Below are 135778 nucleotides of genomic sequence, written 5' to 3' on the forward strand. Positions count from 1 at the left end.
TGGGGAAAGGTGACTTAGCAAAGGGAACATTACATAAAGACCCACAGGTGAAAGGATAGCTTTTTTTTTTTTTTCCACTTTCATGGGATGAAATGTGCCCTCTGGTGCTGGGGACACAGCCATGACCAGGACAGCCCTGGCTCTGCCCTCAGGGAGCTCCCAGTCCGTCAGGACATAGATCCATCACCAGTGATGACCCACAATGTTCAGGAATGGGACAGGAGGGCTCAAAGGGGGGTACCTGATCCAGCTGAGGGAGTCAGAAAGGGCTTCCTGAAGGAGGGGACATCCCAATTAAGACGCGAAGAATAAGGAGCTAGGTGGTTAAGGGAAGGGCAGAGGGAATAACATACGTCACGGCCTGGAGGGCAGGAGCCTAGGAGTTCCTAGAAATTGCCAATAGCCCAGTCACGTCCAAAAGGGTGGAAGCAGGCGGGTCCACAAACTGAAAAAACAAAATTGCCACAAGACTAAGGACGCATGCCTCCCCACACCCCCGCCCCTCCCAGCCATGACCTTGGGGTTGAAGGTCTCCATTCCTAAAGGGTAGAACAGCTAAAGGATGCATGGTCTCCGAGGTACCCGTAATTCAGATGTCCTGCCTAGGGGTCGAGGGGCCCCGTACGCCTGTGCTGGGAACCTCAGCAGTAACCACTGTTTTTCCTCCAAGTTTAATTCAGTATCACAGGAGCACCAATAAATAGTTCCTTCCCGCCCCCGCAATCTTCCTCCCACCCAAGGCAGAGCCTCAGCGGCTGGCTTCCGGTCCGGGAAGACACCTGCAGCCCAGAACTGCGCAGCTCAGACCTGTCGAACCGCCGAGCCCACAAAATTCCCGGGAGAGTTCCAAAGGGGCTGGCCCAGGATTTCCAGCAGTGGGCGTGGCTTCGAGGCAGCGCGTGCGGGGCAGAGCCTCGCTGGGATGTCCCCCTGAGAGGATATGTTCACTCAGGGGTCGTGGTTCTCGTCAGCCGCTGTCACGATGACGTCCATCCAGATGCGCATGGCTTCTGGGCTTGGCGCCGCCATGTAGAAAAGGCGTTCGTAGGTTTTGACACAGAACGTTAGGCGAGGGTTCGGGCTCTGGAATAAGAAGCGGAGTGGAGATGGTTATGAGTCCACCCTAGTTGGAATCCCAGCCTTGCTATTTATAGGCTTTGTGGGGTTGGGCACGTTATTTACACTCCCTGAACGTTTCCCCATCTGTCTTCCTAAATGATGCTACCTACTTCGTTGGGTTATGAGGATTAAATGAATTAACACAGGAAGGCCCTTAGAATTATGGGAGCAAGAGGAATTCAAAAAGAGGATGGGGGCTTCCCTGGTGGCGCAGTGGTTGAGAGTCCGCCTGCCGATGCAGGGCACACGAGTTCGTGCCCCGGTCCAGGAAGATCCCACATGCCGCGGAGCGGCTGCGCCCATGAGCCATGGCCGCTGAGCCTGCGCGTCCGGAGCCTGTGCTCCGCAATGGGAGAGGCCACAACAGTGAGAGGCCCGCGTACCGAAAAAAGAAAAGAAAAGAAAAAAAAAAAGAGTACGGACCCATGTCCCAATCCCCCAGCCTACCTTCTCCTATATTAGAAATAAATACAGACATTCAAATTTCCCCTCCCCCCAAAATCTAGGTCCCCCTGGTTTGTAACTGGGAAACACCTAGTGTCTACAACCTATTTATTGAGTACCTAGTTGCCAACCCTGAATTAGGTAAATCCTTTATGTCCATTATCTGTTTCTAACCTTCTCAACTCTGAAGAAATGGGCTGAAGAGTGCCGATTCTGCAGGTGAGAAAACTAAGGCTGGAGAATGGAAGTCACTTTCCTGATGTCCCACAGCTCGGATTCCAGCCTAAGCTCTAAAAAGCCACAGTTGCTCTCCAGAGCTTTCTAAACATTGTATGTTTCTCGCACTGCACTTTTATTTTTTACTTATTTTTATTTTTTTGCACTTTTATTTTTATAAAAGTTCCAATTCCTGCGTCCTCTGGGGAAAAATAAATATGATATGACACCATGGGGTCCATCACCATTTGGCAATGATGGGCAGATGCCAACGAATGATCGTCTCCTTTAGATGCTCCCAGGCTGCCTCAGTCCTCACCCTGCCCAATTCAGACATTTATTCTCAACTTGGCATCTGCGTTTGCCAAATTTCTGCTCTAAAACTTTTGTTCCAAGAAAAATATCAGTGGGCTGAGAGCCAAAGACTAAGCTCTTGATTTTTGGTCCCTGCAGTGAAATGATCTGTTGGTTTCCTGTGCTGGATGGAGTAGGGGCTGTGGGTGGCCTTTCCCAAGGATAAGATCAGGCTTGACAGCCGGGGCTCCAACCAGGAGGGCAGAGCAGCACCAAGCAGGGGCTTCACCTTGAAGGCGCAGCGTAAGTGGTCGTAGTAGACTTCCTCAATGGCCTGGAAGTAGATGACGCCTTTGAGCTTGGTCTGTTCTTTGTCTGATGGAGGGAGGTGAGGGAGAAACAGAGCCAGTGAGAGGCGTGTATGGTGGGGGGAGCAGGGGAGTCACTGGGCCCAAGTCCCGAGACTGGGGTGGGGGTGAGGAACATGGTGGCAGAGTCTGTAGGTCCCTAAAGTACTGTGGTTGGGAGGTGAGTGCATGTTGACGGGAGACTAGGAGGGAGACTGGTGTGGTGACTGGACAAGACCAGAGAATGAGGTCTGGGGAGTTGGAATCCTAGGTCCCCTAGTGCCTTGGCCCCTGAGAAGGGCAGGGACTCAAGGAGGGATTCAGCGTCATTGATTCTCCTAGAGAGAAAGGAGGAGGGGCCTGGAACCCCAGATTTGTGGGCTGGGCACTGGCAATGCTCCTCTAGGGCACCTTAGGAAAATGGGGTCTGGGGAACCAGAGTGGTACAAAACTGTTACCCATGTTACCGAGGAGGGCTGGCTCACTAAAGGGGAAAGGGGCTGGGGATCCAGACTCGTGGGCCTGAGAGAGAAGGGGGCTGAGGGTGGGACGCCTAGGTTTCTGGGGTGAAAGTCTGTTGTGGTTTCTTCCAGGGTCCTGGGGGCCCGGGTCCCAAGGCAGCCAGGGTGGGCTTACCCGTGTAGTAGGCCAGGCGGCGGGCCTGGCGGTCAAAGCAGAACCACCGCTTCCTCCAGGTCTTGATACGGCCTCCCATCTTCACCAGGGGTCCGCGGCAGTAGCCCCCAGACACCCGTATGTGCGGGCAGCTTTCCGGGTTGTGGCCCCAGCGTTCCAGGTGTTGCCGGAGATCCAAGACCCGAGGGCCGGGAGGGCGGGATGGGGCTGTGGGCGGGGCCTGGGAAAGCAAGAGAAGGGGGCAGTGACTTCATGGGGTGGGGGGGCAGGTCCTGCAGCCTGGACGCCCCCGAGGGGTGCTGGTCAGAGTAGCTCGAGTATAAGGCCCGGCACAGCCTTTCATTAACAATGACGATCAAGATGATATTTCCAACAGCTAAAGCGATGAACTGACACTCTGCCCAGGGCTTTACCAGCGTCCGTTCCTTGACTCCCCACGGCCACCCTCGGGTCAGGGCTACTATGAGCCCCATTTTTCAGATGAGCACACTGAAGTACAGAGAGAAAATAATCCACCCGAGGTCACACAGAGCTTCTAAGTGGCAGAGCTGGGTGGCAAACTCAGGTCTTCCTGACCCTAGCGCTTACCCTGAAACACCGGAGATGTGTTAGAGAAGTGATGGACCCTGGTGGGACCCTCATCTACTGTCTCTGTAAAACAGGGACCAGATAGTGAGTGATCAATAAATGAGAGCTCTGTTTCCATCATTATTATTATTGTTATTATTCTTGTTGTGATGAAATTACTGATTATTACCTGTGCTAACAAAACACTTTATAGGTATAATCTGTGTCCCCTCAAACTCTCTTCAAGGGGTAAGTACATCATTGTCCCCATTTTACAGATGTGGAAACCAAGACTCCGAGAGGTTAAGTCACTAGGCCCAAGTCACACAGCCAGAGCTGACGAGCCAGGACTCCCCAGGCAGAGTGTCATCTCAGGAGGCCATAAAGGGGAGAAGAATGAAGGTGATCAAAGTGTCTACTGTTACAAGGCCCAGCCTGATCATACCTATTCTTCCCAAATGATCCCTGCAAAGAATGGTATGATCTCCGTGGTCAAACTGAGGCCTCAGACTTCAGCATGCAAGGGGACCCCCTAGGGATTTTGTTAAAATGCAGCCTGGGATTCAGTCATTCCGGGGTGGGGGTCTGGGGTGAGGGTGAGGTTCTGCACGTCTAACAAGCTCCCAGGGAACAGGGACGCCGATGCTGCTGGTCCGTGGACCACATTCTGAGTATCAAGGGCTGAAAACACTGAAGCAAGGCCAAAGCAAGAATGCATGAGAAACAGAGGTGAGACTCATTGGATGGAGACAGGGGAGAATGAGGAGGAGGGGAAATGGGGAGGAGCCGGGGAATGCACAGGAGGGGAAGGGGTGGTTAAAGGGGAACCCACCAGGGCTTCCCTGGTGGTGCAGTGGTTGAGAGTCCGCCTGCCGATGCGGGGGACGCGGGTTTGTGCCCCGGTCCAGGAGGATCCCACGTGCCGCGGAGCGGCTGGGCCTGTGAGCCGTGGCCGCTGAGCCTGCGCGTCCGGAGCCTGTGCTCCGCAACGGGAGAGGCCACAGCAGTGAGGCACCCACTGGGTCCTCTCACCAAATCCACACGGTAACACTCCTGATCACCACGTATGGAAGGTCCCACTCTGTGGCTGGCACTGTGCCAAGTGATCACCTTGTTGCCTCTCCAAAACAACCCATTATTGCCCCCATTTGACAGACGAGGAAACTGAGGCTTCTAGAGAGGAACTGACTCATCAAGGTCACCCAGGTAGGATGTGGGGGAGCCGGGCCCCAATCCGGGACAGCAGGGATGGGCTTGGGACTGTCAGCTCCCCCACTGCCCACCCATGTCACCTCCCTGGAACGCCTGTCCCTCTCGAAGCCTCAGTTTCCCTACACTGAAACTCGGTGGTGATCACAGCACCCTCCACATGGGGCTGTTTCACGGATGAGCTCGCTGCTGTCAGGCTCCCTGACCTGGTGATTCCACTTCCAGGTGCGAATCCCAGAGACACACTTGCTCACGGGCACGAGAAGGCAGCTTGAGCCGTAAGGGGGTGGGGTGGGGGGGACAGTGCAGTCAACAGGGAACCGTTTAATAAATGATGATGCTACACAGCAGGAGTGCTTCATTTTTAATGAGGTAGAGCTTATGCCTGAAACCGGAAGGCCCCACTGCCCTTCCCAATTTATTTTATTCCTGAACTCTTATCAGCACCTGACGTGCTACTTATTTTACTTACTGACGCTGCTTTTTGTCTCTCTCCCCTGCTACACGCCAGCTTCTCCAAGGGCAGGGATTGTCACTCTGGCCACTGCTATATAACCCAGGGCCTACCACGCAGTAGGCCCTCTGTAAATACTGGGTTGAAAGGAATAAGAATATGCCAAATGGTTGAGAGAACCAAAAGCAGGTTGGGAATGATGTACTCGATTACAAGGAAAATAAATTCACCAAATATGGTTTGATCGGTGTATGTAGGAAAGTATTAAAAAAAAAGATTTGAACGCTTCTCCGCGATAGAAAACACCTGCACTTCCGGAGGTAAGATGAGGGGAACTTCACTTTCCCCAATTCTGAAGTGTCTGTTATAACAAAAAGTATTCATGTTCTTAGTGTAGGTAGAAATAAAATTTTAATAAGGAGCTGTCAGCTAAATCCAGAGTGTGAGAAATTCTACAGGATAAGTGACTTTTCCCACAAATTAATGGTATTTTTTAAAGCAGGGAGGGAGGACTCTATCTCAGGGTTTTAAAAGACATTCGAGGACACGCCACGAATACAGACGATCCTGATGGGAACAGGAACTAGGCCTTTCGAGTTCCCTTTCCACTTGCCAAGCCCAGGATACCTTCCTGTGCCGTTGGAGGAGACTGACAGGGTGAGATAAGACAGGGCAGAGGCCAGGGTAGCAAGACAGACCAGGGGAGTAGTGGTTGGGGAGGGTTAGGGGTGGGACTGACCATGATAGCAGGTACAGGGGGGTCTGAGGCACCTTCCGTGCTCCTTCTTGTCCCTTCCTGTGAGTGCAGAAAGAAAACATCAACGAGAATGCTAACCAATAATAAGTGGGAAAAACGTACTGGGTTCCTGGGTCCTGAGGGAGGAGGGGTCAGGGGCCTGGACTCCTGGGTCTGAAGGAGGAGGGGACAGGGGTCTGGATCCTGGGTCTAAGCGGGGAGGGGCCGGGGGCCTGGATCCTGGGTCTGAGAGGGGAGGGGCCGGGGGTCTGGAACCTGGGGCTGAGGGAGGAGGGAGGGGCTGCCGTCTCACCCTGGCCTGGAGCAGCCGCTCCCTCTCTGCCACAGCCTGCTGCAGGAGGTGTTCCATACGGGCAATGTCCAGGTGGAGGGCCCCACAACTGGGAGCAGAGAACAGAGACGCGCAGGTTACAGCAGCCCGACTTCTTCCCCCCATCTCCCCACCTTCTCCCTGATGTCTCACCTATTTCTGGGGCCACAGTTCAGCAGCTGATAGAGGGGGTGTCTCCCGGAGTCTCTGGCTGAGGGCGGGAGGGCCGAGGCCTTCAGGGCTCCTGTGGGGAGAAGGGCTGGGGGGCTGGGATGCTACCCTGTCTAAGCCCCTCCACCTCTACCCCAACAGAGGCAACCAGGTTCCTCCATCCTGTGCTGCAGGAGGGTGGTTAACGGGGGAAGAGCCTACGCAGGGGAGGGGTACGTACTCACCAGTACAATAGAAGGACAGAGGCCGGGGGGATCCCCTCTGGCTCACTCTCTCTCCCCTCTTCCGGGGCAGACTTCCAGTCCCCTGGAGGCCAATGGAGCCCTGAAAACACACAACGCCCACGCACACAAGAAAAGATGCTGAGGCTCCACCATGAAGCTGGAGAACTGCCAAGTAAAACCACCGTCTCACTGGCACAGATCAAAACGCCACTGCAAACGTGATGCTGAGTGAAAGCAGCCAGTTACAAAGGACCACATGGTGTAACGTCCAGAACGGGCAGATCCAGGGAGACAGGAAGTGGGTTAGCGGTTTCCAGGGCCTGGGAGGAGAGGGGAACTGAGGGGTGATGGCTAAAGGGTATGAGGTTTCTTTAGGGATAATGACTATGTTCTCAAATTGATTGTGGTGATGGCTGCACAACTCGGTGACTAAAAACCCCTGAATTGTACACTTTAAACGGGTGAATTGTAGCACAGGTGAACTATATACCTTGATAAAACTGTTAAAGAAAACCCCAAAAGCCCGCAGTGTTGATGGGAGTGTGCGAAACCCAGGTGTGCTCCCACAATGCTGGGGGCCGTTTTATTGCAACAACCGTTATGGAGGCCAGTTTGGCTCCTTTTTTAAAGTCAATGAAAAAAAAAAAAAAGAAAAGGAAAAGAAAAACAAACAAAAACAGAAAAGAAAATCAAAATGACAAATGCATAGGTAAGTTTGAGCCCCAATTCCACTTCTAGGACTATATCTGTGGAGACACTCAGACATGTGCAAAATGACCTGATTTCAAGGTTAATCCCCAAAGATGCCCGGAGACCACCTAAGTGCCCGTCAAAAGGAGGCAGGGATAAACTAGGGATCATCTGCATGGAGGAAAACTCCAAAGCATATATAAAAAGGAGGAGGATGCTGTTTATATCAGACAGAATAACAGGGCTTCCCTGGTGGCACAGTGGTTGAGAGTCCGCCTGCTGATGCAGGGGACGCGGGTTCGTGCCCCGGTCCGGGAAGATCCCACAAGCCGCGGAGAGGCTGCGCCCGTGAGCCATGGCTGCTGAGCCTGCGCGTCCGGAGCCTGTGCTCCGCAACGGGAGAGGCCACAACAGTGAGAGGCCCGCGTACCGCAAAAACAAAAACAAAAAGAGGGGGAAAGTATATACATGACTGTTTAAATACAGAGGATCTCTGGGAAGACGGGAGACACTAGTAACCCTGGCCACCCCTGGGAGGTGAACTGTGTGGATGAAAACAATGGTGGGAAAGGTCTTTTCTCTGACTACCCTCCCATGACCTTTGAACTTGGAACAAAAGGAATATTAGTTCAAAAAATAATAATAAACATGATAACCAAATGCAACCTGTGTTCCTAGATCAGAAAAAAATTTTTTTTCTTTTTTTGTTTTTTGCTTAAAAAAAATTGTGGGACAATTGGCAAAAATATGAATCACATCTGTGGACTTGAATAATATTGTCTCAATGGTAGCTTCTGAATGTGGTCGCTGTACTGTTGTTATGTACGAGAATGGCCTTGACCTTAGGTAATAAAAGTAGAAGTATTTAGGGGTAAAGGGGAATCATGCTTCAGGAAAGAATAATAAACTGTGTGTGTGTATGTGGGTGGGTGTGTACAGAGAGAGAATAAGAAAGCAAATGTCAAATGTGGTAAAATGTTAATCACAGAATCTGGGTGACAGGTATGCAGGAATTCTTTCTACTATTCCTGCAATTTCTGTAAGTCTTAAATCATTTCAAAATAAAAAAAAACTACCAAAAAATGAAAACAAAATTATTTGAGAGTAATCAAGACAGAAAACTGAAATAATTTCTTAAAGAAAAAAAAGAGCAAAAACTCTGTGTGGATAATAAAAATAAATAAGTGGCATAATTTGAACACCAGTAGGGATACTCACTGCTCAAATATATGTAATCCACAAGTTAATAATAATACTAAAATAAAAATTGCATTGGTCACCTTGGAGGATGCAGGAGAACCAACTCTATTCTGAAGACAGGAGAATGAAGTGAAACCATTAAGCATTTTCCCTGCATTTCTTACAAAAACCATATCCCTGGGTAACCAAATAATTAATGAAGGCAAGTCCCTCTCTTTCTTTTCTTTTTTTTTTTTGGCCGCACCACCCGGCATGCGGGATCTCAGTTCCCCTCCAGTAGAAGCTCAGAGTCCTAACCACTGGACCGCCAGGGACCCCCTGGATGTGATTTTCTAGATTCGTATTATTTTAAAACGTTTTTTAGAATAGTGACTAACATTTATCAAGTGCCTAACAGTGTACTTGGCCCTCGGAAGACCATTTCAGCTTATAAAAGCCCTGGGAGTCGGGAAAGTTTCGCTCTGCTTCACAAAGAGGAAACCGAGTCCCAAGTTCCTGTGGTTCTTCACTCTTTCCTGCCTTCAACTGATATTCCCAGCATTCCCCAGCTGAGAGACCTCAGATTGTTGGCACTGAGGGAAGAGGTGGGTAAGAGAGACCCAAGCCTTGTCTCCATGGCGCTGACATTGTAGGAACTGAATGAGCCATCGTATAAATAAGTGTATCATCAGAAATTGCTGTTAGTGAAGAGTGTGTTATAAAACGGTGATATAAAAAAGGATCACCTTCCAACTGGAAGACCAGGAACAGCCTTCTGAACGCTGGACCTAAGGCCCAAAAGATAAGAGCTGGCCAGGGGAAACTCCCTGCGAGTCCAGCGGTTAGGACTCCGGGCTTTCATTGCCAAGGCCCTGGGTTTGATCCCTAGTCAGGGAACTAAGATCTCACAAGCCCTGTGGCGGGGCCAAAAAAAAAAAAGTTGGCCAGGGGAGACTGAGGGGAAGGGTGTTCCAGGTGGCAGGATCAGCAAGTGTAAAGGCCCTGAGGCAGGAACAAGTATGGAGTGCTGGTGGGTCAGTGCTCCTACAGCTGAGCAGTCAGTACAGGAAGGGGGATGGTGAGAGGTGGGCAGGGGTCAGACCACACAGGGACTTGTGGGCCATGGTGAGGAGACTGGGGGAATCATGGAAGGCTTTTGGTGGGAAGAGCTGAAGTAGGAGGGATGAAGATCACTCTGGTTGTTGTTTGGGGAATAAATTATTGGGAGACAAAAACTAAAATAGAGAAAACCGGTGAGGAGGCTGGTATAGGGTCACTAAAACCAGAGATGAGGGTGGGAGTGGGTGGAATAAGAATGATAAAATTACAATAATACCAATCAGTATAACTCTAATCACAGTAACAGGTGCCCACATTACTGAGCACCTGTTATGTGCCAGGCATCAATCACACTAAGAGTTTTAATGCATTAACCAATGAATACTGTTATTATTCCCATTTTGCAGCTAAGTAAGTTGAGGCACAGAGCTGTCTCTAAGGTCAGCCAGCTAGGAAGTGGCAGAACAGGTACTGGAACCCAAGGTACTCTTAGTCATCACATGATCCTGGCAAGAAGGTATAGAATTTGAGAAGGATTTAATAGGACTTGGAGGGAGAGAGAGGAAGGGGCAAGGAGGAGTCATTTGTTAATCCCTGCATTCATTTATCCACTTGTTTACGGTTTATCTGGCTGAGTAAATAAACACTCCCTGGGCTCCTCATGTATCCCGAGGTCCCCGGTCGCTCCCTCTGAGCTGGTGCTAACCAGTCACCCACTTAGGTTCTGAAGGATCCCTGAGAAATCCTCATCTCCCGAAAGGCACAGGCTGTGGAAACAGGCAGCCTGGCTTCAAACCTAAGCTCTGCTGCTTAGCTGGGTGTGTGACTTTGGTAAGTCACGGCTCTTCTCGGGGAGATTCCCCCTCTGTAAAGTGAGCAACGTCCCGCTGCCCTGCCAGGGCTGATGCAAGGATTCAACGAGTGACCTCATGCAAAACACACAAAAGAGTGCCCAGCACGGCTACCAGCGTCCAGGGGTCAGTGTCTGGCCCCCAGGTGACACCCAGGTGCAAGGTGCGTGTGGGATCCACGCCGGTGGGTATAGGGTGCACCTGGCCTTAGAAGTTCCATGTACACAGGAGCCAATGACTCAGGTAACACCTCTATAGGAATGGACCCAGCTTCCCACCAAGTATTTATAGATACGCAATTTACTTATAAGGGTCATATTTACCCTAAGTCACGTTGCCTGGCAACACAGCTGACCGTCCACCTTTATCAAGCTTCCAGCTAGAAAGTTAAAAGCTCTGCTAACCCTTTACCCAGATAATAACAAGACCTACTTCTGCAGGTTCTGCTGAGCAAAAAATAAAATTATATATACATAAAATTTCATGAATATGTAACGTATATTATTGAATTGTATATCCATGAAACAATAATTATATAATATAATATTAGTATATAATAATATAATATATATGAGGTTGAAGCACTTCAAACTGTCAGTATTTGACTGTTTCTCACCTCCAAATAATAGCAACTTCATGTGGCTCGAAGGCATAAGATGGTTTTGAGCAGATCCTGGCCTACGTTAAGCTCTTAAAATTAATATTAATATGAATATTGTTAATATTAATTAATAAGATAATGTTGCATATTATATTAGACAATAGAAACAATTAAATATTATAACAGACAACATTAATTAGATAATAATTGATATTAATTTGTTATTATTATTGTGGGTACAAAGACACACATACATGGATCTTCCTAACAGCATTGCTTAAACTGCAAAAAAACTCCAATCGCTGTCCTCAGAGGGAGGGCTGGCTCAGTGCCTCCACATAGAAGTGTGTGCCACACAGAAGCTCAGAGTGGTTCAGAGCATAGGCTCTGAAAACAGAGTGCCTGGGTTCAAATCCCAGCTCTGCCGCATACTAGCTGGTTAAGAAACTTCCCCTTTCTGCCTCAGTTTCTTCATCTATAAAATGGAAAGAAGAACCCAACTTGTAGGGTTGTTGCAAAGACTAAATGAGTGAATCCACGTGAGGCATTTAAAACAGTGCCTGGCATGCTATGAAGACTCCACAAATGTTAACTGTCATTATGGTTGTTATTGTTTATATCATTATTACAGAGCCATTGAAAAGGAAGCGGCAGCTCTAAATGTCTCAGTGGAAAACAATCTCCACGACAGTCTTAAGCTAGAAAATAAAAGCCAACTAGTAGCTAATAGACATGTTTCTGAAAAAAACATTTACATGATAGAAAAAGAGCTCCCAATTTCTAAGCGCTGGCCCCCTATCCACATGACTGAAACAAAACTCTTTTCATTGACTATTCACCCCTACCTCACACATAGCACTCTGCCACTGTCTACTCTATTTCATTTTAAAAGGTGGTAGCCGGAATTCCTTGGTGGTCCAGTGGGTGACACTCCACACTCCCAATGCTGGGGGCCCAGGTTCCATCCCCGGGTTTCATCCCTGGTCGGGGAACTAGATCCCGCATGCCGCAACTAACAGTCCTCATGCCACAACTAAAAAAGATCTCACATTCTGCAACAAATATCCCGCGGGCCACAACTAAGACCCAGCGCAGCCAAAATAAATAAATAAATAGATTGATAGATAGATAAATAAATATTAAAAAAAAAGTTGGTAGCAACATACTCAATAAATGTTTTAACCCACTAATAAGCTGGGATCCCCGGCTTTAAGAAGATCTGGAGGAAAGGATATTCAGGAAACAAGTAGCTGCCCTGCTTTTGGGGAGGGAGCCAGGGGCCAGTGGGGTGGGGGGAGGAGGCCTTCTTATCAATATGCCCTGTTGGGTGGCTTTTAAAATTTACACCTGGGTAGGCACAGTCCCATTTCTCCAGGGGAGGGGTGGGGTGTTAGGCAGAAGAAAGAAAATGAATAATAAAGCTGGAGGCTGATAAACATTAATACCACTTGATCGGCCTTCCCTCTCCCCCAGGTGCACCGCAGAGAAAGCCACAGTTACCAGTGAGACCCGGGGTGACGAGGCATTGGGGGGGCACCTGGAGGGAGCTGTGAACGGAGAAGAGGCAGGAAGAGGTGGCGGCGGCAGCGTGAGCAGTGGGGTCCTGGAGAACCAGCAACTGGCGATTTGTCTTCTGGGTGAACAGGAGCTGCAGGAGAACAGGTGGGGTGGCTGGCCACTGGAAGGATGCTCTGGCCCAAGCCTCCAGAGCCAGCCCATTTCTTGGATGGAAAAACAAAGGCTCAAAGTCCCAAGAGAGCTGAAATGTGGTCTTGGTGAGGGAGGACTATGGGCAGAGATGTCTGGTTCCCTGAGGAACCTGGAGGCTGGACCTCCTGCGTCCCAGGGGGAAAAGGGATTAGGGGTTGAGAATCGTGGATCCCAAGGGAGAAGGGGGCAGGGCGCCTGGACTCCTGGGTCTGAGGGAGGAAGGGGCTGACAGTCGCATGAAATCCCCATACCTTGGTGAGGGCCTGGCTGGGCTCAGAGAAGTCCTCGCCAGGGGTTCCCTGAAGGCAATTAAGCTTGAGAAGTCTGCTCCGTTCCTAGGGGACAGCAAGACATCAAGGGCTGCCACGCCTCAGGGTCGGAAAGGGCCATCCCAGCAGCTCTCCCTGATGCCAGGAGACACCTGGGGTGCAGGGAGGCAATGGGATGCCCTAGGGGGAAGTGAGGCAAGTGGGACAGGTGCCTGGGGTGAACTTACCTGGGTCAGGGCCTGAAGGGCCTCCTCCTTCTTCTGGCTCAGCCCCCGGCTCTCAGCTGCCATCTGCTCCCCCAGTGACTTGAGCTGCTCCTCCAAGACCTGGATCCGGCGCTGCAGGGCACCCCCAGAATCAGGGGTCAGCTGCCCCAGGGTCCCCAGGCTGGTTTCCCCAGAATCAGGTCCTCCTTGAGAGCTTGGGGCTTGTTCCACCCCATAACAGAGACCCTGGCATTTGGGTGCCTGGGAGGGGGTGGGGGACTTAGAGTTAACCTCCGTGGTGTCCTCCTCCCCTTTGGGGGGGTCCAGAGAGACTTGAAGTTGAGTTGGAGGGATGGAGGATCCAAAATCCAGAGACCGAGGGAGACGGAGACACAGAGAAAGTCACCGTTGCCAAGAACAGAGAGAGAAAGAAAGGGAAAGACAGAGACAAACCAGAAGAGATACAGAAAAGAACCAAGACAGACCCCAAAAGACAGAGATGCAGAGATAAGACAGAAACAGCACAGAAACAGACAGAAGCTGTGAGACAGAAATGGGAAAAGAGACAGTGACAGGAAAAAGGTCCAGAAATAGAGGTGGGGAAAGGAGACCCACATTAGAACTTTCTAAGCCAAAACCCTGGGAACCTTTGTATTTTTTTTTTTAACCTTTGTATTAAATACAGTCAAAATGTTGCTTTTTCCATTGAGACTTGTCAGACCCTTGAATGTGAAGTCCCCAGAAAGGACTAGTGAGAGCATCATTTGGGATGAGGGCTTGAGAGGCAGGGAGCCTAGTGGCGAAGATCTAGTGGGTTCAGATCCCAGCTCTGTCCTTTATGAACTAAGTGACCTTGGAAAAGATTACTTGAGCACCTTGACCTTGAGTTTCTTCACTTATAAAATGGGAAAAAATCTTAAGACGTGTCTCCCAGGATTGTTGTAAGGATTCAATGACTCAATATTCGTGAAACATTTAGGACCAGCACATGGTAGATGCTCAATAAATGTCAGCAACTGTCATTACTATTTTGAAGTACGTGACACAGGGAAGACACGAGGACAAAGAAGGGAGCAGAGGAGACAGAGGGCAACGGCGAGGGAGGCAGGGCTAGCCCAGCCCGACTCACCCTGTGCTGCACCACGCTGGCCTGGAGTTCCTGGACCTTGGGGTCTAGTGCCCGGGCCCTGGGACTGTCCCAATCCTCCTCCCACTGGCTCTCCCGCTCCAGCTGCTGGAATTCCAGGTCCTCATAGGCACGCTGGGCCACATCCAGCTGTTCCTTCATCTGTGGGGGAAACACAAAAAGGCTGGAGGCCTGAACCCCTAGGAACCAGGAGGGTAGTGGGCTGGGACCGGGAATCCTGGGCAATGAGGGAGGATGGGGCTGAGGATCTAGATTCCAGAGTCCTGGGGGTTAGGGAGCTGGAGCCCGAGCTACTAGGTGGGTGGGAAGCAGAGGACTGAGGGCCTGGATGTCTGGGTCCTGAGTGGCCTGGACACCGGGTCCCTGAGTGGGTCCAGTGGACCCTCACCTCCTGCACTCCCTGCAGAAGCCGCTCACGCTGGTCTTCCGGCTGCAAGTCGAGCTGCCCCTGGGCCTCCCGGAGTCTCTGGCGAAGACCCTCCACACGATCCCGCTCCTGGCTCAGGTGCCTCTGTTCCTGAATGAACAACCAGGCTCTTAGCCTCAGCCTGAGCCCAGGGAGGGAAACAGAGGCCAGCGGGGGCCAGGCCAGCCAGATCTCAAATCCCTCCCTGTCTGGGATGTTGGCTCTATGAGGGCAGGGACCCTGTCTGATTGGTTCACACTTACACAGGCCCACCCAGGGCAGGTGTCAAGTAAACAGCTGTTTAAGAAATGAATGAGGGGACAGATGAATGGATAAAGAAGATGTGGTGTATATATACACAATGGAATATTACTCAGCCGTTAAAAAATGAAATAATACCATTTGCAGCAACACGAATGGAACTAGAGATTATCATACTAAGTGAAGTCAGAAAGAGAAAGACAAATACCATATGACATCACTTATATGTGGAATCTAAAATATGACACAAATGAACTAATCTACGAAACAGAAACAGACTCACAGACATAGAGAACAGACTTGTGGTTGCCAGGGTTGGAGATGGGGGAGGGATAGATTGGGAGTTGGAGTGAGCAGAAGCAAACTATTATATACAGAATCGATAAACAACAAGGTCCTACTATATAGCGCAAAGAACTATATTCAATATACTGTGATAAACCATAATGGAAAAGAATATGATGAAGAATGTATATACATATACATGTAACTGAATCACTTTGCTGTACAGCAGAAATTAACACAACATTGTAAATCAACTATATTTCAATTAAATAAGTTAAAAAAATGAATGAGGGAATGAGTGCAAAATATATCCAGGCTGGGTGATTGATACTGGGGACCCAGAAGGGGGTCTGACCTGGGCCCTGTGCTCCAGCAGGGGACACAGCCAGTTACAGTCTGGGACAATCAGGGCAGTGAAACACAGAGACTGTGGGAACCCAGAACGCGGGGAGCAATTTCTACTGGGGTAATCCTAGGCTTCCTGGATGTGAGGATTTTAAGGTGAGTCTCAAAAAAACAGGGAGTATCTGGGAATTCCCTGGCGGTTCAGTGGTTAGGGCCCCATGCTTCATTGCAGGGGGCATGGGTTCGACCCCAGGTCAGGGAACTAAAATCCCACATGCTGTGTGGCGTGGCCGGAAAAAAAAAACCAAAAAAACAGGGAGTATTTAGACTAGTGGAGACAGAGGGGGCTGGAAGGGCATTTTGGATAGAGGGGAACAGCATGGAGCAAATGAATGGAAGTTGAAAAGTACAGGAAGTGTAGGGACAAACTCTGGCCAAGAAGGGAGAAGGTGGGGTAGAGGGAAGAGATGGGGAGCACAGGTGGGACATGACAGTGGAAAGGCAGGCAAGGTGCAGCTCACATTCGGTTTGGCCCACCAGGCTGAGGAGCCCTTATCCTGGGGCAATGGGGAGTCATAGAAGGATTGAAAGGATCTAGGTGTGGAATCATCCCTCTGGGAGATAGGCTTGAGGGGTTGAGACCAGCTCCTTCATGAGTCCTCCAAGCAATGAGTGAGGTGAGGTCTGAGCAGAGCAGATGTAAAGGAGACAGATTAGAAAGAGAGGTTCAGGGAGCACAAAGAACAGGACATGGTGACTGACAGGCTTGGGGTGAGACATAAGGAGGCACACAGAGCGAGGCTCAGGACTCTGACCTGGTGGCCAAAGGGACAGTGAGACAGGGACAGTGTGGAAAAGGGAGTTGCTGAGGTCAGCTTTGGATAAGGTGAATGAGAAGGGGCCAGACTCCTGAGTCTGAGGGAGGAGGGGCTGGGGGCCTGGACTCCTGGGTTAGAGGGAGGAGGAGCTGGGGTCTGGAATCCCAGGTCCTGGGGGAGGAAGGAGCTTCTAGGAACCAGTATCCTAGGAAGTGGGACACGTAGGTCTACATTTTGAGAGGGAAATCAGGGCTGGGAGAAATATAGGCTCTTTGAAGTAAACGAAGACTCAGGACCCAGCCCCAGGAAATTCCAATATATAAGGGCAAAGAGAGAGTTTGATAGAATTACAAAGTTACCATTTTCCAACCTATAGTGCCAGCTGGTCCAAGCAATGACCACCAATGGATGTTAAAGCCTTTAGGTAAATAACTATTACGAAGGGATCAGACTGACCTCACTGAGGTCTGGAGGACCAGAGACAATGTCCCCCTGACCCAGCACACAGGAAGCACTACAGCACATCTGAATTTGACCCAGCCTCTACATCTAACCAACCACCCGCTTCCAGGAAGAGAAATGAGATAAAGGACACCCCAGGCATGCAACCGGTCACACACTGACCATGGAACAGAAGACTTGGTTTCTCCAACAAATAGTACAGTAAGCAGGGACCATTAGACGTGAAACAATACACACAAGGCATTTCACCAACTACAATATACTGGCCTTTGGGGGACCAGATTCAAACAGCCAACTGTTAGCTGTTTTTGAGACAACCTCGGACCCATGAAAACTGACTGGAAATGAGACGGTGTTAAGAACTTTAATTCTTCAGGTGTGACAATGATATGGGGATAATGTTTTTTAAAAGGAGTTCTTATCTGTAAGATAAAAACTAAAGCATTTACAGGCAATATGATGTCTGGGATTGGCTTTCAAAACTAGGGACAGGGAAGCCAATTGGGGGATAGGAAACAGGAACGGAGGATTAATCCCTGCTGAAGCTGGGGAGCACGCCACCTGGCAGCCCATCTGACTCCTCTATCTTTGTTGGTTTGATGTTTTTCACAATATGACATTTAAAGAGCAGAGAGAGATGGGGCAAAGGAAGATGAAGCAGTGAGTCAGGCCCTAAAGTCATGGACAAGGAGGGAGGAGGGAAACAGGAAGAGGCATAGGCCCACTCCCCGCGCCCTGCCCCCAGCCCCCAGCCCAAGGATCCCCGTTTGGGGAATGGGGATAACCTCAGGGCCCAGGGCCCAGAAGCACCACAAGGAATGTCTATCCAACAAGGAAGAAAACTGAGGAGGAAGACACAGCAGGGCAAACAGACCTGTTCCCGCTGCTCTTGGACGCCCTTTTCTGAGTCCACCTGCTGCCCCAGCAGTTCCCAGAGCTGCTCCTCCTTGCGCCAGACGGCCACTCGCTCCCCAGCCAGTTCACCCCGAAGCAGGGCCACCTCCACCTCCATCTGCGGAGAGAATATAAGGCCTGGGACCCAGAGGCCTGGGTCTGAGTAGGAGGGGGCTGGGGGCTCGGACGCCTGGGTCTGAACAAGGGACCTGTGAATCTGAACTCCTGGATTCGGAGAGAGGATGGAGCTGGGCTCCCGCAGTTGGAAAGGACCGGGAGTCTGGCCCTGCGGGGTTCCCCAATAGTTGGGGGCAGAATTCCCAAGAGGTCTGCAGCCTCACCTGGATCCTCAGTTCCTTCCTCTGACGCTGTAGCTCCCTCACTCGCTGCTCCAACAAAGCCACGCGAGTCAGTGCCTCCAACTGCTGGGCTCTAAGCCGCCGCGCCGCCCCTCGCACCCCTTCCCCAGCCTGAGAGGCTGCGGGTGGCGTGGCCGGGATCTGAACGGAAGGCGAAGCCTCCACCTGCGGTAGAAGAGGGCGTGGTCAATTGGGGAGGACTCGCCCCCTGCAGTCACTAAATAGGTCTGTTCTCCATCCCAAACATCCCCTCAGGCGGTCTGAGTCGGCGTTTAACTCTACCACCAAGTTCTTTTAATTCAAGGAGGGGAAGGTGCAGGTCCAGGGATCGCTCGGCCCCGGGAGGTGGCCCAGGGGCTCGCAGTGCCCAGGGGCACAGAGCCGACACAGGATGGTGTTTCTTTTTCTTTATCCAGTTCCCATACTCTTGGCGTCACGTCTTCGAAGGTCCTGCATCTCTTTCTCTCCCCCCGGGTCTCCTTGAGTCTTTCCCCCTTTTATCTGGGCTTCATCTTCCTGACCCAGTATCTGTCTTCCGTCTCTGAAGCGCTATTTCTCTTTCTCCCTTGGAGTATCTCCGTCTCTCAAGGTTTCTCTGTCTCTCTTTCTGTTTCTCTGAGCATCTTTGTTTCTGAGTCTGTGTCTCTATCCCCATCTCTCTGAGTCTCTGTCTCTGGTCTTTCAGTGTCTCTAACTCTTTTGGGTCTGTCTCTCAGTCTCCCTGTCTCTGGGTCTCTGTCTATCTGGTTTTTCTATACCTGTCTCTCTGTGTCTCTGTCACCCGTTTGGGTCTGTCTCTCTGGGTCCCCCCGTGGCTCTCGCCCTCCGGGTCCCTCACCGCATCGCGGCTGCTCTCCGTGCTGCTGCCTTCTCCCGCTTCTTCCTCTTCCTCCGTCTGCTGCTCAGCCCCTTGGCCGCTCGGAAGCTCTGCTGGGGCCTCGGGCACCTCTTGCTCGCGGGAGTCCTCGGGGAGCTCCCGGGGCTGGGCGGCCCCTTGAGATCGGACCTCCGCGTCGCACTCGGGGACCGCGGGCGGCGGGGTCCCCTCGTCCGGGCTGCTCCGTGTCTCCATGGCCTCTGCGGACTCCTGTCGGGTGGGCGGAGCCTGGAGTTCGGGAGGCGTGGCCCGGTAGCGTGGGGGCGGGGCCCAGGAGGGCTCAAGGCCCCGCCCGAAAGCTCTGGAGAGCGCTCCAGAGGCGGGGCCTAAGAGTTCAAAGGAGGCGACTGAGCATTCCTGAGGCTCGGCCTGGAGTTTCTAGGGGCGGGGTTCGATGGCTCGTGGGGCGTCACTCCCTCGGAGGCTTGACCAGAATTTGAGTCCGGGGTCCTAGTCCGCCCCCTACCGGCCTCTCCCTGCTATCCAGGTGTCGAGCCTTGTACTCTCCCAGCAGCCCCGCACAATCCCTTGGACCACTTTAGAGGGACCCCAACACCTTCTCCTTCGCGGACTCAGGAGTCGGGTTCCGCCGCGTCCTCTCTGGAGCCCAGTAATCTCAGCTCCGACCCCACTGTGCAAGGGAGCGGGCCCCCTGCCGCCTCACCGAGGGATCCAGGAGTCGGGGCTCCTGGTCTCCCTCTGGACGAACCAGGGGCCTTGAATCCTCGGCTCCTCCTGGAGCTAGATTCCAGAACTCCAGCCCCCTCCACCACCCAAGCCCTGGCCCCCTCACCGGCTCAGGCTTCGGCGCGCTCCCTTCTGCGCTCCGGCGCTGCAGTTTCTGCCCACTAGACAGGTGGCTGGAGAAGAGGGAGGAGAGAGGCTGCTCTGTCCCCCTTCCCAGCAGCCCGGAAGTGGATGGGGACAACAGGTTCAACAGCTCTCGAGGGAGGAGGGAGCGACCAGCTTGCCCCGCCCGCAGCCGCGGCATCCGGCCATCCCGGCCCCACCCTCGGAAAGCCCAGCATGACGACCCCCCAACTCTGCCTCCAGCACCCCCATTCCTCCCCCCTGGAGGGCCAGGCGCCTTGGTCACCTATGTATAATGTCCAGACCCTGGGAATCCTGAAAGGAAGAGAGGAATGGAGATAGGGGCCTCTCCCCTCTAATGAGCCCTTTAGAAGGGCCCCGACCGGTTTGGGGAGCTGGGCAAGGGGAGGGGGGTGCCCTGAGCTGAGTCAGAGACCCGCCCAGAGACAGGGGTAAGTATGTTCCCCCCACCACCACTTTGCTATGGGTGGAGGGCAGAGGTTAAAGGTCTCAGCCAGACCCTTTCCTCTCTGGGCAAAAACAGGAAAATAACTGGTATGTGAGAAAGGATCACTGGATATCAGGAGCTATGTGTATAAAGTATAAACATTTTACACGCATTAATTTATTTCATCCTTACAGCGGCCTACAGTAGAGAAAGGGATTACTATCTCCATTTTATAGTTAGGAAACTGAGGCTGAGGGGGACAAGTGTCCGCAAAGTCTACACATGTTAATGTTAACACCATATTTGTTCTCTCGAAAGTCCATGGTCTTTACCATTAGGCATCCTGTCACTCAAGCCAGGAGGTGCCTCAGAGCTCATTTCAAATGATAGTAACAGTAATAGTGAACACTGATAGTAAGTCTGCTGTGCAGGCAGTGTACCAAGCACTTCATACATATGGACTCATTGGATCATCACAACACCCTATTATTATTACTATTATTCCCATTTTACAAATGAGGAAACTGAGGCTTGGAGCAGTGAAGTACCTTATTCTGGGTCTCATGGGGCAAGTAGTTTAACTTAAGACTGTTCTAATCCAAGGAGCTGAGGAACCCTGCCCCAGATATCTGTTTGCTTCTATCTTATGAGTTAGCAAATCTCCTTCCAGGCTCCCAGGACCTTTACACGGCCTTGCTCCCTGGCCTATCCAGGGACCACAACTAACCACAGGCATCTCAGCCCAGAAACCCATTGGGTCCCCCAGAAAACAGAAGTCAGATTCAGAGGGAAAAAAATATATTTTTTTTTTATTTAAGAAGCTTGAGAGTCTGGTAAGGGAGGGGAAGATAAGAGAGGCTCTGGTGATGGTACTGTGCCCCTCACCCCACCTAGTGCATTATTAACTGGATATGAGCACCTGAGAGTCAGGAAGCGGGTGTCTGGATCCCACAGCGCATGTTAGCTGGAACCGCAAAGTCTGAAAGGAAGAAGCTAAGGGTGAAACCAAGGGGCCCAGGCAGACCCTCCCGCTCTCTCTATGCCCCCACTGGGGACCCAGAAATCCTAATAGTCCTTCTTTGGGAAACTAGAGTTCTGGCCCTGAGGCCCCTCCATCCCTCACACCCAGGAGTCCAGATCCCCAGCACCTTCTCCCTCAGACCCAGGAATCCAGACCTCAGCACCCTCCTCCCCCTCAACTGCTCACCTATCTGCTGAGGTTTGGGCAAGTTCAGTTTGCTCATGACCTTGACAAACTCGTCACAGCTGAGGGTGAGCCGAGGGTTTAGAGTCCGCTCCTCCTCCACAGTGGATACTGTGAGTCCTAGTGGCCAAGAGAGGGGGAGGAATGTTGAGCCGTCCAGTGCCTTGGGCCTTCCAGAACTACATTTCCCAGGAGGCCTCAGGGTGCCTTTCTGGCTCAGGACTAACAGATTGCTTTCCCTCCTCAACAGGCACTATGGGAAATGTAGTTTCCCACAGTTCCCTAAGTTCTATAAGGAAGTCCCAGGAAAGCCTATGCCTTCTAGATTCTAGGCATCGTAGTTTCTACATCCACACTCAGTACACCTAAGCACTTGATCTTTTTGGCCAGAGGAGTTCCTGGGAATTGTAGTCTGCAAGCCACAGCAGTTTGGTGCTCCCTCTCAAATAATAAGTTATGTAAATCCCACACCTCCTCCAGGAAGCCCTCACCATGGTAATCATGAGCAGGGTAGATCAGACAGTCTCCTGGAAGTGTGAAGATCTTTTCATGAACTGAGTGGTACAAGGTCTTAGCACAGCCTGGGGAGGGAAAACTCAGAGGTCAGTGGAGCAACAGGATGAGAGGAACTCCCAAATCCCTTCCCTTCAGGAAAAGGAGAGGATAAAAATCACTGTAGCTAAACCGTCTCCCTCATTTTCTGCCAGTAGTCCTTTGACTGGGTAGAGAAGGAGAGGGAAGGGCATTCTAGGCAGGTGGAACAGCATGTGCAAAGAATTGGGAAATGGTGAGAATCCAGCATGACTGTAAACAAGGTTAGGATATGACCCTGAAGCACCAAATTCCCTCACTCTGGGGATGCCAAGAAAGGATTCTGGGCAGGGAAAGTGGATGGAAAGATAAGAAACTGAAGACATTAGGCCAAAGAGGAGGATAGAGCCATGGTTCTGACAAGAAGCTCTGAGTCCTAAGTTGGGACAGGGACAAACCTCTCTGGAACGTTCTGCCACCTTTCCTTTCAGCCTAAATCTTTCGATCTCATGACTGTGTTGGGGATGGATAAATGGAAGATTAGGAGCCTCAGAGAGAAAAAGATAGAGACCAAGATGGAGAGATAAGGAAAGAGGAAGAAAGAGGCAGCCTGGGGATCTGGTTACCCACGGCCAGCTCAGCTCGCTGTGGCTCTGTCTCTTCTCTCTCGTCCAGCCTTGCTGGCCTCCTGCAAGGCAGCTAAATCCTCCCAATCTAGTGTCCACCTCACATTCACACACATACTCAAATCTCATACGCTGATATTGTGAAAGTAAACACCCTTCCCGCAGCAAAACCCCTTAATCTAATTGCCCCCAGCAGCTAAACCCCAAATGTAACACCACCTCCTAGCAATTAAACCACTGAATCTAGCAACCTTCTAGCAGCTAAATTGCCAAATCTAACTTCCCCCAGCAGCTAAACCCCTGAATCAAACTCCACACCCCTCCCTGCACCAGCTAAATCCCTTATGGGGGGTTAAAAATATGCCCATGAACACTTTGAAACTCTTCTCTTGAAAATGTGACACATAATTCCCCTTGCCTTGACTTAGTGGTCTGGACTAAGTGACTTGCATCTAATAAATAGGATATGGCAGAACTAACAGAGTTTAACTTCTGAGATAAGCTCATTAAAAAAAAAAAAATTAGGTCTTCTGTCTGCCTGTCTCTCTGAAGGTTCCCTCTGGGACAATCCAGCTGCCATGTCATGAAGACACTCGAGCAGCCCTGCATTGTGAGGAACTGAGGCCTCCTGCCAACAACCAGCGTCAGTGAGCCACCTTGGAAGTGGATCCTCCAGCCCCAGTCGAGCCTTCAGTCAGCCCTGGCCAGCAGCTTGGTTGCAACCTCACACAAGACCCTGAGCAAGAACCATCCAGTTAAGCTTCTCCCAGAGTCCTAACTCTCAAAACCTGTGTGAGATGATGTTAATCATTGTTTTAAGCCACTAAGTTCTGGGGTGATTTGCTTTACAGCAATAGATAACTAACACACACTCTTGACTCTAACTGTCCCCCAACCACTAACCTCTGAACCCAACTCTCCTCCACTCCGGCAGTAAACTCCTTGAATCTAATCCTGACCCCCTAAAAGTCTAACATTCATCCATTCATTCTTGCAACTGACACTTAAAACCCTGGCACCCACATAACCATACTAAGATCTCGGGCTGGGGAAAGGGGCCTGTGACCTTGCTGGAAGTCTGTCCGCCCACACCCTCGGATAAGCAGGGCATCTCCAGTGAAGGCCATGCTGTGGTCATCCAAGACGAAGGTGACACAGCCTGGGGTGTGGCCCGGGCTGGCCCGGGTCTCCAAGGCCTGGAAGAGAAGGAGAGTACAAAGAGTCACCAATAAGGCTGTGGCTTTACTCTCATGGTGAAACTGGCCTCAGAAGCCCCCCACCCCATCCCATCCCAGGGTCACATCTAGATAACCTCTTTTTGATAAAAAAAATATTGAAGTTAGATTCCGGACTTAAACCTCACTCCAGAGTAAACTCCCCCAAAATTAAAAACTTAAAACAAGAAAATAAAATCATAAAACAGTGACAACAACAAAAATACAAGTAAATATATGATCTCTGGTTAGAGAAGAACATCCATCCCAGAAGTCATAAATCATTAAGGGAAAGATCAATGGTTTGAATTTAAATACATTTGATGTTTCTGAATGGCAACATCATAAACAAAATTTAAAGGGAATCAACATGGTGGCCAAATATATTTGTAACACAAACACACCACATAGTAGTCAGTGCACTTTATGTACAAACAGATCTTGTAAATCAGTAAGAAAAAGATGAGCACACTAATATAAATATGGAATACTAAACAGTCATTTCAAATTGTCAGTGAAATAAAATTCGATGATGCTATACACAAACATTTAATGGCAGGAAAAGATATTTACTATCCCGTAAGTTCAAAAAACAGGTTACAAAGCAACTTATACAATGTCATCTGTTAAAAAAATTTTTACTCATTAACTCAAAATATTTTTTTTCTTTAGGTTTTTCCTGTATCATCTTTTTTTTTACAGTAAACATGTCATTTTATTTATTTATGTATTTTTAAAACACGTCATTTTATAATAAAAAATAAAACACAAAATTCACGATAAACGAAAGATCTAAACATAGAAAACCCAAAAAATTCTAGAAGGAAATATAGAAGAATATACATATTTATAAATACATATATATTTATATATATAAAATCTTGAGGTAGAAATGGTTTTTCTAAGCATGATAGGAAATTCAGAGGCCACAAGGAAAAACAGGAACAGATGTGACCACATAGTTTAACTTCATTACAGAAAAAGGCAAAAATCAGAGTGACAAGACGAAAAACATCAGACAACATTAGCACATGTATAAGAGAGTATTAAAAAGTGTGAATAGTCATAATATATAAACAGCCCCTAAGTATCAATAAGAACCCCCAAAGAAAAATGGGCAAAAGAAAAAACCAGGCAATTCATGGTAAAGGGAACAAATAGTCAAAAAACATCTGATAAGATGTTTGATCTTCCTTAAAAGAAAGGAAGGGAAGGAGATATCTAAAAGCCCTATTTTTCACCTAACAGATTGGCAGTTGTCAGAGTTGCTTAGGGTGCTTGAGGCAAACCCTTTCATCCCCTGGGATGTGAGTACAACTCAGTATAGCCATTTTAGAGGACAGCTTAGCAGCGTCTAGCAACATCGTAAATGCACATACTTCCTGACCCCTCAAAGTCATTTCTAAGACTCTGTGGTTGGGTTTCCCTGGTGGCGCAGAGGTTAAGAATCCGCCTGCCAATACAGGGGACACGGGTTCGAGCCCTGGTCTGGAAAAATTCCCACATGCCATGGAGCAGCTAAGCCTGTGTGCCGTAACTACTGAGCCTGTGCTCTGGAGGCCGCGAGCCACAACTACTGAGCCCGCGTGCCACAACTACTGAAGCCCACGTCTAGAGCCTGTGCTCCACAATAAGAGAAGCCACCGCAGTGAGAAGCCCGCGCTCCACAACGAAGAGCAGCCCCTGCTGGCCGCAACTAGAGGAAGCCCCGTGCAGCAGCAACAAAGACCCAATGCAGCCATAAATAAATAAATAATAAATAAATTTATATATATATAAAAAAAGACTCTGCGGTTAAGAACCCCTGACACATGAACACAAAAACACCATCCAGGGAATCCCGATTATCTAAATTCCCATGCTCAGTTCAGGGAAGCAACTGTCAGAACAATCTAACAATTACTTAAAAGATTAGTTCCCACTCACATATCACTCCTCCTCTCTTAATAGAGGCCCCTCCCGCCAATTAGCATCCTCGTCCAGGTCAGTCATCTGCTAATTGTTGAAGGACACCATGTGCAGACTCTGTTTCGACACCCAGTATCCATTCTAACCTTCCCCACTCACAGATCTCCAATTTGGTCTGGGGCATCAGTGTGCCCCGCCGAGCACTTTCCCAGCCTCCCTGACAGCTTGGGTGGCCTCTGGCACAGTCCTCTGGCCAATGAGATCTCGATAAGTCTCCTGAGGATTTCTGGGAAAGCTTTTCCCTTCCTGATAAAAGGGACTGGCACCTGCCCTTTCCACTTCATCTGGCTCTGAACACAAGGTGTGATGGCTGGAGCTGCAGCAGCCATCTTGCAACCATGAAGGAAAAAAAAGCCAAGAGAATCCCACAAATGATGGTGCTGCCAAATCGAAGAGAATAGCTACATTCTTCCAAATTTCCTGTTATAGGAGAAAAATAAACTATTTATTTAAGCCACTGTATGGGTTTTTCCATTGCTTTCTGCCAAACACCTTCCTAGCTCATCTACAATAGAAATAAATGGGCAATGCAAAACAAGTGCAAAGCAAAATCACAAATCTTGCAAAATCTTGTGGGAAAAATCACATCCCCTGGCCCCCAAAATTAACATTACCTTTTTGTAGTAGAGGGATGACCTTTCACTTTTTATTTTGTATGTTTCCATACTCTCTGAATTTTTTTTTTTTTAAACAAAAAGCATGGGAGTCTTTTGAACTAAAAAGGGGGATGGATATTCACGAGTAATGTTCAAAATATTTAACCATAGTTATGGCATGGGTATTGGCCAATCAGAAGGACGTCAGTTGTAAACAACCAGTAGTTAGAGTATATACAGTTGACCTTTGAGTAACACAGGTTTGAACTGTGCAAGTCGACATATAGACAGATTTTTTTCAGTAGTAAATACTACTGTACTACACGATCTGGTTTGGTGAATCTGTGGATGCATTGGAACCGCAGATAGAAGGACCAACTGGAAGATATACCGCAATTTTTTTTTTTTTTTTTTTTTTTTTTTTGTGGTACGCGGGCCTCTCACTGTTGTGGCCTCTCCCATTGCGGAGCACAGGCTCCGGACGCGCAGGCTCAGCGGCCATGGCTCATGGGCCCAGCCGCTCTGCGGCATATGGGATCTTCCCGGACCGGGGCACGAACCCCCGTCCCCTGCATCGGCAGGCGGACTCTCAACCACTGAGCCACCAGGGAAGCCCAATATACCCCAATTTTTGAATGTGGGGAGGGTCAGTGCCCCTAACTTCCTAGGTTGTTCAAGGGTCAATGGTATATGGTATATATAATTGTCTTATGTGTATAAATTGAACAAAATTTTAATATCAATTGAACACAATCCAGCTTGCCGCATAGATCAAGATCCCCTGGGCCCTTAGTGACTGCGTCTGTGTCTCAAGTGGCTTTGCTGATTATCAGCCTCCCTGTTTATCTTTCCCTTCTCTAGAATATCTAGAATTTACCCTCTATCAACCCCCATAATCCTGCCCATCTCAGGCCTCTCCTGCTTGGGCCAACTGACAGCCTCCTCCCTGGCCTGCCAGCCTCTATCACCCAGATCCAATTTTGTCCCTCTCTGCTCAAAACCCTTCCCCAGCTTCCACCGCCCCCAGGGCAGAGTTCCAACTCCTCAGCCCCTGCTCTGGTGCCTGCTCACTTTTCTAGCCCCATGTCCTATAACATCCTCCTTTCCCCAGCTACTCTGAACCCCAGAGTCATTTCCAGAAAATAGCACACTTCTCCACACCTCTTTGCCCCTGCAATTTCCTCTTCTCCCATCAGTCCGATCTACCTACTCTTTAGAAGCCTGGCATTGATTACCCTTTTTCCTGTACCAGGCTCTCTTCTAAGCGCTTTACATGACTGAACTCATTCAGGCCACACACATCCTTATGAGGTAAGTACCACTCCTGTCCCCATTCTACAGATGAGGAAACTGAGGCACAGGATGAGAATGAACGAACTATAACTATATGCGACAATACGGATGACTCTCACAGACGTAACCATGAGCAAAAAACAAAGTGGGCTAGACATAAAGAGTGGAGTGGGGAGGAGTGAGATAAAGTGGGAAATCTCAGTGTGCCTGGTACACAGGAAGGGTAAGTGGTATTTCACGCAGCTGAGGTTTCAGTGCTGAATCCAGATGTAAAATATTTCTCTCTTGGTGAGGGCACATGGATTAGTGGTTAGGAGCAGTCTCTGGAGCCGGGTGACATGGGTTCTAATTTTGGCTCTGCTATTGCTAGCTGTGTGACCTTGGGCAAGTTACTTCACCTCTCTGGGCTTCTCTGCTCATTTGTAAAATGGGCATAATAATTGTCCCCACTTCATAGGGCTATTATAAAGATTAAATTATTTCATGTATGTAAAGCATTTTAAAAATGCCCAGGGAATTCCCTGGAGGTCCAGTGGTTAGGACTCCAAGCTCTCACTGCCGTAGGCCCAGGTTCAATCCGTGGTCAGGGAACTAAGATCCCATGAGCTGCATGATGCGGCCAAAAAAAAAAAAAAAAAAGCCCAACACAATAATTCCTATATTATAAAAATAATAATGTTTTAAAATTCTAAAAACACTGATCTCGTGGAACCACCAGGTCTCCTGGGTTCAATTCCTCGCTCAGCCACTTTCTCAGTATAACTTTTGGGCAAGTCACTTTCCCTCTCTGCACCCCCTTCTCTGTAAAATGGGGAAAATGTTTCTGATCTCACTATGTGGTTAGGAAGGTTTAATGAGATCTATCTGTCAGAAAAGACACAGTGGAGGCTCAAGAACCAGGTTCAGCCATAGCAATGTTTTGTCTGGACTGCTCGGTAGTTATTAAAAGTCTGAATCTGTTGTTTACCCTTAACATTTGGAAGATTTTTTAAAAATGTATATTTGCAGCTTCTAATTAAAAAAAAAAAAAAGGCTTTAAAGTAGACAGACTACATTCCCAAGCATGAATAATCAACTTGAATTATGTAGTGGGTGTCCTCCATAAATGGGGCACACACCCCAACACTAGCCACGGGTCCCACCTCTCCCTGCTCCCAGGAAGTGATATTTGATTCTGAAAATTGTGTGAGATACATGCTGAGAAAATGCACTTTCTCACAATGCTAAGTGAGAAACAAAACACTCAGTATTTCTTAACTATTATTAAGTTATTTATTATTATTATCATCCAATACAGAAATATCTGCAATCTACTTCAGTTAACAGCAAAGAGAAGTTTTCAAAGAACAAGTTAAGTAACACCAGGAGGAAACAACCAGACACATCCAGAAAGTGGGATATTCTGCAAGACAACAGGCTGGGAGCTTCAAAAGTCAATGTCATGGGGCAGAAAGGGTCTGAAACTGTTCTAGATTAAAAGAGACTAAATAGACCTAACAGCCAAATGCCATGTGTGAACCTCCATCGGGTCCTGGTTCATATAAGCAGCTGTAAAAATGATTCCTAAGCACTTGGAGAAATTTGAACATGGGCTGGATTTCAGAACAATTTAAGAATTATTGTCTATGTCGTTAGATGTGACAAAGATTTTGTAAAAAGAATCGTTCTCCAAGTGGTGTAGTCGAGGGAACCCTGAGGGTCTGCAAGATCAAAACTATTTTCATAATAGTGTGAAGAGGTCTTTTGCCCTTTCTCACTCTCATTCTCCCCTGAGAGTTCAGTGCAGTTTTCCCAGAAGCTCCATGACTTGTGATGATGTCATCACTCTGACAGCTGATGGAATGTGTGCTTGTGTATTCTTGTGTTTTAAAACAAGTCTCACAGGAATAAAGACACAGACCTACTAGAGAATGGACTTGGGGATATGGGGAGGGGGAAGGGTAAGCTGTGACAAAGCTAGAGAGAGGCATGGATATATATACACTACCAAACGTAAGGTAGATAGCTAGTGGGAAGCAGCCGCATAGCACAGGGAGATCAGCTCAGTGCTTTGTGACTGCCTGGAGGGGTGGGATAGGGAGGGGGGAGGGAGGGAGACGCAAGAGGGAAGAGATATGGGAACATATGTGTATGTATAACTGATTCACTTTGTTATAAAGCAGAAACTAACACACCATTGTAAAGCAATTATACTGCAATAAAGATGTAAAAAAATAAATTAATAAAAAATAAAAAAAGTCTCAGTTTCAACTTCTGATACAGTAAATATGTTTTGCATATCTAAATACTTATTTTTTATTTCTTTTTTTTTTAGCCTCACCGCACAGCTTGTGGGATCTCAGTTCCCTGACCAGGGATTGAACCCAGGCCCTCCACAGTGAAAGCACAGAGTCCTAACCACTGGATCACCAGGGAATTTCCCATTTCTTTTTAAAATTGAGATATAATTGACATGTAACTAACACAGTAAATATTCCTTGATAGAACCCAGGTAAACAAAAGCTTTTTAGGGCCCTCCATAATGTTTAAGAGGGTTAAGGAATCCTGGGGACCTGGGATTAGTATCTTGAGCAGCACCCCCTCTATATCGCTGTATTTAACAGGCAACACTAACTTTCGGAATCCACCAACCCTCTTGGGAGTTAGAATGTTCGAATCTCAATCATTGCTTATTAAAACAGTAAATCCATTCTACAGTGAAACCGTACAAATTTGGCTCACTGTGAATATAAAATGTAAAACCAGTTCAAAAAGGTGTTTGGGGCTTCCTTGGTGGTACAGTGGTTAAGAATCCGCCTGCCAATGCAGCAGACACGGGTTTGAGCCCTGGTCCGGGAAGATCCACATGCCGCGGAGCAACTAAGCCCATGCGCCACAACTACTGAGCCTGTGCTCTAGAGCCCGTGAGCCACAACTACTGAGCCCACATGCCACAACTACTGAAGCCCGCGTGCCTAGAACCTGTGCTCCGCAACAAGAGAAGTCACTGCAATGAGAAGCCCGTGCACCGCAATGCAGAGTAGCCCCCGCTCACCGCAACTAGAGAAAGCCCGCGCCCAGCAACGAAGACCCAACACAGCCAAAAATAAATAAATTTGTATATTAAAAAAAAAAAAAAAAGCTGTGTGGCAGTTTCTGCTAAAGTTAAATATGTGTCAGTTCTAAGACTCAGCAAGCCCACTCCCTGGAATTGAGGGTAATGTCCACCAAGAGATTTGTACAAGAATCTTCAGAGTAGCATTATTCATAATAGCCCCAAACTAGAATCAACCATCAAAAGGAGAATGGATATAAATTGTCATCAATTCACACAGTGAAATGCTCTACGTCAGGGGTTGGCAAACTGTGGTCGGTGCACCAAATTTGGCCTGCCATCTGCTTTTATAAGAATGACATTTCATGCCACATGAAAATTATTAAAATTCAATTTTCAGTGGCCATAAATAAAGTTTTACTGGAGCCCAGCCATGCTTATTCATGCATTCATTGTCTGTAGATGATTTCACACCAATAGGAAAATTAAGTAGTTACAACAGGGACCATATGGCCTGCAAAACTGAAAATAGTTACCATCTGGTCCTTTACAGAAAAAGGTGGCCAACCACTGCTATACAGCAAAAAAGGAAAGAACTACAATTATACACAATAGTAGGTAGAGTGAAAGAAGCGGACATAAGAGTACACACTGGTTTCTGTTTATAAGGTCCAGAACAGGCAGAACTAATCTACGATTAAGTAAGTCAGAAGAATGGTCCCTTGGTGGGGCTGTCAATGGCCAGGAAGAGGGACAAGGAAGACTTCTGGGGCGATGGGCACGTTCTGGATCTCGATCTGGGCAGTGGATACTCAAGTATAGACATATGTTAAAATTTACAAAGCTGTACATGTGTAATATGTGCCCCTTTTACTGTATAATATGCATGTTACAATTCAATTTTTTAAGTGGGAGGAGGAAAATGAGAGGGAAAAAAAGTGCCCATCTCCAAAGGTTTACAAAGAACTCGGAGGAAAACCAAACAAAATGCTGAACAATCATAAAGACAGATAATACAAGTGGTAACAAGGATGTAGAGGGACTGGAACCCTCACACAACTGGTTATGGGAACATAAAATAGTATAGCCACTTTGGATAACAGGTTTTGTTTTTGTTTTTGTTTTTGTTTTTTTTTTGCGGTACGTGGGCCTCTCACTGTTGTGGTCTCTCCCGTTGCAGAGCACAGGCTCCGGACGCGCAGGCTCAGCGGCCATGGCTCACGGGCCTGGCTGCTCCACGGCATGTGGGATCTTCCCGGACCGGGGCATGAACCCTCGTCCCCTGCATCGGCAGGCGGACTCTCAACCACTGCGCCACCAGGGAAACCCCCGAATAACAGTTTTTGATAGCAGTTTGGCAGTTCCTCAAATTGTTAAACAGAGTTCATATGATCCAGTAATTCCATCCTAAGTATATACCCAAGAGAGATGAAAACATACGTCCACACAAAAACTTGCACATGAATATTCATAGTGGCATAATTCATAAGAGCCAAAAGTGGAAGCAATTCAAATGTCCATCCACCGATGAATGAATAAATAAAATGTGATATATCCATACAACGGAATATTATCAGCAATAAAAAGAAATGAAACACTGATACATGTTACAACATGGATGAACTTTGAAAACATTATGGTCAGTGGCAAAAGCCAGTCACAAAGGGCTTCCCTGGTGGCGCAGCGGTTGAGAGTCTGCCTGCCGATGCTGGGGACATGTGTTCGTGCCCCGGTCCGGGAGGATCCCACGTGCTGCGGAGCGGCTGGGCCCGTGAGCCACGGCCGCTGAGCCTGCGCATCCGGAGCCTGTGCTCCGCAACGGGAGAGGCCACAACAGTGAGAGGTCCGCGTACCGCAAAAAAAAAAAAAAAAAAGCCAGTCACAAAGACCACATATGATACCATATTTCTATGCAATGTACAGAATAGACAAATCTATAGAGACAGAAAGTAGTTTAGTGGTTAGTAGCCCACGTGCCCACGTGCTGCAACTACTGAAACCCACGCACCTAGAGCCTGTGCTCCGCGACAAGAGAAGCCCCCGCTCGACGCCACAAGAGAAAGCCCACGCGCAGCAACGAAGACCCAACGACCCAATGCAGCCAAAAATAAATAAATTTTAAAATAAATAAATAAGCCAAGCACTAAAGCTAAATCTTCCACAGCTAAGCCCTTCCATGTTGATTCATTGAAAACATCACTCATCCAGTTTAACGAACGGCTCTTCTTGACACAAAACTCCAACCATTTCTAACACCTCTAAGGCTTCTCAACCCAAGAAATGCTTGTTAGCACCTGCTTATTATGTACAGTGTACCTAAATGTACAATGCATTTTCTTTTTTACCTGCTTCCAGAAAAAGGCTTGAAATAAAGAGGCTGTAACTAGTGGAGCTAAACCCTCTGATCCCACCCACAGCCTTTATTTCCCCAAACCATCTGACTCAGTTTAACTGGCCTCGTTTAGTAAAACCCTCTAACTTGGAGGTCAAGTCCAAGTGACATTCTGTCCCCAAAGCCAGCCAAACTCTCTAAGTCTTTAGCAACTTTGATCAGGAAAAAGTCCTGCCAGCTGTTTCCCCTCCCTCTGAGGGCAACCCTAGCACCTCCTCACCCATCGTATTTCCCTGGGTTGAACTTCTGGCCAGAAACCTGCTGATTCTGCTTGGGGCAAAGAAAGGAGAGGAGGTAGGAACCTTCAGACCTTTCCTGTGTGAGGCAATAGCAGGGCTGGGGTTAGGGTGAGGCAAGCAGGCTCCTATAGGGAGCAACATTTAAGGAGGCGCCCACTAGAAGGTGCCAGCCCTGCCTTTGCACCACCCGGAGAATGAGCGCCCCCTTAAATGTTGCGCCCTGGATTCCTCTCTTGCCTCACCCTAGTCCCGGCTCTGGGCTCTGGGCAACTGCATGCGCCTTCCTCCAACAGTGGCTCTGGGAAGATAGGGCTGGGTCTCTCCCTCAGCCATGACCTTGCAATTCCAGCTCCCAGTCAAATTTTATGAGACTCCAGGCCAAAGGAGTTGCCCCAAGGTTATAGGAAACGCCATAGATGTTGTTGACTTAAGGGGATGGGCCAGAGACACCTGCCCAGAGCCTCTTGGATCAGTTTTTCACCTGGGTTTATGGAGCCCTTCTCCCTGAGACAGAAACTCAGGAGTCAGGAGTCCAGGCCCCCAAGCCCCTCTTCCCTTTAGTCCAAAAACTCCAGGCCACCACCCTCTCGGGGACCCAGCATCCAACTCACGAAGCGCCCGAAGCGGATGGGGTCTCCATCTTGAATGTGCATGTCAGCCTGGGCCCCACTAAGGCGGGAGATGACAGACTGGCAGCCGGGGAGTAGGGACCGGAGCAGCCCGGAGCCGGTAATGTGGTCCGCATGGCAGTGGGTATTCACTGGGAGAGAGAGGAGAGCCAGGTCCAGGAGGGCACAGAGAGGACGCAGGATTCCCAGCCCCCAGCCCCCTCCTCCCTCAGACCCAGGAGTCCCAGTCCTAGCTTCCCACTCCACGCTACAGTCCCGCGCCCTCAGGCCCAGGAGCCCGGCCCCCAAACGGACCAGCATACAGCAGCTGTAGCCCCAGTTCCTTGACCAACTGGGCATCCCGATGCGCTGTCTCCAGAACCGGGTCGATCAGAATGGCCTCTCTGGACTCTCTGTCACCCAGGAGGTAAGTGTAGGTGCAGCTCTTGGGCTCAAACATCTGGAAAGGGGGTGGGGACAAGTGAGAGCACAGATTCAGACCCCCCCTTACTGTGGACCCAGGAGTCCAGGCCTCAACTCCATTCTCTTCCTAAGATCCAGAAGCAGAAGCCCCTGTCCCCCCACTTTTTTGTTTTTTTACTTAATGGGTTTATATTTAATATAGTACTTCTCACCATGGAGATGTTACCCGTTAATATAAAAATTTTTTTGTTTTTGTTAAACATTAAATCTCTTCTCCATTTCAATGTCAATATAAAGTATTTTTTTACATTAAATCTTTTCTCCATTTCAACGTTAGGTACAACGAATACATTTTCTAAACTTTTTCCCCCACCAAGAGATAAGTTTTAATTTTTGACCAACTGTATTTAATATCTACGTACAATATTAACTTGGGAGATAACGAAACAAAAAACCATTAAAAATATGGAGAAAAGACTCCTCAGTGTTGCAGAAGGCAGTGATTATAACTAAACAGTGGCAGTTTCCTAGGATTCTGGGCAAGAGTTTTCTTCTTCCTATTGAGAATTCTTAAACTATGAAATATTACTTTTGCAAAGTTCAGCCTTCTCACTTCTTTGACCTTCTTTCTAACTAGCAAATGCAAATTACAGATGGCATTTTTCAGTGCATTATTTGTTGTGAAGAAAACGTTTTGTTTTCCATTTAATATAGTATACCAATTTGTTCCTATTTATAGGGAAGCCAAGACTATGAAACTACCCTATTTACTGTTTCTTGGGAACTTTCAGACACCAAAACTCAGTTCTGAACCTCAACAGCACAAAGGTTTTCAGGGCAAGGTTTGATTCAGGACGTCCTTCAAAGTCACATCTGTCCATTTCTCCTTCGTGCATATACCCCCAAACAAGCATAAATGCCTGTAATACTGAGAACGAGAGCGATTGCATCTCTGGCTTCTACTGCTTCAACAACAGGCAGCACCAAAAGCAATGAAAAGAGGACTGGGAACAATTGTGTTGAAACTAAGATCATGATGTTGAGATCTTGAGGTGACTGGTTCTTAAAGGCCGAAGGTTTCAAAGAAAGCGGTATTTGTTTAATTCTATCAGTTCAGGATGCTGAGGCTTAAGAGGTTCCACGTGACAGCGCCTTCAAGTTAGCAGCCATTACAGGAATCCCCCTGCCCGGAGTCAGGAGTCTGGGACCCCAGCACCTTACTCCGTCGGAACCAATGAGTCCCAACTTTCATCCATCCCCAAACCTGGGTCCCCGTCATCCTCTTCTGTAATGGAAGCAAGAGTTCAGACCGAAGCCCAGATCGGGGTCCCAGATCTGGGACCCAGATCACTCCCCTTTAAAGGACGCAAGAGTCTAGCCCTACACCCCTTTCCGCAAAGATCCAGGCGTCAGGGCCCGGGTATCTCTCCGGATTTAAAGGACCCAGGAGTTCCACCCCTACCGCCACCCAGGATCCAGTAATCTCGCTCCCCGGTCCAGCCACTGCGAACCTGACGTAGGAGGATGGGGGCTCCAGACTCGCTGTATTGACTGAGTTGCCGCCCAGCGACCCTCAGTGCAGACCCCGCCATAGCGCCCGAGGCTGGAGACGGAGCGGTGCCAGCGGAAACCGAGCGCACCCAAAGCTGAACCCCGGAGGGGCGGGGCGGGGCGGGGGCATGGGCGGGGCCCGCCTTAAAGGGGCCACAAGTGCCTGGGGCCGAGGGAGGGGCGGAGCGGAGCGGAACCAGGCTGAGGACCGATGGGGAGACTTTAGAGACGGAGAAGACAGGAAGACCCAGAGGAACAAAGAACAATCACCTCACACCAGTCAGAATGGTCATCATCCAGAGGTCTACAAACAATGCTGGAGAGAGTGTGGAGAAAAGGGAACCCTCCTAAAGGCTGGTGGGAATGTAAACTGGTACAGTCACTATGGAGAACAGCATGGAGGTTCCTTTAAAAACTAAAAGTAGAGCTACCATATGATCCAGCAATCCCACTCCTGGGCATATATCTGGACAAAACTATAATTTGAAAAGATACATGCACCCCAATGTTCATAGCAGCACTATTTACAGTAGACAGGACATGGAAGCAACCTAAATGTTCATCGATGGAGGAACGGATAAATAAGATGTGATATATATACACAATGGAATATTACTCAGCCATAAAAAAGAATGAAATAATGCCATTTGCAGCAACATGGATGGACCTAGAGATTATCATACTAAGCGAAGGAAGTCAGACAGAGAAAGACAAATATCATATGACATCACTTATATGTGGACTCTTAAAAAATGATACAGATGAACTTATTTACAAAACAGAAGCAGACTTCAAAAACAAATTCATGGTTACCAAAGGGGAAAGGTGGGGGTGGGGTGGGATAAATTAGGAGTTTGGGATTAACATACGCACACTACTATATATCAAATAGATAAACAACAAGGTCCTACTACATAGCACAGGGAACTCTACTCAATATTTTGTAAAAACCTATATGGGAGAAGAATCTGAAAAAGAATGGATGTGTGCATATGTATAACTGAATCCCTTTGCTGTGCACCTGAAACTAATACCACATTGTAAATCAACTATACTCCAATATAAAATAAAAATTAATTTTTTAAAAAACCAGAGAAACAAAGAACAGGGAGACATTCAAAGGGCAAAGGAGACACACTGGGAGAAGCACAGACTTCTCTCCCTGGAGAAGGAGAAACCCAACAAGAGACCCCAATACACTCATAGCCCCAGGGCCATTTTATAGGAAAAGCAGGTGGTTGGACCTTCATTGTTACAAAGAAAAAAACGTTTGGTTCAATGTCATTAGTGTCTTGAGGGGCTGTTGGTTGAGTGCCTGGTCCCAGAACAAGAGATTATCCCATTAAACTTTATTTAAAAATCACTTAAGTATTTTACCAGGAATGTTTATGTCTTCCCAGGAAGAAATCATTAAAAAAAAAAATTTTCCACGATGTCTCATAAAATCAGGTTGGGGATCATTTGGCTTCTCTTGGAATGTGAACCTCTAAAAATGGCTTTTGTTCATTTACACCAAGGACCTAGAGTTGAGACAATGTCTAGTCATGGGCTGTCTGAAAGCTTGCTCTTTGGAATCATATCAGTAGTGAGAATAGGGCATCCCACTCTTGTCTGGAGGATCTAAGTCACTTTGTTACAGATACAGAAGGCCAACTGTACCACACCATTCGATATAAGGGACTTGCACATTTGCCAATTTTGGTATCCATGGGGGTCCCGGAACTAACCCCCTGTGGATACCAAGGGAAGACTGTGACTCTCCCTGTGTTTGGGGAGACAGCCCGTACTCCCTCTGCAGTCCTCTACCCTTAGCTACAGCAAATCAATAAAACCCAACTTTGCCAGACTTCTAGTATATTCCTGGTGGGCTTTATCAGGGGAGAGACTCAGGGAGCCACTCAGAGACAAGGAAGATGCTGAGACTCAGTGATAACAAAGAGAGAGAGAGAGAGATCTGGAGAGACTTTCAGAGATACATTGGGAGATACAGAATTGAAATGGGGTGTCTGTCAAAGAAATATGGTCACTTAGATACACTCGAAGATTCTAGGAGATCGTGGAGGTGGGAAGAGATGTGGGGAGCAGGGAGCATTAGAGAGGGGAGAAATGTACAGGGAGAAGGACAGAATCTCTCAGAACAGGGAAACACCAAGAGAGGGGAGAAACAAGCAGAAAGAAAAGCTCAGACTCAAGGAGAGAACTTGGTTCAGTTATTCCTCCCATTGAGGTCTCCTGAACGTCTGGCTCAAGCTGAGCGAAACTGGAGACTCAGAGGTGAGTCCTCGGTCTGGTTGGTCTGGTTGGTGGGGGAAAGAGGTGCAGACATCAGGGCTAAAACAAGGAGAGGTACAGGAGCTCAGGGGAGAGAGAAGCCAGGAAAACAGGGACTCTGAGGCACACTTTACTCTGAGGGTCCCCCAGATAAGACCTCTCCACCCTGGGGCCCATTCCTAATTGTTTCTGCAGGATTGGTAGACGCTTACTTGTCCCTTGAAGGCGTGCACACCCTCTGGGGATTTTGTAGAGTCAGCTGCGAGTTATCCTAAGAGTTAGAAACTGGTATCACCCTTCCCAAATGTGTGACCTCAGGCTCAAAACTAAACTCTTCTGGGCTTCTCTTTTTTCATCTGTAGATTGTGGTTGAAAATAGTTCCTCCCTCACTGTGAAGATCTAAGAAAAGATACATGTGGGGACTTCCCTGGCAGTCCAGTGGTTAAGACTATGAGCTTCCACTGAAGGGGACACGGGTTCAATCCCTGGTCGGGGAATTAGGATCCCACATGCTGCACAGCCAAAAAAGAAAAAAAAAAAAAAGATACACACACCCCAATGTTCATAGCAGCATTATTTACAATTGCCAAAATACGGAAGCAACCTAAGTGTCCATCACATGAATGGGTAAAGAAGAGGTGGTATATATATACAATGGAATACTACTCAGCCATAAAAAAAGAATGAAATTTTTCCATTTGCAGCAACATGGATGGACTTGGAGGGCATTATGCTAAGTGAAATAAGTCAGACAAAGAAAGACAAATACTGTATGATATCACTTATACATAGAATCTGAAAAATACAACAAACGAGTGAATATAACAAAAAAAGAAGCAGACTCACAGATATAGAGAACAAACTAGTGGGTCCAGTGTGGGGAGGGAGGGCAAGATAGGGGTAAGAGGTTAAGAGGTACAAACTACTAGGTATAAAATAAGCTACAAGGATATATCTTACAACAGGGGAACATAGCCAACATTTTATAATAACTATAAAGGAGTATAACCTCTATAAATTCTGAGTCACTAGATTTTACACGTGTGATTTATATAGTATTGTCAGCAACTATACTTCAATTTAAAAAAGAAAAGATCCAATGAGTTCACACATACAAAGAGTTTGGGAGAGGACCTGGCACAGAACAATTGCTCAGGTGTTGTGCTCTCAGGGAGGTGGCTATCACTATTTCATCGTCATCTGTGACTCCTTCCTCCTCTTGCTACTTCCTCCCAATTCATTACTAAGCCCTGATGAATTAACCTCTCCAACCAGACCACTTTTCCCTCATCACGCCCTCTGCCCCAGTCAAAGAGGCAGCAAAGCATAGATGCAAATTACATGGATTCCAGGGTCAGGCTGCAAGTGTTCAAATCCTGGCCCTGCTATTTCCTGGCTGAGTGACCTTGGATAAGTTTTAGTGCCTCATTTTTATCTCTGTACAATGGAGATGATAGTAGCGCCTCCTCTTGAAAAACTGCTGTCAGCATTAAATGAATAAACATATATAAAACACTCAAGACAGCTTCTGACATATATCAGATGCTGTAATTAATAACATAATTATCATATCATATAATTATCGATATCATATAATAATATAATTATCATATAATTATAATAGTACTTTTTAATAATTACTAATATAATTAATATATAACAGCCGCCTCACTGGCTTCTGTCTTCCACTCTACCTCCCTGTAATCCATTTTCCACGCAGCAACCAGTGAACCTTTTAAAATGTCAATGAAGACACTGAAAAGTCAAAGCAAACAAATTCAACTTGTGGGTCTTGTTTAACAAATCAAGTGTAATAAAAAGATTTTTATGGGATATGAGGTCTGGTATATAGCTTCAAAATCATCTGGGAGGAGTGAGTGGGGAAATGAGCCCAAATAATCCTTCCGTATAACTCCCACGGCTCCCAGGGTTCGCCAGACCTTGTGGATTATCAGACTGAAGACCCACCCATGCGGGGGTGGTTTATGGGCACTTCATGGTCATTCCTGTACGGGGCGGGAAGGTGCACCATCACTTCCCGGGGGAAGGGTGCCAAGCAAGCCACCCCGGGCCTGGCACCAGGAGCTCCAGCGGGGAACAAGGGGGCCCGGGCACCTGGAGACCGCCGCCCTCCCGGCCCCAGGGTGGGAGGGGCGGAGAATCCAGAATCACCCAGCAGCGAAGAGTGCCGGGCGCTGTGCAAATAACGTGACTTTTACTGGGCATCAGCTCGCTCTGAACCCGTCCCGCTCCCTCCCTCTCTCGAGGAAATAGCTAGCCTTTACTTGCCAGTGCCTTGAGGGGTAGAATAGGCAGCGGGCTCTTGAAACTGATTCGGGAGACGGAACTCAAGCTCCGAGCGGAATTCTCGAAAAGAACGGGGACATACAAAAGGGAAGTTGTCTCAAGAAATCTCTTGAGTTAGGTTTCCCCGTGTTAACTCCTGCACGTGCTTGACTCCAGTCAGCCACCGTAGGCCCTGCAAGCCTCGGCACACTTTCCTCCGGTCCCTCAGCCGGTATTGCTCACCAATTGGCTTGCCTTGCGCACCCACCCCCTCCTTCCATCCCGTCTCCCCCGCTGCAGCCTCCGCGGGCCGGACCGCGCATGCGAACTAACGCCCCCACCGGCCCGGCGGAGGAGGAGGGAATGGAAATGAGGCTGGGCCCAGCAGCTAGCGCGCGCTCCCTCCCCTGCCCTCCCATCTCAGGGCGCGCGCCGGGCGGTGCAGAGTCCGAAGGCAGCGCCGCAGTGGCCGCGGCCCCCGAGGGAGGGGCCCGGAGCCCCGCCCCCAGGGAGGAGCCGCCCGCAGGTGAGGGGGCAGCGGTCCGGGCACAGACGCCAGGGTCTTCGGGAAGTAGACTGGGGGTGCTGATCGCCAGAACTCCCGGAACGGGGGAGGGTCCTGATGCATAGGTTCTGGAGGGGCTGCATGGGCGCCTGAGCCTTAGGAGGGTGCATTGGTGCCCGAATGCCATGATCCCAAGGGGTGCGTGGAGGCTCGGACGCTTGGGACCTCGAGGGAGAAGTCCATTAGGGGGTCTCAGAATCGCAACACACGAGCCACGCTCTTTCTGTGTCTTCCTCCAGGTCTCCCCTCTACCCTCCACGGTTCCAACTCCACGCAGGGGTTGAAATTTAGTGACAGGAAGAAGGCAGTTCACGCGGCGTCAATGGACTGAGACTAAGCCAAGAGCCGGGTAAAGCTACCTCTTCGATGTGAATCCCGCCCACTGAGCTCGTAGGCCCCTCCCCTGGGACAGAGTTGCTGAGCAACCGACTTTGGGTCTTATTAGTATAGCTCCACCCATCCCCGTCTTAGGTTCCTCGGCCGGTTCCGCCCACTCTGGACATAGGTCCCGCCTGCTCCGCGCTCTGGGGCGGCTGGGAGTTAGTTATAGAGGCCCCGCCCACTCCGCTCGAAGGCTCAAACGCTGAGGCTAAGTTCCAAATAGACTGCTTCTGGGTCGGGTTTGCATAACCCCGCCCATTGTGCCCTTAGGCTCCGCCCACCCTCACCTTATAGGACCCCAGACTTAAATAGACGCTGCTCCTAAACATACTGACCCTTGATTGTTAGGCTCTCAGCCCTTCCCCCAACAGCCTGATAAACACCGGCGTCGCCCCCTCTCCCACCCTAGGCCCTCCCTCCAGGTTTCTGGGCCAGCAAGATGCTGGAGCGGGACGCTGAGTCTGTGGCCCGGGGCACCGATCCTAGTCCCACTGGCAAGGAGCCTGTGACCAAAGGAGAAGGTGAGGGCGGCTCCACCTGTGAGTAGGGGGCATTCTCCAGGAACTGGGGCCAAGAGAATCGTATGTTGAGGGAATCTCAGGGTGAAGTTTTGAAAGCCCAGGGTGATAACCATTTCGGATCCCCAAGAACGCCAAGTTATGGGGAATCCTCCAGGTTGTCTTGGAGGGACCCCTCATTTCTAGGGGAGATGACATGCGGGATTTCAGGGTGATCACTTGGGAAGATACTAGAAACGGACACTTTAGTAGCTTTGGGGAAGCCTTAGCTCTGGGGTTCCAGCGAGGTAACCCTTTGGAGCCCCTTAGGATGATGCACGGCAGGGGGTGAGAAGCAGGAACACGCCATTTGGGGAATCTCAGTATGACCCTTCAGGTGTCCAGACACACTAGAATGTCAAGGTCGAGGGGGAGCCTGGTGTAGACTCAGGGCGTTGGCTGCTTCCTGGAGCCCACCAACCCTCCTGTCCCCTAGCTCCCTACCAGGGCTCGCCGCAGAAGCCCAGCCAGTTGGTTCCAGGGCCCGCCACGTCTGCGGGGGCGCCTTCCCGACCCCGCCGGCGGCCCCCGCCCCAGCGCCCGCACCGCTGCCCCGACTGTGACAAGGCCTTCTCGTACCCGTCCAAGCTGGCCACGCACCGGTTGGCACACGGCGGCGCCCGCCCCCACCCATGCCCCGACTGCCCCAAGGCCTTCTCCTACCCCTCCAAGCTGGCAGCCCACCGCCTCACGCACAGCGGCGCCCGTCCGCACCCGTGCCCGCACTGCCCAAAGGCCTTCGGCCACCGCTCCAAGCTGGCAGCCCACCTCTGGACCCACGCGCCCACCCGCCCCTACCCGTGCCCCGACTGCCCCAAGTCCTTCTGCTACCCCTCCAAACTGGCGGCCCACCGCCATACGCACCATGCCACCGACGCCCGTCCCTATCCTTGCCCGCACTGCCCCAAGGCTTTTTCATTCCCCTCCAAACTGGCTGCCCATCGCCTATGTCACGACCCCCCGACGGCACCGGGTAGCCAGGTCACCGCCCGGCATCGCTGCTCCAGCTGCGGCCAGGCGTTTGGCCAGAGACGCCTCCTACTCCTTCACCAACGCAGCCACCACCAGGCCGAGAGCCCAGGGGAGCGGGAGTGAACCCTCCCTTTGGCTCACTGGCTCCCTGTGCTGCCAGCCCCAGTCAATAAAGAGGTGGCATCTCTGAGCCAGGCTGTATGGACTTGCCTCTTCCAGGTAGCCGGAAGGGAGGTTGGCCCCCGCGCTGGACTCAGACTTAGCAGGAGGAACTCGTTTCTGGGAGGGGAAAACATCACCCACGGAGTTAGCACGGGGCCCCAAACCATGGACCTGGAGGTGTGGTTTGAAAGCCCTGGCTCTGGTTTTTCACACCTCTTCATATGGCAAAGGTTAAACATCTGCTAGCATCCTGTGCTGCTGAGGAGTGTGGCGAGACAGGCTCTCCTCAATGTTGTGAGTTTAAACTAGTGCCTCCACTTTGGCCATTGAGTGTATGTATAAAAAATTTTAAATGCACGCATGCTCGTGTCAACGATTCCACTTCTAGGAATTTATCCTATAGATAAGCACATGAAAAAAGGTATAAGATTAAGGATGTTCACTGCAGTGCGACGGCAGTGGCCAAAGATGGGAAACAACCCGAGTGCCCATCAATAGGGGACCAGCTAACGAATTTACAGTACAGCCAGAGAATGGAAGATGTAGCTGTAGGGGAAAAAAGTCAGCTCTACATGCACTGACGTGGAAGTATTCCCAAGATAAGCTAAATCATAAAGGCAAGAACAAGGGGTGTATACCAGTAGAGTAAAAACAATTTGAAGGCCAAGCTTTGGAGCCAGCCCTGACCCACTAAAAAGCCGCAGGGCCTTGGACGAGCTTGTCGCTTCTCTGAACTCAGATGCCTTATCTATAAAATGGGAGGGTTTTTTGTTTGATGCTGCGGGTTTTTAAATTTGGCTGTGGCTTGCGGCATCTTAGTTCCCCGACCAGGGATCGAACCAGGGCCTCGGAAGTGAAAGCACCAAGTCCTAACCACTGGATCGCCAGGGAATTCCCAAATGGGAGTATTATAAGGCCTTTACAAGCAACTTCTCAGGCAAAGATGGTTCCCCTCTTGGAGCCTGTTTCTCCAGCTATAAAACAAGGATGACTGAGCGAACATGGGACTGCTCTTCGTTCTACAGATAGGAATTAAGCAGGTACCGTGTGCCGGGCCCTGCACAGGGTGTTAGGAACACAGCAGTGAACAAGACAGACCTGGTCTAGTGAGGGAGGTGGACACCAACCAAGTAGTGGCAAACACAAAGTAAAGAAGCTAAGTCCACTTTGAACAACAAGTAGGGGAGCCTTGCCTCCCTTCACACCAAGAATTATTACAAAGCTGTAGTAATAGGACGGTGGTGCTGGCTTGGGAATAGGCTAGTGGGAGGGCACTGAGAGCTCAGGAACAGACCTGCGCTTACGAGGTGCTAATAGGAGGTGGTCCCCACCTGTAGATCAGAGGTTGGCAAGCTTTTCCTATAAAGGGCCAGACAGTAGATCTGTTTAGATTTTGCAGGCCATACTGCGTCTGCCACAACTACCCGGCGCTGCTGTTGTAGCGCAAAGGCTGACACATGCATTGTGATATGTGGACGAGCGTGGCCGTGTTCCGATAAAACTTTATTTACAAAAACAGTAAGTGAGGGCTTCCCTGGTGGGCGCAGTGGCTGAGAGTCCGCCTGCCGATGCAGGGGGCACGGGTTCGTGCCCCGGTCCGGGAAGATACCACATGCTGCGGAGTGGCTAGGCCCGTGAGCCATGGCTGCTGAGCCTGCGTGTCCGGAGCCTGTGCTCCGCAATGGAAGAGGCCACAACAGTGAAAGGCCCTCGTAATGCAAAAACAAACAAACAAACAGTAGGTGGGCTGGATTCTGCCTATGGAGTGTAGTTCGCCAGCCCCAGCTATAGATAAGTGGGGAAAGGATAGCTAATCTGTGAATGAGCTGAGAGATAGGGAAGAAAATTAAATGAGACCCTGTGGTAGGCAGAATAATGGTCCCCCAAAGATGTCCACATCCTAATCCCCAGAACCTGTGAGTGTGTTGGCTTCCACACAGCAGAAGGGACTTTGCTTATGTGATGAAGGATCAGCTCTTAAGATGGGAGATTATCCTGATTATTCCAGTGGGCCCAGTGTAATCACAAGGGTCCTTACATGGGAAAGAGGGAAGCAGAGGAGTCAGAGGAGGTGTGCCAATGGAAGCAGAGACTGGAGTGATGTGGGACCACGGGCCAAGGAATGCAGTCAGCTTCTAGAGGCTAAAAAAGGCAAGGAAATGGGTTCTCCCCTAGAGCTTCCAGAAGGAACACAGCAAAGTAAAAATTTAAATAAGTAGATAAATAAAATAAAAAATAACATTAAAATAATTTTAAAAGACAGAAGGAACACAGCCTGGCCAGCACCATGATTTTAGCCCACTCAGACTGATTTTGGACTACCGATCTCCAGGACTATAAAATAAATTTGTGTTGTTTAAAGCCTATGATTTTGGTAATGTGTTACAGCAACATAGAAACTAATGAGGCTCTCTACCTCACAGCATACACGGAAGTTTCTAGTGATTTAAGATCTAAGTCTCAAACACAAAACTCTAGAGCATTTAGATGGAAATAAAGGAGAATCCCTTAGTAACCTCAGAGGCAGAGAAAGTATCTTTAAGACACAAAAAGTACAGATCGTAGAGGAAAAGACTGGTAAATTTGATCATAAGCAAACCAAGATACAACGATGATAGAGAGACAGTATTATGAGGGTAGACCTGGCAAATACGGTTAGATATAGAGGGTGAGGAAAGGCCTTCTTGAGGAGCTATTGTTCAGAGCTCAGATCTGAAAGCTGTGGAGGATGGAATGAGAGATGGTTTGTGGAATCTCCAGCATGAGGCTGGAACCAAGCAGACAAATGGAAATCAGGGGGCCTCAGGACTGCAGGCTGCTCAGCAAGGCCCTCGGGGGAGGGGGAGAGGCAGCGGAGGGGCAGGCTCCCTCCCCCAAAGCCAGCAGTATGGCTTGTGTCCATTATTTACCGTGGAGCTGCCCCGGAAGATTTCCTCCAAAGCGACCCCACCACCATCAACGTTTCAAGGACACAAACTCATCTTGGGGGTGTCCATCCGGCCCAACCTTACTTTGTCCAGATGGGAAAGCTGGGTGCAGGAGGGATGGGATTTGCCCGCAACCAAGCAAGGGACAGTGCTGAGTCAGGGTGGATCCTGGGTTTTCCTGGTACCCCGCCCAACACCCTGCTACTCCTTGCACTTGTCCTGCCTGAAGACCTCTGCACTTGCTTTTCCTCTGCCTGGAATGGTTCCCCCAGAACCTCCCTTACTTCTCCGAAGTCCCTGCAGACAGGTGAGTCCTCTGAGACACCTTCCCTGATGACCCGATCACTCTCATCACTGTATAACACTGCCTGGCTTTATCTGCTCACACAGCATTTATCGCCACCCCACAATGCGGGACACTTGCCTCTCTCTCCCCCAGCAGAATGTCAGCCCCGTAAGAGCAGGAGACTCGTGTCTGTTTTTTCACTCTGCAGCCCCACTGTCTCACACATGGTGGGTGTGGTTGGCAGAAAAATGGCCTCCCAAAGATGCCCACATCTTAATCCCTGGAACCTACAGATATGTTATGTGGCAAAGGTTGAATTAAGGCAGCATAAGGAATGAAGGTTCCTAAGTGGCTGGCTTTAAAACAGGAAGATTATCCCAGGTTATCCAGCTGGGCTCAGTGTAATCACAGGAAGAGTGAGTGTCAGAGTGACACAGCGTGAGAAGACTCGACTGGCCGTTGCTGGCTTTGAAGATGGAAGGGGCGTGGGTCGTGGGCAGCTGCTAGAAGCTGGAAAAGACAAGAACACGGATTCTCTCCCGGAGCCTCCAAAAGGAGCGCATCCCTGCCTACACCTTTTTTTTTTTTAATTTATTTATTTGTTTTTGGCTGCGTTGGGTCTTCGTTGCCGCGTGTGGGCTTTCTCTAGTTGTGGAGAGTGGAGGCTACTCTTTGTCGTGGTGTGCGGGCTTCTCACTGCAGTGGCTTCTCTTGTTGCGGAGCACGGGCTCTAGGCACATGGGCTTCAGCAGTTGTGACTCGCAGGCTCAGTAGTTGTGGCTCGCGGGCTCTAGAGCGCAGGCTCAGTAGTTGTGGCGCACGGGCTTAGTTGCTCTGCGGCATGTGGGATCTTCCTGGACCAGGGCTCGAACCCGTGTCCCCTGCACTGGCAGGCGGACTCTTAACCACGGCGCCACCAGGGAAGCCCCCCTGCCTACACCTTTATGTTTAGCCCAGTGGGACCCATTTTGGACGTCAGACCTCCAGACCTAGAAGGTTACACCTTTCTTTTGTTTTAAGACACTAAGTTTGTGGTCATTTGCTACCCAGCTCTGACCCTGCCCTTTGCCCTTCGACCCCTTCCTGACCTCCCCAGGATGAAGTCCAAGCTTCTCAGCCTGCCGTTCACAGTGCTTCTGGACCGTCCTGTCCTGCTTTCTACAGCGAGGGAAAGGCTCTCCATCGGTGCTGTCCAGCCCAGGAGCCAGTGAGCACTTGAACTGTGGCCAGTGTAACTGAGGAAGTGAATTTTTCCTTTTGTTTCACTGTCCTTAAGTTTATTTTATTCATTTATTCATTTATTTATTTATTTATTTATTTATGGCCGCACCGCGAGGCATGTGGGATCTTAGTTCCACAACCAGGGATCAAACCCGGGCCCCCTGCAGTGGAAACACAGAGGCCTGACCACTGGACCACCAGGGAAGTCCCTGTTGTTAAGGTTAAATAGCCACCTGTGTCCAGTGGCTACTGCACTAGACGGCACAGCTGCCAGGACTGTGCCCACCTTTCCAGCTAGGTCTGCCCCTAAAGCCTCGTCACCAGAGATTCCGTGCTCCTTCAACTACCCCCTGGGCACCAGGCTGGCTCCCACTTCCCGGCCTTCACCCACACCATGGCCCCATCCCAACTTCTACCCTGATTCTCTAACGCCCAGTTCAGTTCCCACCTTAAATGTGGTGGATCCTTGAAGGGGGTTCAGGATTTGGGGGGGGTGATTAAAATGCCGCTTCCCCCAATTCTACCTCCCAAATGAGGTGATATCAAACCAGGCTGGTGACAGTTTCACAGCTACTTCTGAGAGCCCTGGAGAAAGGGAGATGTCCCTGGCCCAGAGAGCTGAGACTTAGAGAGAGAGAGAGGCCTATCCCATGAATATGCCAGTCCCCAGTCCAGGACCCCCAGAGGGACAACCGAGACACAGGAATGGGCTCCAGGGGGGTCAGAACCAGCTGAGGGTGGTGCTATCAGATTCCTAATTCCCTGCCACCTGCCACCAAAGGGGGGAGGGGCCCCGAAGAAGTGACAAAGAGCTCCTTCCCTACCAGACCCCAGATAGAGAGCCCTTCGTTCTTTCCGGGACCCCAGCACAGGGGTCATTAGGCAGCCCAAAGACCCGGCCTTCAGAGGGGAAGCAAAACCAAACATAAGACAGAAAGCTGGGAACCTGCTGTGGGTTCTGGGAGACACAGGTGAGAGGGGCAGCTGCTCCAGACCACGTCACCTTTATTAATAAACTCGTGTGTGAGAGCACGTACTTCATGCCTGGGGCACCACCCCGTAGAGCTGGTGGGGAAGCAACTTCTGCTTCTCGTTGCAACTGTAGATCCACCGGGGCCGGACGAACACCAGGGAGGGGTTGTCCATCAGGGCCTGCAGGGGGGGGGCGGGGTGCGTGCAGGAGCATGTGAGCCAGGAGGGGTCGGGGGATGCGAGGGCAGGTTGGGCTCCCTCTCCCTGCCCCTTCAGGACTCACCTCCTCAAAGCTGGGGTCCCACTCCTGTGCCGTGATCACAAACTGGACCCGGTCGCTCATATAGTCCTCAAGCTCCCTGGCAGGAGAAGAAAAGGGGCAGAGAACTGGTGTCCCCTCTCTTGACACCCTACTCCCCAGCCATCCTCAGAGGCCGTTCTCCATCCCCACCTGTGTCCCCTATAGGCCGCCTTTGGGTCCCCCACTCTCCCACGTGCCAGGCTCGCCACAGCCCCGAAGCCAACAGCTCCCGCAGGCGCCAATCCTTTCAGAAGGGCACTGTGCGGCCTCGCTTTAGAGAAGAGGAACCCGAGGGGAAGCTATGCATCCAGGGCTGCCCAGCGGCGTGAGCAGGTCTGGCACAGAACTCCACAGCCTGTGCCCAGCCTGGGGGTACGACCTTCTCCATCCTCCCGAAGGCCTTTCTCCCCACGACCTACCACACCTCCTCCCCTACCTCCCCTGTCCCCGGAGACTGACCCGTTGAAGGCTGTGACGTAACGGCTGAGCGTCCGCCGCTCATCCCCCGGGAACTCCCCGTACAGGAAGAAGTGTTTGCCCTGGAAAAAGTCTGCAGGGGAGATGGCAGGAGAGACGAGCGTGAGGCCCCTGGAGTCCCAGGGCACCAGCCAGGAGCCACAGAACACGCAGAGGCAGGACAGCAAGGCCGGCGCAGCCACCGGAGGGGGAAAGGGGTGTCCGTGTACAGCCTGGCACGGGAATAATCCATGACAAGCAGTGGTTCCCGGCCAGGCCCATCTGAGCCTCTGGGGAGTTTTGCTTTGTTTTGTTGCAAGAATGATAAAAGACGCAATTATTATTATTGCAACATGTTTCTTACACCAGGTCAATCACTTCATTAGCTTGGCCTGGCTTGGAAATTTCACATCCTGCCGCTTCCTCACCATGGCTGTCCCACTCCTTTTTAATCAGCGCCTTCTCTGGCTCTGACCTTCAGGGTGGTTCTTCGTTCCAGTTTGACATGATTTGCCATCAAGTTGCCAATGGCAAACTTGATGAGTTTGGGGCTTTGGAGGATCAAAGTACTTTCCTGCCCATCACCCATGAGGAACCGAGCAGAAACGGCTTCTTCCAGTGGCCACTGACCCTCACCTCTGCTCAGACCCTCTGACTGCCCGGCTCTCCCTTCATTCTCTCTCTTTGTTTTTTTTGGCCTCACCGCACAGTATGTGGGATCTTAGGGATCCCTAACCAGGGATTGAACCTGTGCCCCCTGCAATGGAAGCACAGACTCCAGAGTCTTAACCACTGGGCCGCCAGGGCAGTTCCCCTCTCCTTTCATTCTTGACCTGGCCCTGACCCACGCCCCCCGCAATCATGTCTGGGGTGACGAATAACAATGCTGGCATCATGTAGGTCCCAACAGAGATCAGCGCCCACGCCCACAGCACCTGTGTTCCCCAGGCCCCACCACACAGTGACAAAGCTGAACCTGGGGGGTGGAGCCTGGGCACCTGCAGATTTTAAAAGCCCCTGGGTGATCCTGAAGCCTAGGGAGTGGGAGGCCCCCGGCGTGAGGGAGCGGAAAGCCAAAGGGGGTCTCGCCTGGGGCTGGGCTGTGATGCAAGCGGTCACAGCAGAAGTCAGGACAGGGACGGAGAGGGAAGTCAGGAGAGGATGCTGAAAGGAAGGGAACAGGCCTAAGAGGACAAGGAGGTGGCAAAGGCCAGGGACTGGGGGTGAGGAGCCTGAAAGACAAGTCACAGGGGGCAGCAGCCAGCCCAGGACCGGCTGGGGCAAGTCACGGCAGAGAAGTAACAGGGCCAAATCCCACATCAGGAGGGAGGATTTCCCACCTGGGAGCTCGGGAATCGGCAGATTGGGAGACTCCGGGGGACCTTCGTTGTCCGTGTTCTCATCCGTGGATCCTGCGTACGGGTCCTTGCCATTCTCCTCGCCAGAGGGCGGCCTTTGTTCCTTCTGCTCAGCCACCCTGGAGAGGCCAAGAGGGGTGGGGTAGGAGCATGCAGACCAGATGCCCCTCCCCGCAAGGCCAGGGCCACCCTGACTCCCAGCCCAAACCCTACCTTCTCAGCTCATCCTCGGTGTCCCCAGAATCTTCTGCCCCATTGTCCTGTCCTTCTGCGAATGGAAGCTTAGTCAATGCAAGGCCCATGCCTTCTCGTCTGGGAAGACCGGTAACCTTCCCTCCCAGTCTCATGCCTGAGCACAGATGCAGGCATTCCAACCCGCAGGCTCAGTGGCCCTCCAAATCCAGTTAGGGGTTGTGGGGGGTGGGACAGCCACCCTCTACCCCAGATCCATTGCCTGGAATCTAGCCCCTCCTCCCTCAGACCCAGAGTCCAGGCCCCCAGCCCCTCCCCCCTCAGACCCAGGATCCAGACCCCCGGCCCCTCCCCCCTCAGACCCAGGATCCAGACCCCCGGCCCCTCCCCCCTCAGACCCAGGATCCAGACCCCCGGCCCCTCGCCCCTCAGACCCAGGATCCAGGCCCCCGGCCCCTCCCTGCTCAGACCCAGGATCCAGACCCCCGGCCCCTCCTCCCTCAGGCTCTGACCTGACTGCTCCCCCTTGGTGTCAGTATCTTCCTGGGGCCCTGGTGAGGGTGGTTTGGTCTCTTCTGGGGTTGGGGGTCTCTGCGGTGAGCTAGGTCCTGCTGCCTGAGAGGGCTTGGCTTTGGTCTGGAGGCGCTGAGGAGGGAGGGTGGGTCAGCAAGGACGGAAGGGGCAGCGCGGGTGTGAGCGTGGGGGGCGCCTGCAGGAGGCAGGAGTGGAGAGTTTGGGTACCATGACACACCCATGTCCCCCCCCACTCCACCCTCCCCCGCCCGGGCCGGAGGCATCAGACCTTTCGGGGAGGCTTGGGGGCTTCATCCCCACTGCTGCCGCCATGAGAGCCCCCCTCATCCTCGCTGCTCGAGTCTGGCCCAGCCATGAGGTACCTGGGGGAGGAATCAGGCCTCAGACAAACAGCAGATGTGTCCTCCGGGGGAGGTGGGGAGGGGGCTTAGGAAGCAACAGGCACTGGCTGTTTATTCAGTATTTACTAAATACTCAGGGTGGCAATCATGGCTCCTCTCCTAGCCCACCCTCCTCCCAGCTCCGGAAGGGCCCCAGAGACGCCCAGCCACCCACACCGGAGACCAGAGCACTTCCTGGCTTCCCTTCCCTCTTTGGGAAGAAATGACTCATTTCAGAAAAGGAACAACAAAAAAAATCAGAAATAATTCTCCCCTTTGAGAATCAAAGTCAGTTTCTCATTAGGCGCTGAGTGCCCCTGCAGCTCCTCTGGGCAGACACCAGGCTGACTCCAACCCCGGCTCCTCCGCCCAGGCATGCTCTCCGCCTCTGTTCAGCCTGGCAAACCTGTTCTCTTCCTTGAAGACCCCTAGCTCACTGCGGTCCTCCCCTTGGGCCTGCCTCCAAACTGTTTTAGAGCTAAGTCCGGCCCCTCATCAAAGTCAGAGGCCTTCGAGGGCAGGACCCGACGTCGGGGGCCAGCATTGCACAGCCCAGCCTGGCGCCAAGCAGGGGCTTCGGGTGAAGGAATGTGAACGGGCAGGCGGGCGCTCTCTGCCCTGAGGCTTTGGGAATGCTGTGTCTCCAGCCTGCAGTGTCCTTTTCCTTCGCTAAGCAGACTTCCCAGAGCCCTGCACGGACCGCCCCCCCTGCCCCCCACTGTGTCTCCCCGCCCTGCCCTTCCTCCTCTGGGAAGTCTGCTGACTCTGGGCCAGAAGGGCCTGGCCTGATTTCTCTCCAGATCCCTGACACTGCCCAGCATGGGGACAAGGGGCAGGGTCGGGGTGTGCGTGTGTAAACCACATGCGCGCAGCGAGGCCTCACCTCCGAGAGGGCAGCCGCCGCCGCATGCGGTGACAGTCCAGCACCCACTCTTTCCGCACGATTCGGCCTCCGAGGCCTAGGACCTGGCTGTACTTGGGGGTGTTGGCAAAGGCGCAGCTGGCAGAGAGCGGAATGGAGGGTGTCAGCCCGGTGTGATCTGAGAGGTGAAGGGCAAAGAGGGACAAGGGGCACAGAAAGAGAGACAGGGAGAGACACGGGGCAGATGTGGGAGAAGCAGAAAAGACACAGGAAGGCCGAGGGGAAGACTTTAAGAATCAGAGGGAAGAAGAGAAAGAGAACAAGAGGCAGAGGATACAGAGAGGCGAAGTAACAGAGAGAAGGCAACACAGAGGAGACGAAGGGAGGCAGAGGAGAGGCAGCGGGGAGCGTGGGGAGGGGTCGCAGGCCTACATGAGGTGGGTGCTGTCTGGAGTCCAGTCTGGCCGATACTTGGCCCCCAGCTCCAGGGCCTTGTCCCGGAGCTCCGAGCGGAAGGGGTTCTGGAAGCCGCTCAGCACCACCACCACACCCTGGAGGATCTTCCCCAGCTCCTGCGGGCCGGCGCGGGGGGCCCTGGGCTCAGCACCTTCTCCTCGGGGCTTCCCTGGCGCCGCCCCCCGTGCTGCGGCAGGGACAGGGGCAGTGGCTGGGGTAGGGGTGGGAGCTGACACTGGGGAGGCCAAGGAGTGGATTCAGTCAGTAGCTGTAGGGCTACACCCCCAGCCCTTCCCTACCCAGACCCAGGATCCAGGCCCCCGGCCCCTCCCCGCTCAGACCCAGGATCCAGGCCCCCGGCCCCTCCCCGCTCAGACCCAGGATCCAGGCCCCCGGCCCCTCCCCGCTCAGACCCAGGATCCAGACCCCCGTTCCCTCTCCCCTCAGACCCAGGATCCAGGCCCCAGGCCCCTCCTCCCTCAGACCCAGGATCCAGGCCCCCGGCCCCTCCTCCCTCAGACCCAGGATCCAGACCCCGGCCCCTCCCCCCTCAGACCCAGGATCCAGACCCCCGGCCCCCCTCTCCTCAGACCCAGGATCCAGACACCCCGCCCCTCCTCCCTCAGACCCAGGATCCAGGCCCCCGGCCCCTCCCCCCTCAGACCCAGGATCCAGACACCCCCCCCCCTCCCACCTCAGACCCAGGATCCAGACCCCCGGCCCCTCCTCCCTCAGACCCAGGATCCAGACCCCCGGCCCCTCCCCACTCAGACCCAGTATCCAGGCCCCCGGCCCCTCCCCCCTCAGACCCAGTAACCAGGCCCCTGTGGGAACAAGGAATCCAGTTTGCTCACATTTGGTTCTCTTGAGGGCGGGTGGTGAGGGCTGGGCGGACGGTTTGCTGGGGGTCTTCTTTTCTTCGTGGCTCAAATCCAGCTTCCTCTTGCCTCTGGGGGACTCCTGAGGATGAGGGGGTAGGATGGGCCGAGGCCTCCAGCTCACCTCCTCCCTTTCACCCCACCAGGTCCGATGATCTCACCTTGGAGGTGCTGCCTACTGTCTTGGAGGCCGGAGAGGCAGAGGAGGCGGCACTGGAGGCCTGCAGTGTAGCAGCTGCGTAGCTGGGTCCTGCTGGGTCACTGGCTGCGACTGCAGAGGGAGAAAGTGGAGCCAGGTTGAGAGGGCAGGACCCTCAGATCCTTCGGCTCCTATCCATGGGACACAGAGTGTTGTTCCCAAGACCTGAGAGTGACCCAGGAGTCCAGGCCCCCGGCCTTTACTCATTCAGGACCCAGGTTTCCCGCACTCACCTGGAGGGGTCTTGTTGATCCGGCTGAAGAAGAGAGCCCCGGGTCTCAGGGAGCTGGCGCTCTCATCCTCCTCCTTCACGCGGAACTGGCCGAGCTTGGTCACTTTCTAAGGTCCCACAAGGTCAGCGCAGTGGGAGGGCTGTCAGCAGGGTGGGGTGAAGAGGTGGGGAGAAGGCTCTGGGCGGTGGCAAGTAGAGCTTACCTGGGATGAGGCCTCGGCCTCCTCTTTGTCTGGGGGGCTGTGAAACCTTACAAAACTCAGGCCATAGGGGGCATCCTGGGAGAGGAGGGGTGGGAATCAGGGAGTGTGGCCAAGGACTAAGGCTTGGCCCCAATCCCTTTTATTTACAGAAACCCCTTTCTGGCTCTTTCCCTCCTATGGACACACACATGCGGGGAAGTGACCGCATGATAATGACAAGGATGATAACAGCAAGCTGTCATTGAGCCCTAACTTGGGGTCAGGCTCGGTGCAAAGCCCTTTACATGCACCAGCTCCTTAAGCCTCAGACCAACTGGCAAAGGCTGCTGGGTGTCTAAGCAAATCCACTCTGCGTACCAAACTCCTGCCTGTGGAATGGGAGGGAGGGCTGGGTATCACTTCTGGAACTCAGAAATGCTCCAGACTCTTTCCCCTTCTGCTGGGTGGATGCAGAGCCATGAGATGGAAGGAGACTGGGTCCAGGATGACTGGCCAAACACCTCCCGGGACAGATCCAGAGGTATAAGAAGTATACCTTTACTGTGTGCTGTCATTACATACTCGGGTCTCGTCACCACAGCTTAGCATCCCTAACTTACAGCAACCCCATAAGGATCAGGAAACTGAAGCCAGAGGTCACACAGCTAAGGAGTGGAGAAGCCAGGTTTTAAACCAGCGTTCTGACTCCAGATCTCGTGATATTAACTCTGAGGCCCAATTCTACGAGGCCCCATCTCCAACAAGTCAGCAGCTCCCCCTCCCAATTCCCCTGAGGTCTTGCAGGTCATCCTTCCTCATCTCCCTCCAGGAAGCGAAGATTCCTATATGGGGAGGACCTCAAACAAATTTCAGAGAACGCAGGGACCCAGCCTCCTTGGAATCCCACGGGGAGACCAACTGTCCGGTCCTCCCAGCCCTCTGGGACTCAACATCGGCCTCTCGTCTCTCTCGTGGCTCGGGACCAAGGACCCCACTCCCACCCTGGGTACCTTGCTGTAGGGCTGGCTGCAGACAATTTTGACGCGGTCCCAGCGCTTCTCTGCTGCTGCCCGGACCAACTTGTCGGGCCCAAAGATGCGAACGCGGTTGGAATTTGAGCCACTGCGACTCTCGGAAGGGGACATGAAAGACGAAGTGACCAGAAGGACCTGGGGAAAGGCACAGAGGATGAGAACCAGGCCTGGCTGGTTTCAGTGACACCTCCTGGGGGCTGGAAGAGGGCAGGGGCCTGAGCAGGGACCAGGGAGTCGCCAGATCTAGCTGTACCTCAATCTGCCTCAGGGCCTCTAGACCCTTCTCACTTCTGGGCCTCCAGTCAGTCCTTCCCTGACACAGGCCCCAGAGGGGTCCTTCTAGTGCCAGATCTGAACCACCCTTCTCTAAATTCTTCCAGAGTCTTCCATATCTGGCCACATGGCCGGAACCCTCAGGACAGGGAGCTTCAGGAACCCTCACCAGCAGAGGATATTCACAATGACTGGCACAATATTCATACACCTTATTGTATTTTTTTTTTTTTTTTGGCCGTACCACACAGCTTGTGGGATCTTAGTTTCTTGACCGGGGACTGAACCTGTGCCCTTGGCAGTGAAAGCGTGGAGTCCTAACCACTGGACCTCCAGTGAATTCCCTCAAACACCTTTTTGAAATGCACAGCTGAGTCAGCAGAAGGGAATTATTCGAGGCCAGAAATTACAGTGCAGAATCCAAAGAGGTAGGGGAGCTGCACCCATTCCTAAGTGGCTGTCTCTCAGTTCAAACCCGCCCTCAAAAAACAAACAAAATAAAGAAATAAATAATAAAATAAAATAGAAAAAATACAAAAGAAGAAAAAACAAAAAATATTTTAAAAAGAAAAGAAAAGAAAACACCCCACCCTTGGTAGCTCAGCTCTGGGATGCTGGGGACGTTTCTAATCTCCAGCTGCTCCTTGTCAGGCTCTGCCAGCAGGGGGAGCTAGAGAGACAGGCTGGAGGAGGGAGGCGGGACCTGAGCCTTCTTGCAGATCCCCCGAGCAGCACCCAGGTGTGCTTCGCTCCTGCGTCTGCAGCTGTTATTCTTCCCCCGGGGCGGCAGATGAATCCAGTTTGCAGCTTCCCAACACCTGCAGAACTGGCCTCGCTGCACCCTCTCAGGGACATACCAGAACCAGCCAGGGAGCTCCCCTTCCTCAGGGTCTGAGTTTCAGCTCCAAGGGCCCCACCTCCAAGCTTGGAAACATCTACCCTTCAGTCATGCCAACCTCTTCCTTTTGTTCCTCCAACCCTAAGGGCGGTGACTGCCCCCTGCAGTTGCTTCCGCGTCCTGCCTTAGTCTTCTGGCCTCTTCAATTCAATACCTTGTTACTAATTCTTTACGTTAATTCTCTCTGTTAAACTAACTGGTGTGGTTTCAGTCTCCTGGTGGGACCCTGACTGATACAGTGGGTGGCACTGATGTTGGTGATTCCCGGTGGCACAGAGCTTGATTTTAAAGGGCTCTAGGTGGTGGTAGCAGGAGAGACCAAGAAAGAAAGCCTGTGCTCCAAGTCAGGAAGAAAGGCATCTTGGGGACCGTGCCACAGAGCAGAGAGCTGGGCCTCTCCAAAGGGCAACACCCTCCGTGGGTAAATTAGGGAGGAATGTGCCTTGTGGGAAGAGTCAGTGGGAGGCTTTAGCTCTGGGGGGACAGCAGAGAAAAGCTGAAAAATTCTCTCTGGAGACTCCTAACCGCAGGTCTGTACTCTCAAGGATTTGCAGTAAAAATCCACACTAGTTATCTGCGTGGAAAAACCCAAGGTGAAAATTTTAAGTGGTCCCATGTATGTAGTATCACCTGGTGCCGGGGCAAATCCTCTTCGGAGGAACGTACTTCAAACCAGGCCCTCAAAGAATTCCCACAGATACATTCCCCAAAAGCAGAATAAACAATCACACACACACACACACACACACACACACACACACACACACACACACACACACACACACACACACACACACACACACACACACACCCATGAGGCATAAGGAAACAGGCTGCCATGATTTAGGGTCAGCAGAAACTATAAACTGCAGACTCAGACCCACAAAGACTGCACATATTGACATTATCAAACACACAATATAAAAGTAATTGTGTTTAACAGTCTAAAGAAATAAATGGAGCTATTAACAGTATGACGAAGGAACAAAAACTGACCAGGCAGTTTTGAAAAGCAGTGGAAGAGCTGCGTGCCCAACACTAAGGGATGAACCATGATTGGTCCAAGTGGTCCGGTTTCCTCTGCCAGTGGCTGGTCCAAGGATGGGCAATTTGATGTTAAGAGGAAGGCTGCTGGAAGCTTTTGGGAAAGATTTTCCTTCTTCATTAAAGAGAAACAGAGGATGGAAGAAAACCACTGCTTTTCTGCCATTCCACTCCTCCGCTTTCTGCTTTGGATGCTACTAGGTGATGGATGGAGCCACAGCAACCACCTTGTGACCATGTGGGCAAAGCCCAAAAGAATCAAGAGGTGCCCAACCAAGCACCCTGACTTTGTTCAGTTGCCCAATCAACTCTGGGTCTGCCTAATGCTGGACTTCCCTCCTAAGGAAACAATATATATTCTTAGGCAGTAAGCCAACTTTAGTTGGGTGTAATCTGTTACTTAGTCTCTTTTCTAACTGACATGCTGTGAAATTAGAAAACGAAAGCTTTTTGCTGGGAAAAACAGAGACTGTAACTAGATATCTCTTTGTGCTCAGCCCTTGATTATGAAAAGGAAACAGCAAAGATGACAAAAATTATACAGAAGGGAAGCCAGCTCCCTGGCCTTGACTACACTTGTTTATAAAAGGGCTGATTCTGAGCCGATGGGAGAGCTGAATTACCATCTAGTGACTAAATGAAGGGGCAACACAAGCTGTGGTTGGCAGCTGCCACCCACACTAAGGGGGAGCCTCCCTCTGAATATACTCTCCTCCCACTCATTGTGAAGAGAAAACAACTCCAGTTGTTTTATTATCCAATACTGTCTTTAAGGTTCTAGGATTAAACCTTTATTCTCTAGACTGCGCTAACCTTGCAAGCTTAGATATCCCCTTTGCAGAACTTGGAGGGTTTAAAAAAAAAAAATGTTGGGACTCCCCTGGTGATCCAATGGTTAAGACTCCGTGCTCCCAAGGCAGGGGGCCCAGGTTTGATCCCTGGTCAGGGAACTAGATACCACATGTCGCAACTGAGAAGTCCGCATGCCGTAACAAAGACCCAGCACAGCCAAATAAACAAACAAATAAATAAACAAATATATATTTTTAATGTTGATGATTTTGTAGAAAATGTCACTAGTTATTAAAATACGTGCCTTTGGCTTCGTTTGTATGGGTGACATCAACACGGACCAGCCCTGCTCGGCCCTTTTTCCTTTTCTTTCTTGACTCTTCCAACCGTATCTAGTCTCTGGGCAGAAGCCAGACCTTATAAGTTCCAGAGTCTTTAATTCAGTCTTGGCTAGCAGTTATAACAAAACTTCCAGCAGAAGTTTAATTAAAAACCTTGACAGGGGCTTCCCTGGTGGCGCAGTGGTTGAGAGTCCGCCTGCCAGTGCGGGGGACACGGGTTCGTGCCCCGGCCCGGGAAGATCCCACATGCCGCGGAGCGGCTGGGCCCGTGAGCCATGGCCGCTGAGCCTGAGCGTCCGGAGCCTGTGCTCCACAACGGGAGAGGCCACAGCAGTGAGAGGCCCGCGTATCGCAAAAAAAAAAAAAAAAAAAAAAAAAAAACCTTGAGAGAATGGGAGACTATTGACAGAGGGGTTTTCAGACTCTGAAAAGATCAAGCCCTAAGCTAACCACTCCACCTTTCTAGGTAGATAAGATAAGAATAATAAAGAGTCACATGCCCGATTAGATAAAGTTTTAGCTAACAATGCACTTACCCTCTTTCCATAATTATAAAGTAGAATTTTGATCTAAATCTGTTTGCCAAGAAGAAAAGAAAACTTTTTTTTTTATAGTCCCAAAGATGGTTGATTTTATTTAAAATTTTAAACAAGGAGGCCATTAGACTCAGTGACTCTAGTGCTTTAGGTAGCCTAAGTAAACCAACCAAAATCTAAGCCAGAGTTGGTGTACTCGAATCTAAGAAAAGGAAATCAACTAATCGTGAATAGCCAAGTCACTAGATTTTCCCAAGTAAGGGAACCATTTAAGCTCTAGCCAATTAAATAATTGCTTTGCTTTGCTTCCCTGTTTTCTCTCTAAAAATCTCTGTCCTAGCCCATTGACACAGTACCCCTAATAATTTTTCAGTTTGGGCTGCCTGATTTGAATTGTTTGCTCAAATAAACTCTTCAAAACATAATGTGCCTTAGTTTGCCTTTTTACAACTTATAGAACTTTTATTTTATTATTATTAGTTTTTTGGCCACAACACATGGCTTGTGGGATTTTAGTTCCCCGACCAGGGATGGAATCTGGACCCTCGGCAATGAGAGTGTGGCATCCTAACCACTGGATCTCCAGGGAATTCCCTAGAACCTTTAGAATAAGAATGTGTGTTCAAGGAAAACCTCACTGGTTAAAATGTACCTTGTAAGGTGGAAAAAGCACTTGATAAAATTCAACACATATGCATTTAAAAGACTGGCAATATCAAGTATAAGTAAGGATGGGAAGCAAAAAGAACTCATATACTGCTGAAGGGAATATAAACTGGTACAACCATTTTGGAAAACTGTCCATTTCTAATAAGGTTAAAACCTATATCTACCTGAAGACCCTGCAATTCGACTCTTACGTATTTACCTAAAAGAGATCTCTATACAGAGGCTTGTACAAGAATGTTCACAGCAGCTTTTTTCATAATAGTCAAAAAGTGGTGGACTTCCCTGGTGGTGCAGTGGTTAAGAATCCGCCTGCCAATGCAGGGGACACGAGTTCGAGCCCTGGTCTGGGAAGATCCCACATGCCGTGGAGCAACTAAGCCCGTGCGCCACAACTACTGAGCCTGCGCTCTAAGCCCACGAGCCACAACTACGGAGCCCACGTGCCACAACTACTAAAGCCCACGCGCCTAGAGCCCGTGCTCCGCAACAAGAGAAGCCACCGCAGTGAGAAGCCCACACACCACAACGAAGAGTAGCCCCCACTTGCTGCAACTAGAGAAAGCCCGCGCGCAGCAACAAAGACCCAATGCAGCCCAAAATAAATAAATAAAATACATAAATTTATTTAAAAAAAAAAAAGTGGTGGGGAGTTCCCTGGCGGTCCAGTGGTTAGGACTCAGCACTTTCACTGCTGGGGCCTGGGTTCAATCCCTGGTTGGGGAACTAAGATCCTGTAGGCTGCACAGCATGGCCAAAAAAAAAAGTGGCAACAGCCCAGATGCCCGTCAACAAGAGAATGGATGAACAAATTGGGATCTACGCTTACAGTGATCCGGCTCAACAATAAGGTGGAACAGACCGCTGACATGTATAGGATATGTTAGAACACCAAAAAAACAGTACGTTGAGTAAAGCCAGCCACAAAAAAAGAACACATGCTATAAAATTCCACTTATGTGAAATTCTAGGACAGGCAAGAAAAGAGATCAGTGGCGGCCTGAGATGAGGGTGGGAGGAGTGACTGCAAAGGGACACGAGGGAACTTTCAGGAAGGCCAGCGATGCTCTACGTCTTGATCTGGGGGACAGTTACGCAGGTGTGTACATCTGTCAAAACGCTGACCTGTGCATTTTATTATATGCGAAATATACCTCAATTGAAAAAAATTTTTCACTGCAAGAAAACTGATTTGTAGAAAACTGATTTGTTCACTTAAAATTGTAACCTCTCTTTTTCACAGCAGGTTTATTTTTACCCCAAATCATTTTGCTGATTGACCAGCTGGCTCGTTATGATCTCACCGCTCTGGCTTGAATTCACTCAACTGGTTAAAAAAAGGATTGGGCCGATTTTTAAAATTCAGTAAGTCCCCTACATACAAACTTTCAAAGATGCGAATGTGCCCCTGGATGCCAGCTGTTGTACTGTACTACTATACTTTTCAAGGTACTCTACTGGAAGATTAAAAATGTTTTCTTTATTTTCTGTGTTTGTTTTTTATGTATTATTTGTGTGAAAAGTATTACAAACCTATTACAGTACAGTACTATACTACTGTGTTAGTTGGGTACCTAGGCTAACTTTGTTGGACTTATGAACAAATCGGACTTACGAACAGGCTCTCGGAACGGAACTCATTCATATGTAAGGGACTTGCTGTATTTGTAATAGAGCAAAAGGCTTGTAAACATTTGTCACAAATAAAGTAACTAAGAGAGGCACCCCAAGCAATTCGGAATCTCAACTGGCTGCGACATCTCTGAGAAGTCCTGGGACCAGAAGCAAAGGAGTTTTGCTCTCAAGCAGCGACTGAATCGTAGAACGAACAGGTGCCTCTGGTTGTTCCTGCAACCATGTTGTAATTTCACCCAAATCCCTGCTGCACACAGCTTATCACCTGGGTCTGCTCTTTGTCTCCGGGAACCCTGGGCTCCTCCGGAGGGCCACCGTCAGTGTGACTCGCCTCCACCCTGGCCTGGCGCCTGGGAGGCCTGAGGCCTCAATGGGGGCACCTGGGGCAGGGATCAGCAGGGGGCTTACCTCGTAGTCCTGCTCTCCGGCCCCTCCGGCTGAGCTGCCCACCAGCACCTCCACGAAGGCCGAGCCGTCGTTCCCGATGTCCACGCTGTGTATCTGCTCTTCCTTCTCTAACTGCAGGGGAGGGAAAGCGCACTGTCAGTGCCGCTCTGCCCCCCACCCCCAGCTCTCTGTGGGACCTCGGAAGAGGGATGACCCCCATCCAGGCCCCCTCGTCTCCTTGCAAAGTCAACTCGGTGACAGTGAAGACAGGGCTGAGTGGGGTCACTGCGTCCCCTGCACGCAGCACAGGGTGTAGAGTCAGAGCTCGAAAATATTCCCCGACCGACTGCATAAGCTCCCACACCCCCTTCCCTGACTCTGCCACTCTGCCGGACGGGCTGCTAACCCGCCACTACGGAGCTCTCCTTGGTGGCGCTATGCAGACAAACGGCACATCTGTCACCCCCGACCCCAATCACACAGGGCTCCGGGGAAGCTCCCTGAGGGGAGGGGCCTAGTCTGGTTTGGCTCACCACTGATTCCTGGGTTTGAGTCCCGGCTCTGCCACACGCTAGCTATGTGGCCTTGTCAGCTCACCTCCTGGAGCCTCAGTTTCCTCATCTGTAAAGTGGGGATGGTCACCCTATCTAGGATTATGCACATAAATACTACGGCCTCAGGGCCTGGCATGTAGCAGGCACCCTGCCACTGCCAGTCAGGAGGCAGTATTAGTCACTGCTCGATGACCGTTTGTCAAAAGAAGAAAAGAGCTGACTGTAGGATGGCTTTTGCCCCCAAAGTTTCTGCCATTCCTGTCTGACAGTAAAGGCCACGTGGGGGTGGAAGGCAGTTAAGAAAGGCTGAAGCAAGTCTCCTGCTTTCCACTCTGGGGATCTTTTATTTGGCTCCTAGAATGACACGTTACTACGACCCCCAAAGGTACCTAGTCTGCCATCCTACACCAGGATCATCCGACGGTCCGATCTGCCCTGTCACCTCCCTGTCGGGAGGTGGCCCGGACACTGCCTGCACCCTGCAGCAGGAAGGAACATCCCTCCGGGGAAGGAAGGAGCCTGGGCTTGTGGGGAGGTCAGCCTGACTTCAAATCCAGCACAGTGCAGCCCTGGGGGGCGTATAACCTCTCTGAGCTGCAGTTTCCTCACAAGTGAGAGGGGAGGGTCATCATAACAGTCCTCCTTCCGAGGGGAGTCTAGATGACACATACTAACCACTGCAACCCACAGCCACTGCAGCGGACATCTAAGTGCTCAGACGTGGCAGACCCGTAATAGCTGTATCTTCTCTCAGGAGATGTCATTATCTCTACTTCACACGTAAGCAAATGGAGGCAGGAAGCGGTTGTGTCACTTCCCTGAGGTCACACAGCTGGCGCCCAGGCAGCCTGGCTGGGCTAAAATAAAGGTGTCAGCAGAGCTGCATTCCTTCTAGAAGTTCTGGGGGAGAATCGTTTCCTTGTCTTTTTTTAATTATTATTATTAAAAAATTATTTTATTTTATTTATTTTTGGCTGCGTTGGGTCTTCATTGCGGTGCGCGGGCTTCTCACTGCGGTGGCTTCTCTTGCTGCGGAGCACGGGCTCTAAGCTCGCGGACTCAGTAGTTGTGGCACACGGGCCTAGTTGCTCCGTGGCATGTGGGATCTTCCAGGACCAGGGCTCGAACGCATGTCCCCTGCATTGGCAGGGGGATTCTTAACCACTGCGCCACCAGGGAAGCCCGTTTCCTTGTCTTGTTTCCAGCTTCTAGAGGCCCCTGCACTCCTCGGCTGCGGCCCGTTCCTCCATCTTTGGAGCCAGCAATGGCATTGCTCCAACCTCTGCTTCCGTCTTCACATCTCCTCTGACTCTGGTTCTCCTGCCTCCCTCCTTCCCTTATAAGGACCCTTGTGATTACGCTGCACACACACACCCCCACCCCAATCATCCAGGCCAATCTCACCATCTCAAGATACTCAGTTCATCACGTCCACAAAGTCCCTTTTGCCACGTAAAGGACATATTCACAGGTTCTGGGATTAGGATGTGGATATCTACTGGGGCCATTATTCTGTCCACCACACTTAGCTAAGCTCTTCCTGGGCCAGGCATCACTGAATCCTCACAACCACCTTGGAAGGAAGGGTCTGTAACTCTCCCAGCTTCACAGATGGGGAAACTGAGGCTCAGACAGGTAAATAAATGGCTCACATGTCACACATAGCTAGTGACTGGAAGAGAAATTCAGACCCAACTGCCTGACGACAAGCCAACACTGCTTCCCAATTCCCCAGTTTCAATCCTTGACATAAAAACTCAACAGCTTGGGAATTCCCTGGTGGCCCAGTGGTTCAGACTCCGAGCTTCCATTGCAGCGAGCAAGGGTTCGATCCCTGGTCGGGGAACTAAGATCCTGCATGCCGTGGGGCGTGGCTGAAAAAAAAAAAAAAAAACCACTCTGCCTCTCCCACATTTAAAGTATGGGGCCCTCCATCTAGTAGGATGTATATATATATATATTTTTAATGAATGGTTCTTATTTTATATACGACTACTTCTACTTTAAACACACACACATACTCCCCTGTCTTTCTTTTGATAAATAAAAAATCTCTTATAAAAACATGGAAACAACCTAAATGCCCATCAGTTTATGAATGGATACACACTGTATGACATTCCCTACAATGGAACAGTATTCAGCTGTAAAAAGGAGTGAAGCACTGATCTAAGCTACAACATGTAGGAACCCCGAAAACCTAATGCTAAGTGAAAGGAGCCAGACAAAAGGCCACATGTTGGATGGTCTTATTTATATGAATGTCCAGTATAGACAAATCCATAGAGACAAAAGGTATATCAGTGATACATGTACACACTAGTATATATAAAGTAGAGAACCAACAAGGACCTACTGTATTGCACAGGGAACTATACTTCATATTTTGTAATAACCTATAATGGAAGAGAATCTGAAAAAAAATCTAAAACTAACACAACATTATAAATCAACTCTACTTCAATTTAAAAAAATTGGAGGGACTTTCCTGGTGGCGCAGTGGTTCATACTCCATGATCCCAATGCAGGGGGCCCGGGTTTGATCCCTGGTCAGGGAACTAGATCACGAGTGCATGCCACAACTAAGAGTTCACATGCCACAACTAAGGAGCCCGCCTCCGCAACTAAGGAGCCCTCGAGCCACAACTAAGGAGCTCACTGGCCTCAACTAAGGAGTCCACGTGCTGCAAATGGGGAGCCGGCGAGCTGCAACTGAGAAGCCTGCCTGCCACAAGCAAATAAAAATAAATAAATGAATTTTTTTTTAAGTTTAAACTAAAATAGTAATATATTTTTTCTTAAAGACTTAAAAAGGTTAATATCAAGTGTTGATTTAAATGTATACCAGCAGTGTTAAATGCAGATTAATTCAGTAAATTCACTTGAGTGAAAAAAGTAAAATAAAATAAACAATTGAATTCCCTATTTTAACAAAAGTACATCGGTGGTTGCCAGCAGCAACCTGGGGAAAGGGGAATAGGGAGTGATCGCTTAATGGTTTTCGGTTTCTTTTTGGGGTGATGAAAATGTTCTGGATTAGACAGCAGTAATGAATGCAGAACATTGTCAATATTCTAAAAAACCCTGAATTGTACACTTTAAATGGTTAAGACCTTTACATTACGTGAATTTTACCTCAAGAAAAAAGACGTGAGTGTTCAGTAAGTATCAGCTGTGAGGAGAAAGGCTTAAGCACAGGATGAGTCATCTGTGGCCCGGGTTTGTGTGCGCCTTTCCCAGGAAGACAGAATTCACGACAGTGGAAGAAATGAGGCATGGAAGGTTTGCAAAGTCCCAGAGACATCTTATTAAAAAAACTGCTCCAAGACAAACATCGTTTTTTATTGCTTATATGCCGAGTCTATAAAAAAAAGAAAAAAAAAGATACAAACGAACTTACCTACAAAACAGAAAGAGACTCACAGACTTAGAGAACGAACTTATGGTTACCAGGGGGAAGGGTTGGGAGGAGGCATAGACTGGGAGTTTGGGATTGACATGTACACACTGCTATATATAAAATAGATAACCAACAAGGACCTACTGTACAGCACAGGAAACGCTGCTCAATACTCTGTAATAACCTGAACGGGAAAAGAATTTGAAAAAGAATAGATACATGTATTTGTATAACTGAATCACTTTGCTGTACACTTGAAACTAACACAACATTGTTAATAAACTCTACTCCAATATAACAACAACAAAAAAACTGTTCCACATCCATGAAAGAATAAGGTAGAACTTGATGCACCGTTAAAAAGAATAAGATAGAACTTGATGCACCATTAAAGAGAATAAGGTAGAACTTGATGCCATGACAATGGATCTCCAAGATACAGTTTCTTGGAAGAAAACAAGGGAGAGGACTGTTTACATACAGTGTACTTTTTAAAAGGCCAGGAGGGGTGGATATATACGCTTGTACATGGACAGAGTGACCAGGGGGTAACATGAGAAACGGCTCACAGTGGCTGCCACAGGAGGGAAGACCTGGGCAGCAGAAATCGGGAGGGCGGGGGTAGGGAATGGAAGCAGGTGGTGGGGAGGAGTTTTCCTTTTCACTGTATACCCTCCCTTTTGTGCCTTTTGAGTTAACCACCATACGCATATAACACCCGTTTGATAAGTAAAGTTAATAAAATCTCAGTGGTTATCTCCAACAAGGGAACGCAGCCGCACCCAGCAAGGAGGATGAAACTAACAAAATGAAACTAACAAACAATGCTGGGAAAGAAAAGAGCAGCCAGAGGTGTAAGTACTATATACCCTGTGATTCCATTTATGAACAATTCAAAGCCAGCCAAAGCTAATCAATGCTGTTAAAAATCTACGCCATGGTTACCCTTGCGGGGGAGCAGTGACAGGAAGGAGCACAAGGGGGCGTGGGAGGGGGTGTGTTCTGTTCCTTGATCTGGTTGGCAGTACACGGGCTGCAGTTGGTGATGATTCACTGGACTGTACGCTTTGCTGTACGCACGTGTCATGTCAAAAGAAGGTAAAAAATTTCAAAACATCACAATGGCAAACTGGGTGATGAGAAAACCACTGAAAAACAGAAACAGAACGTGTCCACCTTGCTACTGAACATTTTTTCTAAAGAACACACCTCAGCATCCGGGGGGGGGGGGGGGGGGGGACGGGAGGAGTTACACCTGGGCTGCGTCTCAGCCACTCCCACCGGCCCAGGAGCGGTTAGCAAAGAGGCTGGAACTGCCCTCCTGGGGGCAGGTGACGGGTTGGCGATAGAGCCTCTTTCGGCCACCACAAACGAAAAAGGCGTGTGGGGCTGTCACCACAAGCAGAGGGCTGAACCCCAGATGGTAATACAGAGATATTGTGAGGTGCTATTTGAGGGGAAAAAAATACACAGTAGTAGGAAAATCCACAGATCAATCTACGTGTCTGGGTGTCCTGAAGTTTCCTCTCATCACTTGCTTGAAAAGAACCGAAATTAGCACTCGGTGAGCCTGGAGTCACCCTGCACGCTGGCAACTGGCAAACGCCATCAGATTTTCCGAAGGGTCTCCAACGCGAAATAAATCGACAGCCGCTGTGACAGTGCTGCCTGCGCCAGCACTTTTCCCCTGCAGTTTATTCTCAGCCTGGAAACCTCACAGAAGATTCTGGGAGAGGGGGCTTCCCTGGTGGCTCAGTGGTTAAGAATCCACCTGCCAATGCAGGGGACACGGGTTCGAGCCCTGGGCCGGGAAGATCCCACATGCCGCGGAGCAACTAAGCCCGCGAGCCACAACTACTGAGCCCGCAAGCCACGACTACTGAAGCCCGTGCGCCTAGAGCCCGTGCTCTGCAACAAGAGAAGCCACCGCAATAAGAAGCCCTCGCGCTGCAACGAAGAGTAGCCCCCGCTCCCCGCAACTACAGAAAGCCCGCACGCAGCAACGAAGACCCAACACAGCCAATCAATCAATCAATCAAAGATTCTGTGAGAACCTAAGTCACATTCTGCTCCTCCTCTGCTCAGAGGCCTTCCACGGCTCCCATCTCATGCAGAGTAAATGCTTAAATCCTTACAATGGCTTTTAGGCCTTACGTAGGTTAGGGGTCCTCTACCCCCACCCTATCAGCACCTACCCCTCTCCCCTGTCAACTCCGCTCCACCCACACACAGGGCTTGCTGCTGTCCCTCCAGCCCGCCAGACACCAGCCAGGCACCGGCCTACCAGGCACCGGCCTACCAGACGCCAGCCTGCCTTGGACTCTGTTTCTTTCCCAGGTACCTGCATAACTCAGGAAGGCCTTCCCTAACCCCCTATTTAGAAAAAAACCTCTTGCCACTGCCTCATCTTCCACTGGAGGCATTTCTCATTCCTCTTTTTTTCTTTTTTTAACATTTATTTATTTATTTGGTTGCACTCGGTCTTAGTTGCGGTAGGCGGGCTCCTTACTTGCGGCTCGCCAGCTCCTTAGTTGTGGCCCGTGGGCTCCTTAGCTGTGGCATGCGAACTCTTAGTCACGGCACGCATGTGAGATCTAGTTCCCTGACCAGGGATCGAACCCCAGCCCCCTGCATTGGGAGCGCAGAGCCTTAACCACTGTGCCACCAGGGAAGTCCCTCCTCACTTCTCTTAACCATGTAATTTCCTCCCTAGCACTCATCACCTGACATACGTACGTTTTACTTATTAATCGGTCAGTCCTTCCTTGCCAACGTAAAATCTCCACAGGACTGACGTACGTTTGTCTTGTGCTGTCCACTGCACTACGCCCCAGTACCTACAACAGTGCTGGGCCTACACAAGGCGCTTCTATGAATGAATGAACAAATGAATGCATCCACTCCCAAGTCTCCAGGGCCTGTCCCTGTGCTGACAACTCCTACAGCCCTATCTCCAGCTCCATGTCCAATCGCTAGCTGTCCCCTGGATGTCCCAAAGTCGTAGCAAACCCGGACATCCCAACCAATGTGTCACCTTCTCAAGCTGCCCCTTGTCGAGGTTTCCCACTTTGGTGACAGGTGCAATATCCCCTTTGGTCTCCCAGGGCGGAGAATCCTGTGGCTTGTCTGGCTCCCTCGCTCCCCATAACCAGTCTCTTCTTGTTCCCAGTGCAACCGGGGTGCAGACCCAAATGGGATGGTCCTGATCATCTCCTGACCAGAGAGCCCAGCAGACTCAGCGCCCAGTAATTAACACATGAATCCCTCCCTTTACACAAACACCTGCCTGCTGACAGGGCACTTTTGCAAACATTACATCACCGGATTTTCACAGCAACCCTGGGCTCAGATCACATTATTCCCAATGGGCAGATGAGAAAACAGGTTCAGAGAAAAGAAACCATTTGCCTGAGGTCACAGGGTGAGTAAGAGGGACATGTGGGGTCTTAAATCCATGTCCCAAGACTAACTAAAAAAAACATTGGCTCTAGGCAAGTTGTATAACCTCTCTGGGCCTAGTTTCTTCCTTGTAAAAGGGGATAATAAAGGACTCGAGGTCATGGGGTTTTTATGAGGATTCAATGAATTAACCCATGTGAGGTGTTTAGAATGGTGACCAGAAGTTGTAATTTTTTTTCCTTTTAGTTCCCTGACCAGGGATGGAACCCGGGCCCTCGGAGCATGGAGTCCTAACCACTGGACCACCAGGGAATTCCCAGGCAGCTATAATGTTGAATAAATGCTAGCTCTCATTATTCTTACTATGTTAGGGACCTAGGAGATATTTAAATTCCTAAAATCATTCAGAAAATCTTGTGGGTCTGTGTATTTTTCCTGGGAAGAGAATTCTCAGATTCTCCCTAATTCTCAAAAGGTTCTGTGAACCAAAACTTTTTCAGAACCACTGGGCAAGAGAGAGACAATAATATGTTTTAACACAATCAGGTAAGCCTTGCCCCCAACATCCCTCCCCAAACACCCCCTACATTCAGAAGGGAGGAATGTGGCCAAAATCAAGAAAGCCAAGGTATGAACACAGAGCAGCAGGACAAAGTGGCTAAGAACACCCACAGTAGGTTCAGGTCTTAGCACCGCCATTTATTAGTGGTGATAACAGCCCCTACATTATCCAACTCCATGAAGAGTCGGGTCACACAGGTAACACACCCAGGCCGGCGGCACCAGGCAAAGAGCAGATGCTTGGCAACACACCTAGCTCGCTTCTCCCACCAGCTTCTTATGCCGGAGAGGAACAGCCTGTTTGGAATTCTGTAACCATCTTGGGTCAAACTACCCTTTCGTCTTTGCCTCCCTCCAACTTCACAGAGAACGTACCAAAGCGCTCAGCATTCCGGACACGGTAGCTTAGACTGGCCACTTCACTTCGCCCTGCCCTATGCCCCGGTTTCCTCATCTTTAAAATGAGGTTGACTGTGGACTTCCCTGGTGGTCCAGTGGTTAAGACTCCACACTCCCAACGCAGACAGCCCGGGTTGGATCCCCGGTCAGGGAACTAGGTCCCGCATGCCACGACTAAGACCAGCGCAGCCAAATACATAAATATTTTTTAAAATAAAAAAAATAAAATGAGGTTGATTGGCTTAGATGATATGAGACAACTTCCAGCCCTGAGCCCAGAGACTTTAGAAGGCAGGATACATGGCAATGATTCACTCTGTTCCAGCTGAGAAAACTGAGGCCCCGACAGTAGCAGCAACCTAACTGGGCCACACACGGATTCACCCCTGGCCTAGTGCCTGGATCATCTTTCTCCCCTGCTAGGGGGCACAGGGATCACACCGCTCATTTTCCAGGTGAGGAAGCTGAGGCCCATAGGGAAAGTGCCTCAACTCACTGCCAGTTAACTCCAGACTCCTATTAAGGAGATGGGGGGAGGGCAGAATCACCTGGAGCACCACAGAGATGGTCTTCTCGCCCGCCTTGGCCGCGCGCCACTTTCGGTAAGTATCTGCCTTGAGAAGGTTTTCTGCACAGTAGGTCTGGAGAGAAGAGTGGGAAAGGGCAAGTTAGGGTACAGAGATGACAGCTAGGTCCCCAGCTCTCAGATTATTCCATTGAGATCCCCCAGATTTAAGTTTCCCTATTAATCCCCACACACTCTGCCTTGAGTCCCCTACAGCATTTTCCCCTGGAAATTCTCCCCTGGGCCTTCCAAGGAAGCTCCCCTATCCCTCCTTTTCTCTCTGAAAGTTCCTCTAGTCCACATCTCTCTAGAATTCCCTGATGGCCTCTGAGAAATTCTCCCAGGACCCTCCTTAGAATTCCACAAAGTCCCTTTTGTGAAAGGAAAATCAAAATGAAGTCGGTATTGCTAAAAGGACTCTCTAAAATGGAGCTGGGTGGCCACCGAGGAATTGGGACCACGCAGGTCTCAGCCTGGATGGAATGTGACCTTTTGACCACTTAGTGCATTCAACACAGGCATCCAAGGCATCTACCAGAAACTCGATACTTATCGGACACTTACCGTAAAGTAACTCATGACACCCTATTCTTTAAAGCCAAATATTTCTTGTATCAGAGGCAATTACAATTCTCTCTAGACAACTTTAACCACCTGGTGACCTTTGTCCTCATAAGCCCCTGACTCTCTCTCCCAACACACTTTCGGTTTTACGGAAATCTGTGTCTCTCTAATATCAGTTCCTAAAACCCCAAATAAAGTTCTTTTTTCTTCGCAGCCCGGAAACTGATTATTGTTCAACCCCTTTTGGGCTCCAAAAGTTCTCCTAGAGCCCCCTCAAGAATTCCTTTACTTCTTCCAACCTCCTCCACGCCAGTCCCTCACCGAGTCCTGGCTACTGCAGGATACCACATGGCGGAGGCGGATCTCCGGCATGTCAACGTCGTGGGCTTCGCCTGACCAAGAAGATGCTGGAGGGTCTGAGTTTAGGGTGCAGACAGCTGGGGCGCCCTGCGCGGGCTTAACTGCGCAAGCGCACGAGGCTCGGGCCTTTCAAACAGCGGCGCGCCGGAGGTCGCGTCAACACTGCGCAAGCCCAGTGCGTCTCTCCCGAGAGAGGCGAGAGGGGCTGAGTTGCCTAGTAACGAGCTTCTCCCGCCTCCCTCTGGCCAAACCGCTCTCTAGCTCCCCCTTCCGGTGACTTTCACACTAGGTCTTCCGGGCGCCTAGCAACCGGCGTGGCCTCCAGGACTGGTCCCCAGAAGAAATTCGCCATCCTCACCACCCCAACTTCAGTTGGAAAGCAAGAGGCCAGCAAATCTGAGTGGATTTTTGCAGGGAGCCTGGAGCCTACCGCAACAGGATCTCCTCCACCGGTTGCTGGCTACCCTCCCCATGCCCGCCACCAACACACACACACACACACACACACACACACACACACACGCACACACACAATCTCTGATCTCTCAAGCTTATGCCTGCGGCAGAGAGAGTGGGTAAAGAACCTAAATAAAACACAGTGCATGTGCCCAAACACACATCCAGCCTTGAGTGCTTCCAACCATGCCTCAGTTTTCCAATGTGACCTATGGGCATCTGTCTCGTACCACGCCCACCCCTGCCCGGTGACAAGCACCCCTCTGTTCCGTCCCCGAGAGACCCAGAAGGGCATCTTGGGGTGGGGTCGGAGCTAGAGACAACCCAAACACGGAAAAGTGAGTATGAACCAAGCGTGCCCCTACAGAACATGCTGACACTCCCAGGTAGGGCCCCACCCACGCTGGGCACCTCCTTGGGAAGAGAAAGAAGGGTATCTCAGTCCTAGCAGCCGCCCTACCCTGCAGGGAATCAAATGACCCGATTCTGAGATTCTGATCTTGGGCCTCAGGTCAGAAAAAAAAGAAAAGCGGGGATGGGGGGGTGGGGGGGTGGGGTTGGGAATGTGAGAAAATAGGGAAGTGATCTTCTGGGTCCTGACGGAAGAGAAGGCTGGAAGTCCACCTGGGGTCCCCGTGGAGGAGGGGGCTGGGCACAAGATGCCCATGTCGCATTCGGATTCTGGTTCTGCCTCCCCACCCCAGAGCTACAGAGACCTGCCCCCAGATCTTACATCACTTCTTTCTCACCCTAGGGGTAGGGTGGGTCCAGACCCACCCCTCCTCAGCTTCCTATAAGAAGAGCTGGGGACCTGGGACTGCAGGTTCACTCACTCATCCATCATGAGGCTTTCCACGAAACCCCAGACCTTCCTGCTGGCTTCCCTGCTGCTCTGCACCCTCCTGGGTCTGGGTAAGTGACTAGGGGCCTGGAATCCTGGGACCTTCGGAAAGAGGACTGTATGAGAGGGGCATTCAGCAAGGTCCTTCAGCGGGGAGGGGGAAAGAGGAGGTGTCCTGGGAATTCAGATTCATGGCAAAGGCAGAGGGTAAAGGACAGAAAGACTGGGGCCCCAAGGGAAGAATAGCTCAGAAACTTGTGTGTGTGAATCCCTGAGAAAGAAGGGGATTTGATGAGCTTTGAATCCCCTGTCCCCCAGGCAAGGTCTCAAAATAAGCCATCTGGGGACTTCCCTGGCGGTCCAGTTGTTAAGACTCTGCGCTTCCACTGCAGGGGGTGGGGGTTCGACTCCTGGTTGGGGAACTAAGATTCCGCATGCCATGCAGTTCGGCCAAAAAAAAAAAAAAAAGACGTCTGAATTCTAGAAAATCAGAGTATGATTAGAAAGGGAAATTTTTTTTAAAAAAATGATGGGGCGGGGGAGAGATTTTCTTTCTCCCAGAACTCTAGGGAGTTCAGACCCCTGGTGTCCTCCCCTAGATGCAGGAATTCAGGCAAGCCCCACCTTCCCCAGGATGCAGTTGCCCAGTGTCTGGGCCCCCAGTTGCCTCCTCTCTCAGTACCAAGGGGTCCATGCGCTTGCCCTCCTGGTCCGTGCTCTCCCTTCTTGACCTGGGGTGCAGATCCCAGCCTCAGGTACCCCTGCCTGGGCTCCTACTGTCTACAAGACCTACGCGTGGTACCTACAAGGAAGAGGATCTCACTTCCGAGAACCAGCTCGACCTGAAGCTTCACAAAAGTCCATGGAAACCTTCACCAGGACCCCTCCCTGTCCCCAAACTTTCTCAGAGGACCCTAGCATCCAAAGTCCCCAGCCTTGTAATTAGGTAAACTTGCTCCCTGGTGGAGTCGCTTCCCACCCCTGAAAGCAGCTTTGCTGGAGCACCACCGCGTCTCTGCGGGAGCTTCGGACAGTTCCCTGGACAGGCGCCAATGCCCCGCCCAAGAACAATCAGGGAGATACCTTTCCCTCCTCCCTCAGACCGCCCCCCCATCCCCCTCTGGACTCCGTCCGAAGTCTTGGTCCGCAGACCACACCACCCTTGACTAGAGCCCTGCTCTCTACACTGCAGGGTACCCACTGAGCTGTGAGGTGTGTACAGGCTCCGGACCCACGTGCAGTGGAAATGTGCAAACTTGTGACCCCGACCAGGACTCCTGCGTGGTCATCGTGGCTCACACCAACAGGAGTAAGAGCTCAGGGCGTGGCGTCAGATCCTGGGGAGGGGGCCGTGCTTTCGGGGTAGCAGATACCAGCACGCGCGGGGAGGAACCTTCCAGTGGTGAGCAGGCAGGAAAGAGGGAAAGGCAGTCTCAAGGTGGATGGAGGGAAGAGAATCCGATGGAACGACAGAAACCACTGTTGTCAGGGATTTCTGAAAATTAGACTCCAAAGAGTTGATGGGGTGGGGGGGGGGCAGATATAGAGACTTTCTTAGGCAGGAGGGGATTAGGGAAGGAAAGGACAAGGGGGAAGAGAGAAATCGCGAGAGGGGGAAAATCTAATATGCAAGAGGTGGAGGGGGGCGTGTAGAGGAGAAGGAAGGGGCTGGGGTGGGTTGGAAGGAATGTGACCAGGTTGACCATTTGGGGTGGGAGGGATCCCCTAGGGATGCGGGTTGGAAGAGACCATTTCTGACAAGAAGAGGAGAGATGATATTGGGGTAGAGGGAGAGATATAAAAGAACAGACGGGAGAGGGAAGATATTCCTGAAGCATGGAGCAAATTATCACAAAGAAGTGGAGCTGCGGCAATGGGAGACATATGAGTAAAATGGGAGAGGAGAGGCAAGACTTAAATGGAAGGGACTCTCCCAGGCCTGAGGGAGGATGGGGGAGAAGGGGAGCAAAGGAAGAAACCACGGCGGGTGGGGTGTTCATTCAAAGCTGAAAGAGACCCAGAAACCCTTAGTTAAAGGAACATGGTGGGGCACGGCGTGAGACTGGAGAAGGAAGGATGTGACGGGAGGTAAGGCCAACGTTGAGTGTAGGAAGGAACCATTCCGACCGGAGCGGGTGTGTAAGGTAAGTGGGATAGAAGATTGCACGCTGCCCTACTCACCTAGCAAGGGTGGGCAGGTGGGGGAAGGACCTGAAAGTCTTGCAGAGGCCACCCAGGAGTATATGGGAGGGAGATGGGACCCTGGGACCGCAGGAGGAAGTTGGGGAAAAAAACCACCTTTCTGTGGGGTAAAGAGGGGAAACCCTAGGGTTGGAAGAGACCACCGTACTGTGGGGAGGGGGAGGGGGAAGGCTGTGGAGGCTGGACGAGACCACTTCAGGCAAGACCTGAGAGTACCCAAGGAGGGCAGCAAGAGACCATTGGTGGGAGGTCTGGGGAGTGACCCTGGGGAAATCTGGAAGAGACCACGTTAGACAGAGAAGGATATGGGTGTTACAGGGTGCGATGGGGCGGGGGGGCGAGGGTGGCATTCCAGTATTTGGTGGAAGGGATTCCGAGGGTCAGGGGAGGGCGAAAGGCTGGAAGAGACCATTTCACACCGCCATGGAGGTAGCCATAGGCGGCCTGAAAAAGACCACTACAGGTGTGACCCTTAGAGGATGGCAGTGGGGTGGCGTGGGGCGGAAGGGACCACTCAGGCAGGCACCAGGGCTTGCCGATGGGAACTGCAAGAGACCACCAAAGCCTGGAGGGGGTGGGGTGGAGCGGACCTAAAAAACAGTCCAGACCATGCCCCAGGCAGATAAGGGGGTATGACTCTGGGGGGCTGGAAGAGAACTCCCTAGACAGCAGCGGGCTGGGGCAGCTGTAAGGTTGGGAGAGACCTGGAAGCCAGGGTCCAGGCCAGGGCCCCTGAGCCCTCCCCTCCCTCGCCATCCTGCAGAGGGCCACCAGTCGCTGAACACCTATAAGGGGTGCATGAAATCCAGCGCCTGCAGCTCAGGATTCATCTCCATCACCATGGACCCTGAGAACTACATGGTGTCCAACACACGCTGCTGCCAGAGCGACGTCTGCAACCACGATCCCCTGCCCGGTAAGGGCCAGCTCAGCCCCACAACTGGAGTCCCTTCCTGCCCCGCCTGAGAGCCTGCTGTGAGCACCCGCCACTGACCTGCGCTCACTGACCCGCGCTGTAACCTTTGGCAAGCATCCTCCTTGCTCTGAGCCTCAGGTCCTCGCCTGTAAAATGCAGTGTCCATTAGCAACCGGTGTCCCCAGGGTTGCTGTGAGGTTGGGAAAGGGTTTAACGTCCCTTACACCTTACACTCCACCCTCCTCCCCAGCTCCTGAGAACAATCGTACGGAGAATGGCCTCCAGTGCCCTACCTGCATCACCCACTTCAAGGAAACATGCTCTTCAACTAAGAAAGTACTCTGTGTTGGCCAGGAAAGCCACTGTATCACCTGCGCTGGCAAAGTGCAGACTGGTGAGGGGCACCTAGATTTCTGGAGGAGGGGACAGGGAGGCTCCCAGAACTGGAGGCTCATACTTCCAGATTCTAGGGGAGAGAGTGGGTCCAGAGAACTGGGTGAGGAGGTGGCAGGGGCATGACCCCGGGTCATGAGGAGGGAGGGGTTGGAAGTCCTGACTCCAGGCTGAAATCCCTCCCCCAACAGGTGTCATATTTGCTACTCGGGGCTGCGCTACGGAGAATGCCTGCCACACCAAGCCTGGGACCCTGGTGCCCGCGGCCTCTCGTATCTATACCATTACCCAGGCCGACTGTCTTCCAGGCCCCCAGCCTCCTGGCAAGGCTAAGTGAAGAACCGAGGCGTATGCCACGTTTGGTCTTGATCTGTTCTCAGCTACAGCTTCCCATGTGCCAATATATTATTAAACAACTTAACAGAACAAGCCTGAGTCCTTGTGACGTGATGCATTTCAGGGAGGTGGGATGCAAAAAGCAGGGGTCTCAACCTTTGGGAACCCCTTCTTTGGAAGGAAGAGAGGGAAGACCCTACCTTTTGTTAAGGGATTACTCCCTGCTGGGTCCCCATGCTAAGTGTTTTCCTGCGGTACCTCATTGCATAGTCACAACAACTCTGTGAAGTTGAAAGAATTGTCCCCATTTTACAGGGGAACAAACTGAGGCCCAGGTTGCGGTGTCACTTGGCTTGGGTCAAACAGCTAGGGAAGATCAGACTCCAGAGTCCATGATCACCTCTCCTGGTTAACCTCTCCCTCTTTTGCCTCCGTTTTCACGTTTGTAAACTGTGGCTATTAATAGCCATAACCTCAAAGGGCTGTCTTAAGAGTCAAATGAAAGAAAACTAAAATAGCACTTAGTGCAGTGCCCAGCACCTTTAAGTCAATGTTGGTTCTGGAGACAATGTGTCTGGCCAAATAGTTATCGTCCTAATAGCTGCCACTTACTGAGTGGCCATTCGTTGGCAGGTGCTAGACCCTGGCATCAGTCAGGACAGAATCGATTATGCTACAGTAACAAACAAGTCCCTCATCTCCGTGGTTTAAAGCAACAAAGTTATATCAGTTGATTCATGCTGTAGTAATGCTTATGAAACAAACCATCCCCAAGCCGAGATTGTGACAACTATCATTCTTCTAAGGGTTTGTAGGTGGCTGGAGCAGTTCTCCTTCTGGCTGTGCTTTGAGGGGTTTGGGTCCCGTTTGGGAGGGGATTCAAGTTCTCCTCCATGACACTTCACAGTCTTCTGGGATCAGCGGCTCCCTGGCTGATGTCTTTCTCATGGCAGATCACGGGGTCCTCGGCTGAGGTCGGGGGTGCTAACGTTCCATGGAGTAAAGTAAATCATATGGTCAGAGCCCACAGCAGTGGAGCAGGGACGTATACTCCCCCTCCAGTGGGAGGGAGAGGAGTGGTATTTGCTGAAGAAGTACCCATTCACAAAAGGTTGATTTAAGGGACCTCCCTGGTGGTCCAGTGGTTAAGACTTTGCCTTCCAGTGCAGGGGGTGCAGGTTCGATCCCTGGTCGGGGAACTAAGATCCCACACGCCTCGCAGCCAAAAAACCAAAACATAAAACAGAAGCAATATTGTAACAAATTCAATGAAGACTTTAAAAATGGTCCACATCAAAAAAAAAAAAAAAAAAATGGTCCACATCCCAAAAATCTTTAAAAAAAAAAAAGGTTGATTTATCCTTGACCTTCCATGTCTAGCACCGTCCACAGGGCGTTCTGCTCATCATAATCGTGGAGCAGTCACCAACTTAATGCCGATTTCTGTGCACAGGAGAGAGCCCAGGAAGGTTGCACGTGGATGATTAAATGCTGCCCACCCAGAAGTGACTTGACACAATTCACTGGGTGGAGCTGGTCACAGGACCCTACCAAACCCCACCGGGAGAGGAGGAGGAAGCACAGTCCGGACCCCAAATGCCCCACCTGAGCCCCCGCCTGGCCAGACACATTTCATAACCAGCACGAATGGCCACCATGACCTTTGGGGCAGGTTCTCATTTTGTCTTCACAACTACTCCACGTGATAGGCGCTATTATTCTCATCCCTGTTTTCAGAAGAATCTGAGGCTCAGAGAAGGAATGTCACATTGGTGGTCGTAGCAGCTAAAAAGTGGCAGAGCTTAAGATTTTAGTCATTGGGTCACATTGAGGGGAGAAAGAGACCACATCACAGAGAGAGCGGACAAGCCTGTACCAGTTATCCTTTGCTACGTAACAAGCCCCTCCAAACCTCAGATGCTTAGAATAATTGGTTGGCAATGTGGTCTGGGATCAGCTGGGTGATGGTTCTTCTGGTGTCTGCTGGGTTCAGCTGCTGGTCAGCTAGGCAGCTCTCTTCCAGAGGGTTGACACTGATTGGGGTGTCAGGGCTGACTGGGCCACATGTCTCTTATCACCAGCAGGTTAGCCTGGACTTCTTTTTTTTTTTTTTTTTTTTGGCCACACTGTGGGGTTTGCATGATCTTAGTTCCCCAGCCGGGAATGGAACCTGTGCCCCGGAAATGAAAGCGCCGAGGCCTAACCACTGCACAACCAGGGAATTCCCTAGCCTGGACTTCTTGATGTGGTGGCAGTGACAGGGGTCCCCCGGGTAGCAAGAGAGGAAGTCCCAATGCATGAGCACTTTTCAAGCCTCTGCCCATCATCTTTGCTGTTGTCTCAGTAGCCAAGCAGATCCCATGACCAGGTCTAGAGTCAGGATGAGAAGGGACAAACCAAGGGCAGGGCTGCAGAGAAGCCGAACAGACTGGGGGCATTCATGGGCCAAGCTGGTTCCGGAGCTAAGACGTTTACCATCACAGTCCCCAAGGTGTAAACAATTAATAGTCCGCTCCAGCCCCTCCAGGCTGGCAAAACTCAAAGTCTCTCAATTCCAGCCCAATGGATTCTACGCTGCACAGACTCCCACTGTCCCTCCTCTCCAGGGACCCAGGAGTCTAGGCTTCCAGCTCCACTCAAAATCCCAAGCATCTTTTTTTCCCTTTAAACCCCGAAAGAACAGACACACAATGGAATTTCTACTTTTTTATTCACTCCTCCAAAAAGCACCACAGGCCAACCCACCCTTGATTCACCCGCCTTCATGGTTTCCTACCTCAGTGGATACACGTCTCTCCATCATTATGCAGACAAGTATGAAACTCAGCTAAGGTAATGAGGCTTTTGTGCCTCTTCTGCTTCTGGCGATGGCAACGCCAAGATTCACCATACTTTTCCTTGAAGTTCTGCCTTCAAGGGCCTTCCAGCCTGCAGGTGCCTTGTAGACACACCCTGATGGCAGTCAGCAATCCATCCAAAAGGGAGCCTTAGTCTTTTCTGCTTGGATGCTCCCAGAGACAGATGCCTCACTAGCAACTTGCTGCCTCTACAGAGCCTAAAATTCAATCCCTTTAAAAGTCATGATTTAAAAGGCAACCACTCTAAAAGATAGTCGTGACACCCAAGGGCGCCAATATACAACTACATAAACACAATCAGCACACTCCACAACGGACAGCAACACGCAAAAACAAAAGTGGGTCTTGCTTTCTCAGATTTGATCTCAGGCATGATTCCCATTGGCATGAGGGAAGAGGGAATTTGGAACAGAGGCACGTAGAGAGCAGAGATGTCAGACGGGACCAAGTTAGAGATGGTGGCAAAGCAGCACGAAGAGAGGAGGGCACTCCGAGCAAGGGCATGGGGGTGAGGCTAACGTTCGGGCTCCCAGTGTGCCGGCTTCCAGGAGGGGCTGCAAGTTCGTTGCTGTGCACGAGAGAGAATGCATGCACATACGTGCATGCACTGAATTCTCACCGTAACCCTGTGAGGTAGATGCCATTTGCTGAGTGACTTGCCCAAGGTCACCCCCATGGTCAGTCAAAGGGCTGTCTGACCCTAGAGCAGTGTGCACAGAGTTCTCTTTGATAATGGGAAGTGTTCTAGGGCAGTGCTGTCTAATACAGTGGCTACTCACCACGTGTGCCTGGTGCAACGGGGAAACTGCAGTTTACATTTTAGTTACCTCCGATTGATTAAAAAATTGCTACTCATCTCAGTTATTGGAAAACTATCCAATATAATTAGGACAACTTGGGTATATGAATCGACTTCTCCAAATATGAGTTTTCTGAAATCTAAATTGAGGTCAGATATTTCTGATGAAAATCTATCATCTGAATTGAGATGTGCTGTGAGAAATACACAGCAGATTTCAAAGACTTAGCATCAAAAGAATGTGAACTATCTCATTAGTAGTTTCCTGTACTGATTACATGCTGAAATGATAATATTTTGGATATACTGAGGTACAACATACTAGAATTAGTTTCACCTGTTTCCTTTTCCTTTTTTAACGTGGCTACTAGAAAATGTGAAACTACCCGTGTGGCTCACATCCTGTTTCTATTGGACAGCGCTGCTCTGCGCGTCTCCTGCTTCCGCACGCGGCAGGCAGGCTTAATGCAGATGCTTGAACGCTGGACTTGAGGAGGGGACAGTGTTGTACTGGGTATTACAGATGTGGATGAGGGACATTCTCCTAAGGCCAGAAGAGCTTTGAGGACGATGCTTGGAGCCATTCAGTATAGAGCCAAATGCTTTTCCCCATCTTGGCCATCTCAACTTTGATGGGACAGATGGCGCCGGTGGTAGGAGTTCAAGGTAGACATGGTGGAACCGCCCCTCGGATTGGTCACCCTTGCCTTCAGCTGTCCAAGGAAACAGGATCTCGGAAGTGTTTATTGTTCCTGTCCAGCCCTTTCATTTCACAGGTGGGAAAAGGCAAAAAAAGGCACTGGCCCAAGTCACCTGGAGTGACAGTGGCAAAGCTGTGTTTGCTTCCCAGGTCCCCCGACCTCAGACAGGAGCTCCCTCTCCCATGAGATACTTGTTTCTCCCCCATCTCACACCTTTTCCCTGTCTTGTGGCAAGAGGCTGATGACCTAAATTCCAGCCCTAATTCTGCCACTGATGAATGAATTAAATATTTACTAAGCACCTTCTGTATGTCAAGCACTATTCTACGTGCTGGGGGTACAGCAGAGAACAGGACAGGTATGGGGATAATAGCCAATAAATAGGTAAATAAATAAATAAGGTAATTTTCTACAGTAATAACTGCTACAAGGAAAAATAACCGGCCAAGACAAATAATAGGGGTGGGGGTGTGAGCTACTTCAGTTACAGAGGTCAGGGAAGGCTTCTCTGAGGGGACACTTGAGCTGAGACTTGATTGACAAGAAGGAGCCAGTCGTGGGAAGATCTGGGAGCAGAGCATTCTAGGCAGAAATAACAGAAAGTGCAAAGGTCCTGAGGCAGGATCCCAGGTGGCCCACTCAAGCATCAGAAGGAAGATCAGGTTGACTGGGGGGACGGGAAGGGGCAGGAAATAAGAACAGGCAGGGGCCTTGCTGCGTGCTGTTGGGCCTAGAGCCTGCCCCCTCTGGGCTTTGCTCTCCCCATCTAACATAACAGAGATTCTGCTGGATGGCCTCTCAGGTCCTCCCTTTCTGTTTTCAGCATTGAAGAGTTCTGTGACCTGTGGCTTCTCCTCTACTTGTAGCTGGCAGCTTAGAACATTCCAGGCACTGTGGTTTCTGCCTTTGCCCCACTGTGGCACATTCGCACGGTCTGGAACACCTGCCCAGCTGCTCCGTGGGTCCCTTGCTCACTGTGGCATTCTCTGTGTCTCTCTCGGGGATACCTGAGGTAGCCAACACAGAAGCATTGGGATCAGTGCAGCAGTACGGTTGCTTTTCCCAAAAGGCAGGTGTATATAATACCAAGGTCAGAAAGGGTTAAGGTTTAATGACCAAGACCAAAGCCAAGACCAAAAAAAGATAGAAACCCCTAAAGGAGAGAGGGACAGACGAACAGAGTCCCCAGAGAGCCCCACAGTCGCTCAGCACCTATAAAACGGGGGCTGTCATATCCCTTTCCAGTCCAACTCAGAGAAAGGCAGCTAGTTACCAGGATCCAAACCCATTAGGGACTTTGGGGAGATACCTCTGAGGGAGGCGTTTCTGTCCTTCCACATCCAGAAGGCCTCATTCCCGGTCCCTGGCTACCCCCCAGAGCCCACCATGCCCAGAACGCTTATTTCCTCTCATTTTTGTGGTACCATTCTCCCCACAACAACTGGGAAAGAAATCTGGGTCACCAGGCCCCTGGTGGAGCAACTTTTAGAGACCCCTCTATTCCCCAAGAGGAACCAAAGGTCTCCAGCTCTCTTACACAGCCCCCTATTCCCCCCTCTAGATGGAGACCTTCCACCACCCATGAATTAGGAACCAAGGTCCACAGCCCTCTTGGGAGACAGGAGTTCTGAGACTCCAGAGATCCTTCCTCCCCCCAATGAAAATTCAAAGCCCCCTTTATATGCAGGCCTATCCCCCCACCCCGCAGAAACCCAGACCTTATACCCCTTTGTGGCTCAGAAGCCCAAGGATTCCAGCTCCCTGGGGAACCCAGACCCCCTCCTCCATGCTAGAGTCCCCGGTGTGATGCAGACCCCCTTCATCAGGAATCAGGGCTTCCACCTCCTCTCCCCGTGGAGGACTAGACACCTAATAGATCCAGTTTCTACTCTTTGGAGACCAAGGTATATCCCCTTAGAGGAGTCCCAAACCCTCAACTCCCTTCAGGAGTTCAGGAGTCTAGGAGTCTGAGGGTCACACCCTCTGGTCCCCCAGAGAAATCAGGAGTCATGTCCCCCGAACTCTATTCCCCTTCAGGACCCAGGAATCCTGGTGACGAGAAGTCACACATTCCAATCGGTGGTCAGACCCTCATCGCCTTCAAGCACCCAGGATTCTGAGTGGCGGCCCCCGCGCCCCACCCCACCCCCCGCCCCCCGCCCCCCGCTCTGTGACCTCACAAGCCCAGACATCCCATACTAGCATGCCAGAGTCTGGATCACCACGCCCTCTCCCTCTTACGGCAACTTGCAGTCCTCAACCCCTGACCAAGCCGAGCAGCCGGGACACGGGGCACCCCGGAAGCCCCGGCCCTCAACCCATCCCCTCACTGCGCGGGCACCTGCGGTGCCAGCACTGCTTCAGCGTCGGCCCGCATCTCATCGAGCGCCTGCAGCAGGACGCCGTGCGCCGCGCGGTAGCCCAGGCCCCCGGTGGCCGCCGCGCCGCCCGCCGGCCACAGGAAGGAGAGCGCGCCCAGCGCCGCGCCCCCGGCGGTGCCCTCGCCCGCCCACGAGCCCAGCCTCGCCTCCACTTCGGCGCGCGTCACCGGACCCGGGAAGCGTGTCCGCTCGGCCAGCTCCCCCGGCGTCAGGCCCAGCGCGCGCTCGCGTCGTGCCAGCGCCGCGGGTTCGAGCCCCAGCGCCCGCCGCCACTCGGCCAGCTGACCTCGCAGGAGCGCCACGTCGCAGGCCCAGCCCAGCCCCGGTACTGGGGCCGCCGCCGCCGCCAGGCTAGCCAACAGGGCCGGCCGCCACGCCCCGGCCCGCAGCGCCGCAGCCTTGGTCCGGGCCGCGCGGGGAGACGCGGGTGGCAGAGCCAGAAGCAGCGCCCCGGCCTGGGCCGGGGGTAGCGCACGCCGCAGCCACTCGCACAGCCCCGGGAGACCGCCCGGCCGCAGCGGGAACACCGGCGGCGGCGCCTCCTCCAGCACCTCCCACGTCTCATCTTCTGGGCTCAGTGCGGCCGCGCGCTCTGAGTCCCCGCTGCCCGGTTTCTTCACGCCGACGCCAACCGGCTGCAAACTCTCGCTGCCTGCGTCCTCTGAACCTTCCCCACTGCCTGCTTTCTGCGATCCAGGGCCACGTTTCTCCCTCCCCTCACTGCGTGCATTCTCAAACCCCCCTCCGCCTGCGTTCTCTAAGCTCTCGCCGCTCTTCTCCTCTTCGTCCAGGGACTCCGGATCCTCGCCCTCGCCGTCTGTTCGCACGCAGACCAGCGGCGTATCTGGTAGCACCAAGGGCCGGACTTGGGCCCAGTCCTTCTCAGTGGGGGCCCCAGGGGTGACGAGGATGAGAGCGTCGTAGTGGGTTGGGTGGGGGGCGGCAGCAGTGCCCGCGGAGCCCAGAGGCACGGTCCAGAGCACCACATTGGGGCGCTCTGGGGCCGGGTAGGGCATGGGCTCCGCGGGCGCCGAAGCAGGCACCGCACCTGGGTCGTCAGGATCTAACCCGAGTAGCATGTTCAGCACAAGGCTCACGTCAGCCCTACCGGCCACGGCCAGGTCCAGGCGCGCGCTGCCCAGTCGCTCCAGGCCGGCCCGAACCCATGACAGCGCCGCCTCCAGGCCACCCGTCTCGAAAGCCTCGCGCACAGCCTCCAACTCTGCAGCGCCCAGCACCTCGAAGCCATCCTGAGCCGGTGGCAGGAGCCTGCGGGGAAAGGGAGGGATGGGGTCAAGGGCAGAAGAGGGGCTAAATGCTGGCGAGCTGGGCTACGGGGACAGGACTGGGCTATGATGACAAGGCGGAGCTTTCTGAATAATCAGGAAAGGGAGGGGCCAGACTAATGGCACAGAAACAGAATCTGAGGCTATGAAGAAAAGGGAGGGGCTTAAAGAAGGGGTGGGGTGGCTGGATTGAAATCAGAAATCAGGTTGCCAACAGAGTCGAAAATGGGGACCCGGCTAAGCCTTCCCCGGGGTTACACTCTGCGGGAGCGGGTCTTTCCGAGGGACCTGCAGGATTAAGAAAAAGCCCTGCTGGGCGGGGCAAAACTCATAGAGAGTGGAGTTTAGAGCAAAGAAAGAATGGCGACTGTATTGAGGACTAAACGAAAATCGAGCCCTATTCGACAAGGGCAAGGTCACCAAGGGCGCTCTTTCCTGAGACTAGGAGTTAGGAGGGCTGTAAAGACAGGTGAGGGGAGAACCCTCATCTACTAGTTCTTACCAAGGGTGTGTGGCTAAGGAAGAAAGACGAGTGGTGGGCCTGGGGAAGAGGCTGCCCCTCCCTGAGCCTCGTTTTGACATCTATAAAAGGAGGCCGCTTGGGGTTGGGGGAGAAAATTCACGAGGTAGCCAGCAAGTGGACACAGAAGCGAAAGGGGATTAGAAAAAGGAAGTGGGGGAGGGCCCCCGAAACGACAAAGCTCGCTTAGGGTGTGGCTCTCCGGAGACTGGGGTCGCTTGAGAACCAAGCAGATGGTGAGCAAGAGGGTTAAGACTGGAGAGTGGAGTCTTCGGGTAAAAGCTTCGCGGGGACCACCAGCTTGCCTGGAGAGAGTGAGCCCTCGTTCACACGTTGGCCTGGGGGCAGTGTTTGGGCGCTAGGTCCCGGTCCCTCCTAGAATTCTCGCGAGGGAGCGGGGGCTCAGGACCTCAGAGCGCTCGCAGGAGGCGGAACCTGGAATGACAGGTCCAGACTTCTAGCTGACCCTTGGCCTAGATGATAGAAAAGGGTCAAGCACAGAGCGCTAGTTTGAGGTGGAACCTCGTGGACCTCAAAACCTGCGCTGAGGGTCGGGATTTGGACGAGGGAGCAGGGCTTTCAGCAGATATCCCGTTAAGGTTGGCCCCAAACTCGCTGAGGGCGGGGTCTCGCAGACCTCAAAGAGCACCTTAGGGGTGGGAGGTACAGACTAAATAAAGCACCAGTCCTCTTCAACCCACCCTGAAACGCCGCGCTCACCTCTGCAGCGCCTCCGCCTGACTCCGCAGCGTCGCCCGCAGGCGCTCCAGCTCCTCGCAGCCGTCGCTGCTGCGGCAGTCGGTCTGTAGCACAAAGAGAGTCGCGGCGCCCAACCCGGCGCTGTCCAGCCGGGCTGCGGTCTGATCCCGAGCCTGGGCTACATTCTGTGACTCCTCGGGACGAAGGTTCCGCACAGCCAGCAGGGGTGTTCCTCGAGCCAAGGCGGCCCGCGCTGCCTCCCCCAGCGCTGGGGCCAAGGGTTCCTCACTCCCTTCGGGGCCGGGCAGCACCAATACCAGCACGTTGGCTTCCGCCGCCCAGGGCCCCGGCGCTGCGGGTGGGCAGCTCAGCTCGCCCAGGAAGAGGCCTGGGCCTGCAGCTCTCAGGCTGGGGAGCCCGGAATCCGGCCGTCCGTCGGGGATCTCTACCGTCTCCACATCCTTGTCACACAGCGCTGCGATCACAGCAGACTTACCCGAGCCCGGAGGCCCCAGGAATAAGACGGTCACGTCACCCCGCGGCGGAGGCATGGCTGGAAAGTGGGGAGAGAGGAAGACCCGGGTCACGGAGCACCCAACCTTTTTCTTTCGTAGCTTCCCCACTCTGGTCTCAGACTTCAGCCTTTTACCCTGACCACTTCTTTCCTTCTCGGGTATCACTGACAGGCACCTAGAAATCTGGCGCCCAGGCCCTATTCCCCAGGGACCTGGGAGTCCTGTCCGCCCTCTTTCTGGATGCCTTTCCCTTTACGCTTCAGAAACTCAGAAATCGCCCTCTAGCCCCCTCCTCCCTCAGGGACACAGATGTTTTTACCCCTCACTCCTCCCTTCCAAATCACCGACCGAGCAAACAGCCGGCACACGGGACTGCGCAGTCGGTAGCAGTCGGTCAGCCGCTGAGAAGCTCTGCCTCTGGGGTCCGAGGAAGGAGGCCCATGAGGCTAAAGCGCCGGGATTTGGGGATGTCCAGACCCTTTCCGGGGGCTCTAACCTGACGTCATTCCTTTTAGGAGGGGGTGTGTCTCGAAAGCTTAACCTCGGGGACAGGGCCCTTTGCAGCGCCTGCGCAGAACGGCGGAAGGGCACTCTCTCTTCGGCGGTCGCCGAACCTTGAACAATGAGGGAGCCAAAGCGCGTGCGCGTCAGGAGCGCCTAACACACTTGCGCAATAAGCTTAGGTCTGCACTGCAAAGGAGGCTTGCAACGTCATCATTACGCACCCCAGTGCAGAGAAGGACCCCTCCCATTATTTTGAGGACCGGGTTGGCGCGACTGAATCATTGCAGTCGGATGGCAACCCGAGATCTGGGCTTCGAAAGGCTCATCAGGCGAAAGGCCGTGGAAACCACCGGGACTTTGAGACTCGGTGGGCCCTACCCCGCTTCACTTCGGGTGACGGCGCTGTGACGAGCAACTGACAGGCGCAACGAAAGGCAGCCCTCTGCTGTCTGGAGAAAAGCAGAGGCCTGGGCTACCAGCCTCGGGAGGGAGCCGAGGGCAGTGTTTGGGGCAGCGGGTCACAGCGGCTGAAAGCGCGCGTGGGAAGCGAGGGTTCTAGGTGCAATAAGAGTTTCGGGATGTCAGAGAAAGATGTCTCCCGGAAGGAGGCAGGCTAAAGCGTGGGTACCACTACCTGCCTCAAGACAGGTGGGAGAGAAGGGGATGAGGCTGGTGTCAAAGATCAAGGGTCCCGCGCTCTGAGTTCAGGGAGTTAGTTTGATGTAGGAGGCATAGGTCAGAGGTCTCACGCAAGTGAGAAGGCTCTAAGGGGAGTCACAAACCGGGGTAGTTGAATCTTCTGGGAGGACTGCATCTTCTCTAGCGAGCTGCTCTATCAGGTTAGAATTCAAGGAGATGTTATCTCGTGGGGGGTCGGCCAAAGGCTGGCAAAGCCAAGCCTGTCAAAGGTCATAGGATTGGCGGGCCCTCTAAGACTCGCTGTAGATAAGCGACTTCACTTGATTTACTGTTCTGTCATGCGTGCTCCTCTCTTGACCAGAGGGGTCTCAGTCACCATGGAGGACCGGCACCCCAAAGAGACCATGGAGCAGCAGGATTCGTCCAAGGAGAGAAGTCCCCAAAGTCCGGGAGGTGACATCTGTGAGTACTGCTGACCAGAGATGGGTGGGATGCAGGAGCTGTCATGCTAAAAGGATTTCTATAGCATTTCAGTGTCCAGGGCGTTGCGGGGATTTGCCTGTTGGGAAGGAGCTGTTAATGGTCCCTGAGCTGCTCTCCCAGGACCTGCTACTCCCCACCCCTACCCTTATTACCCTCAGACGTACCCATCCTGCTCTATCCACATAAGCATGAATGGGATGCAGTTCAGAGGCACAGAGTGGCATCCAGAGAGGCTTGGGGTGGGAGAGGTGGCTGGGAAAGGGCAGAGAGCCCCAGTCCCAACGCTGCCCCAGACTTTCAGTGTGACTTGGGCCTCCGTTTCCCTATCTGTCAAAAGGGCTTGCCACTACTCACCTCATGGGGCTGGCTGGTATGGGGTTTGGCGGCAGAAAAGGGGAAAGCTTAATGTTAATGAAGGCAGCCAACTTGACCTAGGATAATAGCAACAGCTTCTACTGAATGCTTATTATGTGCTAGGTGCATTCTAAGAGTTTAACGTTTGTTATCTCATTCCGTCCTCCTAACAGACTCTGTGAAATTGGTAATTATCACTTTCACATGAGGGAACCGAGGCAAAGAGAGGTTAAGTATTTATAACGATGAAAGCCACAGTGTCAATGCTCTCCAGCCAGAGACCACCAGGAACACACCTGGAGTTGACCAAGTTGGGCTTATTGCTCACTGCGCTGAGGAAGCACACATACCGTGGGGCATCTCACTAATAAGAAAGGACTTATTACAGGATTTAGGCTGTGGTAGGTGATTTGGGGAAGGGTTCAAGAAAGGGGTTTTGCTGTGGATGGATGGTGCCAGGAAGCAGGGGCAATCACATGGCTGGCTATCTTAAACCTAGAAGGAGGGAGGAACAAAGCAAGGCTCCAGGTGTAATTGGCAAAACAGCAGCAGGCACTCATCTTAGCCATGACGGGCCGGGGGAGGGTGTCTGGCCATCTTCGTGGCTTGGACAGTGTTCACGTTTTGTCTGTGTTTAGAAGGCATCACGGCATGGTCTTGTCTTGATTCGTCTCAGTCACAGCATGGCCTTGTCTGACGATGTTCTGTGAAATTGTTTATGCCGAACAGAACACCAAGGCCTAGCTGTGAGTGCCAGGCCAGCTCCTAGCTGTGGGGCTTCTTTTCTGTCTCAACAATAATTATTGCAAACCATTGTGTAGCACTGTTCTAAGCACTTTTTATACGTTAATTCGTTTATTCCTTACAACAGCCCTGTAAAGTAGATACTGATATGGTCGTTACCCCATTTTCCAGATGAAAACGCCGTTTCTACTTGCCTCGGAAGCGGTAGAACCAGGAGTCAGTTCCAGGCGGTCTGGCTCCAGAGGCTGTGCTCTAATCACATGGCTCTGTAGGAAGGGCGGCCTCCCCGGGTTCCAGTCCCGACTCCGCCACTTCATTTCCTAGCTTCATGACTGTCGGCAAGTTACCTAACCTTTTTGAGCCTCAGTCTGCTCATCCGTAAAACAGGTCCAGTAAGTGCTGTCCAGGCCCGGCATAGCACCTGGCACATAGTAAGCCCTGCATGCTCACTGTTGGTGCGATTCTGAGGCTGGGAGAGGCCCTCGAGACTCCTGCTGGCCTCCCCCAACCTCTCCTCATGTCCCTCAGGCCACTTGGGGGCCCTGCAGTGCACCCGCTGCCTCATCACCTTCGCAGACTCCAAGTTCCAGGAGCGTCACATGAAGCGGGAGCACCCAGCGGACTTCGTGGCCCAGAAGCTGCAGGGGGTCCTCTTCATCTGCTTCACGTGCGCCCGCTCCTTCCCCTCCTCCAAGGCCCTGATCACCCACCAGCGCAGCCACGGTCCAGCGGCCAGGCCCTCCCAGCCAGCTGCGCCCACCACCACGCCACCCACCTTCCCCTGTCCTGACTGTGGCAAGACCTTTGGGCAGGCCGCTTCTCTGAGGCGGCATCGCCAGGCGCACGAGGCCCACCCCCTTCCTGGCCCCTTCGCCTGCACTGAGTGCGGGCAGGACTTTGCCCAGGAAGCAGGGCTGCATCAGCACTACATCCGGCATGCCCGGGGGGAGCTCTGAGTGTGGCTCCAGCCCTCCCTAGGGCAATGGAAGCTCTGTGGCTGGTGGGACACCCATCTGATATGGGATGGGAGGGATTTACTTTCCTCCCTGGAAAGGCAAAGGACTCCTGATCAATAGGACCCAGAAGATGCTCATTTAGAGCTTCCGTCTTTGGAGGACACAAAAGCCTTCAGGGAAACAGTAAAATCAAACAATAGTGAGAAAGGAAGAAAGAGGGAAATTTGTTATTTGTATCTTCCTCGTTCCCAATGAAATAGTTTGAAATCATAACTAGCTGCAGATTGTGTTAGCACCATTAATTCTTCCCAGGTGGAGGCAATGGGGCTGCAAGAGCCAAGTGCCTGGATCTGGGCCTGAATCGGGGAGGGAAAGTGAGGTGTTGCCTGCCTGTAATGCCACCGAATGGGTCCCACACGTGGAGCAACTTGAGCCTTTGGGGATGGGACAGCAAAGTCAGAGGCTGCACTGAGTCACGTGAGGGTTGCAATCTGGGCCCTCGTCTCTTCCCACCCCCTGCCAGCCTTTCCCACTCAAGGTGGGGCCGTGGCATTGGATGGCTCTGCCTTCCTCCTCCCCAGATAATTTATTGTTCATTGAAATAATTTTATGTACCATTCTGGTCACGGAATATTTTTTGTATGTGTAGGTGAGATGGCATGAATAAACTAACAGAAGTAGTATCTGAAAACAAAAGGTCCATAATAAAATGTCTAAACAAGGAACTCTGGCTTTTGAGCAGGAATTCCCAGAGAACATAAGGGCATGGGGAGTGGGGAGCTCAGGGCAGACCTGGCCTGGCCCTGTGGGGAAACTGGTTTGGAGTCAAACAGAGATACCTTCTGTTTCCTGTTGTATTTGGCCAACACAGGGAGATATTCCATTAAGATCCTATTTTCAGCTCTTGAAAGACCCAACCCTGGGCTGAGTTCCACTGGACCAGTTTTACTCCCTTGCATTACCTGCCCTGCCCCTAGAGACGACGGTCGATGCCCTGCATACAATAATCACAGCCCTGCATACAATAATCACAGACTCTGACTTGAGGGATATTCTGAAAGCCCACAGGTGAGATGGGTATGGTAGAGTGTGAGCTATCTCCCACTCATTAGCTAGGCACACGGTGGCTACAAAGACAGCCTTTCCCAGATTTCCTTGCAGCTAGATGTGGCCACGTGACTGAGCTCTGACTAAATTCCTGGGTAGAGTCCTCAAGCTTCAGAAAGGAACCTGCCTTTCCTCGACCTTCCCGCCTGGAACGTGGACATGGTATCCAGCCATCTTGGACCATGAGAGCGACAACAGGATGGCAGAGCAAGAAGACAGCAGGGGGCTGGGTCTGCTACCACGACTGCTCCCCCCACCCTTCCAGTCTCTCTACGACAGACCACCCCCTGTGTATATGTAAGTCAGCTTACATCACTCCTCATTCAAAACCCTCCAACGGCATCCCATAAGTAACATCCAAAGGCCTTACCCAGGCCCACAAAACCCAACAATGACTAGGTCCCAGCCCACTAAGCAATCTCAACTCCCTCCCGGTTCTGTCTTTTTCACTACACTCTAGCCACACGTGCCAGGCTGGCATCTGCCTCAGAGCCTTTGCACTTGCTGTTCCCTCTTACCCAGAACTTTGCAAGGCTTCCTCCTCATTATTCAGGTCTCGATACCTGCCACTTCAGAGGACAGCACCTCCAACCCTTAGCCTGATTTAGTTTATTCCCAGCACTCTTCAACACTTGGAATTATCACACCTGTGTTTCTGTCATCATCTGTGTCCTTCCTCTAGAACCCAAGCTTCTGAGGGCAAGTGGGTTGTCTCCCTCATTGCTTCATCCCCAGCACCTAGGACAGCGCTTACCGTGGAGGCTCAAGAACTCCTTGACTGCGCCCAGTCGTTTACCTGTTTCTCAGCCTCAGCCCGCCCTTCCACGCTGCTCCATGAGGCTGGGCTTTCTGCAGCTACGCTTCCCAGACTCCCTGGAAAGCTGGCTTCCTTAAGTTCATCCCACAAGAGGTATGGGAAGAAGGAAGGTCGGAAGAGGGGAGAAGGGACTCACCTTGCCTTAGGCTCCTGCTGGAACCCCTCCAGCAGCAGTTCGGGCTCCAATACCTGTCTACACTCTCAGCACAAGGCACCGTGCCCCTCTTGGGGTTTAAGCAGCAGCCGTGTGGCAGCCAGCCCCTGCACCAGCCATACACGTGGCGTGGCCTGCCCACCAAGCTCCCACTGGGTTCTGGTCATTGCGCTTCTCCTTCTGCATCCCAGTCCTAGAGGTGGGAGCTTCTTGCAGACACTAATTTCTCAGTTACCTCACTTTTCCATGTTTGTGCTCTCAGTGTTTTAGTACCTGTGTAACCAATTCCCGGTACTGAATCCTCTGGAATTCCTAGCTTGGTCTCCATACCCTGCCTGGGCCCTGAAGAACTGAATGACCCCACTGGCAGGAGACCAGGTCTCTTGATTCCCAGTCTCTCGTGATCCTTAGGAACTTCTGATGATGAATGGATAATCTGCTACTTCTGTGCTTAGAAACCCCCGTCTGACGGCAGAAGAGGGCTTAGGCATGCTGCTCCAGGAAAAAAGATGCATCCATGTGGTTTTAATGAGCTGTGGATTTCTGCTGTGATGATTCTGAGATTCAGTGATGCTAAGCTATAGTGGTTATGAAAGTCTCAAAGAGTGCATAAGTATAAGATTCTGAGTTTCTAGGATAAAAAGTATGGGTTTTGAAAGATGCTTTGGTCAAGGTCCTGTAACAGGCGTCAGTGTGAATGCTCTTTGGGGCCAGGCAGGTACCATAAATCAGTGAGGCAAGCAGGGTGTAAGGGGCCCAGATGCCAGGCAGTGGGGACTGGGCATGCGGGAGGGAATGCCCCATTAATAGGAGGTGACCCCTACTCAGCTCCAGCAAACTACTGCCCCACGGGATTGTGGGTTCAGCAATCAATCTCACAAGGAAGCCAGAAACTTCCATTTTTGTGTCAAACCTGCCCATTTTTAAATGTTGGTAACCAACGTGATTAAAAAAACCTCAATAACTCTGGAGACCAAATACACTCCTGCAAGTCAGATGGTGGCTGTGGACAGCCATTTCTGGTGTGTGGCTTAATGGCTAAGAATGGGTGCCTTAGCCCTAGTTGTCTGGATTCAAACCTTGCCTCTGCTTCTTCCCAGCTGTGTGACCTCTAGAAGATTACTCAACCTCTCTGTGCCCTGGCTGTAGCAGTTGTAAAATGGTCGTGATAGCAGCCCCTACGCCTCTAAGAATTATGATGATGACGACACACTCGGAGAGAAAGTCAGAGTCGGTATTAATGGCCTGTGTGACCCGGTCCTCTTCCCCTCTGCTTTTCTCTGCCCGTCTCTGCTCTTGTGTTCCCACCAGTCTTCCCCCTGCCTTCCTCAGCAACAGCCTTGTGGCCCCAAGTGCTCTTCAACAAACATCCCAAGCAGGTTCCACCTCAGGGCCTTTGCACTTGCTGTTCCTACAGCCACATGGCCCGTTCCTCCTCCTCTAGATCTCTGCTTTGATGTCACCTTTTTAGTGAAGCCTTTCCTGGCTACCCCATTTGAAACTGCTTCACACACACACACACAAGCCTCCCCGTCCCCCTTCTCTTTTCCTCCACAGCACTTATAACCTTCTAACATTCTAAACATTTTACTTAAATAGTCAAGTATCTGTTTTCCCCTTTATAATATAACCTCCACAAAGGCAGGGATTTTTGTTCATTGTGTTCACCACTCTACTCCCAGCTCCCCAAATAGTGCCTGCATCTCCTAGGTATTCAATAAATCACTGCTGAACGAATGAGTAATAAGTAACAGTCCCTACCTCATAAGGATCCGATGTGATCGTCCATATAAAGCGCTTAGCCCAGGGCCTGGTCCGCTGTGAGCCATTATGGTAATTCAGGTTCTATTCTTGAAGGTTCTTAGTTGCCAAGCTTCTATGAGTTAACACATGTAAAGCGCCTTAGAACAGAGCTTGGCACACAGTAAATGCTCAGTAAATGGTAGCTATTATTATAATTAGGCTTCTATTTTCAAAGGAGCTTCAGTGCCAAGCTTCTGTGAATTAGTACTTCCCATCTCAGAGCAAGAGCCTGTGTTTCCACAAGGCTGTAATAAGCTGACCCTCTGTTCCCCTCTGACCTCATCCCTCCAGCTCTGCCATCCCTTATCCCCTCCAGCCACTCTTGCCTAATTGACACGTGGGGCAGGCTCCTGCCCCACCCCCCCTCGCCTAGATCCTCTTCCCACCTGTGTGCCAGGCTCCCTCCCTCCCTTTCTCAGGTCTCTGCTTAGGTCTCTGTCACCTCCTCAGGGAGGACTACACTATTTAAAACTGCACCCTCTTCCAGAACTGGTCCCCCTTCTCTGCTCTATTTTTCTCCACAGCACTTACATCCAGCATATGTCACATCCTTCTTGCTTACTTTTTGTTTACTATCTGTCCCCACCGGTGGCCCCCTCCCACCTCCACGTAAGCTCCACGAGGACAAGGATTTTATTTTATTCACTGGTGTGTTCCCAATGCTTAGCACACAGCAAGTATTCAAAAGATATTTGTGAAGTGAATTAATGGATCACAGTCCCTACCTCGCAGTTATTCTAAGGACCCGATGATCTCATGTAAATAAAATGCAGCACTCTGTAAGTGCTGGGAAAATGGCAGCTGTAATTATAATTAAAGTTCTATTTTTGTAAGTTCCTAGATGCACAACTTCTCTAAGTCAATATACATAAAGCTCTTGGACTGGCACTTGGCACCCAGGAAGCACTCAGGAAGCGGAGCTGTGATTATAATTAAAGTCCTCTTTGTGAAGGTTCTTGGATGAAGTGGCAGAGAGCACGGGCTGTCTTCCACAAACCATTTTCTGGGCACTTGGTTAGACCGCCTTTCCCAGACTCCCTTGCAGCAGGCTGTGGCCATGTGACTAATCTCTCAGCAAAGGGACGTAAGTGGAAGCACTATGTGCCCCCTCCAGGCTGGGGCTTCTAAGAGAACATGTGTACCTGTCCAGGCTCTCTTTCCTCGTCCTCTGGCAGAACCCAGGCCATGGACACCCAGCCATGACCATGTGAATGCCAAAAGGCTTACAGGATGGCCTGGGTCCCCAAATCACCATATGGAGGTTACCTGCCAACCTGAAACACCCATCCCGGACTATGACGTGAGCAAAAAATTCTGTTGTGTGTGAGCCTGTGCATCACGGGGTCCATGATGAAATAATGGGAACCACACTGAACATATGCACTTAGTAAGCGTTAATTATCTCAGCAACAACGATACTTAGCTTTCCCCAAGCAGCCCAGGGATGGTGAGGTAAATGCCCAGGCGCATGCCTTATACACTCGAGCTCACACACACACACACACAGACCTCAAATGCACACTCGGCCGACACACAGAATTTGGCTTTTATTCTGGCTTTCACACAACTACTGCTAAGACGACACAGATCAGTGGGACCCCATCCCCGTGACCACCGCGACCACCCCGATGTCCTCAGCCCCCTCCTCCCACCCCACCCGCCCCACCCCTCTGCCAAGCTCCCTAGGTCTGGGCGCTCCCTACACCTCACCCCGGGCATGCAGCATGAAGTGCCCGTGCAGCTCCCCGAGGTTGTCAAAGGAATCCTCGCACTCGGTACAGTGGTAGGCGCCGCCCTCCTCCTCCTCCTCCTCCTCCCCTTCCTCCCCCTCCCCCTCCTCCCCCCTCCCAGCTGGTCGGCCCTCCCCAGCCCGAGGCGGCTCCTCCTCTTCCTCCCCGAGGGCCCTGCTTTCAGGAGCTGGCGCTTCCTGGGGGGCTGTAGCGGGGCAGCAGAGCCGGCAAGGTGGGGTGCCCGGTGGGGCCTCCCCAAGGGCGGAGCGGCCACAGAGCTGGCAGGGCTGGGCTGGGGGGCCCGGGAGCTGGGCTGCACGGGGGGCCCGGCGGGATGGGCCCCCCCGGCCCCCCCCCAGGCGCTGCTTCACCTTGTAGCCGGGGTCATATTCGGGGTCATCAGTGGTCTCCTCTTCCTCCTCCTCCTCATCTTCTTCCTCTTCGGAGTCCGGCTCTGAGAGAGTGTATTCGGAGTCAGAGGAATGCTCGGGGCCTAAAGGGGGCAGAAGAGGAAAGACGGCGGCATCAGGGGACAGAGCGCTGTGCCCGGCTGTCCCCTCCCTGAGCCCCGTTCAGACTCGCCACAGTATGGAGAGGGCAGCCCGGGCCCGACCCTGCGCTCCCCACAGATGGATCCCCATCGTGCAGAACAGGCAGCATCTGTGTGTCAAGCAAATGAACGTCTTGCAAGAACTGCATCTTAGGGGTTTAAAGAGAACAAAGGAGGAGATGTAGGAGTAATAAAAACAACAATGACAGTGTCCACTACTGTTTTAAGAACCTTGTTTTTTATATATTAACTCAACTAATCCTTACAACAACCCTGAGGGAGGTACTATTATCCCTAAGTGACAACTGGGGAAACTGAGGCACAGAGAGGTTAGGTGACTCACTGGCCTCCAGTCACACAGTTAAACGGGGAAAAAGCTAAATGTGGGTGATGGCCTACACTGGATCATTTTAGGGAGACAAACACGTGAACAGGTACTTCAGCAAATTAAAACACATACACATACCCATACTCTGATATATGTGGTTTTATATATATATATATATATATATATAAAAATATCTAGTTAAGTGAGTTAAAATATTTATTTGTAAATATAGATATATTACTGTGATCTCATGGGTATGAAGGACATGCCTAGGACAAGTTTAGGTTTAAAAAAAAATGGAAAGTCACTGTACAGGAAGGGTGACACCAACAACTGTTATGGGGGGTGTGGAGAGGGGAGCCCCCACTACGGTGGCGGCAAAATACCGGCTTCTACAGACGTGGTGGCAGAAGCCTGCCCAAAGCATCTCCTAGGACTGTGACAGCCTAGCCCTGTACCCACTGGCCCCCCTTCCTCAGTCTCCCCCGGCAGCGTACAGGGACCCCGTTACCACTGAGCCAGCCCCACTGCCTCCTCACGTCCCTCAACTCCCCGGGCCGGCACCCAACTCAGGGCCTTTGCCACCCTTTCTGCAGAGGGACTAAGGCTTGATCCCTCCCCTCTGTCACATCTCTGCTCAAGTGTCACTTTGGTGAAACCCTGGTCAGTCCGTCTAGCCAGCAGTCCCTCCCTAGCACTCTCTACGCCCCTAACTCTGCTTTATTTTTCTCCTCAAGGTAATGTAACACCTGCTTATACGTTTACTGCCTGTCCCTGAAAGCAGGGACTTCGTCTGGCTCATGACTGCGTCCCTAGCATCTAGAACACTTTCTTTGTGCCTGGCATTCAATTTGACAGGCTTTTCTGCGGCTTTCACACATGCCATTCCCTCTGCTGGGAATGTCTCCCGTTATCCTTTAAGGACCCAGAAGGAGGCTTTCCTCCCTGGTGAGAGCATCCCAGATCTCCTAATCCCAGGCAGCCGGTCACTTGCTCTTGCCCCCTGGCTGTCCTAGCCCCGAGCCCATCGGGCTGTGGTCACCTGCGTCCCTGTCCTTTCCCACCAGACCAGCGGCCAGGCCTGGTCTGACTCAGCGCTGGGTCCCCGGCATCACCCAGCTCAGAGAACAGGTTATGTTTGCTGAGCGTCCGTCCTTCCCTGCAGCTCTCTCTGTCTCTTACTTGTTCCTGCCTCTGTCCTGCTGTCTGTCTGCCATTTAACAAATGTTTCCCGAGGCCTTGGCGTGGGCTGGTCCCTCTGCCTGGAACGCTGTTCCCCACTCTATCTGCCTGGCGATCTCCTACTCATCCTTCAGGGCCCGGCACAGGCTCTGTCCTCCATGAAGTCACCACCCCCGATGACTTCAGGCAGAGGGTCTCTCCCCTGTTCCCTCCACCCTGGCTCCATCTCTCCTGTCACTGTTCTAAAGGCTGTAGCCATCTGGGCCCCAGAATGTCTCCTCCTTCAGGCTAGAAACCCCTCAGGGGCAGCTCTGACTCATCTGGGGTCCCCAACGGGACATGTGGGTTGAATGAACAAGGGTGGCCCTGCTCTCCCTCCTCCAGGCCTTCGCGTCTGCTCTTCTCCCACCTGGAGCGACCCTCTCCTTCTCGACTAGCAAACTCCTGCTCCTCTTTAAGGCGCCAGCTCCACGTCACCTCCTCTGTGAGGTCCTCCCTGACTGCCCAGGTGGTCAGTGCCTCTCTCGTCTGGGGTCGCCCTGCCCCCTAACACACCCTGACAGCCTGGACAGTGACGGTCTGGGTCTGGAGACTGGAGACCCCTGGAAGGCAGGACCTGGGTCTGACCCATCTCTGTGTCCCTAGCAATGCTGAGCATAAGGCAGCCTGGGGAGGCATTTGCTGAACGGCTGCAAACCACAGACGAAGCACCTCCAGCTTTGAGCTGGGGCTCCACCCCTCTTTCTCCTCCCATCTCTGACTTCACACCACCTCCCCTCTGGAGTCTTCACTGCCCACTGCGACTTCATGAAGTTGGCCTGGGAAAGGCAATCAGGTGGTCACCCACGGCTACCAGGCCTTTTGTGTCCACCGTGACTTCCTGGACCATAGGCCATTTTGCAGCCACCCTGCCTTCTCCACCTGCGAGAGCCCGGAAGCCCAGCATGTCTCCGGCGTCCGTGGGACCCTTGATGCCCGCAGCGTCTCCCAATCCTCCTGCCTCCTTGAAGACCACCAAATCGGCCATGCCCAACAGCCGCTCTGTGTCCACCAAACCTGTGACCGCCCCTAACTCGGTCACGAGCCCAAGCATTTCCGAATCTCCCAAATGGGCAAGCACAAAGGCAGCCCCTTCTAACCAGCCCAGCAACAAGTCCCGAGCCCACGGCACGGCCCGAACGCCTAGCAAAGCCAGCACTGACGCCAGGACCAGCAAAGCCAGCAAGGCCAGCAGGGTAAGACGCCCCCGGCGCAGAGGCACCCACGGCCGAGGCAGAACTCCCGGCAGAAGCGGAAGCCGCAGCTCCAAGAGGTCAGCCAACAGGGCCAACACTCCCAGCAGGAGAAGAACTAATGGTGCCAGACCAGGTGTGCCCAGCAGGGTGAGAACTCCTACTTCCCAGCGAAAACAGAGTTGGGGGAAGAGTTACAGCCAGCTGAGAACCAACAACCGGGAAAGGAGTGACAGCCAGCCTAGAAATGTGAGCAGAAAGAGGAGCTGCAGCCCCCCAGGAGCCTTGGATGTGGGGAAGAGCTCCAGCCTGGCTGGAACCCCCAGTAGGGCAAAGAGTTATAGCCCCGCTAGAACTCCCTTCGAGGAGAAAGGTCACTGCCCGTCTCCATCATCATCGAGGAGGGTGAAGGGTTATAGTCAGAAGATCACCCCCAGCAGGGGATGGAGTTACAGCCCTACTGAAGTGTTCAGCAGGGTCGAGAGTTACAACCAAGGTAGTGCACCCAGCAGGCCCCAAAGTCACAGCCAGTCTAGCACCCCCAGCCAGCCCCGAAGTCGCAGCTGGTCTAGAATGCCTAGAAGGGCAAGCAGTCGCAGTAAGGAGAGGGCCCACGGCAGGGTGAGAGGTCACAGCTGGAAGAGAAATCATAGCAGGGCAAGAAGTCGTACCCGGAAGGGAACTCCCAGTCAGATGGGAAGACACAGCCACTCTAGAATCTGCAGCAAGGGGAAAACTTATAACCAATTTAGAACCCCCAAAAGGGAAAGACGTTACAGCCAGTCTAGAAGCCCCAGCAGGGAGAGAAGTCACAGACGATCTAGAACCCACAGCAAGGAGAGAGGTTGCAGATGGGCTAGAAGCCCCAGCAAGGAGAGAGTCCACAGCCGATCTAGAACACCCAGTAAGGAGAGCGGTCGCAGCCACTCCAGAACCCCCAGCACGGAGAGAGATCACAGCCGAACTAGAATCTCCAGCAAGGAAAGAGATCACAGCCGATTCAGAACCTCCAGCAAGGAAAGAGATCACAGCCGATTCAGAACCTCCAGCAAGGAAAGAGATTACAGCCGATTCAGAACCTCCAGCAAGGAAAGAAATCACAGCCAATCTAGAACCCTCAGAAAAGAGAGAGATCACAGCCAAACTAGAACCTCCAGCAAGGAAAGATATTACAGTCGATCCAGAACCCCCAGAAAAGAGAGTGCTCTCAGACGATCTCGAACCTCCAGCAAGGGGAGAGATCTCAGCCAAACTAGAACTTCTGGCAAGGAGAACGATTACAGCCCATCTAGAACTCCCAGAAAGAAGAGAGACCACAGCCGATCCAGAACTTCCAGCAAAGAAAGCGATCACAAGGAGAGCAATCCCAGCCAATCTATAACCCCCAGAAGTCTCAGCAGGAAGGGATCCCCTAGCAGGGCACAGAGTCCTAATCAGAACAGAAAACCTAGCGAGATAAGGAGCCACTCCCCATCAAGAATTCTCAGCGGAGCCCCAATCCCAAACCAGGAAGATAGTCAAGCCAACACCACCACCTCGAAGGCCATCTCACCTGGAGAGAGGTCCTCATCGTCTTCCTCCAGGCTGGCGTAGCCCCCAGTCTCAGCTGGCTCACGGGTTTCTGTCATGGCCAGGGGAGGGGACAGGAGACAGGAGCAGAGCAGCAGCTGGGCAGTGTCCCTCCCTGGCCAGCTTTCCACAGCCACACGTCGGCCACGAGTCCTCTGATGCAGGATGTCAGCAGGTAGAGAGGGATGCTGGACAGGGGAAGGAAAGGCCTGTGATGACTCAATAAACTTTTACATAGCATCTGCCTCCCCGGGACTCAGTGTGCTCAGACCCCAACCCTGTCCTTGACTGCCTGAAGGGCCTTGACTGCCTACAGAGCCTTCACTGCAGGCTCTGCCCCGCCGCAGGCCTTAATTTCCCCATCTGGTTCTCATTCAATGGGGTGGGGAAGGGTGATATTCCAAATATTTAACAGCGAGCACCAACATGGGCACCAGTCAGAACTGAGAGGGGAACATGGGCCTATGCCAGGCATTAACCCTTTGCTCGCTAGGCTGTGGGAAAGTCTGGGGCAGGGGGAAGAGTCCAAAGTGGCAGCTGGGGGTGGGGATTACTTGGAATAGTGGTGATATACCAACCAGTCTAGAAGTAATTCTATATTTTAAAAACTAGCATGGTTGCACTGATCTGTGAATGTGAGCCCTCTTTTTTTTCTTTTAATTTAGTTTTTATTTATTTTTGGCTGCATTGGGTCTTTGTTGCTGCACACGGGCTTTCTCTAACTGCGGCGAGCGGGGGCTACTCTTCATTGTGGTGCGCGGGCTTCTCATTGTGGTGGCTTCTCCTGTTGCAGAGCACAGGCTCTAGGCGAGCGGGCTCAGTAGTTGTGGCTCGCAGGCTCTAGAGCGCAGTAGTTGTGGCACATGGGCTTAGTCGCTCCACAGCATGTGGGATCTTCCTGGACCAGGGCTCGAACCCGTGTCCCCTGCGTTGGCAGGCGGATTCTTAACCACTGTGCCACCAGGGAAGCCCCTGCCCTAATTCTTCATCAATTTACACCTTGGCAAGATGATGCCTAGGTTTGAATCCTAAATCTGCCACATTCTAGCTGCGTAGCTTCAAACAAAGGACCTTTCTTCTCTAGCCTGCTTCCTTCTAGGTACAAAAAGGGCTTCTAGGGCTTAACTTACGTACTTGTAACCACGTTGAGACATTATTATCTGCTTTGCACAGATGAGGAAATTGAGGCACAAAGAGAATTATCATACCAACTGGTAGGTGGGTGAACTAGGATTTGAAGCCATGTCATCCTACCTCTCATAAAATGATCCTTCAGCGGAAAAGATTTTTTGAAGATTCAGTAGGCTCGTTGATATAAATTGGTGGTATGTGGCAGGTACTCCATTAGCAGTGGCTATTACTACCCGCAACCCCAGCCCTCTATAAACCCCCACCATTCCAGACTTCTCACCTCTCCCTGTGCACAACAGGACTTTTCACATCTGTGGGTCTTAGTAAATCCTACAACTGCTGTCTAGAATGTGCTCCTTCCCCCATGTCTGCCTGGAGAACTCTTACTCTCTCTCCAAAGCCCACCTCAAACACAAGAACCTCTATACTTCTCCTCAGCCAAACACCACCTCTGCCTCTTCCAAGAAGCCTTCCCTGACTCCTCTCCTTTCTCTCCCTCTTCATCAATACTCCCTACACACACACACAGACACACACACACACAGACACACACACACACACACAGCACTTCTTTTTCTCCCACTGTGCTCCCTGAGAGTAGAGAGCCAGGCAGAGCAAGTTATGACGGGGCTGGCAGCCTCAGCGACACCTCTTATATACCAAGGCCTGTGCTGGGCACTGGCTAATATGGTGGAAAACGCATGATTCCCTTCAAACTCTAGGGGTCGAGTTTAATGCCAGGGACTAAAGAGAAAAAGATTAGGATTGAAGCCTGGAGGAGGCTGGGGCACGGGAAAGCTGGCATCAATGGCAGGTGAGCTTTCTAAAGACACTTGGATTGGGCTTTAAGGACAGAGAGGATTCATAACTGGCAGAGGAGAGTTCTCATAATACCCTATTGCCTATAGGGCTCCATTTAATTTAGGAACTCTACTTTATGCCAGGATAGGTTGCCAGATTTAGTAAATAAAAGTATACAATACCCAGTTAAATTTGAATTCCAGATAGAATCTTTTAGAAATGTACACCTCAAATACTGCATGGAACATGGGTATATTAAATAGTTCTTTGTTGTTAACCTGAAATTCAAATTTAACTGGGCGTTCTATATTATAACTGGCAACCATACACCAGGGACAATCAGAACTTCCTATGGGATTAGCAGGACACTTTGCTCACCAGTGCAGCCTACCCTTCCCCAAGCCCACATCACACAAAGCCCCTTCCAGAGTATTCCAGATGTCAGGAATGGAGGTAGTCCTTGGTGCCCAAGTCCCATACCTACAGTGAACATGGCGGCCAGACAGGCTTCTACGATCTTAGAGGGGCATAAATGAGGTTCTCTCACTACCATAACGCAAACGGTGCCGGAGACCCCACAGTGTCATGAGCCCACAGCAACCAACTCCCAAGATGCCATGCGCGAACATAATAGGCACCCATTCCCACAACGCTAGGGAGAGGAGGCAAGAACAAAACCTTAGACAGGACCATAAGGCCCAGTCCCCCCTGATGCTGCAGTTTTCCCCAGGATGCCTCGGGCCTATAATGACCACCTTCCAAGGCGCTCTTCGTCGAAGCACTCCAAGCTTCCAGGATGCTCAGCGGAAGGTGCATGACAAAAGGCACGGTTCCCCACAAAAAGCTAGGATAATCCCAGAATTCAGCAGGCTCATAACGACTAGCTGACAGACTCCCACAATGCTTTAGGGCACGGCGTCCCATTTTCCCAGGATGCCCCAGGACGGCACGGAGATGAGTTGGGGGAGAAAAGGGAGCCTGGATTTCGCGCTCAAGCCGTCACGGCCCAAGACTGCTGCCGGCTCCTCCGTGACGGGAGCCGTCACTCCCATCATGCAGCGGTGCCGTGGTGCCCGCTTCCCAGCATGCCCCGCGCACCTCCATCCCGGACACTCACCGGCGCTGGCGGCCCCAGCTCCGGCTCGGCGGCAGCGGCTGCACGCCCCGGCTTTGCGCCTGCGCTGCAAGTGGGGTAGGAGGGAGTGCGAGGGGCGTGAAGAGCCTAGGGCGCTTGCGCGGCGAGATAGACCATTCCTGTAGCATAGTGGGAAGAGGGGCTGAGTCGGGCCATCGACAAGGCTCGCGCAGGGGGTTCCGGGCCTTGCCCCTCGCTGTCCGGATTTACTTGGTACAGTCCGCAGCCGGACGGAACGAGAAACTGCAAGGCTTGCGCGTGCGTGATCGATTGTGAACGCGCCTTACAGAGAATGGGATGCGCTGGGGGTGGGGTGGGGTGGGGGTACCAGCTCTGCCTGGATCCTGGACCTGAGGCCTGGTCATTTGCATAACCTTAGCGCGGGACAATGGGAGGCCTCGGGCGATGGAAGAGCTGATTTGCATATTCCCCGGAGGGGCCATACTCCGGAGCGCATTGATTAGCATATGAGGGGCTTTGGCGGGGGTATGGAAAACGCCGGGCAATAGCGCATGCGCACAGGGACTGCGGACTAGCGCGAAGCGGGCATCCTCAGTTCAGCCGGAATCAGTTTGCATCCGGAGAGGGGGCACAACGGACAAGAACCTTACCAACCCTCACAACCCTCTCCCCATAACCAGGATAAATATTTATTGCCCTCTTGTGTGTCAGGCCCTGTGCTAGAGGGCACTATGGTTTCCGCAGTGAACATACCCGGCCTCTATCCTGCTGGCCCCCCAGTCAAAGGAAGGAGATTCACACATAATCAGAACCACAACCCGGAGTGGTCAGACTTGGGGATGAGTAAAGCAGAGGAAGCTGTGGGAGCCACAGGAGGCGCCTGCCCCAGGGAGTCTTTCTGGCAGAGGGAACAGCAAGGGCAAAGGCCTAGGGGCAAAAAAAAATTGCCTGGTTGGAGGAAGTGAAAGCAGTTTAGTGTACCTGGAACAGAGTCAGAGAGGGGAAAGTCTCCTACAAGCGTCGTTAGGAGCTCAGACTTTACGATGAAGGTATAGGAAGCTATTGCAGAATTCCAGGCTTCCTGGACGTGACTCACATTCCAGTTTAAGATTCTCCAATGAGCTCCCGTTACATTTAGAAAAAAATCCAAACCCTTTATCATGGCCCAGGAGCTATAAACATGGTCTAACCCTGCTCATCTCTGACTTCAACCCCCATCCCCATACAATCCTATCTACTTCCACTTCCCCTCTAACACCCCAATCTCTTTACCATCTCAGGTCTTTGCCCTTGCTGTTCCCTTTGCCTGAAAATGCTTTTCCCTCTGATCTTTGAGTAGCTGCTCTTGTGCTCATCATACATATCTTGGCACAGATGTCAATGTGACAGGCTTCCTCTGATCTTTTTAAGATAGCACCTCCAGATAGGCTTTAGAGAAGTGAAAGGGTTATGGGATAAAGCAGGATTGGCTATGAGGTGATGGTTGTTGAAGCTGGGGTGACAGAAGCATGGGGCTTCATTGTCCTGTTCTGTCTACTTCTGTATGTTTGATGTTTTCCATAATAACAAGTTAAAAGAAAACAATACCCACATCCCCTTACTCTGTATTTTACATTAATAGTACTTATGGCAATCAGAAGTTAAGTTTTTGTTTTGTTTTGTTTTTTCCGTCCTTGCTGTAGTCTGGTTTCCTCATGAAAGCTTTGTGAAGCTAAGACTGGAGTCAACCTTTTTCACTTTGGGTCCTCAGTGCCTAGAACAGGATCAAGTTTGCGCTTAGTGCTAAGCTGTCTGGAACCCCTAACGTTTGCCTGTTTTATTCACCATGGCATCTCCAGCCCTTTGAGCAGTGACTGGCACTCAAGTAAGGTCAATATATTTTTGACTCAAAAATTAGAATCACTTGTCTAAAATTTAGATGAATGAATGAGGGGCCTGGAATGCCAGGCTAAGGGGCTTTGACTTGATCTAGAGATGAAGGGGAGCTAGGGAAAGATTTTTGAGCAGGGCAGGGACAGGTTTTGACAGGGCAAGGTGTGAGTAATTGAAAGCTCCTCTGGAGATTGATGTTAGGGGTGGGGGTAAGCCAGGGGAAGGATCCAGGCTATTGGGTGGGGATGGGGTAGCTCACTGGCTACTGAAGAGACGAGACTTGGTGACTTTTGGCTGAAAGACTAACCAGGAAAAAAACAGGTTTCTTGAAAGGGTGGAGGTGCCCTTGGAGAAGTAAGGACCCTCTACTGGCCTACACTGTCCACCGGCAACCATCACCCTCCCTCCCTCCTCCCTCCGTTCAGCACCCCTCCCAACATGGTACAGCTCTGGGCAGAGGGACAGACACACAGCCACCCCAAACACTTGTTCTCTCCTCAGTTTAATGGTGGTTAGTGGGATTGCCAAACCCCCTCCCCGTTCCCCTCCCTGCCCCGTACAAAATGTGTGTTTTTTTTTTTTAAACAAGAAAAAGGGGGCAAAAGCCAGGAATGGGGGGAGGGGGGCGCAATCTGATATTTTCATACAGATTTTTGATTTTTTTTAATATATTATATATAAAACCATAGAGAGCAACGCATCCTCCCCCCAGACTCCTTTCTCCCTCCCCGGGGGGCCTGGAGGAGAGATGGGGAAGGCCCCCCAAGGAGTGGGTGGACAGAGAGACAAATATGGAAGGGACAGATGTGGGGGAAGGAGGTAGAGGGAAGGAGAGCCCAGGAGCCTGGGGAAGGGGAGATTGGAGAAAAGTTGGGGCTGTCTCCCTCATCGCCCCCATCAAAGTTATGACACAAAGACACAGAATCCCTGTTTCCACACCCTCCCCCCACCCTTACCCCCACCGTGCAAACATGGCTTTGCAAAGAGGTGCCCAGAGCTCTGTGGAACTCCTCCAATGGCTGGCATGGGGTCTGGGACCCCCAAAGATATCTCTGTTCCCCTTCCCTGCCCACCCCACCCTTCCCAGAATCTGACCCCTCCCCACAAGACCTGGTTCTGCAGCCTAGGGGCCTTGGCCTTCCCCCAGTTATCTTCCCCCAACCCAATCCCTACCGCCCTCCCTGGACTTGGGGGTCTGGACCTTTGGCCCTTGCCCCCCTGGGGGACCCAGACCTCTGGGCCCTTGCTTCTGGCCCTTGCAGAGACCCAGGCATCCGACACCCCCATCCCTGCCCAAGCGTCTGAGGTGTTAGTGGTGGGGGGAGAAGCCCACCATCCCAGACTCCGGTAAATGTCTTTGCAGCTGGCAGTGGGGTGGACCCCAGCCCAGGCCCATGCCTGGGGTGGAGGTGGGGTCAGATAAAGAATTCTTCTTTCCTCTTGTGTCCATCGCTGCCATTGAGAAAGGCTTCTCTTGCTTCTCCCTGCTCATCCAGGCCACTGGCCTCATGGGTCAGATAGGAGCCTGAGGGGTGACAGACCCCGGGGCAGAGGCAACAGATATGTGTGGACCCAAGAGTCAGACAGGGAGGCCGACAAGACATACCAGACGAAGGAAGAGAGAGACGGAACATACAGGGAGAGGGAATCAAGTCCAGGGAAGAGCAAAACAGGGGCAGAGGAAGAGGTAAAAGCAGAATTAGGAAGACTCCAAAAGTTCACGGAACGATCAACCCTTATCCGTTCTCTTGATAGTATCCCCTTGCTCTGCTCCCAACGAACTCAGCAATTAGGAATTCAAACGCATGGTCTTAATTCAGCTTCAACCCTTCACCTCTTTTAGGGTCCTGGAGCAAAAGACCCGCCCCTTTTCGGGATCTGGGCCTCAGGTTTCAAATCCTGGATCTAGGTTCCTCCCCCTCCCGGCTCTACGCCCGCCCTCTTTCGAATCGGGTTTTAGGCCCCACCCCTTTCCGAACGCCACAACCAACCACACCCCTCGCTGAATTTGAGACCCCGCCCCCACTCACCCTTCTGCCGCACTGAGCACCAGACCATGCCCACCAGCACACAGATGATCAGAAACACCAGTAGCGCCAGGATGCCGCCCACAATGGCGTACGGCACCGACGTCTGAGCCTCTACCACCGCACCAGGGTCTGCCAAAAGGACAGGGGGGCAGGCCCAGGTCATCAGAGGACGGTCCCAGCCCGGGCCAATCGCTGCCAATCTCTTAAACCATTCTGCACGCCACGTCCAACCGCACCCCCTTATGTGCCACGCCCCTCAAATCACTGCCACCTGGTGGCCCCTTCCCCTGGTGCCATTCTTAATGCTCCGCTTCCTCAAGGAATGCGTGTAGGTTTGTACAATGCCCGACCCGGCCCCCGAGTCATTTCGCTAATATCTACCTGCCTCCTCCCCCCCGCCTCACCCCACCCCCCAGAGAACAGAAAGAACACATCCCTTTTCTTTTGCCTTCAGGTCCAAGTCCCTCCCCATCTTTTCTGAAACGCTCCAGGTATTTAAAATGCTGAGCTAGGGCCCAACCACTCCAAAATTCCTGACCCACCGTCATAGGAGCTGAACACATAACACTTACTTTGTGCTAGGGGCCTCCAACCGTTTTATATATTTAGCTCATACAGTCTTCACAACAACCCTATGAGGTAGGTGCTGTTGTTTATTTCCACTTTACCGATGAGGAAACTAAGGCACGAAGTTACCCGCAACAGGACGCTGCAGAACTGAATCTGAACCCAGACGATCAGTCTGGCCCCAGAACTATAAGAACTCTGTGGGCTTCTGACCCCCTGGAATCATTCTTTGCCCACACAGGACAGTGCGGAGACCCCGGGAGGCCCCGCCCCTACCCTGAGCCCTGCCCCCAGGCCTGCCGCCGCGCGTCCTCACCGTAGACCACGAGCACATAGAGCGCCCTCGCGTGGCCGTGCTTGTTCGACGCCTCGCAGGTGTAGGTGCCATTATCCGCGGATACCAGGCCGGGCAGCGTAAGCGTCTCCCCGACTGCCTCGGCCCGCTCTGGCAAAGACTCATTACCGCGGTTCCAGCGGATCTGGTTTGGCCTGGGCGGGGGTATATAATGAGAGTTAGGGACGCAGGTGTCAGCACCCGATTCTGACGTTTCAGGAATCTAGACATGCCGCATCTCCAAATAAGAGGGTCCTTATTAGCCCTTTCCTTCCTAGAAAACCAACAGTCCTGGACCCAGCTTCCACCCATCACCAGGGTCTCAGGAATCCCAGCCTTTCCCCTAGCCCCTTCCACCCTGAGAATCCAGGAGTCCGGGACCCCACGGCCTCCTTCCTCACGATCTAGCTCCAGACCCCTCCTTTCTCAGGACTCAGAAGTCTGGGCCGCAGCCCCCTCTGTTAGCCCAGTCCCCTCTTTCCTGAGACACAGGTGTCCAGGTTCCCAGCCCTATTCTCCTCAGGACCCTGAAGTCTCGGGCCCCAGAGCTCACCTGGGGTTCCCCGTCACAGCACATGTCAGCACCAGCGTGTCTCCCTCCCTCACCACAGCTTGGGAGGCATGGATCCGGGCCGTGGGGGAGTCTGTGGGCAGAAGTGAGATGAGACAGTGGTTGTCCGGGTCATCATGCAGACTAGGAACTCCCCCGGGGACAGGCGGTGGGGGGTGGGACACTCCCTCCCCCGGGTGCTGGCCCGCCAGCCACTTACACTGCACATCCAGCACGTACTGCGTCTGTTTGCTGTGTCCGGAGGGCAGCGCCTGGTTCTGCGCCTCGCAGATGACGATACCGCCGTCGTCCTTGCGGTCCACACGAAACCGCACTGTGCTCGCCACGCTCCAGACCTTGCCATTTTCCTGGCTGCTGCTCACTCCTGCCAAGACCCGCCCAGACACTGTCAGGTCGGGGTTATGGCTCCGCCCACCGAAGGAGCACCCCACCCCCAAGCCAGTCCCGAAGCAGGCTATTTGCCAAGCTCCGCCCCTTATCCACAGCCCTCGCCTCTACTTCTCCAAACCACGCCGTCCTTGAAAGAGGCCCACCACACCGCGTGGCTCTTCCCAAAGCTCACCCCTCTTTCACCCCACGCCCTCTCATCTATCAGTTCATTCAATAGCTATATATTGAGTGACTAGTGTCTGCCAAACCTGTGCACTCTTCTTCAGGCCCCGCCCACGTATAAACCAGCCCTTCCCAAGCCATGCCTCCTGGAACCCCGCCTCCTCTTAAGTCCCGCCCTTCGCTGGCACCTCCCCCGCCCACCCGCATCCCTGATCCCAGGTAGTACCTTTCAGCTCCTTTCGGTCCCGGTGCCAGCGCAGGACGGCGGCCGGGCGGGACCGTGGAACAAGGCAGCTGAGCTCCACCTCGCCGCCCTCCACCGCCTGTTCCCGGACCTCCACTACAGGATTCTCCGGGGCCACTGCCGCAGGGAGAAGGGGGCAAGGAGGAGATCAAGGGAGGCACCAAGGTGGGCTCAAAGTAACCAGGCTGCGGGATTCCAGGGACCAAAGGTAACAAGGGTCCCAGGTGGCAGGGGTCAAACACAGAGGCCAGAGGTCAGGAAGGCCGGCCTTATTTACTGGGACCAGATGTCCAGGAGGTTAAAAACAGCCAGGGTCAGGTCTCAGGATAAGGGATAAGCAGAGAAGAAAGGAGAAGGGATGGGTCTGAGGAGGGGGAGGCCGTTACCCAGTACAGTGAGCGTGGCAATCTGGTGGTGGGTATCCTCCGTGTAGAGCTGGCAGAAGTAGCCCCCCTCGTCCTCCAGGCGCGCATCTGAGAGCCGGATCCGTACCCGGCGTGGGGAGAACTCCTCAAGCTGGAAACGCTCATCCTTCAGGGCTAGAGAGTGAACGACAAGAGTGAACTTGGGGAATCCTGACCTCAGAAGTCCCAACCCTTTCTCCAGGAGCTTCGAGTTCAGCCCTCTGCCTCTTTTCTCCAACCATACGCCCACCTAGTTACTCCCTTGGGTACCCAGAACGTTTCATGCCCTCCCACCCACAGGACCAGGAGTCCAGGCCCCCAGCCCCCTCCTCCCTCAGACCCTGGAGTCCAGAGTCTCAGCTCTGTCCTCTGTCAGGCCCCAGCCCTCTCCTCCTTCAAGACTCAGGATTCCAGACCCCAGCACTCACCACGGGTACCATTGAAGAAGAGGGTCTGCCGGGCGGGGTTCTGAATGACAACTATAGATCCATCATACTGGTGCAGACGGCAGGTTATCTCGGCCACCCCACCCTCAGCCACTGTCACGTTCTCTGTCTGTACTTCCTGTCCTGCCCCTGGACCAGCAGACAGAGAGACAGGATAGGAGACTCATTGAGGGGTGCAATTCAGTCTTTGCTCTCTCCCTCTGTTCCCCGCCCATCCAAACCTCCAATCCCTCTCCTTTCCCTCTCATTCAGTTCCCTCCTTTCCCTCTCATTCCCTCCACCCAACACTTCCTGCAGGCTGGAGTCCGGGAGATGGAGAAAACCTGCCCTCTGCTCTAGAGGAGGTGCAGTCAAGATCCAGAGGAATATGCTCTAATGGGGGTAGCACAGGGCACGCTGGGAGCCCAGAGAAGGGGAGACTAAGACCACCCAGGGAGAGGGGTGATCAGGGAAGGCTCTACAAGAAAGCTCCATTGGATCCACATTTTAAAGAATGCACAGGAGTTCACCAGCTACGGGAAACTGCTATGTGCTCACCAAACCCCGTCTTTCACACCTGAGCACATGTGGTAACTCGTCTGTAGAGACGGCCACGATATTCTTCCCATCCCTGTATGTGCCCTTTGTGAGCTGACTTTGCTGCTCTTCCCATTAATGAAGCACTCTGACCCTGCGGATCTGGGGAGGCCTTGTGACTTGCTTTGAAGTGAATATCACTTTGCTAGAAGTGATATTGTATGAGTTCTGGAGCCTAGGTCTCAAGAGACCTTGCAGCTTCCGTGCATGCCCTCTTGCTGCCCTGACACTGTCAGGTGAACATGCCCGAACCAGCTTCCTTGAGGATGAGAGACCACATGGAGAGAGAAGCCCAGCCGGAAGCCAGCACCAACTGCCAGCCATGTGAGTGAGGCCATCCCAGACCACCCAGCCCCAGTGGCACCACCAGGCGACCGTAGCTACATGAGTGACTCCTGGTGAGACCAAGAGAAGAGATACCTGACTGATACAGTCCAAACTGCTGACCCCCAGAGTCATGAGCAAAAAACATAATTGCTGTTTAAAGACCTATGTTTTGGAGGGTCTCTGAACACCGCTCAAGTTAACTGGTACCACACTCTATTAGGCTACATTTCCTAGGATCCCTTGTGCTTAGGTGGGGCCATGTGACTGATTTCTGGCCGATGGGCTGTAGGCAGAAGAGAGAAACCCCTCTTCCAGCCTGGCTCATCTCACTTGCAATCCTTCATACTGGCTGAATGGAGAGGACTCCCAAAAACCCAGAGGAGGACAGGATCACAAGCTGGAAGGAGCCCAGGGCCCTGACTTCCTGCCCCCTGTGACCTGCCTGCACAGGACTGTAGCATGAGTGAGAAATACACTTTTTTGTTAAGCCATTGAGATTTCAGGGCTGTTGTTATAGCAGTTAACTGACCCTGATTAATCCAACAGAGGGACAAGGTAAGGGGTTAGTAAGGGGGTGTTCCCAGCCAAGGAAACAGCGTAAAGCTCAAAGCTGAGCTCAATCATCAACAGCATCATTGTCACCGTCATCTTCAAAACAACAATAACCAAATAGCTTCTGTTTATTAGGCACTTCCTGTTCCAGGCTTTGTGCTAGGGGCATTACCTATATAATTTCCATTTAATCATCACAATACCTGAACAAGGGAGGCATTATGATCAATCTCCAGTTGTTGTTTTTTTTCCCGGTTCCCATTTTATAGGTGAGAAGATTGGTCCAGAGAAAATGACTTGGCCAAGGTCACAGCCTGAGAGTGGCAGAGGCAGGGTCTGCCTCCAAATCTTTCTGATTCCGTAACCTGCATCCACATGCATTCCTGGTTCTCTGGGTGAAAAGTGTCCAGCATTGGTGAGGGGTTGTGGGATGTGCTTATGAAGGGCCTCAAATGCCAGGCTAGGAGATTAGCTTTTATCCTGAAGGCCAGTGGAGAAACTGAAGCAGGAAGGAGTCATGATCAGATCTGGTTATTTACCTTTAAATGCTGGACAACTATCGCTTCATGTCTCTTACATACGGTCTCATTCATTCATTTGAGCAGCGGGGAGGTTTTCAGGGGCTGGGTGCCCAGAGATGAGTCACATGAGGTCCCTGTCCTGGAAGGCCTTCAATATTTATGGGGAGGTAGACACAGATCACTGTAAAATCCCATCAGAAGTGTTATGGTCCCTGTAAGAGGGACAGGTAACCTGATTTTGGGGGCTGAGGGGCAGAAAAGATTAATTCTGGGGAGAGGAGGCAGAGACAGCAAGCTTCCTACCCAGCATCCATTCTTCCCTTTCTCTTTAGAAAAAGAACCCTGGTTGTATTTTACGGTTGCCCTATATCCAGCAGAAAGAGAAATTTCCCAGACTCCTTTGCAGCTAAGTGAGGCCATGTGACAAAATTTTGTCCGACTGGGTATCAGGAAAAGTGTCATGTGATAATTCTGAGGACTTTCTAAAGAAAGGGGCTAAGTCCTTTTTCCACCAGGTCACCTTTATGGAATTAGGATGCGATGGAATTCTGGAACCCAGAGCTGGAAGGTGCCTGGGTCTCTGGTGATGATGTGGAGCTGCCATAAAAGGCCTGGATGCCTACTTCTGGCTTCTTTTATCTTTGAATATAATGCTTTGTGAATTTAAGCCACTACTAGGGGTTTATCTAGTCCTTCCCAGAATATCAATTTTAACATGTCCAATCCTTGCCCCAAATATTTTCCTTCCCACGTTTTCTCAGTCTCGGTAAATGTCACAACCTGGTGGCTCAGACCAAAATACCTAGAAGTCATGCAAGTTTTCACCCTTTCCCTCACCTCTAACATCAGCAAGATCTATCCATTCTATTTCCAAAATTTATCCCAAACCTGTTCACCTTTGGCTACCTCACCTACCATCACCTAGTCCAAGGACACCATCTGGTCCTTCAAGAGCTATTCATGAGTCTCCCTTCTTCCCCACCTGCCTCCCCTCAGGCAAGTCTCAACACAGCCAGAGTGTTTACAACACTCCGAAGGCTGTCCTTAGAATAAAATCTAGACCCCTTCCCTGGGTCTTCAAGGTGCTTGGTGGTAGCCCTTCTCTGACCACAGTTCTGACCACCTTCCTGCTACTCACTTCACTCTGGGCCCACTGGCCTTGATGTCCCTCAAACATGCTGAGCTTGTTCCCACCTCAGGGCCTTTGCACTGGCTCTTCCATCTGCCAGGAATGTTCTTCCCCCTTGATCATCCCAGGACTGCCTCCTGTTCTCATTCAGGCCTCTGTGCCTCAGATCAGAGACGCCTTTGCTCACTCCCTGGGCCTTCCCCTCCAGAACACTTCCTATTTCATCACCACTGTTTTATTTCCTCTATGGAAATTTCACTGAACTTATTTTATTAATTTGCATACTTGTTTGTTGTCTGTTTGTCCCTCATCACTCGAACATACACCCCATGAAGGCAGGGATGTAATCCCCTTGGGTTTACTGCTGCACCCTGGCGCCTGGAAGTGTGCCTGGGGACGCACATGCATGGGAATGTCTCTGGGGAGACTGATGCATGAATCGCACGTGTCAGGCAGGATCTCATTTCATCCTCACAACAACTTTGTGACATCACATTATTCTCATCTTAAACACCTGGGTGGATCCCAGCTGGACCACTTGCCATCTGTGTGACCTGGGACAACTGGCTTAACCTTTCTGAGCCTCAGATGCCCTGTCTGTAAAGTGGGGATGATGCCAATGCCTGATTGACAAGGATTAGCCCAGGACCTGAGGCTCAGGGAGCCCTCTGTGCAAAGCTGCTGTTATCATAACCTCCGGAAACATGCCCATCCACCTGAGAACTGGCCTGCCTGCACATTCTGGTACTTTAAAAAAAACCATCTTGAAGCCTATCCATGGATCCTAGACCTCAGGACTAGCCCAATGCTAGCCCCCATTTTATAGATGTGGAAAACGAGGCTCAGGGGTCCCAGGCAAGTCAGTGGCAGAAACTCAACATCTCTTGGGAGCCCTCAGGACCTCTGGGTCTGCCCCCCTCAAATGTGTCCCCTGCTCTCTGCTTGAGGGTGCACATGGGGTGAGGGTGGGGGGCTTTTGTCTTATTCCCTCCCCCTCCTGAGGAGTCAGTAACCAACAGAGTCTGTGCCTGGAATATTAATGTCCTAGGAGCTTTTGTTTCGGGGTTGGGGGGTGGTGAGGCAGGACTTTCTGGTCAGAGAGGGGCTGAGCTTGGGGACTGGGGCACTGGCCCTTTAAACTGTGTTGACAGCCTGGAGTCGTCATGGGGATGGTGACTGGAAAAAGGGACTGGGGGGGGTTTGGGGAAGAGTGGCTGAACAGGTGACATGTAGAGACCCAGAATCCAGCACTCTTCCCCTTTAGACCTGGAAATCCGGCCCCCGCAGCTGCCTCCTCTCCCAGGATCCAGGAGCCCTGGTTTCTAGTGCCCTCCTCCATCAGGATCAGGAATCGGGGTCCTCGGCATCTTCTTCCCTCGAATCCTGAAGCCCCAAGCCCTCAGCCTTCTCCCTCCTCAAATCCAGGATTCTGGGCCTCCAACCCCCTCCTCCTTCAGGACCCAGGAGTCAGGGGTCCAGACTACACAGCTGGTGGATGTTTCCACGGAGACTAAGCCGAGTGGGGGGAGTACTTCCTGGGTCCTGAGTCAGCGAATACCCAAGGGAGTCTCAAGGTCACAGTTCCCGGAAGGTCACAGCCACCACCTCCATATCCTCTCCCCAGGGGGATCGTGGCATCATGCCTCCTTCCCCCACATCCTCCCCTAGGGAGGTGGTACATCCCTGCGTCCTGACCGAACCCCCCCTCAGCCCCCCATCAATGGCGGAGTCCGAACATCCTCGCACAAAGCATCAATTCTTCCCCAACTCAGCCTTGTGAAGGCGCCTGTATTCGAAGGACCTAGGCATCAGGGTCCCAGCCCCTCCTCCCTCAGAAACGTCGACTGGGACCCCCAGCCCCTTCCTCTCTCAGGACTCAGGAGTCTGTACCCACCCCACCCTCCATCAAGATCTAGGAGTCTGGGACCCCAGCCCCCTTCTCCCTCTGGACACGGGAGTTCAAGCTCCATTCCTCCCTCAGATCCAGGAGTCTAAGACCCCAGGCCCTCCTCCCTCAGACCCAGAGTCCAGACCCCCGGCCGCTCCCCCCTCAGACCCAGGATCCAGGCCCCCCGGCCCCTCCCCCCTCAGACCCAGGATCCAGGCCCCCGGCCCCTCCCCCCTCAGACCCAGGATCCAGGCCCCCGGCCCCTCCCCCCTCAGACCCAGAGTCCAGGCCCCCGGCCCCTCCCCCCTCAGACCCAGAGTCCAGACCCCCGGCCCCTCCCCCCTCAGACTCCGGATCCAGGCCCCCCGCCCCTCCCCGCTCAGACCCAGAGTCCAGGCCCCCAGCTCCCTCCTGGGAACTTCTGACTCCAGCTCCACAGTCCTCAACCCCCAGAACACAGCCCGGCTCCGCAGCGCGCTTGTCCTCCTCCTGTCTGCGAAGCAAGCATCAGGTGGGGGCGTAGGGGTGAGTCAGCAGCTCACACACAAAGTTCCCCCTGTGGTCCTCACGTTCCTGGGATACTTAGAGCTCCCTGGATTCCGGGCCTCAAGCCCAGCCAGGGGGTAGGGGAGTCCTCCAGAGGTTCCCCCTGGGTGTGGGGTCAGGGGAAGAATTCCTGCTCCAGGAAGGGGGTGAGCCTGCACTGAGCTCCCACTGTCCTCTCCTCCACCCCCAGCGCCCTCTATTTGCCCCCTTCCAGAGGAGCCCGGGCTCTGCAGCCGCCCTCTTGCCCCACTGGGTGCCGGCTGAGGAGCCTTGGTGCCCGGTTCCCAGAGGACCTACGGGCCCGGGGTCTGCACAGGCAGGAACCAGTGGGTGTTGTGTCCTGGTGCCACAGGCCAATGGGTGCTGGCGAGTCCAACGGTCTCCCGGCACCCCCCGCCCCTCACCCCACCCAGAGAGAGAAAGCTGCCTTTGTGTTCCCCAAGACGGGGACAGGCCAGGCTCACACGACATTAACCCACCCCAGGCCCCAGCCCCGCTGCATCTAAGGTCTTGGAATCCATCGCGGAACCTGACCCCCACTCTGGGGACTCCGGCATTCGGCTCATGGGTGGGTAAGGATCAGTGACAGAAGCCTGTTTTCAGAGTGGCTGGGCAGAGCTTTAGGAGGGAGGGAAGACTGAGTCACTTGGGAGGGAAACACGATTCGGGATCAACAAACTCTCCCTCCACAAAGCCCCCCAACTCTTCATAGCTTCTTTACCTTTTCTTTGGATCTGGAGATCTGTTTCCTCTGCTCCTTTCTATTCCATCCAGTTCCTGGCCTGTGGGTCTCTGTTTCTGCCCGTGGGCATCTTTGGGCAGGCAACCCATCTCTCTCTCACTTCCTCTCGCCCACCCACCCTGGACCCCTTCTTTCTCTTGGCATAAATCTCACCAGCCTCTGCTGGTATTCTTGGTAGATGAGGGAGCCAGGAAAAAGAGAATACAGTTTTGAAAGGGTGTAAATGAACCCCATCTTCCATCCCTACTCCTGCTGGCTGGGCAAGGTGAGAGGGGAAGGGGAGCAACTAAAAGGGAAACGTGGGGACCATGGACAACTCCTAAAATCTGGGGGCCAAAGCCATTCAGAGATAACCAGAGAAAAGGAAAGCATGAAGGGTCCTCTGAGATCAGGTACTCCAGCTGCCTACTCCATGCTTTACAGAAGGGGAAGTGAGGTTCAGAGCGGGAAAGGGCAGGGGCTGACCCAGAATTACATCAGGGAGGCCTGGTTCCAGAGTGCTTCCCATGACACCTAGCTCTCTCCCAACTTGTTAAGTCCTACACCATTTTATTTAGAGAAAGTTTATAGAAGGGATTAGTGTACCAGGAAGCAGTGACTTTAAAACCAAACAACGGAGAAGCCACAAGAAGTGCTGGAGAAAGGATTTTCGAACTGGGAAGGTGGTCATCTTAGGCTATACTCTGATTCTGAGAATCCAAATTCCTACGATTCTAAGCCGTCAAGATTCTAGATGTCAGAGGTGTCAAGATTCAGGATCTCCAAGAGGTCAAGGTTTCAGAATTGTGAAGATATCAGGAGGCTAGAATGCTAATGCCAGCAAAGATCTGGAACTTGAAAGGTGTCAAGATTCTAAAGACTTTGGGATTCTGGAAGCCTAAAGATGTCAACGGTTCTAAAATACCCTCAGGTTCTTTGTTTACTGGATTCGTTGGTTCTAGGAGTCTATGAACCTGGGTTTTAGTGCCTAACAAAGAAAGAAAGAAAGACAAAATTGGATGGAGATGTAGCTAAGGTACCAAAGTGCTCATCTGGGAAATTGTGGCATGTCCGCCACAAAGAAAGGAGGTAATGGTGAAAGTTTTGAAGCGATGGCAGAAGACTATAAAAGAAAGCAAGGTGGAGGGTGACAGGTCCATTCTGCCCCTCACCTTGCCCCGAGGAGAGGAGAGGGAGGCTTTGCCTCAGACTCGAGTGGGGAAGGTGTCACTGCACCCAGCTTGCCAGAAACCCCTTCAGGGGTCCAAGTTGCAATTCCTTTCCTTTCAGGTCACCGAGTTCAACATCCCCACTTTACAGAAAGGGAAACTGAGGCCCCGAGAGAGGAGGGTGCTTGCCATTGGCTACCCTGGCAAATGGCAAGAGGCAGGATTTAAACCCAGGCAGGCCCCCAGCCCTGTGCCATCTGGTCACAGCTCCCAAATTTCTACAGGACATACGGCCCTCCCACTTCTGCTCAGCCACCTCCCAGTCATCCATTCCCCCCAGGAGTGGCTTCCCGCACCGGGGTCGGGGTGACCTGTGGCAGGTACCAGGCACACACAGTGTGAGAGTGTGAGTGTGGGGCTGACATTTCCTGACCTTGTCCTGGATCTCAGGGTCACCCTATCTTGGAGGTCTCCAGCTTTTCACTGTGCGTGATAAGGGTATGTGGAGGGCTCCCTGGAGGTCCTGGAGGGGGCGTTTCTGTAGGTCGTGGCCTGGGTGTGTGAACGGGTGGGGAGGGGCAGCGTTTAGAAGGCATTTGCTGAATCCACGTGTGTGTCCACATGCCAAGGTTCCCCATACACATTTTCCCTCCAGGGCCCTTCAGGATGCCCTCCCTGACTCAATTCCTCTTCAGGGGCACAGAGGGATAGAGAGATGGAGAAACGAAAGATGGCAATGGGGGAGCCCAGGATGGAGGATGTAAGGGTAGAAAGGAGAGGCAAGGGTAGAAAGGAGAGGCGGAGAGACAGGGAACAGGGAGACAGTGGGACAGAGAGAGGGGAGAGAGTGGGGAATGAGGGAGATAGGTGATAGAGGGGGCTAGAGAAACAGAAATGACAGAAAGAGGACAGAGAGACAAGGGAATGGGACAGATGGGGGACAGAAAACCAGAGGTGACAGTAAGACAGGGACAGAGAAGGAGAATGGGGGCAGAGAGGGAGGGCAAAAATACAGGGGGACAGAGAAGGGAGTCGAGAGGGTGATGGGGGGCAGGCAGAGTGACCCAGTAAAAAGGGACAGAGACCAAGGGACAGATGTAGGGGACAAAGACAGGATAGAGAGCTGGGGGACAGGGAGGCAAGGAGAAAGGGGGACAGACAGAGAGGGACAGCGTTGGAGACTGAGGGACAGAGGACAAGGGTAGGGGGACAAGGAGAGAGACTGAGGGACTCAGAGATAGGCGGACAGAGGGACCCAGAGACCGGACAGAAGGACAGCGGGGCCGGCCCCGAGAAGGCTGGCTTGGGGCTGGACTGGGGGTCTCGGGCCCTTTGTCCCGCCGGGATCAGGGCCTGTGCGGGGTGGGGGGGTGCTGCGGCACGGCGGCCGGGGCCCGCGCCCCCTCCCCCGCTCGCGGCTCCCGGCCCGCGCTGCGCTTTGTCCCGGGGAGGGGGCCCGGCCCGGCCCCGCGCGCATTGTTCCGCCTCTGCGGCCCCGCGGCCGCCGGGCTGTCACTGCCGCGCGCCCCCCGCCCCGGCCCCTGACCCTACCTGGCCCCGCCGCGGCCGCCCACAGCAGCAGCAGCGGCCACTGGAAGCGCCGGGCCCGGCCCATGGTGGTGCCGCCGCCGCCGCCGCCGCTCGCTCCCGGCCGGCACCTGCACCTCCCGCGCAGCCCGCCCCGCCCCGCCCCCGCGCCCCTCGCCCCGCCCCCTGCCCGCCCGGGGGGCGGGGCGCCGAGGCCGGGGCGGGGCCGGCGCAGGGAGGGGCAGGGAGACGCGGGGAGGCCCCAGACAATGGGGGGAGAGGGCGCCGCGAGAGGGTTGGGGGAGCCGGACTGAGGGGAGGCGCCGGAGAGCTGGGGGTTCGCAGGCGGAGGCGTGCAGGAGGCGTGTGCGAGCTCGACTCGCGGCCGGAAAGTGCGGGGGCTGGGTGACGGCAGAGGGGGTGGGTGATGGAGAAGAGGGGAGCGCGTGCAGGGGGTGTGTGAGGGGGAGTGTGTCACGTGAAAGGTGAGGGTGCTGTTGGAAGGGTGCGCCACGGTGCGGGTGTGTGTGGAGGGGAGAGTGTTGAGTGAGGATGTGTGTGAGGCTGAGTGTCCAGGGAGGGGGAGTTTGGTGGGAAAGGTGAGTGTGAGAGGTGTTCAGTGGGCAGGTGGAGGTGCTCCGTGGACAGGTGGGTGGAGGTGAAGGCGGGGGCGTGCACATATTCCAGAGGGGGAGTGTAGGTGAAGGTGTGAGCGTGGAGGGAACGGGAGTGGGCTATGGGAAAGGTGACTCTGAGAGGTATTCTGCGGACAGGTGAGTGTGAGGGTGAAACTGTCATGTGACAGGCTGTGAGCTGAGCCACTCTGAGAGGGAGGCAGCAGCTTGTTGTCTGGGCAGGTCCAGGATCTCCCAGGGCAGGGCTAGGCTGCCCTGGGGTCAGGTCTCACCCTCCCTCCTGTCCTCACCAGAAACTCCGTGTTTCTGCATCATTCCCCAGAGGGAGAGGCTCCGGTGGACCCCTCCCAGGCCCGAGCATCTAACTTCCCCAACCTGCTTCTCTGCTCTTCCAGCCCCAGTCTCTCTTTGTGTCCCTGTCTCTCTATGTGCTCTCCCTGCTTCTCTTCCATTGTTGGTGCTGACTCACCTCTCCAGACTTGAGTCCCTTCTCCCTCCTGGGAGGTTAGTCTCCCTGAGCCCACTTCTGTGGGACCTTGTAGACCTGGTGCAGGATATCACCCTTAGGACCCAGGAAGAGCGAGAAACCATGGAAGGTAGGAGCCCTCAACCTCTCCCACCACCATTTGACAATCAGGGAAACTGGGATATGCCAACTATGAAAATCCTTGCTCTTTATCTCCATCACTACCAAAAACTCCTATATCCAGGTCCTCCAACAGACTTCAGCTCCCGGCACCTCTTCTGTCCTCAGTGCCGAGTTCTCAGGATCCAAGCTCCTGTCAACCTCTGTATCGCCAGGACCATGGCTCCCAGCATCCCTTCTGTCCTTGGGAGCCAAGCTCCCATCAACCTCTATGTCCCCAGGGCCACAGCTCCAAGTGATTCCTTTCCTTTTCAATTCTCAGTTTACCCTTCTGTAAACTGGGGAAAGAGGTGTCGTGCTGGATAATCTCTAATCTTCCCAGGGCTCATGTTCTCTGTGTTAAGATAAGTGGGAAAGAGGTGTCCAACCTGGATTTGGGATACTGGGTTAGGGGTTAGCTAAGGGTTATCTTTCCTCCCAAGAACCTATAGGTCCCCTGCTCATGGCTCTAACCAATGTCTCCTGCTGCAGCTGCAGGGCACCCTGTGGGATGTTGGTTTGGTTCTCATCTGTCTTTTTTTTTTTTTTTTCTTTCTTTTTTTGCAGTACGCGGGCCTCTCGCTGCTGTGACCTCTCCCGCTGCGGAGCACAGGCTCCGGACACGCAGGCTCAGCGGCCATGGCTCACGGGCCCAGCCGCCCCGCGGCATATGGGATCTTCCCGGATCGGGGCACGAACCCGTGTCCCCTGCATCTGCAGGTGGACTCTCAACCACTGCGCCACCAGGGAAGCCCTCATCTGTCTTTTTTGGTTCCACCTTTTCTTCCACCTGAGGTGGTCCTGTCCTTATCCTACTTCAGGGTACTTTATCCATTAGGGTTTTCATGCCAGTGACAGAAAATCCAACCCAACTGGGTTAAGAAAAAGAGGATTGTTTCACATATAAAAAAGTCTTGGGGGGCTTCCCTGGTGGCTCAGTGGTTGGGAATCCGCCTGCCAATGCAGGGGACACGGGTTCGAGCCCTGGTCCGGGAAGATCCCACATACCACGGAGCAACTAAGCCCGTGCACCATAACTACTGAGCCTGTGCTCTAGAGCCCATGAGCCATAACTACTGAGTCCACGTGCCACAACTACTGAAGCCCACACACCTAGAGCCCGTGCTCCGCAACAAGAGAAGCCACCACAATGAAAAGCCCGCGCACTGCAACGAAGAGTAGCCCCCGCTCACCGCAACCAGAGAAAAGCCCGCACACAGCAACGAAGACAACACAGCCAAAAAAATTAAATGAATAAAATAAAAATAATAAATAAATTTATTTAAAAAAAATTCTTGGGTATGACTGGCTTCAAAATGGTCTGTCCTAAGGGTAAATAGTCCCTTCGTGTTGCAGGATGGCTGGCAAATACCTCTGGGGCCACACTTTTCCCTCACATTTGGAGAGGGATAGAGAGAGAAAAAGACAGACTGAGAGAGTCAGACTGTGGGAGACTGAGCAGAGGAGAGACTTGAAGAAGCTCCCTCAGCAGAGTGAGGAAACATTTTTCCTTAGAAGCCCCCCAAAAACCTTCCATTGTGTCTCATTGGTCCAGATGATGCCACCTGCCTATCACTGAACCAATATCACTGGCCAGGGGATGAGATTAAGCTGGTTAAATTAGATATGAGCCACAGGCTCCCCCTACCATGAGGTCAGAGGTGAAATTAGATTTCTCAAGCAGAAATAGACATTGGGGAGACAACTGCTGTGCCTGCTCTTCTGGGGGGATGGGCTGCACACCGTGCGTTGACTATTCTTGAGTTTTTGAGGTCCAGGGATTTTGTTAGTTGTTTTCTCAGCATTATTCTGTGAGATAATAAAAATATATATTGGTCTCTGCCCCTGGTTCCTGGAACGGAGCTCCTGAAACCCTCGTAGTTACCTAAATGATAAGAACACCAGGAGAATCTTTTGTTCTAACATTTAGTCTTTGACCCCAGTTCCCCACACAAGGATCCTGAAATCCTTGTCATTTCTTGGGTGATAAGAGTGTCTCTTGTTCTAATAGGTGATATTAGGTGGGCTCCTGGATGAGGGCTGGTCACCGAAAAGACCGAGCTATGATTACAAGCATGGAATTTTCAGCCCTGATCCCCATTCTCTTGAAAATGGAGTTGATGATCCATGATGCCTACATAATAAAGCCTCCATAAAAATCCCAATAGTATGGGGTTCAGGGAGCTTCTAGTTTGGTGAACACATGCAGGTGCTGGGAGAATGACATGACCAGAGAGGGCATGGAAGCTGTGCGCCCCCTGACACATACCTTGCCCTATTCATCTCTTCCGTCTGGATGTTCTTCTGTATCCTTTATTGTATCCTTTTATAATAAACTGGTAAAGGTAAGTAATTGTTTTCCTGAGTCCTGTGAGCCCCTCTAGCAGGTTAATCAAACCTGAAGAGGGGAGTCATGAGAACTTCTGATTTGTAGCCGATTGGTCAGGAGCACAATCTAGACTTTCAATTGTCATCTGAAGTGGGGACTGTGGGACTGAGCCCTTAATCTGTGGGATCTGACGCTATTTCCAGGTAGGTAGTGTCAGAATTGACCAGAAGGTGTCACAGAGAATTGCTTGGTGTGGGGGGAAGCCCACCCCCACATTTGGTGACCAGAAGTGTTGTGAGTGTGGTAGTAGTGTGAGAATAAAGGAGACACACAGGAGAAAGACACAGTAGGGAAGAACTGAGTTGTTCCCTATACAGGAGGAAGACTGGGTGGGTGTTTTTTCCTAATACACATTCCCTCCACCTTTGTCGCTTCCTAAAAGAATCCTGATTTTGTTCAGGCATCAACCTTTCTTTAATAGCCAGATGATGTGCAGGAAGCCCTAGGAGTAGGGTCTGAATATACTTCAGCAAATATTGTGGTTCCATGCCCCTTTCTGTGAATGCTATAGGCATGGGGGTATGAAACAAATCAGGTGAATAAAATGTGGGGAGAGCAAGTCAGCCTGGAAGTTTTGGGATAAGCTTTCTCTGCTTTAAAAAAGACACCCAAGGGCTTCCCTGGTGGCGCAGTGGTTGAGAGTCCGCCTGCCGATGCAGGGGACACGGGTTCGTGCCCCGGTCCGGGAGGATCCCACATGCCGCGGAGCGGTGGGGCCCGTGAGCCATGGTCGCTGAGCCTGTGCGTCCGGAGCCTGTACTCCGCAACGGGAGAGGCCACAGCAGTGAGAGGCCCGCGTACTGCAAAAAAAAAAAAAAAAAAAGGACACCCAAGAAGAGATGGCCCTTTGTTATTGCTTCTGAATGTGGGTGTGATGTCTGGAACTGCAGTGGCCATCTTAAGGCCATGAGGTAGATAAGCTTGAATGGATCCTTCAGGACATAATGGAAACATTGAATAAGTCAACCCAAGAACTGCCCTAACTCCTGAGCTCTTGTTCTGTGAGATAATCAATTTCCTCTTTGTTTCAACCATTTTGAGTTGGGTGTCCTCTTAAATACAGCCCTGGCTACCATATTGCCTGCGATTCACATAGAATACATGGAGGCAGCCCTGCTTGCAGATTAAAACACTGTAAGTGGTAGTTTTCTTTTTCGATTGCTCCCCCATCCTTGTGATAGGATCTCTCTCACAGAGGTTGTTTTCTCAGCTCTGGCCAAGTGGGTTGTTTATCATGAGAATTGCCCGACCAGTGGATGCCTGTTTACAACCTGAACAACTGTATGTGGTGGCTTTGACGTAAACTTCCCTGGCCATAGCAGTGGAGGTCGTAGGCAGAGCCCTCACCCAAACTGGACCCCACCAGAGAAGAGTCTGTCCGTTAAAATTTTAGAACCAGACAAAAGTAGTTCTTGACATTTCAAGGGCATATTTGGTTACTATGCTTGAAGCAGAAGGTAGTCTGTGAAGAGACAAAAATAAAGTGAAAGCCCAGCCCATGAGGGAAACCACACACTCAGGGTAGGAGAGAGAGTGACACAGAGGGACAGAGAGATTTTGCAAAACAGAGACAACATTGATTTCACACAGCTTTTCAATTCTGTTTCTTGTCCCTGGTGCAGCCCAGAGACCTAGCTCTTGCTCGGATCTAAACTTCCAATAAAGCTGTCGTTTTTGCTTGAGTCAGCTTAAACAGATTTTATTTCTTGCAACAGAGATCCCTGAACAAAAACTTGGGAGCCATTTACTATGAGGTCCTGATCACAAGGTCTGGTGTAGAACATTCTGAGAAATTTATCTCTAGCCTCAATATCTGCACCATGGGACATGTATTTCCAACCTTTGATCCCCACAGTAGGGCATCATGGGAGATGCAATCTTAGACTCCAATCTCTGCCATAGGGTCTCCTGGGAAATGCAGCTGTAGCTTCAATTTCTGCTGTAAGGCATCACGGGAAATGTATTCCTTAGCCTCCAATCTCTGCCGTGGGGTATCATGATGGATGCAATCCTAGCCTCCACTTGTCACCCAGGGGAGCAATCCGAGGGTCCCTAACCCACACTTAAACTCTCTCTATAAAACATGTACACCTATCTTACACAAGGAGGTAAGGAAGCCACCCCCCACCCCTCCCATTTCTAATAAAAACCTCACTCTGGGCAAACTTGCAAAAAACCTGACTGTATCTGTATTTTCTAGCTGTGTTTACAAGACAGGAACAAGAGAGCGTTAACCATAAGACATCGGTATAAGCTGACTGAACTTCAAAACTGGGATAAAGGTTGCTCTACAGCTCATTACCATCTCATTGTAACAATAAGATCTCTGCCCACTGGGCCATATTGGTTCAACCCAATTCCCACCCAGACACTCGAGGGCCGAACAAGGGCAGAAAAAGGCATGAACTGCATTCTGGGAAATCACCACCCATTTCCATGAATCAGGATGACAAAAGACCCCCACCCCCAATAACCTTTTTCACCTTTTTCTATAAAAAGCTTGTCCCCGGTTGTAATCAGAGCTTCCCTTCTCCATTCTTGGGCCATTGAATAAAAACCTGTCTTGCTCGCGCCAAACTCAATTTCGTTATTGGCAGAACCTGAGCGGGAAGGAACTTCCTGAAGGACGGGGTTGAGGTCGGGTGGGAGGCGGGGCTTTGGTTCCGTTAGGGCCCCACGATGGGGGGGCCTCCCATCTAATTCAGTAACACAATTTCTGCTGTAGGGCATCACGGGAAAGGTGAAACTAGCCTCAATTTTAATTATGAAGCATCTTAGAAAATGTCATCTTAGCCTCATCTCTGCCTTAGGGCATCATGGGAGATATAGCCCTAGCCCAGGTTTTGTCGTAAGGTACCACAGAAGATGTAGTCTTTCCTTCCTTCCCTCCCTCCTTTCTTCATCACCTGCCATGTCCTGGGCGCTAATCTAGGTACTGAGAATACAGTAGAGAGCAAATAGAAGGGCTTGCCTTTTAGGGAGATTCTAGTGGGGAGAGTGAGCAAAAAAACAGACAAACAAGTGACTGTTTCAGCCAACCATTGCAGCATAACAGAATACTCCAAAACTCAGCTATGTAAAACCACAACCTCTTTATTTTATGTTTCTGTGGGTTGGGAATTTGAGCAAAAGGCATAGTGAGATCAGTGCGTATCTGCTCCACAGTGGACCGGGGCCAAAGTGGGCTGGCTTGAACAACTGGAGATGGATGGGCTGATTCATATCTGAAACCTTGGTGCTGACTGTTGGCTGGTGGTGTGGGTTGAATTGTGTCCCCCCAGAATATGCTGAAATCCTAACCCCCAGGTTCCATGAATGTGACCTTATAAGGAAGTAGGGTCTTTGTAGATGTGATAAGTTAAGATGAGGTCAAACTGCGTTAGGGTGGGCCCCTAAATCCAATGACTGGTATCCTTATAAGGACAGAGAGATCTGGAGACACACAGCCCTATTCACAGGAAAGAAGTTCACGTGACAACAGAGGCAAGGACTGGAGTGATGCAGCCACAAGCCAAGGACTGCCGAGCATTGTCGGCAACCCTCAGAAGCTAGGAAGAGGTCCGGAAGGATTTTTCCCCAGAGACTTTAGAAGAAGCATGGTTCTGCCAACACCTTGATTTTTTTGTTTCTAGTATCCAGAAGTCGAGAGAATAATACGTTTCTGTTGTTTGAAGCCACTGCCTTTGTAACTTTGTAGTAATTTATCATGGCAGCCCTAGGAAATGAAAACAGCTGGGTTTCTCAGGTCTCCTGCACATTACATCTGCTGGAGTTGCCGTGTCCAGGGTAGCTCCTTCACTCACTTGGCTGGTGTGTGGGCTGAGATGGCTGGAACATCTGGGGCTCTGTCTTCAAGTGGCATCCAAGCACGAGTAGCTTGGGTGTCCTCAGAGCATTGGCAGTCTCAGTGCAGGAGGACTCTGACCCAGCAACGAGCTTCCCCAGGGTTGGACGGTTTCTGAAACCCCTGGCCCAGAGCATGGCATGGCGTCACTTCCACCACATTCTCTTGGCCAAAGCGGTCACGGAGCCAGTCATGCTCAAGGGGTGGTGATGTTGACCCCATCCCTTTAGGCAACCACAGAGACAGTTGCTGATATGTGATTTGAGGAGATCCTAAAAAGAAATCCTGTCCCTCGGGGGGGGGGAGGGAAAACTGGGAGTTTGGGATTGACATACACACACTACTATATTTTAAAAAGATGGGCTTCCCTGGTGGCGCAGTGGTTGAGAGTCCGCCTGCAGATGCAGGGGACACGGGTTCGTGACCCGGTCCGGGAAGATCCCACATGCTGTGGAGCGGCTGGGCCCGTGAGCCATGGCCACTGAGCCTGCGCGTCCGGAGCCTGTGCTCCGCAACGGGAGAGGCCACAACAGTGAGAGGCCCGCGTACCGCAAAAAAAAAAAAAGAAAAGAAAAGAAAAGAAAAGAAACCCTGTCCTTCATCTGCCCCCAAATACCACAGAAAATGCCCTTTTTCTTCATCAGCCGTAGGGCCCCAGGGGAACGTAATTTTGTGTCTGTGGGCTTGCCTCAGCGAACCATGGAAAACATGAATTCTGCCATGGTACTCAGTCCCACTGAAATGGTAGTTCTGTCTTTTTCTCAGTTTGTCTGTGGGTATCCTAGGAAATATAGCCCAGCCTTTATCTCCTGCCCCCAGGGCAGCAGGGGAATGAGGTCCAGTCTCTACTCCTCACTGCAGGGCATCCAGGGGTCATCTCCTAGTCATCTCCTATCTCAGAACCCCCTAGGAAATGCAGACATGTCTTCTTAGAACAACAAAGTAGTCTGGACCTTTGGATGTGGGAGAAGAGACTGGAAGGTTAGTGCTTGGGTGAGTGAGTTGGAAGGTTGAATTTAGAGCCCAGAAATAGATGTGGAAGTGGCTTAGGGTGGAAGCCTGCATGGGACAGCTCCCAAGGCTGGGACCTCGAGTGCTTGGGCCCTACAATATGACCCCTAATTCCAGGAGCCTGAGGAAACGTGTCCCCCAATCGTCCTCTCTGGAGAAGGGCAGATCTGGCTTTGTTCACTGATACAAAAATCTTTATTTAAGTACAAAATATTAAATAAAACAAATATTAATTAATAATAACAGCGGCAACAATATTAATATCACAAGAGCTCTCGCCTGCTGGCCCGTAGCCTTCCTCTAGTTTTTCTCCTCTGATTCTCACAGTTCTCTGAGATAGGTGTTTCGGCAGCTGGGAAAACTAAGGCCCAGAGAGGGGAGCACACTGGTCTGAGGTCACACAGCAAGTCAGTAGGTCTGGGAGCTAAGGGAAGGGCAAAGGGGTCTCCTGGATCCAGCCAGGGCAGTGGGATTTTGGGGTTCAGGTGCAGAGGAAAGTACCTCCCCACAGTCTGGCAGTTATAAGCAGGGTGACAAAGAGGCTGAGGTGGGCAGGGCCAGGCAGGGGGGCACCCCCCGTGTGGGTCTGGGTAACCAGGTCTGGATGGTTACAGCCATTTCCAGTACAGCAAGAGACGTTGAGATGGGTGAGGCTGAAAGCTTCAGCCACAGGGAGGCGTTGGCACCAGGAGGGGGTTGCACAGCCTCTTATGGTGTAGCTTGGGTTCCCCAGTCCTGAGGAGAGAGAAGACCATGTGAGACTCCCAGCTCTCGGGCCTGGGACTGGAATTCTCACTGGGTACCAGTGAGAATACTGGTACCCAGTGAGAATTGCCCAGGTAGAATACTACCTCGTGGTGGGTACCCCCAGAGAAAGCAGCAGGTCTAAGTGTGGTCCTGGGACCCCTGGGGCTCCTTCCCTCAGACCCTTCCAGGGGATCTGTGAAGTCAAGCTTATTTTTGTAATAATGCTAAAACCTCACTTGCCTTTTCATGCTCTCACAAATATGTTGTGCTCTCACAAGGGGTTTCCTAGAAACCCTAGGACATGTGATCTTGCAACAGACTGAACGCAGAAGCAGATATGAGGGTCCAGCTGTCTTCTATTAAGCCAGATATTAAAAAGATTGCAAAATGGTAGAACAATGCCAGTCTTCTCGTTCAATTTTTTCATTTTGGACAATGTCTCCTTTTTTTCTTTCATAAAAATATGTCCACATGTCGTGCGTTTTCAATTGTTCTTTTAAAATGAACAAATACTATAGATATGACTGACGTAAGCAATAATTTTTCAGAGCGAGAAGGAATTTTGAGAGCCCAAAGTTTGAGAACCTCTGGAATAAAGGAACCTGCCCAGAACTTCACAGGATAGGATCCTGGGAGGTCCACCGGAAGTCCCACCCACCCACGGAAGTCCCACCCCCAAAGAAATCCACATTTCTGTGGCCCAAGTATACATTTCCTAATGAACAAGTCCTAATTTCTTACTGCACTCTGCACTCTCCTGAAGGAAGTCCCACCTTCTCCAACAGGATGATCCACCTCAATTAAGTCCAGCTTCATGGGAAGTTACTTCTTGCAGAACCCCCCATCCCCCCCATAAGTATCCTCTCCCAGCCTCCTAATGGCTCACCATTAGTGCCAGTGGCTTCCAGACATTGATTCATGGGGCCTCGGCAGTCAGTGAGGGAAGTCTCTTTAGAGGAACATCCATGGGTGCTGTTCCCCTCACAGCTGTAACACTGGAAGCCGTTCAGTGGCAGGTTTTGAAGCTCCAGGACTTGGAAGAAGACCAAGTGACACAGACACCAAAGAAATTAGCATGAGCGGTTCACAGCATTACATCCCCAGGACTCCCAACTCTCAGCCCTAGATGTCGTGGAGCCCTCTTGTGGTCAGGCATTGGAACAGCATCCTCTTTTGGGGGGGGGTGTTCTCTAGGGTCTGCGAGAGAAATTCCAACCGTCAGCTCCCCACGAGCCCCCACCTGCCTAGACACAGGGTAAGACGAAACAGTCCTTGCCCTCAGAGAACTTACGATTTAGAGCTACACTGTCCCATATGGTAGCCACTAGCCACATGTGGTTGTTTACATTGACATTGAAATTAATATTAAATAATAAAAAATTATTGCTTATGTTAGTCATATCTATGGATATTTACTGCATTGGAAATGAAAACCAAGAGACTTTAAAAAATGTATTAGTGGGCTTCCCTGGTGGCGCAGCGGTTGAGAGTCCGCCTGCCGATGCAGGGGATCCGGGTTCGTGCCCCGGTCTGGGAAGATCCCACATGCCGCGGAGCAGCTGGGCCCGTGAGCCATGGCCGCTGAGCCTGCGCATCCGGAGCCTGTGCTCCGCGACGGGAGAGGCCACAACAGTGAGAGGCCCGCGTATCGCAAAAAAAAAAAAAAAAAAAGTATTAGTTCATTTTAAAAGAAAACTTGAAAACTCACGACATGTGGACATATTTTTAAAAAAGAAAAAGAAAAAGGAGACATTGTCCAAGTATCAAGTGCTCAAAAGCCATGTATAGTAGAGGCTACCATATCCGACAGCATAGATACAGAACATTTCCATCACCATGGAAAGTCCTGTTGGACAGTAGTGATTTATAGAGACAGAATAACACAAAGGATCTAGATTATATTGAAGGGCAGAGTTAGGGAAATTTTCCCTGAGGACAATGTTTTAAAGCTGAGACCTAACGAATCAGAAGTAGCCAGCCAGGTGAACTCCTGGGGGAGAGGTGTTCCTGGTGGAGGGTACTGCATGTGCAAAGGCCATGAGACAGACACATGCTGGATTAGAGAGGGCATAGTAGAGTCTTTGCATTTCATTCTAAAAGCAAGGGGAAGGCGTTGAAGTGGTTGAGGAAGAGTGACATGATTTGATTTACAGTAAGCTGTTGGTGGGAATGTAAACTGATACAGCCACTATGGAAAACAGTATGCAGGTTCCTTAAACTAAAAATAGAACTACCATATGACCCAGCAATCCCACTACTGGGCATATACCCTGAGAGAACCATAATTCAAAAAGAGACATGCACCACAATGTTCACTGCAGCACTATTTACAATAGCCAGGTCATGGAACCAACCTAAATGTCCATCGACAGATGAATGGATAAAGAAGATGTGGCACATATATACAATGGAATATTACTCAGCCATAAAAAGAAACGAAACTGAGTTATTTGTAGTGAGGTAGATGGACCTAGAGTCTGTCATACAGAGTGAAGTAAGTCAGAAAGAGAAAAACAAATACCATATGCTAACGCATCTATATGGAATTAAAAAATAATGGTACTGATGAACCTAGTGGCAGGGCAGGAATAAAGAGGTAGACATAGAGAATGGACTTGATGCCATGGGGTGGGAGGGCGAAGCTGGGGCGAAGTGAGAGTAGCATCGACGTATATACACTACCGAATGTAAAATAGTTGGCTGGTGGGAAGCAGCAGCACAGCAGAGGGAGATTGGCTCGGTGCTTTGCGATGACCTAGAGGGGTGGGATAGGGAGGATGGGAGGGAATCTCAAGAGGGAGGGGATATGGGGACATGTGTATGCATATGGCTGATTCGCCTTGTTGTGCAACAGAAACTAACACGGTATTGTGAAGCAATTATACTCCAATGAAGATCTATTAAAAAAAAAAATCACTCTTGCTGCTGTGTTGAACATTGGCTGTAGGGTAGCAGGAGGACCAGCAAGGTCATTGCAACAATCTAGGTGAGCAGCCATGGTGGCTTGCACCAGGATGGTGAGCAGTGGAAGGATTCAAGAGGATATAGAAGCATAAAGCACAGGTCTCGGTGAAGCTTTGCTAGTTTCATTGAATTCCCACAAAATTCTTCTTTGAGAAAGGGCTTGATAGGTCCACTTTTCAGAGAAGGAAACAGAGAGGAGGGTTTCCCTTCAAGCAAGCAGCAGTCAGCCTGAGTGCACCTCCCCACCCCAATCCCAGGCCTCACGCCGGGTCCCCTGCCCCTTACCTGGGCCCCCATTGCATTTGGTGGTGTTGCAGCACCGCAGGAAGTGGAAGGTGTGGTTGTTGTGGAAGCCAGTGGGGCCTGGGCAGCCAGGAAGGTTGCCACAGCCTCGGGAGTGGCGCTCATCCCTTGGACTCTCTGTGGGGGCAGAGGAGGAGGTCAGATTGTTGATGAGGGGCTGAGATTGGATTTGCCCATGGTAGCAGTCCTCTGTCCATCCTCTGCTTCATCCTTCATTATAGGGCCCTCATTTTATTGGAAGCAACCATATATCTAGCCAAAAGACACAATTTCCAGCCTCCATAGGTAGAGTCAAGTGGCTAAGTTCTGGTCAACGTGATCTAAGTAGAAAGATTTTATGGGACTTCTAGAAAGGAGAACCTCAAGTGGCTAAGTTCTGGTCAACGTGATCTAAGTAGAAAGATTTTATGGGACTTCTAGAAAGGAGAACATTTACAGAAGGAGGGGTGCCCCCCTTTTGCCCCTTCTTTTCCCCCCTCCTTCTTCCTGGAACTTGGACATGAGGTCTGGAGCTCAGGCAGCCATCCTGGACTATGAGGCAATCTTGAGAATGGAAGCAATATGTAAGAAATGAGAAGACATTTGGGTTCCTGGTGACTGTGGAACTGTCCTAGTGGCCCTGGACTTCCCATCACTGGACTTTCTGTGTGAGTACTAACTTTCTACCTTGCTTAAATCCTGGTTATCTGGGGGTTGTTGTTAAGTGCAGCCTTGGGGAGGAGCAAAGCAGGGAGGGGGAGTTGCTGGCAGGTTGGGGCTCACCTTCCAGTCTCTGGTGGGTTACCACATCCAGGCACTGTTCTCCAGGGTTGCGGCATTGCAGGGTCTTGTCCCGGCCCATCTCACAGCTCATATCTGACGAGGCACAGGAAGCACATTCGAGGTAACGGCTTCGGGGAAAGTTAGGAACCTGGCCTGTTTAGGGAGGATTAGGAGGGTGAGACTCCATGGGGAGAGTCCTGGAGACCCAGCTTCCTTGAGGACTCACTTCAGCATCAATTCTTCCTTATCCCACCCTTCAGCCAATCATCAAGTGCTGTCCATCCCACCGCCTGAATCTTTCTAGAATCCATCCCCTCCTTTCCAGCTCCATGACCAGGTCAGACCTCCTTCAATACCAGCTTCCTCTCTGGCCTCCTGGTTTCCATTCTTGCCCTTCCCACCCCAGTGTATCCCACATAGCCCTAGAAGTATGTTCCTAATACGCAAATCTGACCCTGCCTCTCCTCTGCTCAACACTCTTCCATGGGTCCCCAGTGCCTTCAGAATAAAATCCAAGAAACTCAGCGTGGCTTTCAAGTTCCATCAAAGACTGGGTCCTGGTCACCTTTCCTGCCTCATCTCCCTCCACCAGCCACTCAGACTCTACACCGGTTTTCCTCAGTCCCTGAGTATACATGCTGACTCCTGCCCAGCCTTTGCATCTGCTGTGGTCTTTGCCTAGAACCCTTTCCCTGCTCCCTATTTTCCCTATCTCCTACTCATTCTTCAGAGGCCATCTTCTCCAATTTTGCCTCCTCCGAGAAGCCTTCCTTGACCTCCCAGGCTGGATTAGGTGCCTCTCGGGGCTCCCTAATCCCAGCCCTGCCCACTCTGGGTCATCCCCGTCTGGTGACAAGTCTGTTTCCCTCACTGTTTGTTTGCTTTTGGTCATGCCACATGGCTTCTGAGATCTTAGTACCCCCATCAGGGATGGAACCTGTGCCCCCTGCAGGGAAGCATGGAGTCCTAACCACTGGACTGCCAGGGAATTCCCTGTTTTTTCTTTTTTTCACTCTTTCTGTTTGTTTGCTTGTTTGTTTCCTTCTATGGATTCAGTCCCAGGAGGGTAGGGCCAGGGCTGTCTTGGTCATTATTATGTCCCAACACAACCCAGCACAAGGCTGGGGCCTGAGAAGGTATTCAATAAATATTTGTTAAATGAATGAATGAATGAACAATTACTTAAAACCCTTCTATTGTTCCCTGTGGTAGCCAGCTTCCAAGATGGCCTCCAGTGATCCCTGCTTCCTGGTATTTGTCCCTTGTGTAGTCCCTTCCCATAAGGAATAGAGCTGACCTGTGGAACCAGTAGGATACTGTGGAAATGATGGTGTGTGACTTCTGTGTTAGATCACACAAGACATTGAGATTTCTTCCCGGCTCTCTCTTGGACCACTTGCTCTGGGGGAAGCCAGCTGCCATGTTGTAAGGACACTCAAGCAGCCCCACCGTGAGGTCTACATGGTGAGGAGCTGAGACTTTTGCCAAAGCCATGGGAGCTGGTCATCCGTGTGAATGAAGCTACCTTGGGCGCCTTCTGATGACTGCAGTCCACCGTCATCTTGACTACGACATGATGAAAGACGCAGAACCGCCTAGCTAAGCCACTCCCAGAATCATGACCTTCAAAAACTTTGTGAAAGAATACATGCTTACTTTTGTTTTAAGCTTTGGGGCAATCTTTAATGCAGCGATAGATATTTAATACACTACCCAATCATGTCAGAGGTCAAAGCCTCATCTGATCGATCTGTGATAAACTGGCCTCTCACACGGACCTTCCAGTCCAGGCCAAGTGGATGAGTTACTTTTCCCTGGAAACACCAGAGTCATCCCTCTGCCTAGGCCTTGGCTCACACCATTCCCAAGCCTGGCATGCCCTTCCCTTCGTGACCCCAGATACCCGAGTTTGAGTTTGGGCCAAGTCTTAGAGAAATGAGAGGGCTCTCTGAGCCAAGGCTCTCCACGGGCAGGCCAGCAGCTGTAATTAGGTGAATCACTTATCTCCAAAGCCAGATCTTTCCCACCCTCTCCCAAAAGAAAAAGAACTAAAAGGCTGACAGCCCACATCTTCTAATATGAACCACCATGAAAATGAAAACACGAGCTGCCATCACTGTCAAAATAGCTCATACCACGCATGGGTCTCCTCTGTGAGCTCTTCTTCTTATGTCACTCTTCTAAATGTGGGTGATCCTCAGGCTCTGTCTTAGGCCCTTTTTTCATTTCTCATGGTACACACTCTCTCCCATGGGATGTTATCCATTGACACAGTTTTATCTCCACCTACCTGCTG

General features: G+C 51.7%; 12 protein-coding genes across 38 annotated transcripts in view; 4 read left to right on the plus strand and 8 right to left on the minus strand.

Moving 5' to 3' along the window:
* Positions 1-652: 652 nt before the first annotated feature.
* Positions 653-20102, minus strand: PHLDB3 (pleckstrin homology like domain family B member 3). 7 transcript variants are annotated; one of them, XM_019932968.3, is made up of 16 exons: positions 19961-20095; positions 19129-19493; positions 18273-18455; positions 17912-18049; positions 14849-14977; positions 14443-14601; positions 13335-13445; positions 13090-13173; positions 12666-12776; positions 6749-6848; positions 6507-6612; positions 6336-6423; positions 6026-6082; positions 3057-3276; positions 2363-2448; positions 653-1083 (listed from the first exon to the last, which is right to left on the minus strand). In XM_019932968.3, the coding sequence occupies exons 2-16, from the start codon at positions 19360-19362 to the stop codon at positions 949-951; spliced, it is 1941 nt and encodes a 646-aa protein (XP_019788527.2). In that variant the 5' UTR covers positions 19363-19493; positions 19961-20095; the 3' UTR covers positions 653-948. The 7 variants fall into 7 exon arrangements, with proteins under 7 accessions (XP_019788527.2, XP_004321835.2, XP_073652012.1 ...); XM_004321787.4 differs by having other exon boundaries at positions 6507-6597; positions 19961-20094; XM_073795911.1 differs by lacking the exon at positions 653-1083 and adding an exon at positions 1090-1455 and having other exon boundaries at positions 19961-20099.
* A 1104-nt stretch (positions 20103-21206) lies between these two features.
* ETHE1 (ETHE1 persulfide dioxygenase) lies at positions 21207-40795 on the minus strand. 4 transcript variants are annotated; one of them, XM_033845682.2, is made up of 7 exons: positions 40666-40795; positions 34446-34590; positions 34134-34282; positions 23853-23982; positions 22121-22210; positions 21633-21749; positions 21207-21404 (listed from the first exon to the last, which is right to left on the minus strand). In XM_033845682.2, the coding sequence occupies exons 2-7, from the start codon at positions 34588-34590 to the stop codon at positions 21352-21354; spliced, it is 684 nt and encodes a 227-aa protein (XP_033701573.1). In that variant the 5' UTR covers positions 40666-40795; the 3' UTR covers positions 21207-21351. The 4 variants fall into 4 exon arrangements, with proteins under 4 accessions (XP_033701573.1, XP_019788537.1, XP_073652022.1 ...); XM_019932978.3 differs by lacking the exon at positions 40666-40795 and adding an exon at positions 36065-36220; XM_073795921.1 differs by lacking the exons at positions 34446-34590; positions 40666-40795 and adding an exon at positions 36065-36194.
* Positions 34597-36057, minus strand: LOC117309184 (small integral membrane protein 30-like). Its single transcript, XM_033845684.2, has one exon. The coding sequence runs from the start codon at positions 35586-35588 to the stop codon at positions 35421-35423; it is 168 nt and encodes a 55-aa protein (XP_033701575.1). The 5' UTR covers positions 35589-36057; the 3' UTR covers positions 34597-35420.
* Positions 40796-40988: 193 nt separating the features above from the next.
* ZNF575 (zinc finger protein 575) lies at positions 40989-43327 on the plus strand. The gene is made up of 4 exons (XM_033845683.2): positions 40989-41188; positions 41467-41576; positions 42018-42129; positions 42602-43327. Exons 3-4 carry the CDS (start codon positions 42048-42050, stop codon positions 43258-43260), a joined length of 741 nt encoding a protein of 246 aa, XP_033701574.1. The 5' UTR covers positions 40989-41188; positions 41467-41576; positions 42018-42047; the 3' UTR covers positions 43261-43327.
* A 5394-nt stretch (positions 43328-48721) lies between these two features.
* XRCC1 (X-ray repair cross complementing 1) lies at positions 48722-72262 on the minus strand. Of its 3 annotated transcripts, none has more exons than XM_073795916.1 (17): positions 72105-72262; positions 71203-71295; positions 62363-62473; positions 55746-55904; positions 54757-54831; positions 54555-54660; positions 54284-54393; positions 54099-54204; positions 53221-53479; positions 52810-52926; positions 51815-51908; positions 51525-51657; positions 51034-51085; positions 50803-50939; positions 49466-49556; positions 48989-49064; positions 48722-48885 (listed from the first exon to the last, which is right to left on the minus strand). In XM_073795916.1, exons 1-17 carry the CDS (start codon positions 72153-72155, stop codon positions 48772-48774), a joined length of 1884 nt encoding a protein of 627 aa, XP_073652017.1. In that variant the 5' UTR covers positions 72156-72262; the 3' UTR covers positions 48722-48771. The 3 variants fall into 3 exon arrangements, with proteins under 3 accessions (XP_073652017.1, XP_033701567.1, XP_033701569.1); XM_033845676.2 differs by having other exon boundaries at positions 51034-51088; positions 72105-72261; XM_033845678.2 differs by lacking the exon at positions 72105-72262 and adding an exon at positions 71784-72026 and having other exon boundaries at positions 51034-51088.
* Positions 72263-73385: 1123 nt separating this feature from the next.
* PINLYP (phospholipase A2 inhibitor and LY6/PLAUR domain containing) lies at positions 73386-77365 on the plus strand. The gene is made up of 5 exons (XM_033844030.2): positions 73386-73511; positions 74633-74749; positions 76406-76558; positions 76809-76952; positions 77143-77365. Exons 1-5 carry the CDS (start codon positions 73442-73444, stop codon positions 77286-77288), a joined length of 630 nt encoding a protein of 209 aa, XP_033699921.1. The 5' UTR covers positions 73386-73441; the 3' UTR covers positions 77289-77365.
* A 2615-nt stretch (positions 77366-79980) lies between these two features.
* On the minus strand, positions 79981-96828 carry IRGQ (immunity related GTPase Q). 4 transcript variants are annotated; one of them, XM_019932973.3, is made up of 5 exons: positions 96709-96828; positions 94566-94680; positions 87543-87660; positions 86553-87084; positions 79981-85295 (listed from the first exon to the last, which is right to left on the minus strand). In XM_019932973.3, exons 3-5 carry the CDS (start codon positions 87550-87552, stop codon positions 83972-83974), a joined length of 1866 nt encoding a protein of 621 aa, XP_019788532.1. In that variant the 5' UTR covers positions 87553-87660; positions 94566-94680; positions 96709-96828; the 3' UTR covers positions 79981-83971. The 4 variants fall into 4 exon arrangements, with proteins under 4 accessions (XP_019788532.1, XP_019788534.1, XP_073652023.1 ...); XM_019932975.3 differs by lacking the exon at positions 87543-87660; XM_073795922.1 differs by lacking the exons at positions 94566-94680; positions 96709-96828 and having other exon boundaries at positions 87588-87660.
* ZNF576 (zinc finger protein 576) lies at positions 87658-91451 on the plus strand. 9 transcript variants are annotated; one of them, XM_073795925.1, is made up of 4 exons: positions 87703-88651; positions 89200-89427; positions 89942-90108; positions 90299-91451. In XM_073795925.1, the coding sequence occupies exons 3-4, from the start codon at positions 90099-90101 to the stop codon at positions 90724-90726; spliced, it is 438 nt and encodes a 145-aa protein (XP_073652026.1). In that variant the 5' UTR covers positions 87703-88651; positions 89200-89427; positions 89942-90098; the 3' UTR covers positions 90727-91451. The 9 variants fall into 9 exon arrangements, 7 of the variants coding, with proteins under 7 accessions (XP_073652026.1, XP_073652025.1, XP_073652027.1 ...); XR_012328006.1 differs by having other exon boundaries at positions 87658-88651; positions 89200-90201; positions 90299-90436; XR_012328007.1 differs by lacking the exon at positions 89942-90108 and having other exon boundaries at positions 87681-88651; positions 90299-90434.
* ZNF428 (zinc finger protein 428) lies at positions 96270-104559 on the minus strand. Of its 3 annotated transcripts, none has more exons than XM_033845915.2 (3): positions 104248-104559; positions 101182-101386; positions 96270-96830 (listed from the first exon to the last, which is right to left on the minus strand). In XM_033845915.2, the coding sequence occupies exons 2-3, from the start codon at positions 101255-101257 to the stop codon at positions 96307-96309; spliced, it is 600 nt and encodes a 199-aa protein (XP_033701806.1). In that variant the 5' UTR covers positions 101258-101386; positions 104248-104559; the 3' UTR covers positions 96270-96306. The 3 variants fall into 3 exon arrangements, with proteins under 3 accessions (XP_033701806.1, XP_033701805.1, XP_033701807.1); XM_033845914.2 differs by lacking the exon at positions 104248-104559 and adding an exon at positions 103886-104183; XM_033845916.2 differs by lacking the exon at positions 104248-104559 and adding an exon at positions 102453-103859.
* On the plus strand, positions 99205-101146 carry SRRM5 (serine/arginine repetitive matrix 5). Its single transcript, XM_073796776.1, has 3 exons — positions 99205-99209; positions 99326-100473; positions 101139-101146. Exons 1-3 carry the CDS (start codon positions 99205-99207, stop codon positions 101144-101146), a joined length of 1161 nt encoding a protein of 386 aa, XP_073652877.1.
* Positions 104560-106584: 2025 nt separating the features above from the next.
* On the minus strand, positions 106585-120351 carry CADM4 (cell adhesion molecule 4). The gene is made up of 9 exons (XM_033845909.2): positions 120227-120351; positions 111229-111375; positions 110783-110935; positions 110379-110513; positions 109800-109964; positions 109583-109673; positions 109012-109184; positions 108129-108257; positions 106585-107623 (listed from the first exon to the last, which is right to left on the minus strand). Exons 1-9 carry the CDS (start codon positions 120288-120290, stop codon positions 107514-107516), a joined length of 1167 nt encoding a protein of 388 aa, XP_033701800.1. The 5' UTR covers positions 120291-120351; the 3' UTR covers positions 106585-107513.
* An 8527-nt stretch (positions 120352-128878) lies between these two features.
* PLAUR (plasminogen activator, urokinase receptor) overlaps positions 128879-135778 on the minus strand; it is a 14617-nt gene continuing 7717 nt past the window's right edge. For all 3 annotated transcript variants that reach the window (XM_033845085.2, XM_033845083.2, XM_033845082.2), the window contains 4 exons: positions 133483-133635; positions 132703-132837; positions 130340-130486; positions 128879-129441 (listed from right to left, as the gene is read on the minus strand). In XM_033845085.2, the coding sequence (XP_033700976.1) occupies positions 129188-129441; positions 130340-130486; positions 132703-132837; positions 133483-133635 (689 nt within the window). In that variant the 3' untranslated portion in view covers positions 128879-129187. The remainder of the gene's footprint in view (positions 129442-130339; positions 130487-132702; positions 132838-133482; positions 133636-135778) is intronic.

This window comes from Tursiops truncatus, chromosome 19 (assembly GCF_011762595.2).
Source record: "Tursiops truncatus isolate mTurTru1 chromosome 19, mTurTru1.mat.Y, whole genome shotgun sequence".
Classification (NCBI taxonomy): domain Eukaryota; kingdom Metazoa; phylum Chordata; class Mammalia; order Artiodactyla; family Delphinidae; genus Tursiops; species Tursiops truncatus.

Bases quoted from the DNA above. Each gene is read 5' to 3' on its own strand.
- PINLYP (XM_033844030.2), top strand. From the start codon at position 73,442: ATGAGGCTTTCCACGAAACCCCAGACCTTCCTGCTGGCTTCCCTGCTG. The intron at 73,512-74,632 runs GTAAGTGACTAG...TCTACACTGCAG, and splicing joins CTGCACCCTCCTGGGTCTGG to GGTACCCACTGAGCTGTGAG. The intron at 76,559-76,808 runs GTAAGGGCCAGC...CCTCCTCCCCAG, and splicing joins CAACCACGATCCCCTGCCCG to CTCCTGAGAACAATCGTACG.
- ZNF575 (XM_033845683.2), top strand. From the start codon at position 42,048: ATGCTGGAGCGGGACGCTGAGTCTGTGGCCCGGGGCACCGATCCTAGT. The intron at 42,130-42,601 runs GTGAGGGCGGCT...CCTGTCCCCTAG, and splicing joins GCCTGTGACCAAAGGAGAAG to CTCCCTACCAGGGCTCGCCG.
- IRGQ (XM_019932973.3), bottom strand. The intron at 85,296-86,552 runs GTGAGCGCGGCG...CTTTCCCCGCAG, and splicing joins CAGGCGGAGGCGCTGCAGAG to GCTCCTGCCACCGGCTCAGG.
- PHLDB3 (XM_073795911.1), bottom strand. From the start codon at position 19,362: ATGGAGACACGGAGCAGCCCGGACGAGGGGACCCCGCCGCCCGCGGTC. The intron at 14,978-17,911 runs GTCTGTTTGCCC...TTGTTCATTCAG, and splicing joins TCCAAGAGCAGCGGGAACAG to GAACAGAGGCACCTGAGCCA. The intron at 6,083-6,335 runs GTGAGACGGCAG...CTGCACTCACAG, and splicing joins AGCGGCTGCTCCAGGCCAGG to GAAGGGACAAGAAGGAGCAC.
- XRCC1 (XM_033845676.2), bottom strand. From the start codon at position 72,155: ATGCCGGAGATCCGCCTCCGCCATGTGGTATCCTGCAGTAGCCAGGAC. The intron at 51,089-51,524 runs GTCAGAGCCTGA...TTCCATTCGCAG, and splicing joins CACCAAGGGGGAGCAGTCAG to AAGGACAGGACAATGGGGCA. The intron at 49,557-50,802 runs GTGGGAAATCCT...TCTCCCCTGCAG, and splicing joins GCCGATTCCCGAGCTCCCAG to ACTTTTTCCAGGGCAAACAC.
- CADM4 (XM_033845909.2), bottom strand. From the start codon at position 120,290: ATGGGCCGGGCCCGGCGCTTCCAGTGGCCGCTGCTGCTGCTGTGGGCG. The intron at 109,674-109,799 runs GTAAGTGGCTGG...TTCTGCCCACAG, and splicing joins GTACGTGCTGGATGTGCAGT to ACTCCCCCACGGCCCGGATC. The intron at 108,258-109,011 runs GTGAGGACGCGC...TCCTTTTGGCAG, and splicing joins CTATGTGCTCGTGGTCTACG to ACCCTGGTGCGGTGGTAGAG.
- ZNF576 (XM_019932989.3), top strand. From the start codon at position 88,528: ATGCGTGCTCCTCTCTTGACCAGAGGGGTCTCAGTCACCATGGAGGAC. The intron at 88,652-90,298 runs GTGAGTACTGCT...CATGTCCCTCAG, and splicing joins AAGTCCGGGAGGTGACATCT to GCCACTTGGGGGCCCTGCAG.
- ZNF428 (XM_033845915.2), bottom strand. From the start codon at position 101,257: ATGACAGAAACCCGTGAGCCAGCTGAGACTGGGGGCTACGCCAGCCTG. The intron at 96,831-101,181 runs GTGAGATGGCCT...TGCCCCCTTTAG, and splicing joins CGATGAGGACCTCTCTCCAG to GCCCCGAGCATTCCTCTGAC.
- LOC117309184 (XM_033845684.2), bottom strand. From the start codon at position 35,588: ATGATCTTAGTTTCAACACAATTGTTCCCAGTCCTCTTTTCATTGCTT.
- ETHE1 (XM_019932978.3), bottom strand. From the start codon at position 36,145: ATGGCGGGGTCTGCACTGAGGGTCGCTGGGCGGCAACTCAGTCAATAC. The intron at 22,211-23,852 runs GTCACAGGCCCC...TTCCCTCCCCAG, and splicing joins GCGGACAGACTTCCAGCAAG to GCTGTGCTAAGACCTTGTAC. The intron at 21,750-22,120 runs GTGAGGGCTTCC...CTTGGCCACTAG, and splicing joins CCCTGCTCATGATTACCATG to GACTCACAGTATCCACTGTG.